Source organism: Arctopsyche grandis, chromosome 5 (genome assembly GCF_051622035.1).
Source record: "Arctopsyche grandis isolate Sample6627 chromosome 5, ASM5162203v2, whole genome shotgun sequence".
NCBI lineage: Eukaryota > Metazoa > Arthropoda > Insecta > Trichoptera > Hydropsychidae > Arctopsyche > Arctopsyche grandis.
Window position 1 is genome coordinate 28,383,489 of NC_135359.1, and position 144,179 is coordinate 28,527,667.

A 144,179-nucleotide genomic window follows, 5' to 3' on the forward strand; every position below is an offset into this window, starting at 1 on the left:
TTTGTATCGCTATCATAGTCATCAGTTCAATATCGAATTTTGTTTTGTAACCTTCTTATATTCATCAAATACATAGATAAAGTCATGGGTTGGTCACACCCGAATTTTTTTCTTAATACTTATAACTTTGAGCCTTCATACTCCGGAGAGTGTGATATAGACCCGCCATCGTCCCCTTTTTATTACATACCTGCTTTTAGCTTCACTTACGATTACAATTCAGGAAAAAAATTGCCTCTTATCCGATCGTTTTCATACTTTGCCATTTTGCTCATTTTGGTCGTCAATATAAGTAAACGTATCCTCCGCCATTACGATGAAGAAAAAAAATTGGTTTTAGACGCGTTTGAAATTTGAATTTCTGAAAAGTGCCTGACGTTTATCCAGTTTTTAGTTTTAAACATAGATGGCGGTACTAAAATAAAATTATTGGTATTTTTATTCAAAATAATAATTTTATTCATACTCCTCCGGCTGCAAATGTGGCTTATAGTAATTCTCCCATTCCTCGTGGCCTCCGTTTCTTAAATTCACTGGATGGTGCCATTGACATTTGTCATATCTCTCGTCATTTTCTGCACCACTTCCTAAGTTACGGAAGTCGCCATCAATTAGAACGGTTCAGTTGATCAGTTAAGAACTTTTAAGAATTTATTTTGGCATATTTATTTATTTTTCTTTTCTTCTATTTATTTCACTTGTATTTCATGTACTTACATACATACTTGTATTTCATATACTTCGACTTATTTTACTTGAACTTCATGTTTTACTTGTATTTCATGTACCCTTTCTTAATCTTTTTAGCACACTCGTTGCTTTGGAGCAATCTGTTAGACGAGTGTGCTTGATTAATCGATGTCTTATAAAATAAAATAAAAAAAATTAATCCGACAAACGGAAATAAAACTTTTGTTTAATGTGAGTTCCTCTACATTAGCGCTAAAACTTGTACGAAAATGTTCTCATAGCTAGTATGTGTGAATATGCATGTATGCATCATTATATACAAATGTAAGCAGAATTTTGATTTTTTACACTTCTATTCCTCAAATATGTAAAGTAAAGGGTTGGTCACATACAATTTTTACTTTATCTATGTACGCAGTAACAATAGATGAAGTTTTGTGATCATGCGAAAATTCGAACTCGAGATTTTGACTGATTGGAACTCAGAATCGATTATTGATCACGTTTTCATGATCTAGAAAAAATGTGTGTGTGTGTCTGTGTATTTTGGGGATTTTTTGAACACCGTTAGTCCTATCGAACCAAAACTTAGTATCAGTTACTGAAATTCTTATAGACACGACGTCAATTTTTTTCAAATTTTTAAGTTGACCGAAAATGGTACCTCCCCTTTAGGTGTCCTCTTTTTTTAAGTTTTTGAATTCAATTATCTCCCAAACCGCTAACTGAATCGGATTAAAATTTTTTTACATGTAATAAAAATAATAATATCTATAATTTTATATTTTTTAAATATTTTTATCTGAACCGGAAGTAGTAGTTTTACTTCAGAGAATCGAGGTTTTTTATGTTTTTGTCAGAAACCTTTTGGTTTATTGAACTGAAATTTCATATCTAGAAATATAAGCGTAATAGCAAGTTATGGATAAAATTTGGTAAGCATACCTCAACCGGAAGTGGCAGTTAACTCTTGTTCGATTTATCTTCCATTATTTTTTTTGACCCCTTAAACATGTGTGATCTTCACGAAAAAATTCAAGTATAATAACCGGAAGTGGGATTTTCTCCTCTTAGAAAAATCAAAAATGTAGTCGCCTGGATCCTGTCCACACCCCTGAACGTATTAAGCTGAAAATTTATATTTGTGTTTTTTATGTACTAACTTAGAGTTGCTAACATTTTGGTCCGAATTCGTAAACCGGAAGTAGTATTTTTTTTTAAAACAATATTTCATTATTTTATTTTGACCTTTTAAATAATTTTAAACGTCTTGATATTTATTGTGTATAATAAAAATAGTGATTTTAAGTTAAAATAAAAAATAAAATCACCAAATTTAATGAACCGGAAGTGGTATTTTTTTTATTTACATCAAAAGGTTTCTGAGAAAAACATAAAAAATCTTGATTCTCTAGAGTAAAAGTACTACTTCCGGCTTAGGTTCAAAAATATTAGGGTATAAAATTTATAATTTCTATTACATGTAAAAAATTTCAATCTGATTCTGATTCAGTTAGCGGTTTGTTAATTGAATTCAAAAACTTAAAAAAAGAGGACACCTATAAGGGGAGGTACCATTTCCGGTCAACTTAAAATTTATTAGTGATCGTGAATAAAAGGTGTTGGGAAGGGGGTAATGTGTGAATTTTTCTCGTTAAAATCCATATTTTGATAATTTACCGTGCGGTCAATACCACACGGTAAATTGGTCATACTGTAAATTGTCCGCAAAAAATACCTTATAGAACCGTGTTGCAAATTTGTTGATATGCTGTCCATTGACGATTGCAAATGTGACAAAAAAATATCACTAAAAATGATCGTTTAACGATGTAATTAAATAATTAACAATTATAATACAAGTTAAATTATTATGCGATTATACATTTTCACCAAAAGTATTACCATTCATTAGTAACAAATGCATTTTTACCACTTGATGTGTTCAAGTGCTCTACCTCAACAAAACTATACCGTCCACAATAAATAATAAATGTTATATATGAGTATCGATTTACAGATCATTTTCTAACTCTGCTATGCATTAAAAGCAAACAAAAAAGCAGAGTTATTCATTCTAAAGAGCAAAATATAAATTTTCTTTGGAGGGATTAATTATTTTTGGTATGGAAAATTTTACCGTTTTTAATATATAATATTAACTTAATTAAATTCAATTACTAATAATAATTTCATTTTTTTTTAATTGAATGTGACAATTATAAAATTAGTAATTTGTACGTAATTATGTTTATTTCATATACAAGCTATTATAATTGTCCACACATAATCAATATAATATTATATTATTATATTGATTATGTGTAAATAAATCAATTGAATTCTGGTTTCTGAGAATATTCATTCTTATTTGAAACTCTATCTGACAAATTTTTGTTCTTCAAGTTTTTTCATATGAAATATATTCCAATGTTAAGTAAAACTATTTAAATGTATTATAATAATTAAAATAATAACAAATACATTTGAATACAACTGTAAGGCTATGTAATATGTAACAAAATTTATAATTAAAGTTATATTATGAGCCATTGCATTTTTAAATGTATGTACATATATGCTCAGCTTGAATTTGTTACACTTGTAAAACAAATACATTTAATATTCATCCTATGTTTTCAGAATATATACATATATTCAGATACACATTTTTTTTATTATTGCTTTAAAATACTTTAATTAATTATCTAATTAATTATCTAGCGAATAATACTAATTATTTATCTAGTGAATTTTAAAAGTCAAAAATATACTTTTTTTTAGCTATCATGCATTTATTGGACCAGTTCTATATTTCACTACATTTAATTGTATACATACAAACATACATATGTACATAAATTAAACACACCTGAAAATAATTTTTCTTCGAAACAAAAAAACATGACGAAAATTTCATTATTATTTTGAAAATAAAGTGACATATTCCTCGACCTTTAATCTGAATACTAAAAATTCTGACATACTAAGAAATGTAAATAGACCAAAATGACCTTATTTAATAACGTAAAACAACATTTTGCGTCAAAATAACTCATTTTGGCCTCTTTATATTTCATAAAATATTTTTTTTTGTATTTAAATTCTCTCAACGACTTTTATTTTTTAAATAATATAGGAAACGTCAAAAAAATATAAATTTTCTGAAAAGAACGCTTTCCCCATACAAACATCCATTAAGAACGGCGCACACTTCTTTCTTGACTTTTGACCGAAAAGGTGACTTTGAATTTTCGTTCTTCCGCCAATACTTATTATGTTCGAACCTAATAAATTTTAACTGGTGAATATTGAGCATTTATTTTTTTTTCAGTGGTAAAATATTGAAATTATTCTTGAAAAGGAGATTTTTTTTTGAAACTTTTGTCTGGACAAATCGAATGACATTGTTTAAAATAAATGATTTTTTTTATTTAACGTTCTCTTGATATGAAAAAAGCTTTCCACAATATCCATTGATAAAAATACAAAATTTGCGTTTTTCGCTCCGGCGTAAATTGACCTTTGTTGCTTCAAAGCCTATTCAAATTTTCATATTAAACAACAAATAACACAACACAAATAAATTTCTAATTTGATTTAAACAAACCTATTGTCATGATTTTGAAATATTTGATGCAAATTTTCGGGACAATAGTAAATTTTGACCTACATATAAGAGCTTAGCTGTATCAGTATGCTCATAGATGGTACAGATTGCGCAATATGGTCAACGTGTACGTACACTGTCGGGTACAAGGACGCTCACCATATTCAGGTCATCATTCGTCGCTTCGCATGATTTACAGCTGTCATGTTCAGATCTCCGAAGACGACTGAAACCCACCCGAGTCCCATAGGTGGAGTTGGGATGGAAATGGGGTGGCTAGATGCATCAATCCCGTTTAGGGGCGGCTTCTGCGTGACGGATGCGACATTAACGCCGGGCTCACATGCATCATCAGTCGCCTAATAAATCGGTGCTAAATTAATTTATTGCCACCCTTTTCACTCCTCCTATGACTCAAACCGTCCTCGACTTGTCGGATAGTTTTGCTAGTGACGTGTGACGATCTGACCCATATGCAGATAACATGGGACGTGACCCGATGGCCGAAATGTTGCCGACGGACAGATAGTGTCTAAATTTATTATATTTTTCCCATTTAGTACAGCAGAAAACCTTACACAAGGTGTTCAAAAATTTATTACATAAAATTATATTAATATAATTTATACTAAAACTGAATTAAATACAGTTTTTTTCGATTGATTCAAGCAATTTCTTTCATTTGTGACATACATACATACATACTTTTATAGTCAATATCAATTAAATCATTCAATCCTTAACACGTCATCTTCTATTAAGGATCTTGGTGTAATACTCAATAATAAACTAAATTTCTCTGAACATATTTCTTTTATTACCAACAAAGCATTTAAATCTCTTGGATTCCTACTCCGCTCAACAAAACCCTTTAATGATCCTTATGTACTAAAATTACTTTATTTTTCCTTTGTAAGGTCTCACCTTGAATTTGCCTCAATTATCTGGTCACCTTTTTATTTATCCCATATTAATTGTATTGAGAAAGTTCAACTTAAATTTATTAAATCCTTACGCTACCTTTTTCCTACCTATACCCATTCTACTGTTTCCGACATTTTAAAAATCCTTTCTTTTAACAATCTTTCTGTCAGGCGACGACATTCTGATGCTATATTCTTCTTTAAGCTCATAAATGGTTTTCTTGATTGTTCTGATTTACTGAATAAGGTTAATTTCAGAATCCCAGTTCGATACTCTAGACGCGTTGCACTCTTTTCACTTGATCCTTTCAATACTAATTCCCAAAAATATTTTTATCTGCAGCGCGTTTATCGTATGTTTAACGGAGAGCTGAATGAGGTTGATCTGTTTGGTATTTCCCTACATCAATTCAGGTCTAACATCAAGAGAATCTTGACCGATTGATTCATTTTTTCTCCTATTCTATTTTTTCAATATTTCCATTAATTTTATACTTTAGTTTAGTTATGTAATGTGCTATTTAATCATATTATAGCTTTCATTCCTTTCCATTTCATTTGTTTATTTTGTATTTACCTTTTTCATTTGTTTTTTATATTTGTAAATTTCAATTTCTTCTTATATTCTATCTTATAACCTTTTCCAAATATTTTAATACTATAGTTTAATTATGCAATGTACTACATATTTTGTCATGCCTTTATTCTTTACTTTTTAATTTGTTTTCCTTATATTTATCTTTTTCATTTTTGTAAAAATCTATTATTGGACTCGGGTGTTACATATATTATTTATTTACTTTTTGTTTTTTTTATACCTATCTCTGTACATCCTGTCTGTTGATTTTTCAATTAATAAAATAAAATAAAATAAAAATAAAATAAAATAAAATAAAATAAAATAGTCAATTTATGGTATTTCGCAACCCTCAAACTTTTTGATGTATAATTCATATATATATTTGATTTTTAAATGCTTTTTCTATTTTACAATTTTAATTTAATTTTGTTAGTGATCATAGTATTATATTATTTTAATTTGATTTTTGATTTTTAAATGCTTTTTATTATTACGAAATTATGTTCACAATACATCTTATATCTATTTTAATAGCTACTGATCTACTGATCATTTTCTATTTTACAATTTTAATTTAATTTGGTTAGTAATCACAGTATTATAATGTTAATCTAAAGCATAATAGGAAAAAGAGCTCAAAAACCTATTTACAATCCTTATTAATGTTCATAATACATCTAATACATAATATTAATTAAAGACTCTCTAAAGTCGATGACCTAAAGCAGATTGTGTTTAGGTAATCTGTGTTTATACCTGAAGGGTATAGACATTTTGTTGTAATCACCGAGACTCTTCACAAGTGTGTTAGTATGGCTATTAGTGATTCTGTCATAGAATCTACTGGTTAGTTTGTTAGTAATGTCTGCAACAAACGGAATATTATATATGGCATGCAGTTTTTTCAGGTTAGTATATATGGGTGTATTATAAATTATTTTTAGGGATTATATTATTTTAATGTTAATGTACAGCATTATAGGAAAAAGAGCTCAAAATACATACATATGTACATATGTAGTGTGGGCCTTAATTCATAGTTTTCGGCCGATGTTTGTAGACTTTCAAATACCCCCAGAGAAAGAATCAAAATCAGAATCCTAATCCTAAATCAAACACTATCATTTTTATTATACCTTGGCATACAATGAAGGTACATGTGTACATATGTCATCATAAGAATTATTATTATTTTGTCCACTATGATAGAACTATTAGAATTAAATTAAAAATCTTTTCATTTTTTTATTTAATCTTTAATTTGTACTAGGAAGACCTGACAGGTAGCCCCAATGCACCTTCCTGGCCAGAAATGTTGTACATTTTGATACAAATATTATTAGTATTATATAAAGTACCCAGAGACATCTATGGTCAAATTTGTAAATTTGCAGCATTTTAAACAATTCAGCGAAATTCAGTAAATACATATCAATTAACATCCACATAGACATTTATGGTCACATTTGAAAATTCGCAGAATTTTATACAATTCAGCGATATTCGACATTGCTGAAAACTCGATATTTTTCGAGAAAATGGGTAACGTTGCCAATTTATTGGAACCGTTTCAATGAAAATCAGATAATTGGCAAACTCTGATAGGAAACGATTGACCTGAAGTGCTTTTCATTCTTAAACTTTCTTCGAACTCACTTAAACTGATTGAATATACAAATGATACAACCAAATAAATGTGGATAACACACACTTGCGTTTCATCGAAGTTTATATTTTCAATCTCCGATTTGAATATGTTTACAGCTTTTTGTTATAAATCTGTAACCAACCCAGAATTATCGGAAGCATAAATTTTGACATCTTGTAATCCACCTGAAATAAATGAAACCAATGAATAATGAGAGAATCGAGAATAAAATGACAATTTTTCAAACGCACGTAATCGTAATCTGGAAAATATAAAGCCGAGTTGAGCTCCTTTTGAATTTCAGATAAGCGGTAATTATGTCAAAAATTGTATCTATAATACTTGATTGTAGATACATATAGATATATACGTATGTAGTATGTATGTACATATATTATTTACTATTTTTCATAAAATTGAAAGCACATATGTATACGTACATAAAAATACACATACATACGTATATTAAATATAATCATCTGGCGTTCGATATACAAATTTTCTTTATAACATAGAAAAGCTCTTTGGGTTCGTTTTGCGTTTGCAAAGTTTTTTTTTACTTCCTTTTGGCGTCTCGTTGTAGCGGAAAAAATATTAAAAGCGTTTACTGCGCGGCAATTCGCCCGTAAATCTCTCTTAGAATCGTATATAAATTTTTGTCAAAGAAAATAACACTACGGCCGTTCAATGTCGACCCCTAAGATTTTATTTATTTTTTAATTTGGCTTATTACAGCATTGAAAACGGTCGTAGGTGTCTTGTATACCGAGGATTTTTTTAAATTGTAATACATTCAAAACACTACATACAAACACTAGTAAAAATACATATTTTAGTCAACTTTCTTCGTAATTGAATTGTTTTGGACCATTTCAACGCGTTATCAACACGTTAAGAATATTTCAAAATTAAAATTAAAGTATAGAAATAATTGAAATTGGTTTTTTATATTTACATATAATACATACACACTTTAAAATATTCTTATTTTCTCATTTTACTCATCCACCAATGCTACCGTTTATTTAGTAATAAAATTAAGAACTACATATTATATGTATGTACATACATCCAAATTAATATCCAAAAAAATATGCGAAAATTTGTATAATTTTTTTCAATTCACGACACATAAACGTAAAATTATCTAAATATTATTATCTTTTCTAAATTATCCTATAAATACCGAGTCGTCGTTTTTAAACCGTAATCCGGCATATATAATATTGATGGTGTAATCTGTAATACATTTAAACGCAAAACATGGAAATTAAATTTTTTTTCGTAAATATTATACATAATAGATTTATATAGTTTCTCAATTCAACAAATGATATTTATTACAAACGTTGCGTTTGGTTACGAAAAACAGCTTGGACTTATTACAAAATTACACTGTTCGACACGAAAAATGGTTAAGAGACAAGTTATGGTTATGATTAATGGTTAAAAGACTTTCCTTATAGATATATGCCCAGTGAACATGAATCTGGTAATAAAAAATGTTGATTGGCTCGATATTCGAAGGTATGTGTATTTTTCTATATATTGGTGTTGTTCGGTCGATGTCTCAAAATATGTCAATTTCCTGTTCAAAATGAATATGGGAATCTATAGTAAGGTACTTTATCTTTCATTTGTAGTACTTTTCAGCTTTCAAATCTCTCTATGTAGTCGTCCAGTTCAAATCAAAAGTCTAAAGTACGTATTTTTATTTGGGATTTTTTTTTTCTATTTTCCAGTGTTAATACTATTTTATATTGAGTATTTTCTATTGAAACATGTTTATTGGGATAATTTTCTGGCCACACTATTTTTTTTTGTGCGATATGTTATAAAATTAAGTGTGCTTAATTTTAAATCGGTAAAATTGCGAGCTAAAAGCTCGTACTAGTATTTACTCCTATGTATTGAATTAATAAGGATAATAAATTAAATTGTATTTATATTAGAATTAAATAAAATTCCACTTAGAAAAATCATATTTCCACTATTCTTGTGGATTAATAACAAAAATTCTATTGATAACTACCTGGCTTAGCTCGATGAAATAAACGATTTTTTGTTATTAATCGTCGTCATTTGTCGAACAGTTTTATTGGACGAATGTTGTAATTTAAAAATGTCTAAATTTATTTTTTATGATAGAATCGACTCGTCAGTGCGCTTTTGAACCTCCTCGATATAAAAAGACGATCGCTCGACTCTGTCTGGTTTGTGTCGAAAGAAGTTCTGATTAAAAAATCAATAATCCAAACGCACTCATGCACGATGGCAAGAATGGCGACTTGGCACGCCAGCCCCCCACATTTGAATGGCAAAAACCCAAAAAAAAACCATGGATAATACAGACATAACGCGTACGGAATATCCCTAGCACAATTCCGCATTACGATATTAAAAGAAAACATTTGATTTATTTATGTACATGTACATATATAAATACATACATATATAAATATAAATATACTATATGTATATTTATATTTATATATGTATACATGTATGTATATTTATATATGTATATACGTATATTTATATCTATGTATATGTATATTTGCGTTTGATTTTGATTTTTAAATGCTTTTTATTATTACGAAATTATGTTCACAATACATCTTATATCTATTTTAATAGCTACTGATTAGTGCTTCCAATCCCGGAAGGTTACTTCAGCACCGGGATTGCTGTGCTGGGAATTTCCAAACCCGGGATCACGGTGCTAGCACCGGGATTTCAAATGTATAAGAAGAAAGTTAAATTGCATGTTTTCATATTTCGAAAACGTTCAATTGCATTTTGCAAACTCTCCCGATGTTTCACGCAAAAAATACTCCCATATTGGCGTACTAATTTTGAGAGTTTGGATACATTCTTTAAATTTTTGGTTCGCATCCATAAATTTCAAAACGGGTGGCAAATAAATGGACTATGACTGTCATTGCTCATCCCACCATTGTTCATTATATCATTTTGATTTATGTTTTTTCCATATTATTTTTAAAGAAATTTCTGCCAGCACCGTAATCCCGGTATTCAAACTAGTTTCGCGGTGCCAGAAAACACCGGGATCCCGGGATTGGAAGCCTTACTACTGATCTACTGATCATTTTCTATTTACAATCAACCGAAGCAACGCTAGGCATCGCTGACAAACCGACTTGAACAATATAAAATTATATTGATGAGCAAAATGAGCAAAATGGCAAAGTATGAAAACAATCGGATAAGAGCCAAAATTTTTCCTTACAATAGTGATCGTAAGTGAAAGTAAGAATAGGTTAGTAATTACATATTATTTGACTTTTCTTTATGGGATAACTAAGCTGATAGTATAACTGGTTCAAAAAACTTTTATTCATAATGCTTTCATTCATTCAATATATGTGTTTATAAAAATCAATCAATAATAAAAAGCTTGCAATAATAAAACAAAATAAAATGTACATTAGAAAACAGTGAATTTTGGATTTTCCACAATGGACCGAGTGGAAAACTTACGTCGATCAAAGAAACGTTAAATAAAAATTTTCATCGATGTTAAACAGTGGGTTTTTTGTGCGTTTTATATACACATGTATGTATATAGTTTTTAATATTTTTTTTAAAAAAGACGCTCAATAGCTTAATAGCTCTTGAAAAATACGCAGCCAACTAATCAATTTTGATTGGGTCGACTATGATATTTCTTATCTGATTAACCAGAATTTAAAGTCAACGTTTTATCAGAAAGTCCCATACAAAGCACAAAAAAATAAGTCATTTATACGGGAGAAGCAGCTTTTTTCGGTAAATCATCATTTTTCTCAGGTTCCCGTCATTATTTTGTAAATAAAAGTTTTTGAGAGCTTCATTCTAACACTCAAAATAATCTCAAAGTATCAGTTCAAATATGAATAATATCAAAAAAATTATGGAATATCAGATTTTTCCAAATACTATGATTGAAAATTTAACCCTATTCAAAAAAATACATTTAACCTTTTAACATTTATATATCTGTATCACAATGTAATCTTATGTGTAAATTCTATACTATAAAAATATCACAATTTCTTTCAATCAACCAGAGTATATTACATAAATAAAAGTATTAATTCAATCTAAATATAGATGGGGGCGACGACAAAAAATCAACTTCCCATAAATATTTCAATGATAATGATTTACAGTGGTTTTTCTTTGAAAATTAGGTTGTTAATTTTTACGACGAATCGTAGGGTTTTTCAGGGTCTTATTTAATTTTCCTGCCACTTTTCCGACGGCCGGCGTAATTTTTGTGTGCGAGTTTGTAAATAACGAAACGCTAATTGGTCGGAACCGAAATAGGTTAACTGCCCGCGCAAAATTGCCACATTTGTAAAGACATCAGATTTTATAGTTGTGTTTCCTCTTTCAAAGTGAAATTATTCATTCCCTTTTCTTTTTGCGTTAACGTTCCAATAAATAAAGCTGCCATCGCCTTCCCCCATCCTTGGGCCTAAACTCTAATTTAATAGCTCGTAGATCATTAAGTGTAATTTGGAATTTACGACCGTCGTTAACATTATGATAATTTACAACGAGGCAAATTTACATTATTGCTCTTTAAATATTTGCAAAAGTTTGTATGTTTACAATGTTTCAATGCCGCTATATGTTTGTTCAAATGTATCAATACCCTGTTAACCTTTACTTGTACAAGTTCAATGTTATGGAAATGTGACATTCAATTGGAAAACGTATCTATTATTCTATAATTAGTATTATGAAAAATAGTCTACATACCGGGTGAAATATGATCCTGAGTATACGTATACGAAAAAAGCTTTGAAATATGGAAATATTCTATAGTTCATTACGTTTTTGAACACAAATTCATCTCAGCAGTGTTCACGATTCACGATTCCACGATTACAGTTTTTCTACGAGGTAAGACATTATATTTGTAATATATTATTGATAGTATATATATATATATATATATATATATATATATATATATATATATATATATATATATATATATATATATATATATATATATATATATATATATATATATATATATATATCGATAAAAATTTCAGTAACTGATACTAAATTTCAGTTCGATAGAACTTACGATGTTCAAAAAATCCCCAAATTTTTTCTAGTTTGAATTTTTGCATGATGACCAAACTTCATCTATTAATACTGCGTACATAGATAAAGTAAAAATCCAACAGTGCTGCTCTATAAGTCAATAAATCGTTCATGCGTAAGTTCGAGTTTTCAATTACCGTTTTCATTGTGTGTCGTTCTTCGCTCGGCGGGAAAATCTTCATGCGGTTTTCCTACCTTTCCACCGCTCCATTTCCACCACCCACCGCCCCGGAAAATCTCGTCTACTTTTCCGGACGAGCTCGGTCACGCGAACCGTCCGGATATTACGTTTCTTATTCTCGCCGTTGTACACTTCCGACTTTTCTGAGCTTTCGCGTCGTTTTCTATTAACATTCGAACGCATAACGACGCGCCGTTAACCTTCAAATTATTAAAGATCGATGATGGGGAATAAGAAGGGGTATTGAAAAAACCCGATAATTGATGACCATTATTCAATTTGACGATCGAGAAAACGCCCAGAGTGAAACATCACCACGTTGTGACCTTGGATAAAGAAAACTATCAACTATAAATATCACAGTAGAAAATAAACAAGTATACCTATGTATATATGTATGTATAATGCCTGTTATGAGTGTCAAGTAATCCCATTAGGTACCTACTCTACTTATCGCAAAAATACCTTGGGTCATAATTAGCGAGTCTAGACGAAATTACAGTTTGAATAAAACAAAAAAAAATAGCATGACTTCTAAAGATCGTATCGGCAATCTCATTCTATCAATAAAAAAATAAAATTTGAGTTAAAATTGTAAGCTGGGTAAATTAAAAAAAAATACAAACTGAGCCTGGAACATCAGTCAGTTATTAAACTGGAAAATTATTGATACCTTGTTCAATTTTATTAACATTAGAATACCCCCAACCCTTCTTAACGATATAACCATAATTGAGGTTTGAGAAAAGCCATGGTTCGTAGCGTCTATGAAAACTACGATAGTAGATGGTATTGTTACAATGGTTCTACTACATACAATTGAATCCAATTATATATGTGATTTAACACACTCTAATTATTTTATTATTAATAAACAGCAGTTAGAAATATACCGACGACTGTTGTAAATATTATTTTTAATATTTTTTTAATATAAACACTTTTGCCAGATTGTTTTTATAATTTTAAGTACATAGTTTATCGGCATCCAACAATAACGAAAACAAATAATAACAAACTGGTTTTATTGTTATTTTTCCAATTCAATTTCAAATTTTAATAGCAATGTTAAATGTGTTGCTTCAATTAAATAGACATTTCTTTTATTCGTAAAATATTTTTAAATATTTTACATAACATCTCCGAAAACTCTCCAGGGGGTGATTTTTAGGACCGTGTACCATGTATATGGGCTAGAGGTGCTGCGTTTTTTCACATGTATATTAAAAATAAATTACTAAGAACATGTCCCACGTACCGGGCGAGCGTGCGGGGATGGAATGCGCGAGAACAGCAATGAATAGCACCCTAAATCAAGAGTAAAGTATAATTACATATATATATATATATATATACATATATATATATATATATATATATATATATATATATATATATATATATATATATATATATATATATATATATATATATATATATATATATATATATATATATATATATATATATATGTATATATATGTACTGTGCCACACCGTCCATATGTGCGAATTGTGCAAATCATTCGGCAGCTAAATTTCTTGAGGCGGCCGTCATCGAACCAAAAAAATCCTCGAGTTGTGATGTGAAACAAAAATCTAAAAGGTGAAAAATTGTGGAAATAACACTTTTTTCTACATGCTTTGCCGGATGTTATGACGGCCGCCTTTTGTATTGTTTTGTATTTTGTACTGAGAAACGATTTTCGAATGCAAACCCATACAACAAGGGTGATCAGCACGTGCGTTTTCGCCAACAAAACGTCATCCAAATAGCGTTCAAATATAAGCTTGTAAGATTGTAAGCTTCGAACTAATTTTAAGAATCGTGTGCGTCGTAAACAAAATGTATTGCACCGAACACGGTCACTTCACTATAATATTTAGGCGCATGAGCCATTGCGCTTAAATATTATAATATAATATCGTACAAAACATTCAATGATCCGGATCGACAAATATGTTCTGCATCCTAAATACTCGCAACAAATTCAAGTGAAAATACGAGATGCGCATGCATGACTACAGCCTTGAATGTGGTTCGTGTATCAATTAATTTCCAAAATCACCCGTTGAAATATGAACGGAAATTTTATTTTATTTTTACATAGACATATACCAGGAGGGCTTGACAAGAAGACCCCAGTGCGCCTTCCTGGACAATTAATTACAAACAATGCAGCATTTTATTATTACATCACTGTATTTCCAGAAGCTGAAGAACACGAAATAACAATTGATTAATTAATTAATTACATAATTAATCCATTGAGACATCTATGGATTTTAGATTTGTACATAATTTTTACAAATTCTACATACAATAAATACAGAAGGTTTGTGACAACAGGAAAGATGATTTTTTTTGCCAATTTTGAGGAACCGTTTCAACAATGATCAGATAAAATTGGTTACCTGACAACTCGTTCACAGATTTTCCGTAAACCGAGGATGCGCTCCAGGCATTACGTATACGGCCATCTCTTTCTCACCCCGTCTGTTCACCAAGATCTCGTTTACTATGCCATTACGTATGCAGCCATCTCTTTCACAGACCGTCTGCTATCGGTGAACAGACGGTCTGTGAAAGAGATGGTCGTGTCGAAAAACTGGCAATAAAATTGGCGAAAAACTGGCAATAAAACTGGTGATAAAATTGGCAAACTCTGATAAGAAACGATCGATTTGTAGTCACAAATACCCTCAAATCTAACCAACAGTATAGCGGATCGAACCCACTGATCACTTGGTGCTAAACATACACGCTACAATAAGTCATACTGCTGGCTTATAATATAATGTAATTGTATAAATATATTAAGTTCTTAATTCCGCGTTGAAAAAAAAAACACAGGTGGTCCCATTTCAAGTGCTAATTAGATCATAATTGAGAATGTGTGCGGCTTCTCAATGATCGCAAACAAAATCACAATCGCTCAAACGTTTCCCCGTACCGTGATATTGTACATATTATATAATAATTTTACAACGTAATTCGAGAGAGATACCTAGTCACCGCTAACACGCATAAATTAACCTTTACGGAGCGTCAGCGCATTCCGCTAATTAAATAATTACAACTCGCCGAGACGAAATTAACCCTTTGACTGTCGGAGCGCGCTCTCGTACGGATTCTTCGGTTAATTAGCGAAGCGGCACACACCTGATATTGTCGGGTGGTAACCCGATACGGACAACACGATTTGTGCATTATGAATTATTATTATATTACGAGGCCCCCGTAAATTTAACCCATATAATGCGGCGATGTGTTATAATTGTCGGAGTGGGGAGAGTGTTGACAAGCTTTACCATTGTTGCTCGACTGGGCCCTACTCGGATTTCAGCTCGTAAATATTATAAAATGTTGCACGCCATAACGGAATAGTTTATAGGTTTATGTTATTAGATGCAAGGAGGCTTTAGTGCTGGTGTTCATGTGGTACAAAGTGTCATTTTGACGTGATCGCTCGTAAATTTTCACAAAATTTATAATGTCAAGCTGCATTTTTCTTTTCGTATCCCTTTTATCGTATTGCGGAAAACTCTGTAACACCCTGTTCCTAAAATATCATAAAATTTTAAGGAAAAAGTTGACCTTTACTATACGACTTACAACGAAAATAAAAGTTTTTCATTGCCATTTTTGACATAATTGTAAAATATACATATGTAGTTTAACAATATACCATCTTATAATGACAGACTTTCTTTTTTCCATATTGGAAGTTTGTCTCAGCGCAGAAGGGTTTCTGATTTGTTAATTTTATACAAGATTGCTAATGGTACTCTTGACACATCTGTCTTAAATGAGATTAACTTTAACGTTAATGCCCGATTCACAAGATGCACAAATCTTTTTTATCCACCAATTTGTCAAAGCAACACTTCTTTCAATAGTGCAATCATTCGTATATGCCCTATTTACGTTAGCTTAGATGATTGTCCCGACCTCTTTATTGACTCTTTTAGTATTTTTAGGACAAAGGTGAAGAAAATAATCCGTGGTTGATTTGCTTCTTCACCTTCTTTGTCTTTCTTTTTCTTTTTTACTTTGTCTGCTTCTTTATTAAAATCTTGATTTTTTTGTAATTTTACTTTTTTATATTATCATGTGGTGCTCAATGTAAATGAAATGTTATATTTTTATTTGTGTTTATTATTATTTTTTGTCTCACTATACAACTTTCTTTTTATATTTTATTCTGTATGTGTGCCTATTTAAATAAATAAATAAATATAAATAATTTATATGATATTTCAATGACTTCACCGATACATATCGTGCTTTATTTATAAACTAAATTAACCTGTCTATAATCTACCGGTAAAAACTCAACCTACATATCTAGATTTTATTGATAATTTACTGAACACTGAACTTAAGTTTCAGTGGCGTGCCGCCATTAGACTAGAGGGATTAGGCTATTCCCTTAAAATTCAACATAGTATAAAATTCTAACATCAAATTCATAACATAAAATTAATACAACATAAAATTCAATAGAAATATCAAAAATTCAATTACAATCAATTCACGTAAATAATTAGATGATACAAATACACGACGAAGTAGGGAGGCCGCTCTCATCCTGAGAATGGCCTCAAAGTGTGGCACGTACCCTTCTACTTATTTTACCCTTTTACTATCTTATCTTGTAAGGCACGTGCTCTTCGTTGTCTCCTGCTTGTATTTCGTCCATAGTTCTCCTACATATGTATGTAGTTCGTAGTCTTCTTGTATTTATGTAATCTTCACTGATTTGTGTCTATCAAACATCATTCACATATTTATACAGAACTTATTTATTTTTATTTTATTTTATTTATTTGGAAAATTTACAGTTTACAGTTTATTAGATTGATAGTAAAAAAAAATATAATTATGTTAAGTAAACCATTAATAATTTTCACATATAGGTAAAAAAAGAAAAGCTCAAACATTTAAAATAAGAAACAAAAATGATAATAGAGTAAGATAGTTAAAGAAAACAAAAAAAGAAAAAAAATAGAAATAACAGTATAATAAAAATATCAGAATAATAAGAATAATAATATGATAAAAATTATGAAATAATATAAAAAATATAATATATAACAAAAAACAAAAAGACAAAATAAATACATCAAAATAAAAATTCATAATCATAATCATAAACTTTCATTAAAATTAATCATCGAAAAACAAATTTGCAATAATTACTCTAGCTTGTATAGCATTAATATTAAATAAGTCAAACATAGAAATTGTTAAGATTAGTGTGTTGACGGTGGAGCTTGCACGCCAGATGAATGAGCTTCTTCCATAATTAGAAAAAGTATTAGGTATGTAAAGGAGCTCATTACATCTAGTCATTCTATTTGGTACACGCAATGATAGTCTGCTCAATAATTGAGGACAGTCAATCGAGCCGTTAAGGATGTTCAAAATTGTTGAGATGTCAGCTATCTCCCTTCTTTTGACAAGAGGAAGTAGATGCTGACACCTACAAGCATCTTCATAGGAAGTATAGGTTAATCCAAAACGGCTACTGACGTACCTCAGGAATCTCTTCTGAATGCGCTCCAATCTGTCTCTTGCACCAGAGTAATCTGGGTTCCAAACTTGGGATGCAAACTCAACAATACTTCTTACGTATGCACAATATAGTATTTTGTATGATTTTATAGAAGTAAAGCATTTGGAGGACCGGATGACGAACCCGAGGGCCTTCGACGCTCGAGCTACAACATTGTCAATATGTTTACTAAAGGATAGATCAGAGTTTAAAAAGACTCCCAAATCCCTAATTTCCGATACCCTTGTGAGTCTATGTCCGTTAATTGAATGAGGAAAGTCAACTGGACATAGTTTTCTGGTGAAGGTTATGCAGGAGCATTTTGCTACATTAATTTCCAACTTATTTATGCTGCAATAAGCCTCTAGTCTGAACAAATCATCTAGTAGGGCCAAAGCATCATTTCGGTTGTCTATTCTCTTGAAAATCTTCATATCATCAGCAAATAATAGTACATTTGAATTCTGAAAACATTTTTCAATATCGAAGATGAAAATATTGAATAATAGAACAATTATATTGAGTACAAATATGGAAAAAAACAATTCCCTCAGGAACTAAACAGCGTGGAGCCTGCGGAAACAAATAACGAAGCCGAAGAATGTTGCATTCTCAATCGATTGTTCAACAAATCATTTTAAAAAATAAGTTTTTAAGACAAACAACATGTTATTAAGAATGGTACACTACATACTAAGGATATTTATGTTAGCACAAAAATGAAAAATTACACTCATCGCTTAAATACTTTGTCCATGCCTATTCCCCTGTTTTTAAAGTCACGGCAAGCCACTGTCAAATTTAGCTAACCAATGTCATCAATGCCCATTAAATAGCACGTAATTAGCTATCAAAAATTCATTCAATACATGTAAGTACTTAATCTTCTGTTTCATTGCAAATTTAACAAACAAGTTGACCGATGACGTAATTTTCCAGTCAAATAGTATACATATGTAATTCTCAGTATACTAAAGTTACAGATTCAAAAAGTTACAGGCTGATGAAGTGAGGGGTCTCAAAAAAATGGTGCGCCCTAGTTGACACGATTCCAACCCTCCTAGTATTCCAAAATCAAAAAAGAAAATTAATTTTTAATCCAAAAAAATGGTGCTATGGCATGAACTACGGAAAAGTCAAACAAAATTTTTTTCGCAAAATAGCGGCTGTTTGAAATAAAAAGTCTATTTTTTTACCAGTTTTTTTTACTTTTCCGATTTTTTTAAAAATAGTAAAAATTAGAATTTTGTCATAGTTCTAGTTCATGCGATAGAAGAATGTATAGAGAAGGCTCACACCAAATTTCAAGTAAATTGGTCCAGTAGAACTTGAGATATCATGTCAACCGTCTCGAAAAAAGTAGTTTAAAGTTTCGGGTTAGCTTACGTGCCGGTCAGATGCCACGTCACTAAAGCAGCTATGTATATCTCCGAAAATAATTTGAATTTTGAATTTTCTAGACTAGAATACCCCCTTAACATACAAGATGTTATTAAGAAATGTAGATTACTTAGGATATACTCATCGCTTCAAGACAGATTATTATAATTGAAAAAAAAATTCTGTCCATGCCTAGTCCCCTGTTTTAAAAGCCACTGTCAAGTTAAGCTAGCCAATGTCGTCAATTTCCATTAAATAGCACGTACTTAGCTATCAAACATTCTTACAATACATGCAATCATCTGTTTCATTACAAAATTATCTAATTAGTTGGCCGATGACGTGATTTTCCAGTATAATAGTACATACATACATATGTATATAATTCTCAGTATACTAAAAATTCTTTATCATTACTTTTTAAACACCGATAAAAAGTTTTTGACTATTTTATCTTTCTTTTAAAACAGTCTATATATTTATATATGTATGTAGTATAATACAATACATCGTAATAAAAAGAGCACATAACACATTCACATTTTAGCGTTGAACTTAAAGCAGTTTTATGCGGTCGAAGGTTAAAGCGGTTCGTAAAAACCATTTATTATGATTACTTATTCATCGGGGTTTCATACGAACTGGTTCATTTTAACGAGAGGGTGAGTTTGTTTACTCGGCGTTTTCACGCACAATGCAATCTGTTGACGCGCACGATCTTTCGAATTTCAACTAAAATTTGTTTAAAATGAAAATATCGATTAAATCGAACAATCGCCGAGATTCAATGTAATTAAAATGTTTACTATTTATAATAATTATCGCATCGGAATGTCTGTATGTGCTTTGTGTGCGCAAGACTCGAATTGGGTCAGCTCTCGGTGCACAAAGGCTTTAATAGCAAAAACATGTTAATTATGTAGGCCAACCGCCCGGTTACAGGCTTGCGGTGGTGTAAGGGCATGATGGTTTTGCACTATGGCCGAAATGATATTGCCGTGTGCGAGATTTTCCGGGAAAAAGTGCGACCGGAAGTGGCGAAAATGGGAAAGCCGCACCGCGCCGAAATCGCACTGCAAAATTGTGTCAACGATTCAAGCCATTAACTGTCGTTGCATTATCTACGGCGGTTCGAGTCGTTAGCTGGCGATAGATTAAACCAAAAGTTGGATGCTTAATGGGGGTAGTTAGACGGAAAAGCTCCACTACAGGCAAACATTGCTCGTGGTTGCTGTGACGTTTCTCAAATATTTATTTGATTTGGCATGATGTGTACTTCATTTATTTTATTTCAAAAATCTAATAACCGGTTGATGATATATTTTGTACCTATTTTCCCTACTAAGCCCGGAATTTCAGAATATCATCATACACTTCTTCAAAGTATAGTAAATAAATCTTGATTTCAGCCTCGCTCATAATTATAGCTCATTCTATTGATCTTCTATAGATACATTCCACACGTTTTATTTATTTAAAATTTGGACCATTGTAGCATTACAGGAATTCCTAATGCGCCACAATGGTCAGAAATATAACAGAAAAGAAAATTAGACATAACAGAAACAAAATATATATGTTACACCGAATCCGTGAAATTGTCTATTACACGCATTCGGCAAGAGAATTGCCGAATGCGTGAAAAATACAAGCATGTTGCCCAGTTCACGGATTTGGCAAATTTTTTGGCGAATTCGTGTATTCGGCAAGAATTTGTCTGCTCAAAGCATGGAGTCGGTAAATAGACAGCAGCGCTCTGGTGTTGTTTTTTAGAACTGGACAGCGTGGACAAGTGTCAAAGTGACAGCTGAATGAGGATGTTTAATTTAGTTTAATTTACATATTATTATGTATAATATGACTACATACATATATTTCGATCATCTCATATGACTTATACATATGTTTCGATCATCTCATATGACTTATACATAAATTAATGCCATTTTTATACATTTTGATCAATATTTTAACAGTGAAACATATGTATGTAGTCATATTATACATAATAATATGTAAATTAAACATCCTTATTCAGCTGTCACTTTGACACTTGGTTATAATATAACACGCTGTCCAGTTCACGCATTCGGCAAAGAATTTACGGAATCCGTGAACTGGGCAACGTGGGTGCATTTTTCACGCATTCGGCAATTCTCTTGCCGAATGCTTGTAATAGACAATTTCATGGATTCGGTGTAACATATACACAAACAACTAATAATGATAATAATAATAATTACAAATTATAAAAAAACAACAAAGAAGGGAATGTCTTATAAAAGAAAAATAAATATAAACATATGTATAAAATATAAACATATGTTTTGATCAGTTCATCCACTGATGATACCCCAAACAGGTCGAACCTCATAAAACAATTTTCCAAAACAAAATTGAGGTGGTTAAATAAAATTTTAGTCGAAATCCATACCATTTTGAATTTCAGTTGCCACATGTGTGTCAAATTCAAACTCATATAAAAAAAACGAAGTATTGACATCTATATTTTTCCACATACTTTTAGTATAAACGTAGTACTACGTATCCCGCCTTCCGCGATGAACCAATATCAAACGTAGTACTACTTATCCCTCTTTTCTTGTTAAGCCCATACAAAACGTAGTACTACGTTATCCGCCGAACAGTACCAGTCGCTGAAAAACATGGTACTACGTGAACCGCTTAAAGTGTGTTTATATAATGGTGAAGGTTCCCAGAGACGTAGACAATGTAGTCAAACCAAAACTCTCGACTTACGTAGAGAATAACTTTTCACACTTCGTTGATCTGGTCGAAGATCAACCAGCTAGTGTCCCAGCTAGTGGGAGAGGTGGTGCAATCCGAATCACAAAGTGCATCCTCATCGATGATGGACTGTTTCGAGCACTCTTCTCTGGAGAAGGATTCTGGCTGTTGACCACAATAGCACCACTACGTAGGAAGATGGTGAACAATCCAGGAGCTTTTCAGACTATCACTGCTATACTCTGGACTATAAATAACCGACTGGTATGGTAACCATAGTAGTAGTAGGCATATCAATTTAACTCTTCAGCATATCTACCAAAAATATTATGTAGGACGTGGCGTTACAACTATTCAATATGTACCTGGTACCATATTGTACGTAATATATTCTTAAGATTACTTCTCAATGTTACTCTTTGAAGATTATCCGTCTATAGAACATGGCCCAACCAGCTCAACTGAAACCTCTTAAGAGGGCTAGTTACCCAAAACCTTAATTTTGTTGCCGTTCCTTTCTTCGATATATATATTGAGTGAATGTATATATTGAGTGAATGCCACAATATATATTAATATATATTGAGTTAATGCGACAGTTGCGTCTCGACCAGATAATACCTATTTTATATCAACAAAATCGAGGTTTCGTATTCTCCAGTTTTCTCCTCTGAAACTGGACCAATTTTAAAAAAAATTTCATCATCAGTATGAGAAAGATATTTTCTATTTGTTTTTTTGTATTTTTTCAAAAATCAACCGTTAAATTAGCACGCTGGACTCTTTTCGTGGATGTAAAAACGTGGTGATTTTATAGATGTTTGGTGGCTTCTAGCCCCTACAAAAAATAACTAATCAAAAAGATAAAAAACATAAACATGCCTGTGGTGGATATCCATAGCATATTAAAAAATAATTTCTCTAGTGCCATAATTGAGGAAGGGAGAACTGTAATACGTTTGTATGGACAAGGCGCTGGTGTCCAGCCCTCTTAATGAAAAATTAAAACAATCCAATACAAATGACTTGAGAAGTCTCATCTTTGTCACTTGTATTCCAAGACTAACATTTTCGTTGAGTATCCAAAAACCATGTCCGCTTATATAAGTATATACATACATACGTACATAGATTGACTTTGGAAATCCTCTATATTCAACGGGATAGTGTTTCTTTTAATATGCAACCTAAATGTTATTATCCATAAGTGTTGTATATATGTACATACATATGTATATGCCAAGCAATGCTCGATTCGATGTTTGAATTCTCGCTCAAATCGTATTCAAAAGCGCATCAGCCGTATCAGAATCGCTAATTCTCGATGCTGCAGACGAGTCAACGTCAAAGCGGATTATGTTCACGCTTTGAGAAGCACTGGCAACTGCTCGATGCAGCTGTTAAATGTGTACGTTGTTGAGAAGAGATACGGAGCCTCACTTCCGGTCGGAGGCGTCCTGCTCACTTCCGTCGGAAGCTTCAGAGCCATAATCGCGATCGAAGATTTCCTCAGCCCCGTAGATTTCCTTAGCTATGTATGTATCAATTAATAAAGACGAAGACGATTATAATTAGCTAAACTTCATCTAAAAGTATCATTCAAAATAAAATATCCTTTTTGTTAATAGATTGTGCTATTTGTTCTTAGAATAGATTATTTGAATTTTCTTCTAAATGTTGAAATATTAAAACTTTGGAATAGAAATGTTTATTTTCGTTAATAATTATTCTATTTCAACGTAAAAGATATAATAGGTACTTTCGAGAATATTTTTGCTAGGAATATATTTAAATAATACAATTGAATCCACCTGTAGATATTTTTTAAAACTATTTCTTAACAATTGAAATTATATTATCTAAGGCACAAACCACTAACTATTTTTAACAATTTTAATTGTCATTTAAATTATTTGTCAATTGTTTATTATAATCGTTAATACAATAACTTTATTTAATTAAAATAAATATTAATTCTAATATAAAAAAATCATATTGATTTGAAAATTTTAGTATTAGCATTTATCCATAGATGTCTCTATAATTTATTTAAAAATATTGCTTGAAAATTTTGTAATTTCTTTAAATCATACTTTATTATACTTTTGCACTATGATATATTCACTTCGGTCAATGTGAGTAATGTTTAGAATGCAACTCTCTGTCGAAACTTCCAAACGATTTACTGAAAATATCGCGTATCGATTATGTTTCGCATTGCAAATTTATTACGCCTGAACTTTTGCGATGAAATATTATTGTATGTGGAAATGTATATATATTTTTTTCAATAATAACATAATTACCCGACCTTTGAGCAAACGCATACGTGTACGCTGCTTAGACACGTTTTTGATATTCCAGATAGAATCGCAAGCATTTCGACATTGAACTCGAGTGTGCGATTTTGCCATATGTCGGCACGCGAGCGCGGTATACCAAGTGGAAGAAAGTGATATTTGTCCGTTGTGACAAATTTCTCCGAAGTCAAGCAATCAGATCACAGACGAGAGAGCATCAAAACGAAGAGAAGGAGGCAAAAAAAAAAACAAAACTCTAGAAAGCAAAAAGTCGACGTACATACTTGACGCATCGAAGTTTTCCCCTAGAAAGTTTAACGTATTGCGAATTTACAAAGTGCACTTCTTCCGAGTTATGCAATCAATTGTTATTTTTTCTAGTGAGTTCGAGGACCGTTACGATAAATATCAATGACAAAGTTTACACGGACGGCCGGTGAACGTGATATGAAATATGATTGTGTATGCACGTTTCGGGTAGTTAACGGTAGAATTCGATTCTAATATGGAAGTAATTAAGTATAAATCATTCGTATGAAATTTTATTGTCTTTTCGATCCATATGCATGTGACTTTGATGTCGTTTTAATTGATTGTTATATTTATAGTGCACACAATGAGCTCAATTACTTTGAAAACGGGGGAAAATGTCACCCAGTGGGCTAATAACATAAGTTTGACAAATCATAGAAAGTGAGTATTTTATTCTATTTTTATTTTTATTACATACATTCATCATATATGCCATGTCAGGACTTATTCCAAGGCTACACAAATTTTGCGATTATTTTTTTACATAAATACTGTTGCGTAGGGGTGGGTGGAGGATCCAAGTAAAAGGCCAAAGTCGTGTCACATCATTTATTGGTGATTAAGGAGATACACGCACTGGCAGTGCTCCGTCCAGAATGTCTTGATATCGCCTTATAAGGGGCAGGTCTCTCAGGGCATCCGGTTACTTCCCTATTGTTTAGGCATGTACCCGGATATGTATTCCCACGACACCCAGTCCCACGGTATCGGTCACTTCTGCGAAGGGCCACTTCGGTGAACATTGTTTAGCCTACATGCACTTAGAGTCTAAAGATAATCCTTGAAACCAATTATAACGGTCGCACAGTGTCAGGGATGCGCCTTGGCCTAATCCGATTGCACTTAACCGGCGGCTCTTTTTAGTATACGTAACAATACTAACAATTTTCAAACATTAAGATAGAGACATCTATGGACAATTTACAAAAAAAAATTATACATAGAAAATTTGTCTGAAATACATTATGTAGGTACCATTTTTATTTTCTTCTTCTTCTTCTTAATGCCTTGTCCACATCTGGACGTTGGCGACCACCTCGTCGATTATTTGAAGATATCCGCATCGGTCTTCAGCGGCTCGGAATAGCTCTTCGGCGCTCATATCGGTCCACATGCGCACGTTTCGAAGCCAAGATAACTTTTTCCTGCCAATCCATTTTTTTTCCTTCTATTTTCCCCATGGTTATCAACCGGAGAAATTCGTTTTTTGGACCCCGTATCATGTGTCCGAGGTACCCCATCTTTCTCCGCTTGATGACAGAAACATGTTCCCTGCCTTTCCCCATCATACCGAGGACAGCTTCGTTTGATATCTTTTTGGTCCACGGAATCTTCAGCATACGCCTATAGACCCACATCTCAAAAGCTTCGATGCGGCTGATCATATTGGTCTTCAGAATACACGTCTCACATCCGTGTAGTAATACTGTCCAGACGTAGCTCTTCGCTACCATTTTTATAATATTCAACAAATTCGAGATGCTAATAACTATTGTGAGAAACTGCGGGAGAGGATGCCGATTTATTGGATCCGTCACAACAATTAAGCTAGATAAATTGGAAAATTTTGGCAGGAGACGGTCGATCTGAGTTTTTTTAATAACCACAAGATCTCGCCAGCCGCATATTTGACCGAACTTCAACCCAGGACATGTCTGATGGTATGTAATAGTACTACCGGTACACTATCAATCAATCTTAACTATTTCTATATTTTATTTTATTTTTAGATACATGTGAAAGACCGCAGAGAAATGGGTAGAAGAAATTAGGAAAATGTGTGGGGTGAGATGTATGAGATTTGCGCAAAACAGAGACGACTGGAAGCGTGTTGGAGAGGCCTTCATCCAGCAGTGTATGGTGAGCGGCTGTAGATGATGACGATATACATATACTAGGAAAGCCTAACAGGTAAGCCCCAATATACAAATATGTATATACAAATTTTTAGAATTATTTTAACAAAGCATCATAGAGACATCTATAGATAAATTTGATACATTAACATTTTCGCAGTATTTTTTTTATAAATCGCCAAATTTCGGGAAACTGAAATACTCGAAATTTTGCGAGGCATTTATGGACAAATTTGAAACATTTTATAAAAATAAGCGAAATTCGAGATGTTGAAAACTCGACAATTACGAGAAATGGGTAATGGTTGACGATTTGTTGAAACCGTTTCAATGAAAATCAGATGAATTGGTAAACTCTGATAGGAAACGATCGACCTGGATTCACAAATCCAGGTCTAACCAGCAGCATACTCTGAAAAAATCATTTTCACTCGAGGACCGGCTTGGGATCGAACCCGGCACCTCACTACGCTAAGCAGAAGACGCTTAACAACGCTTAACAACCGAGCTATGCTGCTGGCTTATATAAAATTTTCATTTTAAATTTGAACCAAATTCATAGTCTAGCCAGCAGCAATCAGTGGGACTCGAACCCGAGACCACTATATATATATATATATATGCTAACCACTAGTCCATGCTAATGGTTTATACGTAAAAACTATTTTTCGCTGAAACTTTTTTCTATAGAATGTATTATTAACACAATATTTTGACAGGTTAGTTCTGGCTACAAATGATTTCAAAGTCACGATAAATTGAATTATTTATGACTTAACTAACTTCCTCGGTCTATAAAATATTGTATATATTCAAAAACATCAATTATGAGTTAAAAAATAACAATACGGATATGAAAGATGAATATTGTAAATAATATACATATGTATGTATGTATATGAAATATAATATGTACATACATCAGAAAATTCAATCGCTTATATTTTTTCAATTTAATTTATTAAAAGTCTTTTAAATTCAATCAACATTTATTTTAATTTATTGTTATACAAATTATGATACATTTGCAAGCCAACTCAACTGTTATTAGAAGTATACATTGTCACATATTAAATAAAATAACACTTCCGGTTGACGGATGCCCACAATATTTTATACATAACTTAGTATTCAGCTTAACTATATGAAATTTTAGTTCAATAAACCAAAAGGTTTCTGAGAAAAACATAAAAAACCTCGATTCTCTAGGGTAAAACTACTACTTCCGGTTGAGAATTTTTTTTTAAAGAATAGTAGGGTATAAAATTTATAATTTCTATTCAGATTGGGTTAGTGGCTTTGAATTGAATTCAAAAACTTCACACACATTTTTTCTAGATCACGAAAACATGATCAGTGATCGATTCAGAGTTCAAATCAGTCAAAATCTCAAGTTCGAATTTTCGCATGATCACAAAACTTCATCTATTGTTACTACGTACATAGATAAGGTAAAAATATTTGCAATACGTTCACATTAAGCTAAGATTTGATATCAAAAGTGCAACAAAGACACATTCAGGAAATATTCAATCAGAGATCGGTTCTTTCCAATGCAATCGATGGTGATTTTTTTTAGATCACACTAACCGGCTAAGGCTGCAATTACGTACATTAGAATCGAACACTAAGGTCGACCGCACCAATGCTACTATCAAATGTGTCACTTTTTTACGACGATCAAGTTTACCCGTAACATTTCACGGCGTGAACTTCAAGATCAGGTTTTTTCGGGTGAAGGTGATTAGGCCGAGACTGCTCTTGTATTTATTTGGTACAAGGAACTCAATTTTCCAACACTCCTATGGACAAAACACTGTCGCATACTATACAATTATATGTACGAGTCATATGTCATTGGGAAAGTGTGGAGTCAACCTAGCAATATATACGTGGATACCTTCTCTAGAAGTTGTTTGTTTAAAAAAGTGCATATTGATGCACATATGCTGGTAAATATGCGCATCAAACTTTCTAAATCGTACAAAAATGCGTGTATAATCGATCGACTACAGTCAATGTCATCGTATTAAGAATGCATGTCTCTATGTGCATAATATTAAGTGAGCGAATTCATGCAAAAACTTCGAAATCGTACCTTTCTAAATCAATGTTAAACAGGAGTCGTTGCGAATTACTGTTACATTGTTGTACATTTTCACTTTGTTCAATGTATTATACAAAACTATTACGCATAAATTTCCTTGCTCGTTGACGATTTAAGGGGAATTTGTACGATTTAGTTTTAGAATTTTTTGTGAAATGCTATTGGAAGGTCTACGATTCTCTTATGAAATAATAAACAAATAGCAAATAATTTGCATCATCATTATCATCGTCACTGCGGTATCAAGGCCTCTCCTATCCTTTCCAATTACCTACTCGCTTTATTATTCAACTTTCTCACGTTGAATTTTATACATTTTCCTTGATTCGTCTGCCCTAAAATTTATTCAATTAAAATATATGAATTTGGCTCAAATTTAAAATGTAAATTTCATATAATTTAAATTAACTGGTCAATTAAATATAAGCTATAATTTAAAGTAACTAGTCAATTAAATATACGTACATATAAACCGGGAAGGCCTAACAGGTAAACCCCAATGGGCCCTCCTAGACAATTAATTACAAACATTGCAGCATTTTTTTTTTACAAAAATCGTTGAATTTCGAGATGCCGAAGAACACGAAATCAGTTATTAATTAATTAGCCCTTTGAGTGCTGATGTCTTTTCTGTCAAAAATTTCGCCAACATTTCCAACTGGAACTATGTATTTAGAAATCCAAAAGATACAGGTATAAAAATTGTAGCTAATTCAAACAAATCCTAGATCACTACCGCCGAGGATTTCGAGTTTTATGAAGGTGTGTTTAGACTCTCCAATATATCTGGCAACAATATTAAATAAACATTCTTCATTGTTGTTAAAATGTAATGCTCAAAATCTAAATGCCAAGCCACAAACTAAAATACTCAGCAGTTAGGGATTTCCATCGTGAAATTCTGGTATGGTTATAAATTCTGAAATTCCGGTATAAACCAGTATTTATAAACATTGACACGGATTACACGAACCATGTTCAATGCATTATTTTTTCAATGCTACCTGCAGAGGCTTAGCGAGTAGTATTCTCGTTTATTTTTGTACATACTCAAAAAAAAAACACCTATCGGCGTATTTCAGGCTCATGAACTTGTTGGCAAAACGCCGATCGGCGTTGATCAGCATTCAAAGGGTCGTGTAATTGTTAATGACACGAATTACACGACCCATGTTCAATGCATTTTTTTTCAATGCTACCTGGAAAGGCTTAGCGGGTTGTATTCTTGTTGTCTTGTGTACTTGCTCAAAATACAACGCCTATCGGCGTTTTTCAGTTCCATGGGCTAATGAATTAATCCATAGAGACATCTATGGATTTAGACTTGTACATAAATTTTTACATATTGTACATAGCCAGCAGTATGGCTTAATGGTAGCGTGTATGTTTAGCACCAAGTGATCAGTGGGTTCAATCCCCCATACTGCTGGTTAGATTTGGGGGTATATGTGACTCCAAATCGATCGTTTCTTATCATAGTTTGCCAATTTTATCTAATCATTGTTGAAACGGTTCCTCAAAATTGGCAAAAAATCATCTTTCCTGTTGTCACAAATATTCTGTATTTATTGTGTATATAATTCGTAAAAATTATGTACAAAAATCTAAATCTTAAAAATGTCTCAATAGATTAATTCTGTAATTAATTAATTAATTGAAATAATTGTTATTTCGTGTTCTTCAGCTTCTGGAAATACAGTGATTTATGTAATAATAAAATGCTGCATTGTTTGTAATTAATTGTCCAGGAAGGCGTATTGGGGTCTTCCTGTCAAGCTATCCTGGTATACATATATCTATGTAAAATAAAATAAAATAAATCAAATTCAGATATTGGTGACATAATGGGTGGGATAGTTTTTGCCAATCGGATGGAGGAACCGTTTCAACAATGAAATCAGATAAATTGGCAAACTCTGATAGGAAACGATCGACTTGGAGTCACAAATATCCAAGTCTGACCAGCAGCACTAATTATTAGTATGGGATCGAACTCGGTAACCTCTCGGTGCTTAACATAAACGCAACCACCTGAACCAAACCGCTGGCTTGAATTTAAATTGAAAAATATTCTGAATTTAATGGAGAATACAGGCTAAATAACGATGAGCTGTTGTTCACTTATAATATTTAAGTTATCGTAATGTTTATACGTATTTATATTTAAAGGTAGCGTTGCATAATTGACGCTCTCGTCTCGTCGGCGATCGCAATATCGTTATACAATTTAATAAATAATTCAGCGCGAAATGTTCGCGCATAATATGTGCATTAACAGTTTCCATTTTTTGGTGACGGGGCACGAAAAAATGAACAACGAAAGATTGCGAAAGGGTTAAACGAAACATTACCGCAAGTCGAGCTGCGCCTCCGCATACAAAGTCACAGGAAACGATGTACGATGCCTACACGTGCTGTTCGAAAATTTAACATTACTGTTATTAATTGTGTCTGTCTGGTGTGCCACCATACGACGACATGAAAATTCGGGTCAATTTTAGCACGTAGAGTGCGCGTGGTCGTATCAAAATGTGGCGCGCGTCGAGGGATACCGATGACTTTACGAGAAATTAACCGTATTATTGTTACGTAAGAAATAACTGAAAATTTTGGTTCTATTCAATTTTGATGTAATCAGCTTAAATTCTGTGAAAAATAAAAATCGTTTAAAATAATTACTGGGTTTGTGTCTTAAGAATTTTCCCGTGCGTCGATGTCTTTTACGTGTGTGAATTTTGTATATTCAAGAAAATGGCGATTTATTGACGAGATTAATAAATAAATCACACTCTTAATATTCTTCTTAATGAAATTTGATTAAAGTTGAATTTTTATAGAGATTTTTGGGACGCACGAACAATAAATATGTTTCTGTCGTAACAAAAAAAAACATGAGTGAACATGAATATAATTAAACATGAGTGAACGAATAATTTCGCGATATACACGAAAAAAATACGCAATCGCACAGGTTTTTTATACGTTGATAATTCACGAAGATGAGAATGTCAATGCTTGCTCTGGAAATGTGTGTCGTATATTTTAAATAAAAAAACTAAAATCCTTAAAATCATAAATTTTAGTCTGCTATCAATTAAGTTAGCTAATTTTCAACAAATTTGGTATACTATATTATGATACTAAACATTATCTGGAAAATTTACGTTTTATTTAGTTACTTTTATTTTCAAACTTCCGAGGGTAGTGGATGTCTGTATGTAGTGGGTAGAGTAAATGGATTGAAATGGCAATGGATGAGTTACGTAGATAGAAGAATGGGCGAAAGGTGGACGAAAGAAGTGCTAGAATGGTACCTGAGAGAATACAAAAGGGTAAAAGGGAGAGCGCAGGGAAGATGGGTAGATGAAATTATAAATTAGAAAATGTGTGGGGCGAGATGGATTAGAGTTACGCAAAACAGAGACGAGAGGAAGTGTTTTGGTGATGCTTTCATCCAAAAGTGGACGGTGAATGGCTCTATATGATGATGATGATGATGATGATATGCTCAAGCAATGCTAGACAATTTGTCAAATAAATTATTAATATAATTAGTGAACTTGCAACCGGAAAACTCATTTGATTTAACACTTTACATATTTTAGTTTTATTGACAAATAAAATTAAAATAAAATTATTTCCCATTGCTTCTAAAGTTGCATATAAATGAATCTGATATAATTGATATCAGCAAGTTTTAAAAATGATTTTCAGAGCTAATAATTATCAAAATTGGTTTTGAATCACATATTTTTGAATCATAAGTTTTACACACATGTATTGACGATGCTATTTCATATTGAGTTTCACTGATGGGCTAACAACCCACCTTATTTATTTATTTACTAGCTGAACCCGGCATGCGTTGTAATTCCACAATAACGCATGCAATTCCCGTTCCCATTGCGTTCCTGTTCCCGTTCCCGTTCCCGTTTCAAGTGATGGTTGGAGCTCAACTAACGTCTCTTCAAAGCCGTGTTGTCATAAACCAACTGTTAACGTGGTTACCAACGAACACATTTCCTTGACTACACAGTGGCGCTTCAAACTTTCGCGTCGGTAAAATCGTAATTACGAATGTCATTATTAAGAATTTTTTTTCATATTTAGCTTCCCGAACATGCATACAACAAATCCTGAAAGTTGCATCGTAATAAGTTGGGTGGTTTAGGAGCCTATACGAAACAGACAGACAGACAAACAGACATTCAATTTTATATATGTATATACTATTTATTTAACCCGGCTTCGCTCGGTATTTGTAATATAAACCGCTTAAACATGACTAATCTAATAGTTAACATTTTATAAAATTTATTTGAATAGATTAATAAATTAATTTTATATAATTTTATATAAAATTTATTATTATTATTATTATTACTATTATTTATTATTATTATTATTATTATTATTGTTTATTATTATTAGACTTATTTATTATTATTTATTATTATTATTATTTATTATCAGTAATATTTATATATTTACTTATGTATTTATTTATTTATTTTTTGTTTACTATTTTTCAATACTTTTTTTTTTATTATCTATATATTATTTATATGGGCGTTGGGGATTGCACTATTCTCCTCATCGTCTGGAATAAAAGCTATTATTATTATTTGAATAGATTTAATAAATCAATTTTATATAATTTTTTTTGAATATTCATTTGTTTTTAATTAAATTGATTGTCACGAACCAACAAACATATATACTAAGTCTCTTTCGAAATTATATGTATACCAGAATCCGGCGCCCTCCCCCCCCCCCCCCGGCGCGAAAGCGCCTTCGTTCCCGAGCGGCGCAATGGTCGAAAAAAAAATACAGAGATGAGAAAAATAAAAATACATACAGACAAAAATCTAATTCTTCGTACTATATGAGCAATACATTTCCCCATAGAATGATATACATACATACATTTGTATATAACTTAAAACTATTCTTGTTAAGGAGCCGTTGCTTATATTTCTTAGATTATATAAAATTTGAATATATGTATGTAGATTTTCTTTAAATTAAACCGCCAAATTCTAACTTGGGCAACATGTCAAATAAATCAAAGCGACGATTCATACGCAAAGGAAGTGGCTCGCTCGAAACCGTCAAAAACGGAGGGCACGTGCCATCCTGGAGCCGCGGTTAAAGGGTTATCGCCTTTTGCCGTTGTCGAATGGTGGGGTATCACTGGCTTAGGCGGGGCGAGTATAAGACCAGAGCGAGAGGGCGATGCGACCTCATTAGCCAGTGCCGACCGGCTGAGATAGATTTTTTTTATTATTTATATTTTATTATTAAGTTTTTTTACATTTTATTTAAGTTTTGTCGTCTGCAAGAGTGCGCCTTTTTCCCCGAAAGAATCCACTTTCAAAATGAAGCTTTTGACATTGACGGTAAGCTTTTCCATTTGCATATGTGTATGTACGCGATGTTACCACATACAGTCGAATATTAAATAAAATTTATTATGTATTACGCCTATTTATAAAAAATAAGAACTGTAAATAGGTCTTTGAGCTCTTTTTTTTATTATGCTGTACATTAACATTAGAATAATATAATACTATGATTACTAACAAAATTAAATTAAAATTTTAAAATAGAAAATTATGATTAGATCAGTAGCTATTAAAATAGATATAAGATGTATTGTGAACATAATTTAGTAATAATAAAAAGCATTTAAAAATCAAAATCAAAATCATTGGTGATACGTTCATTAGATTCAATTTATTATTTTGGTCTTTATTTTCCACGAGTACATATATTGATCTTTGACATTTCAAAATGTGATTTTTGAAAGGAATTGATATGTGATTATAAATTATAGTTAAAAGTTATAACTTTTGTACATTGTATTTGCAAAAAAAATATGATGTTATTTTGAAAAGTTTTCATTGTTTTCTTGATTTTGATTTTTATATGCTTTTTATTATTACTAAATTATGTTCACAATACATATTATATATCTATTTTAATCGCTACTGATCTGCTTATCATTTTCTATTTTAAAATTTTAATTTAATTTTGTTAGTAATCATATTATTATATTATTCTAATGTTAATTTACAGCATAATAGGAAAAAGAGCTCAAAAACCTATTTACAATTCTTATAAATGCTTATAATACATGTAATATATAATATTAATTAAAGACTCCAAAGTCGATGATCTAAAGCAGATTGTGTTTAGGTAATCTGTGTTTCATTGTTTTCTAATAGTATATGAATATAGGAACAAAAATTAAATTATGTAATAACTCAATTTAACCAAATTGTGCCATTAAGCACTTACATATAATGTCTGTAAATATTTAACCATTAATTTATTATATTAAATTGAAAAATCAATAGAATATTAATATAGGAATAAAACTGAATTAGGCCAAATCGTTACCTATATAATATTGTATTATAATACAATATAATAGTTTTCATTACAATAAAAATCAATAAAAAGCCAACAAATTGAAAGGTCAATACTTTTTTCAATAAATGGGCAGTAACTTTTACGAAAATTTTGTGATAATTGTGTGCTATAGGTATATGTAGAAAGAACGATCCTCAAACTGTTTATTGTTTTAAGTATTTTTTGATGAACACAAAATAATTAAGTAGTCAGTGGCCGATAATATACCGATAATCTATTTACTGACCAAATAAAAACAGGTATAATAAAAATAGCACTAGTTAAATTTTTAAAATAATCCATGGAATATTCATTGAAGTATTCCTGAATATTTTAAGGCACATCAAAATAAAATATAATATATACGTACATATATAAATAAAAAATCTATATAAAGAAATAATTTAATAGATTTTCTTAAATACGTGCTATTGAAATTCTATTGTTAAAAAATTTTTGACATTTAAAACAGTATATGTACATATATACATACATTCTAATTGTTTTGCCAAAATTTCATCGCGTGCGTATGTTACGAACATTTCAAATATTACGCCAACCTAATCAAAATCAAAGCGTAATATAGTTTCAAGAGTACAGTGCGTTGCTCAAAAAAATTTTTTTCGTTGATATGCAATCGACTTTATGAAATTTTCGCGTGTTTAATGGAATCGAACGATTAACCCGGTATCGTGTAGAATTTCAATAAAAAAGCAATTCGATATTTACGAAATCGACATTGTTTCAGGGATGGACGATTCGAAATCGTAAATTAGTATGCGACTTCTGATTCTGTTTCTAATTAAGTGTGAGAACTGTTACAATTATTTCACAGATGTGCAATATTTTTGATCGGTTCTAATTGACAGTAAAAGTCAAGAGCGCGAAATTTAAAGATCTCACAGTGATTGCCAACTGCTTTATTTAATTTCGAGATTATATTCAACTCGATTTTATACAATGAGTCATTTGACGTGACCATTCGTACTATGTAGTAGGTAATTAACAACGAAAGTTGTTATCGTAAGGCGAATGTTACGCATAGATGCAATTTATGCAAATGCATCGTTTTGTCTGTTTGTTACACACGACCACGTAATAGCAAGACACAAAAAAACCTATATTACACTATGAATGTCTGTTATGAAAATTTGTTTTTTTTTTCCCAACCGAAACCGAAGAAAATATTCGTTAATGTCACACTCTATTAGACACACTTATCGGCGTAGGAAAAACAAAGAGAATTTTTCTCGAGGAAAAAGAAGCACTCATTTGTAAGAAATTCCGGAAGTGTGTATTCGCAGTCGAAAAGGAAAGTTCGAATTTAGATGTATAAAAAGTTTGATCGATGGAAAACTTTCACGGCCAAATCCAATTAAGAAAAAAAGCGATGCACTTTTTCCAGCTCTTAGTATAAAAGTAAACACACATACATTCGAAAGCGGAAAATTTCAGACGAATATTACGATATGGATATAATATTGTAAGGTGCGACTGAATACAATGAAAATACATATATCAAAAATGCTAATAAAATTAATATCATTTCAGTACAAACGCAGTTTCCTTTGGGAAATCGACTAACGAAAGCAGAACACAACCAAATGAATGCGTTTTATTTTAATTTAACGTAATATTATTACTCAAAAACCATACATATGTGTGTTATGCCGGAAAAATTTTCGCATTTAACATTTATTTAATTGTTAATTGCAAACAAAACACGCGTAATCGCAATGCGATGCTGTAACCGTGTAATGACATTTAACAACGTGAAATTGAACCAGTTTAAAGGTATAATATCGATTGTACAACAGCTTTGGTTATTTAACCGAACCGTTACGTGATGATAATTTAAATTATTATTAATTTAAATTGTCAGCATGTCGATTCCTAGAACAATATTTATTCAAATACAGAAAATGGACTCCGTGACCGGTATATGTAAGATCTAAGTGTTGCATTCCTTTCGATGCAAATACTCGGCGGTTTTTTGCGGAATTTCTTCACGATTTTTTTATGACATGTTGCATGGAAACTGTGCGAATATTTTCGGGCGACCTTGAAACGACCTCAACTGGCAAGTTGAGGTTCAAATTGGAATTGGATCAGCCTCTCGCGTATCCGCATATTTGGTTTAACAGTGAAAGGCGTCTGTCATGTTATAATAATAACGATACCATTATACATTCCTCACTAGTCGCGTCAATATCGAAAATTGTAACACTAGTATGCTTGTTTGAATGTCAAACTTTTTAAACGAAATCTGCGAGAAAAGAAAATGATGTTTCACTCCTACATACATACATATATCATCCTATTCTATTCTTCGTCTCAGGGAGAGTTTGGCTTGCACCGTTTCTGGAACGTTTGTGAAATCTTTATCTGCTAATTTTCACCAATTGACCCTTCCAGATCATTCTAAAAGCATAGTATTATACAATTGATAAAATTTCCACTCATCTGTAAAACGTACCTCAACGAACAAAATTTACCCTTTAAGGCCTGACCGCACTATGCGGCTGCGACCTGCTGCAGCACGACACGACACGGCTAAGTTGATACAAAAGGCAACTCTGTCACGTGACGCGTAGTGCGTTCTATCTCATACAATTTCATACAAACAATATTTGGCTGCACGCTGCCGTTTCGTGTCGCAGGCGCATAGTGTGGTCAGGCCTTTATAAAGTACCATTTATCGGTCCGGCAAATAAGAATGCCCCTCTCTAAAATATTATAGCTCGCATGACAGATTCGGTTTTCGCCGTTCGGTTGCCAGTAACAAAAATAAAATTTGACAAAAATAAATACCAACCCTAACAAACCTCATCTTAAATGAATAGGGCCAACCCTAACTTAACCTAACCTAACCTAACCCTTAAATAAATAAGTGTTGGCTGCTAAGATATTGCGATTACCCAGTGAAAATGTAACCGGTTATGGTTTCACTGAAACGTTTGACGTTTGATTTGCCGGGCAAACTCCGATTCTGTCATGCTAGCTATTTTAGAGATGTTAATTTGAAATTAAATGTCCATCTGGTGGGAGACATTTGGCCAAAGCACATCGCGCCGCGCATGTCAACATTTTAACTTTATTTGTTGTAACAAATTTGTAAAATGAAAATGTATGTATATGTAAATATGTTTCATGGTAGCTTGCAATATTATATTATATGAGATAGTGTAAATAATGTTATTATAACTAATTGTTCAATTATGTGATTTGTGAAATTGAAAGTGGGTGGCGTGAATGTCATCGCGTGCTGCCAACTGTCATCACGTCGATTTGACAGACGATTCCAATGAAATTTTAATGATTCAATTCCCCCAGCTTCATTTTAAAGAGATTCGCTTACTTTATTGACAACTTTTTCGGTAAAATATCAAAGCGATCGAAAGAGTGGAAGTGGTTCAAAATCAGCTCACAAAATGTGGTAAATTCACAAAAATCTAGAGAAACTTATAAAAAGCATGTGATTAAAATAAATGTAAGCTTTATTCATAAATGGCAAAATTTTAGCATTTATGATTAATGTTAAATTTGAACCAAGCTTTCAGGAAGGATTTCTATTAGAAAGAGAAAAATGTCAAGAATAGAATCATGACGTTAGTCGAATGTTGGAAGTGTTTTTTTTTAGAAAGGAAAGGAAAGGATGCTCTGATCGCGATGCTCCCCATAATGCAAAGTGATGAGATCTAATTACGGCGTTTTCTAATCTCAATATCAATAAATCATTAGGTGATGATGTGTGCGAATTTTCACGACCGGTCGTTGAGCCGTAAAATGACGAATTTTATTATTTTTTGAAAGTCGATCGTTAACTTTCTATGTGAATTTTTCGGTTTTACTACAAACGTCATGGTAAATTATTAGTAAAAACCCACAGCGATCGAATCGCACTAGACCTTCGATTATCTTCGAGATCATTCTCGAGATCATTCGACACGTTGGCGAGCCTTTTGCGATGGGTGCAGTCGTCATTTCTAACCGATGACATTTTCCGCACGTCTTTCATCATCATCTCTCCGCGTTGCACAATCTTGGCGAGATCGTGGGCTATATACCCGTAGCATTGTTCTCGACACAATTAATCACAATCCGTTTATCATTCATCATCGCATCGGAAGATGATAGCAGTCGGAGGATGTCGACATTGTATCGATTTACAGATTTGCGGTTCAAAATTCACCATTTGAACCGGTCTAAACCGCGGTGCTGTGCTGTTGCGCAAAAGCCTTATGAAATTATATCGGCTGTTGTTGATCATTTCATAACCGTTTTATATAGATTGATATTTGTCTTTTTTTATTGTATACTAACAAGAAGTACTCAGTTTTACCCAAGCTATAATTTTTCAATTAAATTTCTGAGAAATCTATGATGTCCATTTAAACAGCCTACATTCTAAATACAATTTTACTGTGGGTGTACTTTGATATATCAATATCTAATATAATGATCCTTGACTTACTAAAAAGTTAACTCAAACTTGACATAGACTAAATCATTTGGTAGAATAATAAATAAATTAGTGAAAACCCATACTACATATTTTTCATATAAACAGTTCAAAGTTATAATCGTTTCCTGATAGACAAAACCCTGTAGTATGAGATTTCCTGAATCATGAGAAGCAGCTCAACATATTTACTATGATCCCAACTTTTTAATATCATATATATTTATAATATCGCTATTCTGTGTGTCTGTGTATCTGTGTAAGATAACAATCGCCGTACTATAATATCCGTTTCGATTCGAAGTTTACGTCACAGCTAAAACACTGCCAACAAAACGTTTGAATATAATAACAAAATCTATATATACTGTTTGCTACCAATGTTTTCTCTAGGCTAATAGTCTCTGAACATTTATCGCCATCTATTGACATTTTATTTAATTAATTAATTTTTATATTGGTGTTTTATATTGTTATATATGTAGGTAGGTAGGTTGTTTTTACCATTTTTTTTATATATTATATTATTTATATTATTTTTATATATATTATATATTATATTATTTTTCTATATATTATATATTATATTATTTTTATATATTATAGCAATTAAATATAAATAATAAATTAAATATATTTAAAAGGTATTTGAAAAAAATTTAATTAATTAATTAATTTAATTAATTTGTCGGTCCTGTGTTCGAACCGCGTGCGGTTCGAACACAGGACCGACACATTTCTTTTATTAATTTTTTTAATAACTTACTATGCCAACACCCATGCGGTGATATTTCATCGGGTACAACACTAGTTTAATATAAATATAATATACTTAAAATTTCTTAACAATATATGTATGTAGGTAGAAACATGAATACATTATTAGCTACAAGCTTTACTTTAACATAGCATTATTTATTATTTTAAAATATAATATTGAAAAGTAGAAATATAATAGATACACTCAATCACTCTATAAAGCTTTAGGAATTTTCCTAAGAAAAATAATATATAATTTAATGGTTAAAAAATATAAATTTAAACGGAACTATGTATATGTATTTCAATAATTGTTCTTATGCTAGGGTAGTCTGATTCATACCATGATATTAATGCAAATTTACTATGTATAACATTTTCAAAGCGAGTAAATTCTCAGTTTTCTATTAAGGATTAAACCAGTATCGTTATATTTAAACATAATCTGATTTCAATGCAAATTTAGAAACACGAAAGTCGTAAAGCTTAAAAGTGAAAATTCACTGTATGCATTTCTCCGAGCACTTTCAGTCTGATTTATTTTAAATTTAATTATGCAATTCATCAATACGAAAAGCGCCGTATATGCAAGTGGATCATGGCTGAATAAATTATAATTTAAGCCTCACTTTAAGAGCAAGCAAACGACAGAAAGTCGCGTCTGAAAATCAAGGGTATTGTTCAGTACCACGCCTCATTATGAATTTGCATCTCAGTATGAAAAGATATATGTTATTTATTTATTTTATTTTTTTCTCTGATAACATACACCTGATTTGACTTCTAAAGTTCGACCTTCGTCGCAAATTTGACCTTTATGTAAGAAATTGAAGCCGTAAATAGAAGTGTGCGCTCAGACGGTTAACTCGTTCTGAGACAAGGTTGGTCTAATATTTATATGTATTTAAATAACGGGATACAAAGTTTTTTTTATTGTTTTAAATGGTTTCTATGCAGATCGATTGCAAAATTGAAAAAACTCAATTTCCGCAAATATACGTAGACGGAGTTTTGTCTTAATCGTCCATTCAAACTTTAACAATTGAATATCAAGTGGTTGAAAGTGAAGTTATCTCGCAACAGAACGTATTTGAGTCAAGGTTGAGGCTGCTCTTATATTTTCTTTAGTATATATACATAATTCACGACTCTGACTGTTTCTAAAAATATTCATGCACATTTTCTATAATCTTATAATATGATCCGAATGAAACAAACTTACAGTCATAACTAGGGATCGTATGGTGATTAGGGCAATAACAATTCACAATACACGTTACAACAGTGCTGAATTCAAAAGAGTAATAAAAATGTTTTCTACGAAGTCAATAGCCATCATGGCCCAAAAGCATATCACAATCAGCTTTCTACTCATATTTTAAAAAAAAACTTGTAATTAGTAAAACCCATTCTTCATATCATAAAGCCAGAAGTATAAGGCTCAAGCCTTGGGTTTACCTCGATTGAAGTGAATTTATTCGGGGTATTTCTGCAGTGGTGCTGGTCAGACTTAGATATTTATGACTCCAAGTCGATCGTTTCCCATCAGAGTTTGCCAATTTATCTGATTTCATCGTTGAAACGGTCCCTCGTCAATTTAGCACCTACTTACTATTTGAATATGATTTCAAATTTATAATCTATAAAATAATATATGTACCTCCAAGTTTTTTATATTATAGGTGTCGCTCAGAGGTAATACAAATTTTTAAAAATACATGTACATAGTTTTGGATGTGGAAGAAAACTGAACAGTCACTCATTCTGTCAGGGCGTAAACAGAGGGTTTTTTTAACGCTAGCACGCACAATCTATGCTATGGAACCCAGGCTCAAATGCTTGTATTGACATACCAATGACATTGATCGATAACGGTGATTCCCATATTTGAAGAAATGTAAGAGAAACTTGTCAAAAATACGAAGCAATACAGATTTTTCACAGCGGGATGCCAAGAGTGTGCTGGTGCCGTTTGACTCAATGTGTTTTCGCCCTTATTGTTCTCAATTAAGAGTAACGAGAAAACTCTTGGGTCAATAAATTATAATTAGAAAATTGTTTGTTTTTTATTTCATTTTTGCCATCTTGGTGCATACAATAGGTTTTCTTCATACATATATCCTATGCTTTATAAAATATAACTACTAAGAAAAATTTACCAAAAAGCTCTGGAGCTCTCAACACTTTTATATACATACGAATGTAAGGTAAGGGATATGAGCAGACTTATAACCACAAAAAATGGTTTTCCTCTCTTGATTTGTAGGGCAATAGAGAACCATTTTTGTGAGAATAAGCATCCTGGCCTCCTAAGTCTAGATATGAGAGTGTAAATTGAATCAAATTCACTTTTCTGTGATGTTATGTGTGACGGACCAAGTTTGCGCCATTGTTTGTTTATTGTTCGCCGTGCATTGTTCATTTTTATGATGAACCTTTTTTTTGCACTCTAGCTTTGTAGTTTGCTCTATTTCCTGGAAAATAAACCCAAAACGCCCTGTTTCCTGGAAAAAGCCCGCTTCCGGTCCTACCTCTAGTGATGATCTTTCATTATCAAAATTAAACCTTATAAAAAGCCAATCTTTATGTGATATCATTTCAAATTATATGATGTAATTAAGCTGTTGGCAAATCTGTCAACCGAGTGTAAAGCACGTGAGCCACTCTCAAATCTACACAGGGTCCGATTTGTTCAAACCACCTCAACGCTGACCTTAAGTGGACTGGTTGCGAGACAACTTTCAGTTTTTGCAGATTGATCCAAACGAACAATATCGATCGTTCAGATCTATCGAGAAAATTTTTAGCAACACTACCTAGAAATTATGATATCCACAGTATTTTCATAATCGAATTTCAACCACGTCCATTGCACCGTACACATTGCATTGTGTGGTCAATGAACACTGAAATCGAACAAAAACACGGTAACGTACCACTTGCGTACATTTTTCCCTCGTTACGGTTTAACAGTGAAAGTAAACTCGCGCATGGCGTGTTAATATGTGTTTTGCTCGTTCTGGGTTACTGAGGATTACTCGTACAACCCAACGAGACCAAGTCCAGGGTCACTTTTGAAAGCACACGACCGGAATGCTGTAAACTTTGAGCTATTGTGTATATTGTTACTTCATGTTTCATCAGTTCGCTCTTCTTTATTAGCTCTTGGGTCTGGGTTATGCGATCCCTTATCCTACCAATGTATGACAACAACCATGAAAATTCAGAATTTTTCAATTGTACTGGGTTGGGTACTTCCACAAGAGAACAAAAAACCTTTCACTTCACACGTCGCACTGTCTCGATTTACATAATTACCTGCTCTGCTATGCAGGTATTTTTGTCCAATGTGTCGCAGACTGTCGAATCTCAATCTTGATTTCTTGAAATACTGCAGTGTGGGATGTTGGAAATTATCGAATCGGTTTTATTGCTTAGTATTTCTAACTTTCCATGTAAATTTCACTCTTAAATGCTTCCGTTTCCTATCACTATTTTCAATTTGTATTTGGAGTGTATGTATGTAAAACGCAAAATAACCTGATTCCTACTATGTGGCAATCTTGAGAGATTTATGGTTTCAGCAAGCCGAATTATTTTATGACCCACGGAATTAATATTACATGGAAATGACTTGTATTTAGTGCCTCTAAAGCACGGAACTTTTACCTATAAATAAAACTACTCAATCCAATAGAATGAGTCACGCTCCTACTGTTCATTTTCTGTTTGGTCAATGTAAATTAAATTTATTTTTTCATGTTTGTTACATGTATAGCTTGTAATAATGAAGCTGAGGGGAGTAGTGCTAACATAAAATGAAGTCATAATGACGATTTTGTGGTTTCTTTTTTATACAAACGGGAAGTTAGGTAAAAATACAAGTACAATGAGACAGAACTAATATGTCCATTTTGGTATTCTACTCCGCGGTAAAAATATGCATAAGTGAAATTATTCTAAACACGCGGCGTATGGAAATCACGTAGCTAATCGATTAACGTGTCCAAAAGGAAGTAAACGGTATTTTAGAATCACGTATCGAAGTCAACAAACTGTAACGCATTGCACACTCCATCGTGTGACCAAAAGTTTTGATCCAAATAACTCAAACGTATTTTCGTTCGTTTCAGATGCTAGCTGTGTGCTTTTACGGCACGTGGGCACAATACAACGACGGTCCAGCTCCTCCTAGAATACAAATCCCAGGAGCGATCGCTTTAGGACCCAGACCAGGAAACTTCAGACAAGGAAGGGTCATCCAAGCCCCTCTTAATGGACCAGTCAGAGTTAGACGACCGGGACAAGTGAGGTCTGGCGCTTTCAAATCAGTGCCGACACCTCTACCTTACATTCCACAAGAAGAACCTCAAAAACCAGTCACCGAAGAACCGGAAGATATTCCAGAAAGCACTCCACTGCCTTTCCTCTCAAGCGTCTCCCCCTTCACCCCAACTCAATTACCTCACGATGAGATTTCTCAATTCTTATCAAATCCATCACCAACCCCAAGACCCATTGCCATCCCTAACGCTATTCCAGTGATCCAACAAAAACAACCAGAACCAATCAGGATTCAAACCAATCGTCCTTTGATCCAAAACTCGGCTCCATCCGCTCCGGCTAGATTCGACCCACCAACCAGACCGCAACCTGTAAGATTAGCTCCAATTTCTTACAGACCAGCTCGTCCTCAATTCCGCCCTGAAGCCAGACCCCAACTGGAAGAAGATGACGAACCCGAACCCATCAGACAATCGTACAGACCTCAACCAACCAGGCCTCAACAACAAGCTCAACCTCCCGCAAAGTACCAACAATCTACCAACACCAGGGAAAAGAAGCCGGTAGCCCAAGTCATCAGAAAGTACAGAGAAGACAATCCTGATGGCAGCATCACTTGGGGATTTGAAAACGATGATGGTTCTTTCAAAGAAGAAATTATTGGAATCGATTGTGTGACAAGAGGTCGTTACGGATACGTAGACCCCGACGGTATGAAGAGAGAGTACAGTTACGAAACGGGAATACTTTGCGATAAAACCAAAGACGAGCCCGAAGAAAAAGGATTCATCGATTATCAAGGAAATAAAGCCGTACTTCCCAACGGAGTAGTTGTAGATTTAGCTGCCATGGGCAAAAAATCAAAGAGACCACAACAATATGGTAGAAATTAATTATTTACAATAAGTGCTATTTTTTAAAATATTAAATATAAATTACTACGCAAAAGTCTGATTATTTCAACTTCTAAAGAAAAGTCAATTCTGAAAACACTTATTTAAATATTATAATGTACATTTGCAGCCATAGTTATGTTAATTTAATCATTTATTCTTGTCAACGTTTATTCCAGTTAGATCAATAAATTAATTTATGTATTATCTCATATTTGACGTCGAAAAAGTGAAGCTTTCTTGTGAGAGTTTAACAAATCTGACGAGATTTGTAGTACGTTTTGATGAATGTGAGTTTAAATTATAAGTCATCCTATCGGTGTTAAAACAGATTTTATGAATTAAGAATAAATAAATCTTTTTAAAATAATATGTCGCATTATTTCAATTATATTTTAAGAAACAATGAAAAAAAATATTATTGTGGTATGTAGAAAATTACTTTTATTTCAAATTAACTGAACATAACTTTTAATTAACAAATTACATTTAAAAAGAAATCACACAAATCACTCGACATGATAAAACCTTATTAAATTTTTACAAGTCTTAATAGAATTTCAATGAAAATGCATAATTTGTATAAAAACTTCAAATAGGAAAACTTTAATCATACACAGTATTGAGTTTCATACAAACAATTACATTTAATAAATCTATTGATATGATTAAACATATCCACAAGAAGTTTAACCTTAAATTTAAAAATAAAGTACAATGAACTTAATTAGTACGATCTATTGTTATTGAAATGTTGCTGTCGTCTCATCAGCGGAGGAGGAGGCATTCTGTTAGGTGGTGTGATCGAAATATCGATATAGTCTCCGATACAGAACTTGGCTTGAGACAGTGTTTTGTCATCGTCTGTACCTTTTTGACCAGAACACGTTATTCCGATTTCCCTCATTCTGTAAGCTGGAGTTCTATTATCCGGATAAACAAGGGCAAAATCAAAGTAGGTTCCTTTACGTCGAGTTTCGGGATTGACTTCCTTTACGAGTGAGGTTAGCTCTCTGAGAGTGGCATCCTGCCATGTGTATATCTGTAGTTCATTTTGTGGTACGTTTCCTCTGGCATATTCAGCCGTAGAGTTATGTCGCCCCGTAGAGCAAAAAACTCTCAACAGTAACGGACATGTCTGAAAGTATCGTAATTATGTGTGATTAGTGGTGAAAAATGTAAATGAAAAATTAAGTCTAAAACAATGACATCTATGGATTTGACACAGGACTCATGTTCATACAAATTACATAGGAAACATAAAAAAAGAGAGGTTATGTTTTATCTCTGCAATATTCGATGGTTTTAGGTATCTTACCTTTTCTCTGTCCACGGGTTTCTCTGGAGGTTTCGTATCTTCGACTACCATTGACTCTACAGCTGCCATTTCCGAGGCAAAGTTCGAAGAAAATCAGCGAAACGTCAAACGTACGGACGCCGGCAACGCGATCGACAGTTAACTTGACAATCTAAAACACGACCATATATTTTGAAGAAATTTATTTATTATAAAAATATCGAATCGCTATAAATATACGTATCACACTATTTTTTAAATATTGATCAAATAGATGAATAAATTCATGATCATATTTCTATTATATAACTGAAATAAAAACTAAATTTATATTTATAATTTATATTTATTAACATTTTCAATATCCCATTAAAGGTCTGTTCATACTTAACAGCACTGCACGGTTTCAGCACTGCACGACTCCGTTTCAAATATGTCATTTTATTACATTTCTATTCATATCTACCTACACGTCACGGTCACGTCATGTTTACAGCACTTTGGCCGAGTGCAAGGCAAAATCGGCTTACTTATACATTACAGGCCATGACGATACGGTGCAATATTGCTTACGTCGCATTTTCGAGTACTTACAATATGAATGCATACACGTGCATTCGTAGCTACGCGTCAGAATACAAGTCAGCAAAAATGTTTCGGCGTTTATCGAACGAAAAATTATGTATAATCGCGTTGTTGTTGGAAGAAGAAGCTCAAGAAGGCAATAAAAAAGCACGGAGGCGTTTTGATGTGCATCCCATGTTAAAAAATAGAAAAACCGGAGGAGAGTTTTGAACACTGTATAAGGAGCTTGTGGATGATGATGATATGAACCGATACCAATTTGAAACAATACTGGATAAAATAAAAACACAAACCACCAAAAATCTACAAAATTTAAGGAAGCATTGTCAAAGTCATTGTCAGCGCCAAAACCATGTCGAAAGATTGAACAGCTGTCAACTGTCACTATCGATAATTGGTCCAAAACAGCAAAGCGGCAGACTCATGGCACGTAATTCGCGTGTATATCTCCATGATGGCCAAAAAGACGGATACGATACGTTGACGGATGTTGCTGTAAAGTATGAACAGGAAATATCGGGTACTGCTGTAAGCCTGCCGTGCATAGATCTAGAATAGACTGGAATACATCTATGCTGCCGTGGCGGAAACGTGACGGTTGAAATGAACATACCCATACAAAATGTACCAAAGAATACTTTTCGTACGGCCGGATACCTGCTGAAGTCGGTACGTGCCGACTAGGTATGAACAGACCTTAAAGCACTAAATACCTACTGTCTGTCTTTTACATAACTACATACCTACATAGTTAAATTTTTAGCCTTCATCATTTTACCTACCCATAATTTATTTTTCTCTTTTCAAATATTATCCATATTCGCTGCATTCTATCAATTAGATACGTTTTCTTATCTAAAATCAACACTCAAATATATTGATCTTTAGTAATATTTACAAAGCTAACGATTTCATGAGACCGTTGCTAAGAAACATTTTCATTGTTTGTATCATTAGACTCACTTGAAAAATTCAATTGACGTCAGCTGATTTCTTCAACCTTTAGGAAAAAAGAAATTTAGTAAAAATGGTAGGTAGAAAATACTTATCCATGTATTTACAATAAAATCAAAATATTTATATTTACAAATTTATTGTATTTGAAATAATTTTTTCAGCCACCCAAGAAAGTAAAACAAGGAAGTGGTATAGCTTTTATCATTCTATATATGTATTATGTAAATAATATTATTGGTTATAATTATAATAAAACATATTTTGAAAAATTTTAAGCCGTAATTATCGATGGAGTGGATACATCGGAGATGACCAGGGAAAAGTTAGAGCAATTTACAATGCGTGTAAAGGAAGAACTAGAAAGAGAAAGAGAAGAAAGAAATCTTTTTCAATTAGAAAGAGATAAAATAAGAACATTTTGGGAAATTGCCAGAACAGAACTTGACGAACTTAGAGCGGAGATCCGGTATACATACATATTATTATATAAAGTTTTGTTGTAATAAGAATATAACAATTTTTGAAAATTGCATTAGAATATTGATTTCAGTAACAAAGAGAGAGAAATAGAAGAATGTGCTGAAGCAAGTGAAGCTGCTGCTAAACATCATAATCAAAGTATAAAACATTTGGCCTATGAACAAATGGGGGAAAGATGTGCACTTAGAGCTGATGCCCAAGCAGCATTGCGAAACGCTCATGCAGAATATGCTTCACGTGAAGCAGAATTATTGCGTGATAAAAGAGAACTTCGCGCCCAATTGCGAGAAAATGAATTAGCTACCCAAGAAGAAATCCGACGTATAAAACTTGTGGGTACCCTGAGAAACATCAACTCTCATTAAATGAACTCTCTGTTTCTATACTTGTCTCATTGTCTTAGTACTAGGAACATCATGGTAATCATTTCAGAAACATTTTTTAATATATCTACTATGTTACGACTTATCTTAACTTTTAATTCAACATTTAATAAATGCAAAATAATTATTTTAAATAATAAAATAAAATGAATTACAAATGTTTTGATTTCATTACATGCATATATATACATGTAGCTGTAATAAACATAAAATTAATTATCTTATTCAAAGTTGATAACAAATTATATTCAAGTATAGAAACGAAGAGTTCATTTTAATTGCTAAGCTTTTTTTATACTTTTAAAATTGAAATTTTAAACTTATATTACAATGTTTCATCTATAAATAGCTACATCAAGAAGAACTAAGCAAAGTTCGAGAAGAATTTGTTCAAAAAACTAAAGAAATTGAAATTTCAAATGAAACAAGATTAGAGAAGGCAGTTGAAGATCTTAAAATTGCTAGAAAAACAGATTTAGCCGAAGTAGAAGAAAGAAAAAATAAGCAATTGGATGATTTAGTCAAAGGACATGATAAAGCATTTACAGACTTGAAAAACTACTATAACGATATAACTTTGAACAATCTTGGCCTCATAAATAGTCTCAAAGTATGTTTTCATATTTCATATAATATGTACTTATCTACCATTAAAATGGTTAAAGCTTTGTGTTTATGTGCGAAAATTGACTTATATTTATCCAATAGACTCAAATGGAAGAAACACTGAGAGCAAAAGAGCGAGCAGAAAAAGTGGCTGCTGATGCAATTGCCGAAGGAAAAAAATTAGCTGAGCCACTCAAACAATCACAAACTGAAGCAGCCGATTTGAGGAAACGTTTTCATTATCATGAACGTGATCGTGCTGCTCTTGCTGTATACATTTATATACAAAAATATATACCAAATGATGAACATACTTATCCACTATTACATACTATTGTTTTTCAGAGCAAAACAAAGATTTTATCTACTTTAGAAAAACAGCACATGTCCCTAAAATGGAAATATGAAATCCTTAATCAAAGATTTGATCAAGTATGTTGAAATTAGATACATATAAATGATTTATTGTTCGTATTTTTAATTGTTGAAAATATAATTATATATTAAAGGTTGTTTTGGAACGTGATGATTTGAAGAATAAATTTACACAGGCAATATTGGAACTGCAACAGAGAGCTGCATTACGCGGAGCGTTGTTAGAACAGAGACTTTTATCGACAGTGTAATGAATCAAGTTTAACCTTTAAAATGTGGCTCATAAAATTTATCATATTAAATTTTTTGTAAGCATATAAAAATTATTTTACTTTTTTAATTCAATATATTTACAAGTTCATATTAAATAAATCTAAATCAAAAAAAGAAAAACCGGATGGTAATATGTACTTATTTAATAGGTAGGAAAGAATTGATTGCATTTTATTAAGGTAATTATTGTAACATTACTTTTTGAAATAAAATATAGCAAAATCTTTTAGAGCTAGATATTATTTACTTTCCATTTAAAATATTCTTCATTATTTCTAACATGCAAAACGTTGACTTTTCAGTTATACAAACTAATCAGAATTAATTTAAAAATCTATGTAATAACAAAATTTTATATTTCAACAGCAATTCGTTAGTTTTGATGAAAAAAGTGTCTTCAAAAAGAATCTATTCAGAAGAATATCAATACACAAAATTGCTGGCATTTACCATCTGATTAATGTTTTCATATTGTATGTTTGTTTAAATATTGTACTTTATTAAGGATGCAATTTACATAAAAAATCAATAAACATTTTTATAAATTTAAGTTATAATTTCAAAAGTAATAAGAAAACATTAGTTATTAAGCATTCAATAGTTTTTATCTCTTGAATTTTGAAGTTACTCAATAAGAAATTTTAATTTTACTGAAAACCTTTGGTGTCTTCGATAATGCTTCTGATTACATATAGTTGATATAAAGGCTGCATTCCTGAAATTAATATATGTAAATATTATATAAAATATAAAAATATAGAAAAAAATACGAAATAAGAGAAAATACCAAAAGAAGAAAAACAATAATAAAATATCTGGAACGGTAAAATAATAACTAAAAGAAAACAAAAATATTGAAAAGATATTGGAAAAGAAGAAAAACAAACATCCAGTAAATTTAAGAAAGACATCTAGTTTGTTTTTAAAAATATTAAGGGTTTCAGAACTATCAACATTATTGGGAAGACTATTCCAAACTGTAACCACTCTGTTTTGAAAAGAAGGAATCTCTGATCAATTTATTCCATTTTTCTTTTTGGAGTCTGAGAGTGTGACCTCTAAGATTAGTGTTTTCATTGAACGTAATGAGTTTGGACATAGAACAATTAAATTGATTTTATTATTAAAAAACTTCGATTAAGACGCCTTTTATTCTTTTCGTCGACAGTGTAGTGAGATTCATTATTTTCAACCTTTCGTTATAAGAAACTGATTTAACTTCAGAAGGTATTTTTGTAATTCTCGATTTAGACACCATTAAGTATCTAAATCTTTTTGCAAACAGTTGTTACCGTCTGTATTAGCGAGACAATAAAGTTTAATGTCATTATGGGGGTAGGACGAATGAGACGACTGTGTTGGTAATGCACAACTACTTATTTCGACAGCCGGGGAGGAAGTAAATGCTTACCGGCGAAGCACTGGCCAACCAATGGTTTTACAGCCAGTACCTCGGGGCTGCCACATCATCATCAATAATTGAAAAAATATAAAAAAAGTATTTGCAACCAATGTTACGAGCAACTGCTCGCAACGACCGTTCTTCGTTTTTGCGACCAATTTTCGTGCGACGGGAGATCCGTGCGAGCGATGTATGTCCAGTTGATTTTCCTTATTCAATCAACGGATATATACTCAGAAGGGTATCGAAAATTAGGGATTTGGGAGTCATATTAAACTCTGAGCGTCGAGGGCTCTGGGGTTCGTCATCCGGTCCTCCAAATGCTTTATTTCTGTTAAATCATGCAAAATACCATATTTTCCATACGTAAGAAGTATTGTTGAGCTTGCATCCCAAGTCTGGAACCCAGAGTACTCTGGTGCAAGGGACAGATTGGAGCGCATTCAGAAGAGATTCTTGAGGTACATCGGCAGCCGTTTTGGATTATCCTATGCATCCTATGAAGATGCTTGTAGGTGTCAGGATCTGCTTCTATTTGTCAAAAGAAGGGAGATAGCTGACATCTCAACAACTTTGAACATCCTCAACAGCTCGATCGACTGTCCTCAATTATTGAGCAGACTATCATTGCGTGTGCCTAATAGAACGTCCTTTACGTGCCTAATATATTTACAAATTATGGAAGAAGCTCATTCATCTGATGTGCAAGCTTCACCGACAACACACTCATTTCTACAATTTCTATGTTTGACTTATTTAATATTAATGCTATACAAGCTAGAGTGATTGTTAAAAATTTTTTTTTCGATGATTAATTTTATTGAAAATTTACAATTTTGATTATGAATTTTTATTATATTATTGTTTTTATTATATATTATTTTTTTTATCATACTGTTATCGTTTTATTATTCTTATTATTTTGTTATTTTTATTATATTGTTATTTCTATTTTTTTTTGTTTTCTCTAATTATCTTACTCTATTGTTATTTTTGTTTTTTATTTTAAATGTTTAAATTTTTCTTTTTTTTACCTACATATATGCGAAAATTCTTAATGGTTTTTCTTAAAATAATTATGTTTGTAGGCGGGGGTAGGTAGTGTTGACCGTATCCCAGCCTAACGAAACACTGTTGTGTTTGTTTGAATAATTTATTTTTATTATTTAGTTTGGGTATACAAGTGTATAAATATGTTATTGAAGCGGGTATGTTCTGGAAGTTCTCTAAGTGACTGGAATCGGTAGAGTTCTAGAAGTTCTCGATGCAGCTGGATTCGGTTGAGTTCTGGAGCGGTTCTTCCATGTTGGTTGTTGCAGGTTGAGTGAGTCTGGTTCTGTTGCTGGTCGGCTGCTTCTAGCTGACTGGTTGTTGGTGTAGCATGGTCTGTTACTGGATGTTGACTGATGTTAAGCCCGCTGTGCGAGTTTATATAGTAATCCGCTGTATGCGGCTCGTGTGCAAGAGATGCGGTTCGTTTCGTTTGATTTGTTAGGGTGGAATATTCTCGAATATGTGGCGTCGTTCCACTCGATTTAGTTTTTATCACCCTTTGTTCCAGTGATGTTTGTTCAATGGGTTACAATGTAGTTGTTGTTTGTACAGCTGCACTTTAATGGATGCAGGTGTTCTTCGATTTCGCGTCGTTCCGCTTGATTTGTTAGGGTGGAAGTTTCTCGACTCGAGATGACGTCAATGGTTGAGCGTGACAAATGTATCCTCCGTCGGAATAGATGTTTCGATTGCGGTGACGAGATTCCTACAATATGTTAGATATGCAAAGTATGCATTATTATATATATTTAGTGGATATGGAGGATGAACGAATGAGACGACTGGCATGTTAATGCACGTGTTTATTATATGACAGCTGAAGACAGAGTGAGTAGTAGCTCTCCGAACCCAGCCGAGTTGGTTCCCACTCGCAGGAAGGCAACCAAACTCGACCATGTCGTATAAGCGAGCCGCCACAGTGGATAAAACAGACTTATGCATCTAGTGAATCGGGTATGGATATTAAAATTAATTAATCAATAAAATAAATAATTTAAAAAAATGTCAATTGGCGATGGCGCAACACATTAATTCGACGATCCACGTCTGTGGAGCTAAATAATGAGATTTGAAAATGCCGTCTTGAAGAAGAAAGGGACAGCGAGGCGTGGCGCAAAGCGTGTGGTAATGTTGTGTAGTGGAGGACATGGGCGTGTAGCGGGGCGCGTTGGGGCAGCTGTCAGCGGGTCCGTGGGTGTCACAGTCAGTCGCGGTCGCTGTAACTGTCGCTGTCGTCGTCGTCGCTGTCACTGTCGCTGTCGGCATGGCGGCGCCGGGGGCGGACGGGCAGCCGACGGGGGCGGACGGCGATCCGCCCCACTCTCCCCTGCCTGAACCGCTGGAGGAGGTGGAGGTGGGGGGCGCGGACGGAGCTGATGGAGCTGATGGAGTGGACGGGGCCGAGCCGGAGACGGAGCCGCCCTTCATCAACCAGGCGGACGGACTGCCGAACGTGCCGCCGCACCTGCTGAGGCTGGCCGCGCTGCGCTCCTCGCCCGACCCCGAAGCCGACGCAGAGGCTGATGCGGACGTGGACGAGCTGCCGCGCTCGCTCATCGTCACCAACGTGGACGCGGAGGTGTTCGCCGACGAGCAGCTGAAGGCCGAGCTGGAGGAGATGTTTCGCGAGATCGACGGCGAGGTCACCTTCCACTGGCTGCGCAGCTTCCGGCGGCTGCGCGTCAACTACGGGGGCGCCGCAGCCGCCGCCACGGCCCGCGTCCGCCTCCACCAGACGCCGTTCCGCTGCGCGCGCCTCAACTGCTACTTCGCGCAGCCCGTGTCGCCCTGCGCCGCCCCCACCCTGCAGCCGCCGCGCCCCGTCAAGCAGTTCCTCATCTCGCCGCCCTGCAGCCCCCCGCTCGGCTGGCAGCCGCGCCCCGAGCACGAGCCGCTCGTCAACCACGAGCTGCTCGAGGCCCTGCAGGCGCTCGCCCCGGGCGACTCGCACCAGCTCGTGCCGCCCCACCCCGAGCACCCCGCCATCGTCGTGCACGCCGTCGCCCTGCCGCCGCCCCACCCCGCCCCCACGCCCACCCCCACACCCACTCCCACTCCCACCCCCACCGACTGCCAGTGATTCCGACGCCGACGCTGCCGCTGACCCCACGCCCGCCCCACCACTCTCTTGACTTTCGACTGTCTTTGAAATCTCACTCGGCACCGATTGATACACCCATACCCGACTGAAATTTTTGTCTTCATTTCTTTTGTTTTATTTTATTTTATTTAAATTGGCACACATACAAAATAAACTATAGAAGAAAGCTGTACAGTGAGGCGAAAAATATACAAATATAAATGAAAATATTAGGTTAAAGTGAGAACGCTCGACAGGAAAAGCGGGGCTAGATGTTGGTTGTGCCATTATGCCAGCGACAGACATGTGATCAAATAAGTGTTCACATGTGTGGCACGGGCATTTGCGGTCTCCGTGACTTGACAGAATGTTAAATGACAGAAAACACAAATATCGGAAGGCAAAGATCAAAAAAAAATGGTGCATGGTAAACGGTACATACTCACTTAATTTACGTGAGCAGGATACAAGAGGAACAGGCTTTTCCTCCCGTATTAATGTGCGCGCGCAGAATACGGGAGGAAAAGCATGTTCCTGTTGTATCCTGCTCGCGCAAATTAAGTGAGTATGTACCGTTCACTATGCACCATTTTTACTTTATCTATGTACGTAGTAACAATAGATGAAGTTTTGTGATCATGCGAAAATTCGAACTCGAGATTTTGACTGATTCGAACTCAGAATCGATCACTGATCACGTTTTCATGATCTAGAAAAATTGTGTGTCTGTGTGGGTGTGTATTTTGGGGATATTTTTAACACCGTTAGTCCTATCGAACTGAAACTTAGTATCGGTTACTGAAATTCTTATCGACACGACGTAAATTTTTTTCAAATTTTTAAGTTGACCGGAAATGGTACCTCGCCTTATAGGTGTCCTCTTTTTTTAAGTTTTTGAATTCAATTATCTCCCAAACCACTAATTGAATCGGACTGAATTTTTTTTAAATATAATACCAATAATAATTTTTATAACCTCATATTTTTTAAATATTTCTATCTGAACCGGAAGCAGTACTTTTACTCTAGAGAATCGAAGTTTTTTATGTTTTTTTCAGAAACCTTTTGGTTTATTGAACTGAAATTTCATATCTAGAAGTTTAAGTTTAATACCAAGTTAATTATAAAATTTAGTTAGCATCCGTCAACCGGAAGTAGCAGTTTATTTTTTTTGATCTTTCGATTTTCGATATTTGCATTTTCTGTCATTTAACATTCTGTCAAGTCACGTAGACCCGGGCATTTGATACTATTGTCACATATTTGATCACTTTAGTGCGCTTTGCCGTTCCGTGTCGGTTTTTTAGCGCACGTCGACGGGATAAAAGTCCAAATGTTTGTGTGCCTGCCACACTGCGCGAGCCTAGTTGATCAAATCTTTGAACATATATCTGGCATGTACATCAATATGTGAGCAAAGTCTTCAAAGATGTGATCACTTCTTTGAACTCATGTCTGGCACCGACATAATGGCAACCAACATCTAGCCCCGCTTTTCCTGTCGAGCGTTCTCACTTTTACCACATATTATATTCCACGTACAGTGAGCACCACACGGTAATATAAAAAAAAACAGAAAAGAAAAATTACACAAACATATTAAAATTAATTAATAATGAATGACAATGAAGGTGGAGAAGCCAACCAAGCACAGATGTGCTTCTTCACATTAGCCCTAAAAGTACTGAAAAAGTCTGCATAAAGGTCGGGACAATCATCCATACCATTGTAAAGGGTGTCACGACAAATCACTCACAGACTTTACAATCAATATAAAGCATTGTCTAAAATATTCAATATAAAGCATTGTCAAAAAAATGAATATGGGTAATACACTCTGTTGTCGTCACTAGGGATTACAATACCGAAAGTACCGATACCAGTGGTATCTTACTACCGGTACTACAAACTGAATAGAAACTTTTGAAAATCCGCGTATTTATCAAAATAATTGATCTGACTTTTACAAACGATTGCATAATTTACACGTTAATTTGAACTCTATATGATTTGATACATGTGTCATTGCATCGATCAAAAACTATAAACCGTTGGGTGTAAAGTCTGTGAGTGATTTGTCGCGGAACCATTGTAAGGCATATACGTGCGATTGCACTATTAAATGATGTGTTGTTATGACAAATTGATGGGTATAAAAGGTTTTTACATCTGGTTAATCGGACATTAACGTTAAAATTGATTTTCTTACAATTAGAATATCTGATTTATCTTTTGACTATATGTAAATCATAATCGAGGCCGAACTTCTACCGTTCGAAATGTTTCAATCTATAACATGTTAGCAAACTCTTTTAGCGACCTTTCACTGTTCTCGTTCCTCGATGCGGCTTAACATAGAAGAAATATTATATCCCCTTTATCTAGTGATCCAAAACATTTTTATTTTTTACAAACCTCCTTTACGTTTCACATAAAGACGTCTTTTTTTATATCTCTTATTGCAAAATTTACCTCCTCGTGGACTCTTGTAATAGAAAAAGTCATCTCCATCGGATCGTTAACATGCGTACTTAAGCCAGGTTTTATTCGAGCAAATGTTTACAGTACTTACGTCGGTTATTATTTATAACTTATTGCTAAGATATTTAAATACGACTTCCTGAATAAAGACGACCGAGATAAAATCTGCTACTTTAAAAGATCCTATTTATACAATTGCACAGGAAGAGCTTACGGGAATTAGAAATGGTGTTTACATAACGATCTTAGGTAGATATGTAATTTGAAAAGGCCTTGACAATTATGAGGTTGAAAAGTAAAATTTTGTCCATTGCTTTTTTTATCGTTAAGTATATATGTACGTAGTTGTTACTAAGAAAAACAATTAATTGATAAAATAAGCGACTCATTGCCGATTCAGTACCATTTATATTCCATTTGCCAGCTATTATTATTTATATCATTTTCATATTACTATAAATTAAGGCAAAGTTTTCAAAATAGATTATTTATTAATCATTATCTCTATATATAATTTAATATTTTTTATGCCATTTTTTAAAAGTATGCATTCAAATATTTTATTTTATTTTGATTTTAGGAATTTTTTTCATATTTCCCAATATGAATATTTAATTGATAATTTTAAATCGCATTTTTCAATGTTTTCCATTACGTTAACTCGGAACTATGTAAACACGAATATTGTAAATATACAACAAATCAATCGATGCTACACATTAAATGTTAAAGAATCAGTAAAAATCCTCAAAACAGACAGTTGAAAGTCAATTGTACGTTTAATTGTAATGTTGCATGTCAAAAATCTCACTTTAATACAATACATAATATGAATTACTATTATAATCATCGCAGACAGTGCGATCTCAAATTCCAATTGAAATTGATCGATATTCAAGTAACAAAGTCAAAGTCTCAAAATAATAACACGCTCAATCTGTCGTCTCGTTTATCGTACATCGTCACTGTTTACTTGAATTCCGAACAATCATAATCGGACGTTGAATTTTCATTACTACATTAATATACATATATTATATTTAAAACACTATCTCAATGTTTCAGTGTACTATTTACTCGTGTCACATTCAAAGTGTCCCGTCTCTATGTGTGTTGTATGTGTGTGTGTATCCCCGCATGCAACTCGTTAATAGTCTTAATGTATACTACAATTCATTGTACGGTAAATATGCGAATAATGAATCGATTCCGAAACACTCTTGAATATGACAACACGTAACACCATTGTAAAAGTCGGCTTCCGAGGACGCCGACGAGCCTAATATGTACGTCCTGAAAGGGACTGGTGTTTGGGTGATACCCGAGGTTTCGTCTGAACATTGTCGATGCCGAGGGTATATATGTAGTTAATTTTGAACGATGTCTCGTTTTTATTCTCGAATGATCTTCTACGTTGTCTGAATGCATTTCATTGATGTCAATGTTGTATTATAATTTGCCGAATTTCCACATTTGTACATATCACCAACACCCCGCCTACGACTTGTATTCTGTGTATCAAATATTCAATAAATGTATGTAATATTTAATACAATTTGACTTAACCCTTTGAGTGCTGACGTCTTTTCTGTTGAAAGCCCGCCACGCTGAACATTTCCAACTTGAATTATTTAGAAATCCAATAGAAAGCAGGTATGAAAAATTGTAGCTAATCCAAACAAACCCTAGATAACTACCGCCGAGGATTTCGAGTTTTGTAAAGGTGTGTTTAGACTCTCTAATATTTCTTGCAACAATATAAAATAAACAATAGAAGTCTATTAATGAATGTATTTTTCCAAAACTAGTTGCATCTTCTTCATTGTTGTTAAAATGTAATGCTCACAATCTAAAATACTCAGCAGTTAGGGATTTCCAACGAGAAATTCTGCTATGGTTATAAATTCAGAAATTCCGGTGTAAACCAGTCTTTATAATCATTGATACGGATTACACGACTCATATTCAATGCTACCTGGAAAGGTTTAGCGGGTAGTATTCTTGTTTATTTTTTATATACTCAAAAAACAACGCCTATCGGCGTATTTCAAGCTCATGGACTTGTCTGCAAAACGCCGATTGGCGTCGGTCAGCATTCAAAGGGTTAAAGACTAGACATAACTATTTCATTATTGTATTTTGTATGGTTGTCTTTCAATACAATTTTTTTATTGATGATTTATTCGAAACATTTATATTTTTTATTAAAAAAAAAAAAAAAACTGTTGAACAAAATCACTGCCTGTTAAAATTAAAATTTAATTGTAAAATATTTAAAATAACTTAAATATCACAACTCAGTTTGAAATTATGAAGTCATTTTTTTGATGGATGTAAGTTTTCAAAAAAAAAACCACTTATATAATTTATTAATAAAAAAATATTTAAAGTATGAAATTTTTCCCAAAATAAATTAAAAATTTCGTTTTGTTCATTGTTATACTAACTAATGATCTGAATACTAGTTTCAGATGTTTATATTCGTTTTGTTAGGTATATATTTGCTTACCGTAGATAAAAAAAAATAATTCTAGTAGCTCTAGCTATATAATGAGTGTGTTAAGGGGGGTATGGATTAAATTTCATTTCACTTGGTACTGAATAAATAAATATTTCTTTTTTAGCATTTTACAATCTAGTTTGTGTACGAGAGTTGTGATATTTACACCTTGCTCATATGTTTTTTTTTAACCGTACGGTTAAACTGAACCTTTGTTTTCGCACGATATTGCCAAAAATTTATTTTATCCAATTTCTGGGTGCCAAAGAAATGTATTTCAACGAAAATTCCAAATTCGATCTAGACAAGCACAAAATTTCGCGACTATCTCGTATTATACATACATATATGCAAACAATTTGATTAAATTGAAATAAAACACCACTTTTTGAAGTCAATTAAATATGATAAATGATTCACCATAGATTTTTCTTGTTGATTAAATTTGCTTTGTTTTTTAAATCACCATTGGCAACTATTGTTTTGACTTTCAATTTAATTAATAATGTTGAAATTAACTTTGGTGCTAATTTATTTGATTTGCTTGTTATAGATAAAGAGTTTTGCGTTGTTATTTGGGTTACCAAAAAAGTATTTTTTTATTTTATTTTATTGTGGATCTGTTTGTATATATCCCAAGTTGATTTTTGTTTAGTATTATATAATATGTTGCCGTTTTTTATGTATAGTGTTAAAAAATTTATACACATTATGACTACAGCAAAACCGTTAGAGATTACAAGCATTTTAAAATTCATTGGTTTAAGAAAGTCTCACAAGTATGAGACGTTTTTAAGTAGTATGTTTCTAAATATGCTTGTAGACTTTAATTGGCTTATATTTATATTGATAATAAAAGTAATAAAAAAATGCTGTCGAATTATGCTTTGGCAAAATTTTGCAAGCACCCGTCGAATTAAACGGTTATGGGCTTATTGAAAAAAAAAATGAAATATAACCCATTTGTGATTACCTGTTAACTGTGAATGGTTAATTATATGTATAGAATATAATAGATTTGTTACCGTTAGAGAAAAATATATTTTTTGCAAACTGCTGAAAAACCATTAACGTGTTATGTCTGCAAAGTGTTTGATAAGCAAATATTTTGTAAAAAAAAAAAATTACATTGAAATCAAGCTTATATAGATAATTGTTGATAGTTGAATACTGATTTCTTTCCAATACAACCTTACCTTAGCGTTTAGTCTTAGTTTGTAAATAAAACATACTAGCTTATAAAACATGTTATATTCAAAATATAATTAAAAACATCGAGATATAACTTAAAGCTATATTTTGTTGTGAGACTAAATTAAATTATGTATGTTTGATGTAAATACAATACAGATATATTAGATATGTTATGATATAATGGAATTTTCTTTCACTAAAACACACACTAATCACTACTACCGTGTCACGTTATCTAGTGGGATCATGACTTCCGGCGTCGGCTCCGACATAGAATGCGTCTTGTTATTTTTCTTACCTAAACACGTGGTAAAGCAAGTGTCCCCAATCCCGAAACGCTCCCCGTCGGCTATCGATTGCGGCATCGGTTGACCGTTCGTCTCCGGCAAGAACAAAGTCAGGAATCCCGACACTATAGATACAACGCCGAATATTATAGCGGGAATTGTCGGACTCAAAGAGTCCAAAAGCGTTATCAGCGGTGTCAATGCACCGGACAATCTCGCGCTCATTGAACCCAAACCGAGAGCGGAATTCCTCACGACCGTCGGGAAAAGCTCCGCCGAGTAATTGTAAATGATGGCGAAGGATCCCGCGATGAAGAGTTTACCCAACATGACTATCGTAATAGCACCAGCACTTCCTTGAGTCAAATTACAAGCGACGATACAACACACTCCTCCGGCCAACATCAATGAGCTCGTCAACGATCTTCTCCCAAGCCGATCCAATAAGTATATAATTGCAATGTAACTGGGAAACTCGACCAGACCCGTAATGAACAACATGAGGAATGGGTTGCCGTACAATTTTCCAGCGTTTAGCGACAAACCGTAGTACACCAACGAGTTGGCAAACCAGCAGAAGCACACATTCAAAGTCTTCTTCCTCAAATTGGGGGTTTTGAACAAGTCCATTGCACCAGCTGCGGGTTCATTTTTACTAACAGCTGCTTTTCCCCTCGACAAGAATTGCGTAGACTCGAAAGTACCTCGATCGTTGATCCTCAAAGCCTTTTGTACTATCGCTATCGCTTCTTTAGTCCGACCCTGGGACCACAGCCATCTCGGCGATTCGTCCATCACCCACAAATGCGGGATTAGTATCAGCGAGTGCAATCCGTAGACGACTTGTAATAGCGTTCTGTCTTTAATCAGAGCTCCCCATCCGGCCACGAGCATAATGCCTCCAGCGAAAGCAGCTTGGAAGGCAACTCCGCAGGCTGTCCTCTTGCTAGCTCCGACTATTTCCATTGTAAGCACGAAGCCGGTGATGTACGAACCGGCCGAGCCAAAGATTCCGTATAAGAACCTCACAAATAGGAACGACCAGAACTCGGGTATGAATGCGACGACGACTCCTAATATCAATTGAGCCACGGCTGATATGCAGAAGATTTTCTTCCGTCCCACTTTGTCAGCCATGCCTCCGAGTACGACAGCTCCTGTGAACACGCCGAGCATGTACAGACACTGTGCCAAAGCTCCCATCCATCTTTTGTCACAGACGAGGTTCCAATCGACGACTAGTGATGAGGGATGATACGTCTGGTCGTAGACCCACGAGTCGCACATCTTCGGTTCTCCGTTTTCATCCAGAATGAGGCAAGATTCTAATTTCCCGCTTGGTGCTTTTGGAATTGCGTTTATTATTTCTGTCGAGTTCCAAAGAGCAGAGGTATTCCCGTCGACTCCGGGGACTGCACATCTGAAAACCAAATACGGTAATCAAATAACATGTATCTTCTTATCGTGGATATTCTATCCATGTTTTATATCGTACCTGTGATCAGGTACAGCCGCTACCGTTGTTAATGAAAGCATGTGCATGCCTGCAGTGACGGCAGCTAGGATGTGTAGTATGAATTGCCAGCATTGATACTTTCCAAACTCCCCTTGAAAATACAATTAAAACGCTATATTAATGTAAAGTATACAAAATTGAAGATATGCATCATTTTTTTTTTACATTTTATACCAGGAAGGCCTTACAGGTAAACCCCAATGCGCCTTCCTGGCCAATTACAAACAATGCAGCCTTTATATTAAACAAGTCGCTGAATTACGAGTCACTGAAAACTCGCAAATTAACGAGACATCTATGAATTGTACATTAATCATACTCAAATAGTGGTGACATAGTAGGTAGGAAGGTTTTTAGCCCAATTTGTTTGGGAACCGTTTCAACAATGAAAATCAGAAAAATTGGCAAACTCTGATAGGAACCGATCGACCTGGAGTCACAAATATCCAATTCTGACCAGCAGCACTACAGACACTCAGAAAAATTATTTTCAATCGAGGTCAGCTCATGAGCTATGCTGCTGGCTATTTGTACCAGGAAGGCCTAACAGGTAACCCCAATGCGCCTCCCTGGCCAGAAAAATTGTACATTTGATACAAGTATTATTATATACAAAGTAAATACATATCAATTATCATCCATTTATGACATTTATGGTTAAACTTTTAAATTAGCAGCATTTTATACAATTCAGCGGTATCTAAGATTACTGAAAACTCGAGATTTGCGAGCAAATGGGAAAGGTTGCCAATTTGTTGGAACCGTTTCAATGAAAATCAGATAAATTAGCAAACTCTGATAGGAAACGATCGACCTGGAGTCACAAGTCCCAAGTCTGGCCAACAGAAACCAGTGGGATATGAACCCGTGACCACTTTGTTCAAAGAATTATCTGCTAACCACTATTATGCCGCGCATACCTTTTTTCGGATTTAGATGAAAAGCTTTCCTACTTCCGAAATTACATCTTCATCGTCATCCCCCATCCTTATAAATATTCCATCGATGACTTCAAATATCGCACTTCGTAGCCCTTCTCGCAAAATTATTGATGCGAATAACAGTTGTGAAATACTAATAAAAAATATTTAATAAACCTTTTACTATCACTTATTTTTAATACGATACTATTAAATTATATTTAAAAATGAAAATGTTTTTTCATATATTAAGTTTGTACTCAATACGTCAAAGCTAGTTTTAAACATACAAGTAGTAATCCTAAACAAACACGTAACACATGTGTAAGTCATCGTGTAGAATTCTTCACGTCATTAATGCCGATGATGACAGAAAAAATTAATAATTATTAATGTCGCTCTGTCAATAAAAAAGTGGCGTTGCCCAATAATCTTTAAACAATTTAGATTGAGAACTGATTCCAAAGCTAATATATATCAATCACATTGTTTATTGAAGTGCCTCATTTGCACAATAGTTACTACCGATGATGTCCTCATTTTAAGCATAAACCTACATATATTCGTTAATTATTTCAACGTTTACATTCAATGGAACAGTTTGATTCAGTAAAGAGTTTACATTTTTTACAACTCCCGTCAATTATCTAGGGTTATCGCTTCAGAAACATCAAATGACCGCATCGGTGGGGTCAAATCAATGGTAATTCATATATTTTATATGATAAAACTAGACTTCTTTCATTTTATATAAGTAATTTCTTAGTATATTCTTATTAAGAGAATCTTCCAGTCAAAAACATCTAATAGTATAATAGTTCTATGACAATTCTTCTCTGTTATATTAATCTACCTAGGCCTCCGTCGTGTCCAATTACTGACAATTACCGCAAACATATTTAGTTGCATTGTGCGAAATGTGTTAAATAGATACACAGATCTTTGTGCACTTCGTTGAATATGTGTCACCGTTTTATAGCATTGCATAAACGAAGCCGCCTCGCATAGATCATATACATGAATGTTATAAATATTTATAATACAGAATGGCAATAAAGTTACGGTGATTATTGAACGTTGAACATTATGACGAGACACCATTGAAATGGAAATTTATAAAACTATCATTTGACCCGGTTTAGAGTCGGAAATTTTGCTCACTTTCAGTTTCGTCGAGTGGGCGAAAGCATTACAATATTGAATAGCAAACCAGATATAAAGTTTTAGAACAATTGGAAGGGAATTTTATCAAATTTGTCACTGAAATGCTAGAGATGTTTTATTTCGCTAACTTTAGATATGAAAATGTTTGCCGTAAACATACAACGTAATCTTTACATATGTAGTTGATTTGTTTAATAGAGATTTATGAATGTCAAGGGTTGATGTATTTACTTGCGTACTTAAAATTTCAATGTAAATATATGTATGTATTTACAGTATTTTTATCTCAAGAATGCATACTATACAAATACTAATGGACAGGTTTTAAATGTATTGTTTTAAACAAATATACACTATAACTATTAGTGATAGATAATGGTAATAATCTTATACATATTTACATACATTCAGTAAATTGATCATATTTACATATAGATTGTGAATCTAGACTGTATATTTTATTTTATTTTTACATAGATATGTATATAGCAAGAAGGCCTAACAGATAAACCCCAATGCGCCTTCCTAGACAATTAATTACAAACACTGCAGCATTTTTTATTACATAAATCGCTGTATTTCAAGAGGATGAAGATCACGAAATTAGCTATTAATTAATTAAAGATTTAATCTATAGATTTAGACTTGTACATAAATTTTTGCATATTGTACATAAATCAAATTCAGATATTTGTGACATAGCAGGTAGGATAGTTTTTGCCAATTTGATGGAGGAACCGTTTCAACAATGAAATCAGATAAATTGGCAAACTCTGATAGGAAACGATCGTCTTGGAGTCACAAATATCCAAGTATGACCAGCAGTATTATAGATTTAGCACGGGATCGAACCCGGCAACCTCTCAGTACTAAACATAATAGCAAACACCGAGCCATACTGCTGACTGTATGTATATGTATGTATGTAGTTAAAAGCCATTGCTACAACGGAAAGGGAAAGTTTGGTACACAATGAAAAAGTGTATTACATCCATATTCTGATATTGATCACGCCTCATTTGAATATTGTCAGATTAAATACACATGTAGTACTATAGTCCGGACAAAACAATAGCATATAGTGCGAAAAATACTCTAAACTTTCAGAGCATGACGATTGAATTACACAACGGTGTGAGATTCCGACAACAATGATTGATTTAAATTTTGAGTCATCGTTAATTGTGCTCCGGATTGGAGTTGGTGTATCGCAAAATCAATGTTTTAACTAATGGCATTCGTTCTTATGAAAATAGCCGATGTTGGAGAGGAGAGTCGGTCGGCCGTGTCGAAGAAAAGTTATTCTGCCTCGGCTGCCGGCTTTGAATATATGCCAAAAATTTCTCGTAAGATGCTGAAATTGGTTTTGTACATTTGGACTGTTTAATAGTTCGGAAATCGAGCGAGCATTTATTAAAACGTTTTATCTGAGCAGTTTCGTTCGCTAACTCAATAGAAATAATACACGGCAAATCGTATACATATGGTGAAAGTAGAGCATTTACTTCGACATTTTTTCTTTTATATTTTTTTTTCAAATTGATTTGAAATGTATTACTAACTATTTATATACACAAACATACATATATGTATATACAAAAATATCTACAGGTGTATGTACACACATACATACATATGTGTTTGTGAGAGAGTTCGACTGATGTGTACTCGGTATCAATTCCAGATCCGGTTTTATGATTTTCAGAAACATTATATGATAATCATATGACGGACTGAAAACCAGACTGGTACAAGTGACATTTAAAAAAAAAACTGGTTTAAGTGCTAAAATAATAGCATTTCATATATCCTATTATTTTAGCACTTACACCAGATTTTTTTAAAAATGTCACTTGTCTGGTTTTCAGTCCATCATATACCACTTAAATTTCGTAGGTTAAATAGTCATCATAGAAAATTTTTGGCCAGTTAGAAATGGTACTACTCCTTGTAATCAGGTGACTATATGATATATTTTCCAAAATCAAAACTAGGACATTTTTTCCAAAAACATATTTCTAAATACTTAAATTATTTAAAACGAAGATTAAAGAATCATGGACGCGCAAAATGAATTCATTTTCTTGAATGCTCTTATAAAACTCTATACAAGACTGGTTAAAATTATACTGAGTGATTAGTAAACACTTCAAGGTTTCAACATTCAATTTCGTTTTATTACTGGACTATGGATTGTTCATCAAAGTAAAAAATTCTTCGGCTGGTGCAGTTGTTCCTGATATATGGAAACAATCAGTGGCGTGCGATGAAATGCTCTCTGTTTTCGTCACACAGCCTTACTTACGTGTGCGCGAGCAAGATACGAGGGGACTCGGTATGACGTCACCTGTTCTCCTTGTATCCTGCTCGCGCACACGTAAGTAAGGCTGTGCGACAAAAACAGGCAGAATTTCACGGCACGCCACTAGAAACAATATTTGAGAATATTTTTTTGTAGGAGACATCATTTTCTATTACATAAAAAGTGTACTGGTTTTATCTCACGACTTACCAGGACAAATACCCAAAACACCAGTAATGCCCCAGTAAAATCGGTACGAATGGTCACCTTACTTTATAAGTAACCTCAATAGGAAACTAAACTTTTAACTCTAGTTTCGAGGTTTTTAAAAATTTGATTCTTATAAACATCTGTATATATGTATAATTAATGTTCTAATCAAAACCCGAATTTAACATTATGCGATTTTACATGTATGTTTTTTCCTTAACCGCTTAGACGCCCAGCCGACGCGCTGAGCGTATAATAGATACGGCTGTTTGCGCCTTAAGGCGCTTTGGGCATCTAAGCGGTTAAAGGTCTGACCGCACTATACGGCCGTCGACTGCTGCAGCACGACACAACACGGCAAAGTTGATACAAAAGGCAACTCTGTCGCGTGACGCGTAGTGCGTTATATCTCATACAATTTCATACAAACAATATTTGGCCGCACGCTGCCGTTCGTGTCACAGACGCATAGTGCGGTCAGACCTTAAGTGTACAAATTTAACCACTTCATTGCCATAAGCGCACCGGTGCGCGCTCCTTCGTATTAAAGGCTATGACTCGAAATTAATTTTGGTTTCTTCACAGTGACATCTAAAAATATCCTGTGATACCAATGAAATTGAAAAAAGTAAATATTTTTCGTTAGTTTATGATATATTCAAGAGGATATGTCAAGGGTTGGCACTAAACACATACATATAATAAAATAATCGAATGGGTTTCTACAAACGCGTCACGATTAAGTGGTTTATTAGATATATTAGACGAATAAGGAAAATTAAATCAAATATGTATTGACAAATTCAATTAAAAAAAAGTTTTTCCTGTTATTGTTTAACTGCTTATGTATTAAAATTTTATTCTGTTATTAAAAATTGGTAAGTATACGATTCATATTGCATACGAAATCTAAACGTACTACTAAGTTTATTTTCATCTGTGTATGAAATTTCATATACGTAAGCAAACATTCACGTAACATGTTTTGCAAAACTATACAAAACTATTCGCGATGCGAAAATAAAAAGTCTAAATCATATCGAAGACCTTTGTTAAATAGCTTGATATGTAGATACCTTCAAAAATTTGATTTTCAAGTCGGTTAATTCGCCGTAACAGGCTAAATATTCGACCATGACTGACACCAGTTGTTTAACGAAAATGAGGGCGTTGCCATATAAGATATATATTATATCGGAATGTCGTTTTGATTGAACAAAATGTAAATTGTGATCGACTGTCATTAATTTTTAAAATGAAATCGTTTAGCGCACTTTCGCGCAAATCAAAACAATGACACGCGCAATTACAGGCATATATGCTATGATTTTCAGGGGAAAATTTAAAATATGCGTTCGTCTGTCGATACGTCAATTTAAAAGTATCTGTCGATGATAAGTGCGACAAATGAATGATAAATATGATATTTTAATTGGTCAATTCTGGTCGCCTCGCTTGTTGACCAAATAAACAATGGACTTGAAATAAAAACTGGACCACGCCGAGTAATTGCCCATCGAATAAAAAATTCCGTCTGCATTATCGAAATAAACGCATGTTTCTTTTACAATCGTAATATAAAATTTCTCTTTTCCATTGAATTTTTTTCACAATCTCGATAGTAAAAAAAAATCGAATCAATTTTATCGAGAGTTTCAAGGTTTTGACATTGTTTGTTGGCATACTATGTTTACAAGTATAAATTTAGCACATAAAAAAAACACATTACGTCAATCTTATCGAAAAATATTAAACTTTCGCTCAACAATTTTTAATAGTACCTATGTACTAACTTTATATTTTTTTTTACAAAGAACAAAGGAAATTTATCGCATGTACTTGTACAATTTTGCAATTCAAATATGTATGAAACGAACAAAATTCTCAAAAAATATTTCGGTAACGTTCAGAATAAATTGAATGCATCCTACATCTTCAATATAAAAATAATCATCTAATAAACTGTGCAATTTAAAATTCAAAATCCAAAAATATAGCATTAATAATACAGATGAGGCCAAATTTATTAGTGAAAAAATTCAAGGGTATTCTTGTAAATGCCGTTGAAATGCTTTTACATTCATGCGATCTGTAATTAATCCAAGCGGTACGCAATTTACACGCAAATGACTATGATAGAGTCATTCTATCCTCAAACGAAATGCGACTTCCTAGACAATTAATTACAAACATTACAGCATTTTTTTTATTACATAAATCGCTGTATTTCGAGAGCCTGAAGAACACGAAATTAACAATTAATTAATCCATAGACACATCTATGGATATAGACTTGTACATACATTTTTACATATTGTCCATAAATCAAATTCATATATTGTTGACATAGCGGGTAGGATGGTTTTTGCCAATTTGATTTAGGAACCGTTTCAACAAAGAAATCGGATAAATTGGTAAACTCTGATAGGAAACGCTTCACTTGGAGTCACTAATATCCAAGTCTGACCAGCAGCATTAAATATTAGCACGGGATCGAACCCGGTAACCTCTCGGTGCTAAACATAAACGCAACCAACGAGCCATATTGCTGGCTATGCTGGATATCGACGCATATATGTATGTATACTTTATTTAATTTAATGTTGCAGTAAGAAGAAAAAAATATGCTGATGATATTGGTCAGCTATGTAAGTATGACTAACTTTTTTTATAACTTATGATTAGACTCCGGATCCAAAGCGCGCCTTATATTGTAAAATTGTTGTAAATGTTTTGTTAAAGGTTCGCCGAACTTTTGTTTTTTGCACTCTAGCTTTGTAAATAGAGCCAAACCGCCCTGATTCCTGGAAAAAGCACGCTTTCTATCCGTAGCCTAATTATGACTAGACTACGGATATAGAGAGTGCTTTTTCCAGGAATCGGGGTGGTTTGGCTTTATTTACAAAGCTAGAGTGCAAAAAAAAAAGTTCGGCGAACCTTTAACAAAGCATTTACAACAATTGAACAATAAACGGCGCGCTTTGGGTCCGGAGTCTACTTATGATATTGAAATCCATGACTCGTATTATATCTGATACTAAATAAATTCATAATTATTTGTAGTACATACCAAAAACAATAAAAATAGATTTTTTATAAAATATGAAAAGTAATTGGTATGAATATTATGAAATAGTTGTGGTTTGATACAATGGAAAATGGAAATTATTTAGGAATCCCCACAGGTATACCGCTACTTGGAATTTTTAAATTGTATTTTCCTTATTGGTAAATAGATTTTCATTTAATTTACTTCCTAAGCTCGGTATGATATTATTATAAATCATAATAATAGTTAATTTCCAAAACGTTCGAGACAAAATTTCGCAATCTTAAAAACGTTCTAATAATTTGGATATAAAATAAATGCATTTTAAAAATGATCTACTAAAAATAAAAAAAACACACCCGAGAGATGATATATATGTATAGTGTATTATACATGTATTTAATTATTATTATACTTATACCTATAGATCATTTGATACTACACTTGGATACTGAAAAAATTAAACTAAATGACGCAATCTTATCTTGTCTTATTTTATTAAAAAAAAATTACGAGTGAAATATCAAAATGCTTCTATTTATTAAATTACCGTTGCCATGTTAACTAACTCAAAGTTCAAAAGAACAAAAATGTGCATACATAATAAATAAGGCATTCCGATTTGCAGCTATAATTCTACGGACCACTTTGGACTGCAAAACAATCTATGTTGCACAATTCGAATATTCAACAGCAACGAAAGGAAACGTTTTCCACACTCGAAAGATTTTCCGGAAAATCGACCTAATTTTCATTGGATAACCTTCTGGTGCCAAAATAGAAATGTAATATTACAGCTGGTTACGACATTATGTGCATAGTAGTGTTGTACCCGATGAAATATCATCGCATGGGTGTTGGCATATTAAGTTATTAAATAAAAAAATAAATAAAAAGAAATGTGTCGGTCCTGTGTTCGATCAGCACGCGGTCAAATTTTTTTCAAATACCTTTTAAATATATTTAATTGTTTAATATGGAAAAAATATGGTAAAAATAACCTACCTACCTACATATAAACAATATAAAACACCAATGGATAAATTAATCAATTAATAAAATAAATTTTCAATAGATGGCGGTAAATGCTCAGCGACTTGGCGCCGTCTATTAGCCTATAGGGAACATTGGTAGCAAACAGTATATATATAGAACGTTTTTTTGACATTGTTTTAGCTGTGACGTACATGTGTATGTCGAATCGAAACGACTATTATAGTACGACGAGCGTTATCTCAGATACACACACCCGCAGAATAGCAATATTAGATATGTGTATATGATATCTAGTTAAGAAATCCATCGAAAACATTTATGTATGTATGTTGAATAATTAACTTAAATTGACAATATACGTATCGCTCGATGGAAATAAAACTGATAATGATAAATATATATGTACATCATTGTCATAACATCGATGCATTAAATTTGAACAAACCAGCGGTAGTCCAGTATACCTATATATATCTTAGAAAATATAGAAATAGATCCAATGATTATGAACTTTTAGGCTTCAATTTTGAAAGTCATGCTTTTGGAAGAAATTCGGACAACAGTTGATATTTATAATCGAAAGTGCGCCAGAAATGACAACAGCCAACTAAAGACTTTGAAACAAAGCGCTCGTTTGTCGTTCAAACTAAATTAAAAGATTTTCATTTCAGAGAACCAATCTTGATATAGACTTTTGACAAGAGTTTGGCCTAACAAATACATAATATAGTTTCTAGACATAATGCTTTGAAGTGGTAAAAAATATATGTTCAGAGAATAAATCACTTTCAGGTGACACCTTTAGGTTTTTTTTCATTTTGTTAATAAATTCTAGGTATTCGTTTCAATTTGACCAAAATAAAATATGACAATTTGAAATACAGACCATAATTTAACCGAATCGATCCAGTTTCAACCGGAAAATTACAGAAGCAATAAGTTTTTACGTAAAAGGTTATAGGAAATGTTTCAACAATTCGATTATAATTTGAAGTTTAAAGTGCGTGCTTGTTAAGTTATCTATGTATGTATATAATATTACCCGGCTTCGCTCGGTATTTGTAATATAAACCGCTTTAACATGGCTAATCAAATAGAAAACATTTTATTAAATTTATTTGAATAGTTTTATTTTATTTGAATATTCATTTGTCTTTTTATTAAATAGAACGTCACGGATTTTACGAACAAAAAAAAATAAACAAACATACATACATACAAAGTCTTTTTCGAAATTATATATTAGACTAGTGGTTTTACCCGGCTTCGCTCGGTATTTGTAATATAAACCGCTTAAACATGGATTATTTAATAGTAAATATTTAATTAAAGTTATTTGAATATTTTTATTTTATTCAATTTTATTTGAGTATTCATTTGTTCGATGACGTCATGGATTTTACGAATCAAACAAACATACAAATTCTATTTCGAAATTATATATTAGATGTACGTACATACATTTGATAGTTTTACGCGATATTATATGCATATGGAAACCACAAATTGAGATTAGTTACATTTTTATACAGTCGAGTATTGCAAATGAAACGTTTACATATGTTTTAGACATTAAGTTTTCGTTAAGAATCTGTGAATTTGTATCGGTTAAATACTCCACTATGCAATATGGGTAAACATCAAATAAATAAATATTTGTAAGTTTTATCGATAAAACACGACCACAATCGCGATTCGATTCAGCAACAGCTGTTTTGTATAGTAGTAACTATGCGCTCGCTAATTCCACGTTGTCGACGATTCGTGTCAGCATTTTCATTTAGAAAAACCTAAAAGTCGAACGCGGCGGGAAAAAAAGTCAACACGTGCGCGCGCGCATTTCACTCCTAACATCCCATTTCACGTCCATGGAAAATCAAACAAACTATTCCGAGAATTTTGGCCAGTTCCCGGACGCGATTGAAATTGGGGGAATCTCCCGAAATAGTGTTCCGTGCGAAGGTCAAGCTTTTTATTTACCCATCTTTCCCATCATCTCTTCCAGAGCGTAGTCCGTGTCCATCTTGTTCCGATTTTCCCTTTTTTTTTTTTGAAAATAAATCTGATCGTGGAACTGCTTGAGTTTCGCTCCGGAGTCTTGACCACGTGTCTGGTTAACTGGTAGTGGATGAGCGAAGAAACGCAGGAAATACGCGTGTCGACCGGCCGCTCGACGCGGCACGAGTGACGACAGCGAAAACAAATTCGACCCAAAAACGACGCATCTCGGCAACGGTGAATGTAAAGATACGATCTGATGCACAAAAGTTTCAGGGGAGGGAGAGAAGGTGTTTGAAGGTGCTGCTGCAGCGTGTCTACATACTATGCCAAGTGTCGGCCATGTCAACTTACTATTTGTAAAGGGAGAAGAGAGAAGAATACTCCCATATTCAGTGGTTTCAAGTAGATTTAGAAATATCAGTAAACGTAGTAAAGATTTTGAAAGTTTACGTTTTTGAAACGAAACTCCTTTGTTTCAAAGTAATAAGTAATAAGAGGCTAAAAAAACGCTCGATAAACGTCAGGGAGAAATAGGAGGAAGTATTATTTTTTTCAAACGTGTCTAATAAGTAGAGACCCGTATTTTGGGCATCTATTTTTGTCAATTTTAGCATTTTCATTTTGCATTTTAGGGCATTAAAATGTTCAATTTAGCATTTATTTTTATGAAGAGTTTAATTTTAAATAATAAAAAATTTCGATGAATTTTAATAAAATTTATATACATATGTATATACAATCTAAAGACAACACAACCATTAAAAAATAATAGAAAAATTCAAAAATGTTTTGAAATTAAAATTACAATGAAAAAAACAGGAATATAAAAATATGAATATAAAAATATAATACCAATTAAAATTGATTAAAACTTAACATGGAGCATATTTCTACAGATTATTTTTTGAGATTCGTACGACGATCGGTAAGAATTATATTGTATTCACTAAAATACCTTTCAGCATCCACACTATTGACGGGACACCAAATAGATTTTAGAGCTGCACAACCAAACTCTTCATATTAAATTTTTGTTGCCATCAATAATAGCAATATATCCGGCGTGGATTCACTTTTTATATTCTCTATTAATTGTCTAAAAAGTGCTGATATCCTTCTAAACATTGAGCCTCTGTTAATACATTAAACAATGGCAGGTTTCTAAAAAACAAAACTGTTTCTTTAACATTAATATTAGATTATGAACCTGCCACAGATGGATTGAATAGTTTACTCAATGCTCGGAGGAATAGATTTGTCTCATTTAGTCTTGAGTGTGAGTCTAGTTTAGACGCTTTTTTGAGCAGCCTTTTGGATACACAGCTCCAACTGTCTTCTTTTGTTTACAGTAGTAGACAATAGCAGTTGCTTGGTTTCGACAGGAAAAACACCGTCTATGGTAAACTGCAAGCTCTGTTTTATCCCCTCAATATCTTCACAGAAAAAATGGGCAAAGGGATAGGAAGGCCCTTCTAAATTGTCTATTCATTTTATAAACTTTATGCAAATTTCACTTTTGTTTGTTATTTTAGCATCTATTCGCATATTTTACGAATTTAGCATCTATTCCAAATTTTAGCATTAATAGCAAAGTGCCCAAAATACGTGTCTCTACTAATAAGTAAAGAGCGGACCCAGAGCACGCCGTTCATTGTTCAATTGTTGTAAATGCATTGTTAAAGATTCGCCGAACCTTTTTATTTGCACTTTGTTTTGTAAATAGAGCCAAACCGCCCCGATTCCTGGTCTCTATCCGCGCTCTACTAATAAGATATTTTTTCACCATCGTAATGGCGGATGACACTTTCACTTATGTCGATGAACAAAATGAGCAAAATGGCAAAATATGAAAACGATCGGATAAGAGCCAAAACAAGATTGCAAAAAAAGGTTGACATTAGTGAACCATTTTTTGTGCATAAAAGCATCCTCGACGCCAATTTTTGGTCATAATATACATATACGTATTATATCATCTACATATGTACTGACAAAAGTTACTAATTTACACAAACTCATAACTGATATATAAAAATGTACCTGCCAAATTTTGTCAGAATTTACCTAGTAAATATGTATATTAGTGGTTTTTAAAAAGGTAATTTAAGCCAAACGGTTAGTATGTCGTAGACCAGAGCCACCAAGAGAAAAATCGGGCCCTGGTGTAGTATCTGTTTTTTTTTTCATTACACATAAGTAGACAATTTCATTTATGTTTCCAATTTGTTTTTTATTCCAGGTTTTTCAATAAAAATTTGTTATTGTAAATGATTATATATTGTCATACAACAATAATTATTTTCTATAGCCCATTTTTCGGTCCGTTACGTTCTATCAACTAATATCTCGAGACTCGTTTTCTCAACTTTTCATCGGCTTAAACATGAGTTTGTTTATTGTACATGTGTGTAATACATCTGTGATCATTCATAGATTTTTAATATATAAACACACATTTAAAACATGTAAAAAGCGTTTATTCTTACTATATTTTTTTTACATACGTCTTATTATAGTTCAAGTTGAAATAAGTTAAATAAGTATTAATAACATAATATAATAGTTAAAATAAGTAATTCACTATACAAAACATTTTTATATATGTACATATATACAAACTCCACGGCGAAATATACCGAAAAAGTTGGGAAAACGAGATATTGCAAGTTGGTGAAACGAGGTAGACCCCCCATTTTTACTAACCTCTTATTATAAAAAACTGTAGTTAGTGAAACCAGAACTTTAAAAAATAAAGTATTCAAACATTCAATGCTAAAAATTATACCCAACAATTAAAAAGTTTAAATTACATTTTATTAGGTTATATACAAATCTATATTTGTTATAATTAATTTCTTTTCTGATTGAAATTAATATTTTCTCAGACCAAGCATTATATTTTATACGATTGTGTTGAGGTATGAAATTCAAACCTTAATTTGACTCATATAAAAATATACGACTCATATGACTTATATAAAAATATATAATCTTTTGCATCTATGTACATATGTATGTACTTGTTTGTTTGAAAAAATGTTTGTACAAATTAACTGATTTAAATTTTGCCGATATAGTCAAATATTAATTCGTATTCTATTGGATATCAGTTTAACTGACCGAATTTTAGATTTTTAGTAATGACAACCGATAAAATGTCAATCTATCATTTATTTTCGTTATCTTTCACATCATTGAGAGATCTATCGATTGTATTTATCTAGTGATATGTTTTTGATTGAAAATGCACTCTTGTGAAACAACTTTTTTTCAAATATTGACACTACACTGTAATCAAAACTAGTATAACCTATATACATATATGTTATTAAATGTGTCTAATGTAGAATATCAAATTTATCAATAAAACCAATAAATTAAATACGCTGGAGTGGATTTACGGCGAATGAAAATTGTAACAACGAAAAAGCCAAAATTAATATAATGGATCAAATACCGCCCATGAGATAAGATAAGTAAATTTGTTTTCAACTCGATGGTTTCCGATTCGATCGTTGGAGACATTTGAATATCGTTGGAGAACATGTTGGCGTTCATAAAATATTTGGACAGATTCGGATGCTAATAAAAAGGGAAACGTTGAACTCGATTCGAGTTCAATGCACTTTGAAAAACGATCAGGACGTGAAGGTTCGTTTTCGAATTTAATTTACAAGGAATCTTCGTGAGTCTCCACAAGATATATGTACCTACTTGTATCCTATAACCAGTTTGAAAATTGACGATGCAGTTCGCAAACGTATTATTTCGCTCATTACTTTCTACTCTGGAACGAGTCCTATGTACATGTTTTGGAATTAACTTTTTTATGATTCAACGTGCTCTGAATTCGTTTACACACAAAGGGACATTATTCAAAATATACTGTCAAAAAATTCAAAATTTTATTACACCGCTCGCTATGTATTTGAACGATAGGAAAGTGTCGTGTTTCGATAATTTGCTGAGCGTTATTTTTAGCACAACAAATATGTACATCTACATTGGATAAAAACTGACAGTTCAATTCCGTAATTGTATATATCGATGTAACTGACCAATGTTGACCTTAATTGTCAGAAATAGCTTAGACGTAGGTATCAGTTAATTGAGTCAGTAATTATTCCATTAAGATTATCACTCGACAAAGTTGACAATTTATCGCAAACAATACAATTGCGTTAACTATTGAAGCATTTCATAATATTTCATTTAAGCATTTCATGATAGTTTCAATCAAATAAAAATTATTTATTCAATATATTTTCTCTTAAATTTATTCTTTTGTTTTGCGACAAAATATGTAAACATAGAATTTTTGGTTGAAAAACGCGCTATTTGGCAAGTGTTGCCAGCGCGAATAAATAAGTACATCTTACACGCAATGGCATCGATTTTTATTTCAATAAAAAAAAAACATGCAGTTAAATTAAGAAACTTGATAATTGTTGATATGATTAATATATACATAAAATATTTATTGTATGAAATAAGTAATTAATTGAATCAAGTCATTGTAGCATCAGTTAGTATTGACGGCCTGTAAACAAAACAATAGATACGATTATATAACAAGATTGTGTACATGCAAGTTTGCGAACGTACAGCAGATTGCGTGCAATCTTGAATCTCAATCGGTTATCAAAATTCAAATAAAGTTGAATTGGCGAAATATTCGCCGACGAAAGGCGATGTTTCAACGTTCGATCGGTAAAATTCGCATCGAGGTCACCGTCACATATTTTCCGCACGCAAATGCTATTTTCGTCCTTGTAAACATTGAGGCGTGTTCGCAAATCCTCGATAGGCGTCGCCCCCGCGCGTCCCTCTTCCCCCCGCGCTCTTAGCCGTCACAAACAAACCCCGCGCCTCTCCTCGCCCCCCTCCTCTCTTCTCCGCCCAGCGCTCGCTTGTTTTGACACATTATTGTTGAGAGTCATTTCGGCCATATTTTCGTTCAGTTCCTTGTTGCTTCTCAAACTTTTTTAGCCGTACGTAAATGCGATCTCGCATAACTAGTATTTTAACGATAGAAACCGAATCGATGTACTGTAATTGCGTTTCAGCTTAAACAAAATAATATTTCAATGCAGTTTTTGGTCAGGATCCAAATATGTACTCGATAGAATTGGTTTTAAATCTAGACTCGATGCTATTGAGATTGTTGTCGTTATTTAACATGCATAGATACTTATTGTATTTCGTGGTTTATGGCCATTTCCTGGCAAAGTTTCTTTGAAGTTTTCCTCAATCGTATTCCAATTTTATATTTTAAACTAATCATTCTTACAAAAAAAAGGAGCCATATGATATTGATACAAAAATTGATATCGACTTTTCAATGGGTAGTTTTGGAAAAGAATTTTTAATATATATAGAGAAAGTGTAAAAATGGTACAATTTCATTATTTTCTCAATACATTGCATAATTTTATTTTTCATTTTCACGATCAAATAAAAAAAATCTCAAACTTATTTATTGCACAAATTTGCCGGTTACACATATATGGGTCCACAATACGGCACAAACTCTGAGTTAATGAAGACAAAAAATGAATTTATACCAAAGCATTAAGATTAGGAGTGGGGTAGACGTTTACGGGACAAGTACGTGTTTGTGTGAGATTCATGGGAGGAGCCGACGAAACCATCTACTCCCATTCTTCATTCATTCATTTTTCGAGTTTTCATCTTTTTATCAGTGGTTTTGAGATGTAACGTACTGAAATATTTTATATGATTTAGGTAAATTATGTTAATTTTTTTAAGCAGCTGCTTTAAATTTTATTTTTCTTTGATAAAGAGCTGACAAGAAGTGACTTTTTTTTTGAAAAAAAAAAACACTGATAAAAAATGGCAATAATATTCAGAATTTTTCGCGGACTACCAAAATTTTTCATATCGTAGGTTTCCACCCACTGTGTTATGGTCCGTACGCACCAAACCAACGACGATTTTGGGCCAACTTTTAAAACCAGTAGCGTACAAAATATCGAAATAAAAATGAAATAAAAAAATTGAAATTAAATATCAAAATTAAGCTAACGAGCGAGATTGAGCTAAAATTAGATCATCGTTGATGTTTTGAATTACAATAATGTTTTGAATTACGACGATGCGCATTACCACCAGAGAAATATTATAATTACGAGCGAAAAAAACCTTGTTGTTGTTTCTTATAAGTCATCACGATAACTACTGTGTTGCCGTCGATGAAATATTTAACAAAAAAAATGTCGGTGATTTGTCAAAGGGTTTTTTTTTCTTTCGTCGAAATAAAATTAATAATCACACATTATCCGATAAATTTTACCTCTGAGATAAATTTATCCGATAAATGTATTTAATAATATTATTTCCCGACAAGACGATGGATTTTACTAACCTCTTTTTTTATCGAATGGGAGCGAATTCATGAATATACAAATACAATCTCAAATCAACTCATACCGTATAATTGTTTTTCGCTCGTAAGCAGAGAAATGATATACTTTACTGTGATTGTGTATATACTTTACTGTGTTATTGTATATACTTTACTGTTCTACTCTCTATTTTTACTTTATCTATGTACGTAGTAACAATAGATGAAGTTTCGTGATCATGTGAAAATTCGAACTCGAGATTTTGACTAATTCACACTCAGAATCCATTCCTGATCACGTTTTCATGATCTAGAAAAAATGTGTGTGTGTCTGTCTATTTTGAGGATTTTTTGAACACTGCTAATCCTATCGAACTGAAACTTAGTATCGGTTACAGAAATTCTTATCGACACGACGTAAAATTTTTTCAAATTTTTAAATTGACCGGAAATGGTACCTCCATTTATACATATGTAAGTGGCTTCTTTTTTTTAAGTTTTTGAATTCAATTATCTCCCAATCGAATCGGACTGAAATCTTTTTAAATGTGATAGAAATAATAATTTTTATAACCTTATATTTTTTTAATATTTTTATTTGAACCGGAAGTAATACTTTTAGTCTAGAGAATCGAGGTTTTTTTATGTTTTTCTCAGAAACCTTTTAGTTTACTGAACTGAAATTTAATATCTAGAAGTTTAAATTAAATGATATTTTATTACATACCAATGTGTCTGTTGTATCTAGTGTTGCACGCGGAGTAAATTTGTCGAGTAAAAACTTCATTTTTTCAAAACCAAACCACTTTGATTTATAAATGTCGTCACTTCCAGCGCCTGATTTTGTTGTAGCCTCACATCGTTGTCGCTCCCGTCTAAATGAGGTCATCAGAGACTCCACTTTTTTCTTTATGTCGTTGGCATGGCAATTGAAAATATTTGCTATTTCCTTCAATTCATCATTTCTCTTGGTTTTTAATTTGTATTCTTTATGTGTCGGATTCCAAAGCGACGGCTTTTCACGGTATAAGTCTATAAGTAATATAATATCTTCGTTTGTCCACTCTCTATTTTTTTTAATTAGAACTTTCTCCATGTCGTACTAAAAATTTACGTAGCACAACACGTGTATCTTCAACACTCACAATATTGAAACTAATAATCTTGACTTCATCCTTCCGAACGCTTTGTAAGCCAAAAAAAAAAACAACCGGATGTGAAAGATAAAAAAAAATATCATTTCGACGAGAGAAACAATTGAAGACATTATCCGATAAAATTTACCTCTGAAATGATTTAATTAATTGATTTATTACGACGAGAGAAACAATTGAAGACAAAAAAATTTCCTTTGATAAAACCGACAACGTCTCGGATTGAAGAGATCGAAGACGTCACCCATACTTACACATAATATATGCTCAGTAGCTGCGCATTACGGGGAAGTAAAAATAATAATTCTTTGATTTTTTTTTCGATCTTAGTGCGCATCTACGTAAGTCAAAGCATCTTCGACAAACAAAAGTCGAGGATTATCTGTATGTGATTGTTGATGATCTAATTTTAGGTCAATCTCGAAAATTTATTTAAATTGGGCATGTTCTGTTTTAACTTTCAATATTTTATTTTAATTTTAATATATTGATTATGATTTTATTTTGATATTTGAATTTAATTTTAATATAATAATAATATTTTTAATTTTGATATTTAATTTCAATTTTTAAATTTAATTTTTATTTCGATATTTTGTACGCTACTGGTTTAATCCTGCTGGTTAAATCGTTGGACCAAATTCGTCGTTGGTTTGGTCCGTACGCAGCATTAGATAAACTGGAATGGATGAGTACTATGTAGAAATAGTTTCATAATATGTTGTGTTTTTTATATAAACTATATGATAGGCTGTTAGGCTTTAGGCGTTATATTGTTGTCAAGTGATGATTGTCCACAGACATTACTAAATAATTTTAGCATCAGTCGTATTTGATGCTTGGTGCTCGACGTATGTCGGATAAAAACTTCTCTGTTTGTTTATATTACTCGCAAGATGGGCAAGTGCATCGTTAAAAATTGCACAATGCATTCAAAAACGGGTCTACCTCACGGCAACGAAAGTGAAAAGGTCGAAAAAGCAAATATCGGAAGGCAAAGATCGAAAATCGAAAGATCTTAAGTCGAAAGATAAAAAAAAAGGGTGCATGGTAAACGGTACTATGTATATATATGTATAATATATATATATCAGTGGCATGCGGTGAAATTATCTTTATTTTTGTCATGCAGCCTTGTTTAATGTGCGCGCGCAGAATACGGGAGGAAAAACCCTGTTCCTCTTGTTCCTGTTGTATCCTGCTCGCGCAAATTAAGTGAGGATGTACGACGGGGGGGAGAGAGAGTTTTACCTCACGCCACTGATATATACATATATACTAACCGTTTTTCATATGTATGCATGGTAAACGAACATTTTCGACTTTTTTACGGTCACCCATTCAAAAACACACAATAAATAAACAACATGGGACACATTTTTATAAGTAAATTGATCCGATTGTATTCCGTGCGTTGTAGGTTATTTATAGACGTAGACGTACAGCGTAATATTGACAACAATTTATTTATTCGTAAGGGCCCTTCTATTATCATTACATTTCTCTGGCGTCAGGCCCTATCTATGTTATTCTATATCTATGCCGGTAATTGGACTATTCGTCACATTGGGGTGGTCACAAAGACATTTTTTGCCATGAAAATCGCGAATACACAATATTTGGCACTCAAGTTCTCGTTACTATGATAGTTATCGTTAGTATGATGGACTTTTCGGCTGCCAGATGTTCCTTTATAGAGATTTTAGTGACTTTGTGACGAGTAATTTGTGACCAGTAATCACCGAACCATCTATGCCATCGACGCATTTTTACAAACTTCTTCTTACTTTCACTTATTGCGGGTTGTAAAGGAATATTTCTATGGAAAGTGAATCATGTCAAAGGGGCGTGCTTTGTGATGTAAATCAGCTCTCAGCTGAAAAATAGATAAATAGTGCAAGAACCACCTAGAGCAAAGTGGGCGCCGCGTCCCACCGTTGAAGAGGATGCGCGCGCAGCTGTTTTGTTCGCGTTGACGAGCGATTGCGCCAGTGTGCGTGCCTGTGTTGTGTTGTGCCGTGTCGTGTTGTGTTGTTACTCGGCCAGAGTGTTGTTGTTGTGTCACACGTGCCCGCTGAACTCGAACGCCACACCGTCCACGTCCCCCGCACAGCCCCGGAGCCCCCAGAGCCTGCGCCCCGCCGCGCCCCCGCCTCGGCCCCCGCCGCGGCCCATGCTGCAGCGCGACCCACACCACTGAACAAAGACGTGGACATGGAGTGGGGCGAGACGAGACGAGATGGAGTGCCGATCCCTCGGGCCAGAGACCACAACCTGAGCCTGTGCTTCGAGCTGGAGTCGGCCGAGTTCCAGCAGCAGCCGCAGCTCACGATGATGGGGCTGAGCCCCGACCCCGACCCTGACGTCGACGTCGACGACGGCGACGGCGATGGCGATGGCGAGCCCACCCTCGCCAAGTGCGAGCCATTCCGCATGGACGACGACGACATCTTCCAGGTGCCATTTCGTCTCGTATTGCATCATTTTTTATTCCAACAGGCAGTTTCGCCATTTCACCACTTCACCACTTCTGAAAAGCTATCGAACTTCACTTTTGTGATGTCAGCTCGTTGGTCTGTCGTTATATAAACAAAAGCGATGCTGCATGCCAATTTTTTTATTTTGATTTTCTGCAATTAAATGTTTACGATTGTGAAAATAGGGTTGCCATTTTTAAAAATTGACAATTTTTTTTTAAGTTTTGCAACATTCTAAAATGCATTTGGACTATTTTGTTTTATAATAATAATAATCTTGTATATAATCTTTTTGATTGGCTGTCGTCAAATTCGTTTCTGATTGGCTGGATTGGTCAGTTGTTAAATATCATAATTTTTGTTCGATTTAAATAATAAATATAATAAAAAAAAAAAAAAGAATATTTTTTTAATGGTTTTCATTTTCATTAACCGAGCGAAGCCGGGTAGCACCACTAGTCTTATATATAAAACCGAAACGGCGCCTGTAATTTGTTTCTGATTGGCTGGATTGGTCAAAGACGTTTGTGATTGGTCGGTTGTTGAATAGTATATATTTTTTTTTTGATTCAAATAATAAATATAATATAAAAAAATAAATGAATATTTTTTTCATGGTTTTCATTTTCATTTACCGAGCGAAGCCGGGTAGCACCACTAGTCTTATATATAAAACCGAAACGGCGTCTGTAATTCGTTTCTGATTGGCTGGATTGGTCAAAGACGTTTGTGATTGGTCGTTTGTTGAATAGTATAAATTTTTTTTTGATTCAAATAATAAATATAATATAAAAAAATAAATGAATATTTTTTTCATGGTTTTCATTTTCATTTACCGAGCGAAGCCGGGTAGCACCACTAGTAATATTATAAAATATGAAAAAACTTTTTTTTTAATTTTTACACATGTAAAAATAAAAAAAGTTCTGAAATGACATACTTATATGATATTTGATTGTAATTGTAATGTAATTGGCGGATTGTAATTTGTTATAATATGTTAGTCCAATGTACATATCATGAAAGCTGAATCACTTTCTGAAGAAAAAAAGCGAATGCATCACTTTTCTGAGAAGCTCCATATTTGAAATGGGGGCATTTATGCGCGCACGTACGCATTTCCGAATGTACATTAAGCGCGGTTTCCGTCTTCGTTCGGTAACCGAAAAAAAAGTTTTAGTCCACGAATGATGGTTAGAAATCGTCAGGCTAAATTGGACATTCTAGCTTCCACCTTCTCGTGGTATTCACTGAACAGATTTGTTAATACAATTTGCTTATTCTAAATCTATTATTAATGTTTCTGACAAAGAAAAACTTTATCATATTTTATGCACGATTTCGAATCCGGTCTGTATACTTTTATAGGGGCCCCAGAAATTTGTAATACCCCAGGGTACTTAATGTATGTATAAAATATTATTAAATATTTACAAATTGTGTAAAAGTTTAATGTTTAAATCGAAAAACTGTTTATATATTGAAAAATAACACTTTTTTTCATTCACATAGGGAATGTTCAATACTGTCCGAATTTAAAAAAAAAAGGAAATATATCTGTTAATCGTATAAAAAGTTTGTTTACAATAACAAAACTAGACAAATTTATGATATAAACAAAAAAAATGTTCTGCAGGCGAAAATTTTTATAACCTTTCCAGCAATATTTTTTCAAAAATTGTGCAAAATATCTATATACAGAAACAAAATCAAATCAACATATGGCAAAACAGAATCAATCAAAATCTTCTTTACAATTCACGCTTCTTTCAGTTTCACATAAAATAATCACAATTTTACAACTTTTTTTTATCTAGCAAACGTGGAAGAATTTATAAAATTTAAAGCCATCTTATCAGATGATCAGACTTGTATATGCATGTATGTACATAATATACACATGGAACTGCAATGAAACAGACTTTGGAATCATATCCTTCCTTGAGATATGATTCAAATGTATAATATCTCCATGGAAAAAAGTATGACCTTTCACTATATCATATCTTCTTAGTCAAAATTGAATCAGTTTCAATTCTCATTATATAAAATCTATTTTTCTGAACCTCTTTTGGATCATCCCACCATTCTTATACCTACATACCTAGTATTACTACAATTCAACACAACTACATATATGTTATCTAATTCCAGGTGGACAAAGCCGACCTGATCCAAGGCCCGACACTGGCCGAGCTGAACGCTAGCGATGATACTTTACTCGATAATCTCAACTTTGATGACTTGCTCCTCCCCGATGAGAACAATTTCTACCTGCACATTGGAGATTCAATGTCGCAGACGTTCAAGTCCAGCGCACCTTCTTTGCAGGTGCATCCTCCCGCTACGCAGACACCTTCTCCTCACTTTAACCTCTATTACTCTGAAGGTATAGACAGGGATGTGTACACCAGAGATCGTTCCGGTGCGTTTTCGCCCGGCTCCGGACACAGCAGTCAGCCGAGCAGCGTGCATAGCAGCGTCCACGGCTCTCCATGCCTCGGATTGCAAGAGTTGCTCACGTCGAATATCAAACCGAAGCAGACACTGCCTCCGATACCAACCGGCCAACTCAAGCACAAGCATGTAGCCGCAGCCAGACTCTCCTCGTCAGCTCCGACACATCTCAGCTTGGAACAGGTATTATTTTTTTGATAAATCTATGAAGTTAATGACAGTGGTGTATCCGAATACCAAGATTTTATTCCAACAGCTTATAAATTGAAAAAAATTCGAAACATTTTAAAGAGGAAATTTAACCCTTAATGCTGACCAACGCCGATCGGCGTTTTGCCAACAAGTCCATGGGCCTGAAAAACTCCGATAGGCGTTGTATTGTGAGCATGTACAAAGTAAACAAGAATACTATTGGAAATGTTGGCGAAATTTTCAGCGTGGAAGGCTTTCAACAGAAAAGACGTCAGCACTCCAAAGGGTTAAGCCAATTCGCCGATAGAAAAAGATCTTTGTTCAATGTGTTTTGCCAGTGATGACGTATGGATGTGAAGCTTGGACAAAATTTTACACAAAGTCAAATGCACGCAAAGAGGTATGGAATGCTGTGTGTTTGGCATAACCAGCGACGTAGATCAGTGGTTAGCGTGTAATGCTTTCAACTGAGTGGTCACTGGTTCAATCCTTGGCCGGGTGCTGCTGAACAGATCTTGAATATGTGACTCCAGGTCGATCGTTTCTTATCAAAGTTTGACAATTTATCTGATTTGATTGAAACAGTTCCAACATATTGATAACCTAGTTCCGTTTCTCGCAAAATTCGAGTTTCCAGCATCTCAAATTTTCTGATTTATAAAATGTTTGTCAAATTTATTCATAGATGTTTCTATGATGCTTTTTAAATTGTTTATCAATGTTTGTCATTGGCCAGGAAGGTGCTTTGGGGTTTATTTGCTAGGCCTTCCTGGTAAACATATGTATATAAAATAAAATAATAAGGTTAGGTAAGAAACGAAATACACAGCTGAGAAGTATGATAAGGGTAGTTGACATAGTGGAGAGTGAATAAATTGAAATGGCAATGGGTGGGTAACGTGGTTAAAAGAATGGACAAGAGAAGTGCTGGAATAGTACCCGAGAGAATTTAAAAGGATGAAAGGAAGGCCACAAGGAAGATGGGTTGATGAAATTAGAAAAAAATGTGGGTTGTGATTTTTTTTATACAAATATATATATACCAGGAAGGCCTTGCAGGTAAACCTAAATGCGCTTTCCAGGCCATTTACAAACAATTATGTTTATACAGTATCATAGAGACATCTATGGACAAATTAGATATGCTATTAACTGATAGGAAAGTTTTTTGTCAATTTGGTGGAACCGTTTCATTGAAATTATAGGAAACTGGACCTGGAGTCACATATATCCAAGATCTGGCCAGCAACACCGGGCCAGGGAACGAACCCATGACCGCTCAGTTGAAAGCCTTACCCGCCAACCACTGAGCCATGTTGCTGGTTTGGATTTAAAGGGAAAGGGATGTTTTTGCAAGTTTCGTTCATATTCAAATCCATTCAATGCATCTCTGGCAAGTTTTGCATGCATATTTGAACACTCCAAGATGAATATGAATTGAAATTAACTTTCCCTTTATGCAGTAAATACCGTAACCGAAGTAAATTTATAAATGTTAGTCCAGACGGAACTGGGTACTTTCGCAAGTGAGATGATATATGGTATTTGCAACTCATGATGATTTTATTATATAACATATGTACGTACATGCATATGCACAACTAATCCATACATTGACTTCAAATTGCTTTACAAACATCGTGCAAATTTCCCATACACGTGTAGGCTTTTCGCAATAGTAACGGTGTTCGTATCAGAAATTAAACGGTATTGCCATTTGTACAAACGTGTGTAGTGTGAGTGTCGGTCGAATTTGTTTGTTGTTTACCTAACAAATTTTCATTATTTATGTTTATGTATGCGCACACGAGACTACACAACGTAAACAAACAGGTGTCATGTGTTATCGATCACCACATACATATATTGTTGTTGTTGTGTGCCGATGATTCAATGAATTATATTATTTAAGTAATAAACGTTAATAATTGCGTACAAACGGAAAATTTTGATTGAAAACTGGCGTTTTATCTTAATTGCACAATATGACTAATACATACGGTGCACTCGACCTATTAATGTGCATGCATACAATCAAGCTGATACTTTCTTCGAAACAGTTGATAAGATATTTGCTTGCTATATCTTTTTTGACCTTGTGTGTGATTTACTTTCTAATCTGATTTGTGTTTTTGCCTACAATTTACAATTAGAATCTAAAAAGCTGTATATCTTGTATTTTCGTTCAAGGGTACGAAAAGTAAAAATGATTTTTTTTCTATTTGATAAGATTGTTGCAATTGCCATTATCAGACGGTTTAATTGTTTGACCATTTTTTCTGATCGAAACATCATAAGTGAGGTAAATGAATAATATTTAGAATGTCTCGTAATTTATTAGACGATTTAAATTGTATGTAATGCAAATAATGGTATGTTATTATGTTTGTTGGGATAAAAATGTGTTTAAAATGTCATTTGCACTAATTTTATGTGTGTGCTAAAGCAGCGTTTCCCAATTTGATTTATCGCATCATTTATTTGCTTTTTTAACACATTTATTATCTTGTCATGTTTTCATACTTCAATAATTAGGAAATCCTTCTTTTCAAATAGAGTGGCTAAAATTTGGAATAGTCTATCCAGTGAATTAGTAATTTCTAGTTACATAAACCTTTTTAAAACTAAACTTGATGATTACCTTATAGTGGGCTTTTGTATTTCTTCCCTCTTGCAGTTTATCTTTTATATTTATTTTCCTCAATTTTGACTTCTTTATTTTACTTTTCTTTTTTTATCTTATTTGATTTTTGTATTATAACTTTATGTATGTATTTTAAAACCCCTTGGATCCATCGTCTATGCCGCCATTCCCAAGTATTATTAAATAAAAATTAAAAAAATTGTAGAAACTTCACTTCAAAAAGTACAATGTGAGCGGGTGACGAATTCTTCTACGAAATTCGCCAAAAACATTTAAGTTTATGAGTGTTCTTAGTTATTTGTTTGTCAAACATGCAGTCTTTCTAGGTTTTGTATTTCGTGGCTCCAGATTTGAGCCCGACTATGAAAGTGGAAGTTGCATTTTTAAGACAATGCTTTCTATACCTACATATATACATTTTTTGAGTATGAACGCTTGAAAATACTACAAATCAATAAAATACAAAAATTCTTATTATTTACTATTTTTTAAGATATACATACCTAACTAGTTAAGTTTTACAAATCAACATCATTTCTTCATTTAATAACATACATATATGATACGTATTCTATTTTTGTTTCTTGGCATATTTTATGTCGAAAAATATGACAAAAAGAAGGGAAGGTGGGGGTGCAAAAAATCTTGCCCCGGGCGTCATTTACTATCGATTAGTATTGATCAGAGCATCATTGTGGGCAGAGCAAGATTTTTTATAGGAATTCATTTGGGAAACGCTGAATTATGGAATAGGAGCGATGATTCAATAGATTTAAACAAGTTATATTTTATAATGTACGTATGAACGTATATCGAACAATTTGTCATGCGTTGAATACAATAAATAATATCCATACACGCAAATTGCACAATCATGCAATGTATTCATTTTTCCCATATAAATTGCACTCTCATAATTATTACAATTGACATATGACAGGATATCCAAAAAGAAATCTTTGCCCTATTTTTATAGTATAATATTAATATTGATATATTATTTTAAATCGTGCACGTGCTCACGTGTTTGTGTCAATAGAAGCACCGCAGCATTCTTATGCTAATTATTTTTGCATTAGTTGAACATGAATCATGGAGAATACTCTCGTAACTCGATATGTATCAAAGTCTCGGAATAATTTGCACATAGATTTCAGCCTGGATGTGTGTTATTATTATTTGGCAAAAAAATGTGCATTATTCTTGGAAATGCCTACTTTCACGTTATTCACAGTGGAATTTTTTCATAAGAACCCCTCGAGATTCTAATTTTAAATGAATTCCTCAAGTTTGGTTTATGCAGAAGTATGACAAATCGCAAGATTGCACCACTTTTTCCCGTGCCGGCTTACATTCATTATTCGTTAAGTAGGAAACAGACACGATTCGGTGTTTCTGGCATTGATTCAAATTATACTTCTTTTGTGTTCGCATAAGCTTCTATGCACTCATTTCGGATCGCGCCGTTGCTTATTAATCGGTATTTAATTATACACGTTGCTTCCCAAACTTCTCGATGTAACGAAATGGTTCGGTTCTGTTTCAGATATGGCAGAGGCGGGAGCCGCGGAAGCATTTACTGTCTACGGGCTCCCTCGCCGAGGCCGGATCCACTTCTTCCCTTTCCACGGGAGGCGTGTTGAGTCCCGGCGCTCAGGAAGACCTCTCCCATGATGAAGACACTGATGAAGATAGCGATAGATATGAAGACTTTTCATCTGACAATGGTGTGTTATTCAAAATAAGTGTTTTTATTATTAGCATGTGCAACACTCGGTGTGTGTTGCATCATCAAGTCTGCTATCAGTTGGAAATTCTGTTATACACGTGTACATCTCATAATTATTATTTCATAGTGCTGCATGGATTAATGTTCACGTCGAATCGATGGACGTTTGATGTGAATTGATGTTTTTTTTTTCATGGTGAAAATTTGATTTTAGATTCCGATGGCGACGATACGGATAGGAAACAACGTAAGAAGATGTCGTCCAAAGCTGAACGCTATTTTTGGCAGTATAATATTCAAGCTAAAGGTCCTAAAGGTCAGCGCTTAGTGCTGAAGACTAAGTTGGAAGATCCTCACGTGTTGAATGAAGTTACAGATCCCGTTTTCAGTCCCAGTTGTAGTTTACGTGGAATCAAACATAGGTAATTTAGTCGCGAATCATTATGTATTTGTCTGGATTTGTTTCTGTGTACTTTTCATATTCACTTATTTAATTATTTGCACGAAATTTATGAAAATTTGGAAACTTCTTTAGCGACTTCAACTTTTCTTAGAAATTTGAAGTATTTTGAGGTACAATGTTCATATACAAATGAACTAGTGTTGTACCCGATGACATATCACCGCATGGGTGTTGGCATATTAAGTTATTAAATAAATAAAAAATTAAAAGAAATGTGTCGTCGGTCATGTGTTCGATGTCCCTGCGAGGTCGAATTTTTTTCCAAATACTTTTTAAATATATTTAATTGTTTAATATGAAAAAAAATTGATAAAAATACCTACCTGTCTATGTACATATAAACAATTTAAAACACCGATAGAAAAATTAATTAATCAAGTAAATTTTCAATAGATGGCGGTCAATTCTCAGTATATATAGAAGTTTTTTTCTTTTGTTATTGTATTCGTATATACGTTTTGGCAGTAGTTTAGCTGTGACATATACATATGTATATGTATGTATTAGGGTTTCTGTATTCCCAGACTTTTTCAATTCCTGGGACACGGGACGGACCCTGTGATTGTTCCCGGGATTCCCGGGATCCCGGGACACATGTTAAATGTTTTTTCAGTTTAATATATTTTTTATTATTAAAAAAAATATTTATTTATTTACAAAATATAAAAAAAGTAAACTTATTTAAAGTAGCTTCTTAAGAATATTAAAATATTTAAATGAGAATCCGAAAGCTGATTTCTAGATTTGGTACAAAAATTTCCAGCAATGGAAAAAACAAATGGAAAAAAAAAAAAGTTGAGAATATTTTACGATTCTTTGTGTATTTGATTTATTATTTCCCTTCGTGCAGTCTTGAAAATGTTGTATATTTTCAATATTTTTTTAAATCCAATTCTCGGGATTCGAGATAAGAATTCCCGGGACATGGGACAACAAAAATTCCGTGAATTCCCGGGAATGTTTGTTCCGGGTCGATCCGGGTCAGAAACCCTAATATGTATGTATGTCGAATCGACTATTAGACTATTACGCGAGCGTTATCTCAGACAGACAGATAGACACACAGACGGAATAGCGATATTATATATATGATGGATCAAAGATTGGCGTTAGTTGGATGCTTTTCGCACAAAAAATGGTTCACTTTTGTCTATTTATAAGAAAAACCATGCTTTTTTGCTCTCTTGCTTTGAACAATAATGGAGCAGTCTATTGTTATTTGAAAAGCATCCTTCTTTACTAGCCGATCTTTACTAATGATAATACAGTTTCTTATTAACACTTTGTAAGCGGGTAGGTCGCGCGGCCGCCTGAAAGGCGAAAGCGGGCGTGTTTTCGCGATATTGCGGTTTACTCTCAATACTCGCTAAAATTCGTATAACTCTCGAAGTCCTCATTGAATTTCAATAAAAATTTTGATTTGTACTCGCGAGTATCTGCAGATTCTATTTATGAACACCACAACACAAAAAAGTTTTACTTTCACTTATAAATACATATTGTTTTATAGTTTTAAAGTTTTAATTAAAAAATGGCTTATAACATAAATAATAGTTTTATACAATATTTACAAATGGTAATTAATAGTTTACGCGTGTATGACATCTATCAAAGCAGGTACCTTTATGAAGTGGAACGTTACAGAACTCGCAAAAGTATCGGGTTTCACTGCTGTTCTTTTGTGCAGTACACATGGATATTTTTTTGTGCCGCTTGTCATTATGGGTCGTAATTTATGACTTCGTAAATCCATAGATAATCCTAGGGGATGGTCCTTTGTCGTTGCACGCTTCGTTAGTGCTGGTGTTGTTGCATTATTATCGGCAAATATTTGATCCTGATCATCAGCACGAGAAGCCATTTTTACGGATTAATTCAAATTCAAATTCACGAAAGCGACCAAAAGAACCGAAAAGGTCAGCGTCTTACGGAAACCTACATCTAGGGTGAAATAGGAAGAAACAAGCGAAAGATTGAAAAAAATGGGTGTGACAAATTTCAAACACATGTTACGAGTTTAAATGGTTCCACGAGACAAAATATATAACACAGGTTCCGATTTTATCATTTGTATATGAAGTATGTATCCAGTTATAGAGATGTCGTTGATTAAAAATATTTTAAGAACACGAGTTTTCTCGTAATCCGCAGTCCAAGAGCAGACTACGTGAACACGAGAATTCTCGTGAACCGCCATCAAGCGTTGGGTACTCAAACACGAGAATTCTCGTGACCCGATCACAAAGTGTTAATTATATATCTTACTGAATGTATACTCTAGATTTTTTTTTATTATTTTTATAGTGGGAAAGCAAGAAAAGGCGATGGTAATGATTTGACACCAAATCCAAGGAAACTTTATATGATCGGAAAAGAGTTAGATAATCTCGGTAGAATTATCAACGATATGACCCCAGTTAGTGAATTGCCTTTCAATGTTAGACCGAAGAGCAGAAAAGAAAAGAATAAGTTAGCTTCAAGGGCTTGTCGTCTCAAAAAGAAAGCCCAACACGAGGCTAATAAATTAAAATTATACGGACTTCAACATGAACACAGTGAGTACATAGATTCAACGTTTTATATACGAAAAGCAGTTGGATGAAAGTATATTTTATATTTTGTTAAATTTTGCAGGACAATTGATGAACGGTATATCGTATATTAAAAAATTAATAACAAAGAAAATAACAGATCCAAACATCACGGCGCCTCAATACGTTTCCGATATTGAAAAAGTGGTCAATAGTGCAACAAGTAAGTGTTTTACAAGGTTTTTCCTTGTTTTTTATTTTCATTTGAGCGATTTTTATCATGTTGTTTTTGCGTAATGTTTTTCAGAAGTCCAAATAGCCGGCAATTCGTCAGAATTCGTCAACAGAGTTCTCGATAAGGTAAAATCGGGAGTGCCAGACGGAGGGCTACACGAATTTTAAACGTTGGCGATATTGATGCAGTCATTTTATGATCTTGCTCTAGAAACACATCATCATCATCATATGCATACTTTACAGCATTTCATACGTACCAAATTAGTTATATGAACTTTTTTTTTTAATTATCATTTGTGATAGGTTTTAACCATACTTTTAATTGATACGGGTTAAACAAATTGATACAATCCATTGTATTTCTGTTACGAGAGTGATGATCGTGTTTTCCAAGCGCAAACGACAAAGTCGACATATACTTGACTACATATATTATTTCGCTTTCACATTGTGATATATTTCTTTGAATTACAAATTCTGTGTCTTCATAATATTTATGTATTTAATTGTTATTTATATATTTTCATGTTGAATAATCGTTTTGTCATATTATTTTAGTTCAGGGTCATAATAATTCCGCTGGATCGGTTTATATGTAATGCATATGTAATAAGTAATATATTTTCGACATTGTATGTATTATATAATGTTAATTCATTAAATATTATTATTATTATATAAACTTTTAAGATTTTTCTACAATATAGTTTTCATATTTTATTGTGTTTTGGAATATTACAATGGCTACAAATATTCTAAATAATGTTATCAAATTTTTTGTTTATGTTTCAATCTGTTTATTTGCATTTGCACAAAATTTTACACTTAACTTTTTTATATTTTAACAATATGTTGACAGTGGTGTAATTAGTTACGTCCCTGTTATGTTTTTATTAAATGTTTATATATTGTTTTTAAAAATTTTACTATTTTCATATTTTTAAATTCAAGCAATATCCTCATTTGGCTATATTATTATTATATCTAAGGTGGCTCTTGTACTTATACAAAGATTTTGAATAGACGTTTAAGTCTTTAAATATTACCGACTACTTAGTATGACAGTGAAAACAGTATCACTTTAATTATCATTTATTTCTATCATTGACAAAATTTTTTTTTGAAGACTCCTAAATTCCTAGACGTTGTAAACGATCATGTGTTAAAAATCATGTTTATACAAAGAATATGATTAAATAATTAGTAATCAATTAGTAATGCACACATTCCTATGAATACATCAGTGTTTTTATTATCAAATTAAATCAGTTAAAGTATTTTTTTTTTTGTATTTAACAGCACAATGTATGCTTCTTATTCGAGTATAAATATAAAGTTTTCAAGTATTATATTTTTGAAAAGTAAAAGTATAACCAAACGTTGGATTTCAAAAATTCTATTGTATATGCACAAATAAAATATATTTAATAATTGAAAAAAAATGTATCAAATGAAAAACGTAAAAAAAACGCATAAAAATCGACGAAAAATAAAAACAAAACATTATTTATGAATCATTCGTCTAAGTCAATGAATTTACTGTATTACATTGTAAGCTTTTATATATTTCGATACGATAATAAGTATATTCATGTATGTATGTATGTATATTTATGTTTAAAGTGAAAGTCCTCGCCTACCTTTAACCACTGTTTTCTGCCTTCCCGAATCCCATTCGATAATAAACTGTGATGATTGATTTACATATATTCAATTTAGTGTTGTGCTAAACCATGCATATATATATATATATATATATATATATATATATATATATATATATATATATATATATATATATATATATATATATATATATATATATATAACTTATATAAATATTTAATACGTATATTTTTTCAAATACATTATAATATAATATAATAAAAATACATATATACAAGCAAAACAAAAAAAAAACAAATTAAAAAAAAAATAACGAAAAATCTAGCGAGGACTTGCCGTCGTGCCAGTGCACGTAATATGTATGTTTAATACATAATTTAAGCTTTAAATTAAAGGACTAAATGTGATGTTGACGTACCTTTATTTTGTTTATATAAACTATATGTTTATTATATTGTAAAACCGAGTGTTTTTTTTTATCTATATATATGATGTGTGTAAAAATATTGTATTTATACATGATGTTTTGTACTCAAATAAAATTACGTTGTGTATATAGTTTATATTAGCCGATAAGGAAAGTACTATATATAACTACATATAATAATATAATTAAAAATCATTTGATTTTTATATTACATGATATGATATGACCATATTTTACATATATAATAATAAATTACTATAAAAACCTATTCATACAGACCACTTTAAAATGTCACGTTTTTATATATTACATATATATATGTATATTATAAATCAGATCGTAGTCGTAAGTGTTTTTGTATTATGTGAATATTTACAAATTAATTATTCAATTCTTGATCTATCGACGTGCAATCTCAATTTTATTTTTTTTCACATCTGTAATTTTTCGTTCCACGCTTTTCTTGACTTTTGTAAAATTGAGTTATGTTTGACAAGTGTGTATGTAATAGTATTTTTAAAGCATAACAGTAAGTTTTTTGATTATTATATTTTGCTCAGATGATAGCTTTTTTCTTTTAGTAATAATCATCGGCCGATAGATGCATACTTTCTACGGTGAATTGATTAATGTCTCTGTTAAGTGATTATTGTGTCATTTAGTTTGTACCTACATATATATATATATATATATATATATATATATATATATATATATATATATATATATATATATATATATATATATATATATATATATATATATGTATATCATGTGATCTGTTAAGGCTTTTACATTATCTAATAATATAATAATAATTTATCTGATTTGTTTTTAAATTTAAGGCATATATATGTTTTTTTTTTAGTAAGGTCGATGTCGGATTTAATTGACAGGTAATCAGTGGCATAGCCGACGGGGTCGATGATGAGTTTAATTTAAAAATACTGATTGAATAGTACAAAGCAAAGTTGATTCCAGCTTTTATCGGTATTGTGGCTAATACTTTTCACATTGCTCGTGTGGTTGAGAGTTTTCTTTACGTCGGTTCTGTCGCTGTGTCCTTCAGGCGTTGTTTATGGTTAAATTATGATATATAAAAGTGTATTGAGCTTGTACTGTAATCTCTAATTAACACGTAAGTACAAAGTATAAAACATTGCAATTAACAAAAAAGCATAAAATTTATCAAATCTATATATAAAAAAAAGTCTATTTTATTAGATCAGTTGTTCTTTCAAATTTTTATTAGTATATATACATATAATATATACATAGATATTATATCAGATTGGATTAAATGATGGTCAATTAAATAAAAAATATTAGTGTGTAAACTTGGGATTGTATGTGAAGCGAATGTAATTAAAAAAAATAATAATTTGTTAATAAATTTAATTATTAGTATCGTATCATATTTTATACTAGTGTACAATATTGTAAACAATTTTCAAGAAGTAATAAGTATTCATGATCAATAATGCCTTGCTTAGAGTCGCAACTAATTTGTTTGCCGATTTAAGGAAAATTCATATTTAACGACACTTGTTTATCAATCTTAATCTTTTTGTCATCGTAAAATTTATCTAAATGAAAACAATTTGATAATTAATTGTAAGATTTGAGACGTGTTTGCACACGTGAATTATTTTATTATTATTACAGGTGCATATTTGACTAACAACTTGGTGATTTAAATGATTTTTGTTTGAGTAGTTGTTGCAGAAGCTTATTGTTTTTATGTATATGTAGATTTAACCTTTTACTTGTCGATTCCGTTGCTGATGAAGCTTGCAATTTTTTCGTTATTTCTATCGAATATGCACCGTTACCATAAATTAAGTTATGTATTTTTTTTTTAAGCATATTTATTATATAGCAATCGACATAGTCGATTGAACCGACCAAATATTTTTTCTATAATCATATATATGTATACATGTATAATTATAATTTATTTTATTATTATTACGGAGATTCAATTAAAATGTATGTCGATAGACGATTAAATTAAAACATTAATTGTGCACATGTCGATTGATTGTGCCGTGAGGGAATCGTTTATTGCTGGTTGATAGATTTGTTTCTCTGTTTGTTTGTTTTTTTATTATTTTTTTTATATATAATATATACGGTATACTTACATATATAGATTGATTTATGTTGTATTATTAAGTTTCATATGTTAAGGTCTAATAATATAACGGTTATAATACGAACAGGCGTCCGATTGTGTGTGCGTATTAGATTCAAATTTCACTATTTAATATTGCAATGCATATTTTTTTATTATTATTCGGCTTTGGTAAAATCTCTGGTTTGAGATTTTTTCTAAAAGTCTTTCAGCGTTTGGATCAATTGAGCCGAGTCATCTGCGGCCATTGGAATTTTCACTAGCGAGTGTGAAGATTTTCTTTATAGCCATGTTTTCTATCTTACCTGGGACTCGTATTTTCAACAATGACGATACTATTTTTCCGATTTGATTATTATACATTTGTTGTGTACTGATTGTTGGCCTAAGTCATGTTATTATGTATATATGTATACATATTTTCCAAAGTTATTCAAAATTGTTTTTCTTTATATTGAATTATATACATATTTGATATGATTGTTATGTTTTAAGCTCAGATAATGTGGCCTTAAGGTCTACGATGCATAAATGACGCTTTCTTTTTAATGTGTTACGGTAAAATTATGTGTATTCGAACTTGCAAATCTACCAGTGAATCTGTTGCATAAAAATTTGAACTTGAACACTAACGTTAAGTACGCGGTGTACTTTTTTGCCTTGACTTAGTTTTATGATTTAAAAAAAAACCATTCTGCGATGATAACAGGCTGTGTAAAAATGTATAGTTTTATAATGTTGAATACGAATATAATGTGGGTGGTGTGGAGGAAACGATATAATTATAACTGTATTGTATTATCAGAAATATACATATATTTTTACTGTATATATATATATTTTTTTTGTATTGATCAACCTTCGCCCAATAATAAACTGGTTTATATTAGGCATTTATTATGTTTAACCCTCCCTCACCGAAGTGGGGTATGCAAGTGCACCAATTTTTACGTTTTTCGTAATAACTATGTGGTTTTCAAAGCTATATACACCCTATATTTCTTGAATTCCTAGAATGAACTACAAGAAATTTATTTTAATAGATTTTGTATGATTTAGAAAAGGGGTACATCGTAAAAAAATAAATTTATACGTTCCAAAGTATGATTTAAAGGCGGTAGCGATAAGTCATGTTTTTGACTGTTCGCTTGCATATTCTTGTTGATCGATGAATCAATGCGAGAGAAAGAGACGGCTATATTTTCGTAAGCTTTTATTTTCGTCGCTTTTGGCGCGTGGCTATCGAGTCATGCATTCGCCTGTTGGCCTTACCTATTTTTTAATACAAAAATAGTCAAAAACATGCTATACAACTAAAACTTTTTTATGTTGATGTTTAAAATGATTAATAAGAGAACCCATTTGTATTGAGAAAAGCTGTATTTTGATTAAACAATACTGGGGTCTTACTCGACCCCGGTTCGGGACACTCGTTCGATCTTGACGCTCCATCCTTCAAAGGTTAAACCTTTAAAAAAATACTAAGAGTTGATATCACAGTAGCTTGTGGAAATTTTCAGCACTGTAAGGGAGAGATTAATGAAAGTCTATTAAAAAATGCAAAAATGATTTATTTCAGCAACAATTTTTTTTACGTCTACTGACTAGAAATAAGCGAATTAAATATATGTCACGTACGGAAAAAAAATATATTGATAATACATTCAAAGAAATTCATATTTGACATGTACGATACATATACAAATATGTATGTATATTAAAAATTAAATTTTTCGCAAAATTCATTACAAGTTTTTATATAATAATAAATATACTTTTTAATTAATGATATAATATTAAATTGTCTTTCTATAATATATATAATATTTGTAATCATTAAATAGTATTTTTGTTTTTTTTTTTTTTGGAAAAGAAATTCAACAACATTGATATAATTTTTTTAATGAATAATTTAAGCTAAATGTCCAAGCGCTACTAATTATTATTATTTTTTTGTTTATTTAAAATTATAGGGAAAAAATTTCATTAGTCTGTTAACGTCCACCAGGCACATATTTCTTATTTACATCAATAATGTATTAAATTAAATTATGGTTTAACCAAAACAATATATTGTATAACTATGATAAAAACTGTCGATCAATAGCTACATACGAGGAACTTAAAGTCGGTACAATCTACAAAAATAAATACAATCACACAAAATTAAACTAAAAAAAACATAGTTTATCAAAATGTATGGCACCATATATATATATATATATATATATATATATATATATATATATATATATATATATATATATATATATATATATATATATATGTGCAATGATGGATATGTATAGACGTTTTTTCCGGTGTTTTATGAATCTAATTTGTAGGCCACATACTTTGACGTTGAGGTTTCTTAGGATACGATGATGATGATGATACAAAAATATTGAATTGTTGAAAAAATACATTTTCTTCCTCGGTTTAATTTTGTAACTTTTCCGCTGATTTGACAAAATTAACAATTTTTTCCATACGTCTATGTATATTGCTATAATTGTAAGCGAAGAATCGAAACGATAATAATTAAATAAATAATTTACGGGACGAAAACAAATGCATTTTACGATTGAAAATCGTATACTTTTGACACGTATAAGATTTTCAACCGTAGCCGATGCCGAACAATAATAGATTTTGCTAATTTTATTGAGATATAAGTGCGGTGAGATTTAATTGCTTGCCATTTTTTAAAGTGCCTCTGGCAAAATGCAGTAACTTACATTTCAATGAAATCAGCGAGCTCCATCGATGACGTAAAAAACAATCATGTCTTATCACAGAGTATAAATAATTGGTATCATTTCCTTTTTTTAAAAAATTAAAATTTCACCTAACTATATATACATGATACAGGTGGGGTGGAAACAATCAGGCGATTTTTAACTCGAAAATGAGGACTATTATTGTAAAGTAAATATTTAATAGCTACATAAAACCAAAATATATAGTATAGGATTATGCAAAAGTCATATTTGTGTAATTCGAAATTTGTTGAATTTCTACTCAGATGTTATCCTTCAACTTTTGTACGGTTTCAATTCGACGAACATAGGCTTTTTACTTTAAATAACCATACAGGAAGAAATCAAGCAATGTCTCCAAAACGAGACATGCCGTTTCAACACTTGCCTTACTGTGCTGGACGCCAAGCGTACAGTTTTAAAATATGTGTTGTAACTTAGAAATAATTCAAAATCTGCGAGGCTAATTATTGTAATGAGCTATAAAAATCATTTCATCATGTACTAGCTGAACCCGGCATGCGTTGCAATGCTACAATAACGCATGAAATTCCCGTTCCCATTTGTCAGAAAACCGCAGGTGTATAGCGCACGTTGTCGCGACGCGAAAACATATGAAATTATAGCGTTGCAATGACACTTATTCCCGTTTCCGTTCTTTACCGTTTTTTTTTCACAGAAATCTTCCCGGACATGCATACAACATATCCTGAAAGTTCCATCGTAATCGGTTCAGTGGTTTAGGAGCCTATTTGAGACACACACAGAGACATTCATTTTTATATACATATATATATATATATATATATATATATATATATATATATATATATATATATATATAGATTAAACGTCGAATAATATAAAATAAGAGCAGGAAATGAAAAAAATGACGCAACGCGGCGTACTAAATACCCCCCTCTCTCGATCTATTTAGTAAATGATTATTTCTGTTGATATTAATCAATGCTTTTGATTCGTAATGACATTATTCGAATCATAGAGGTTTTGATGAGGAATACATAAAATATGAAGACCCTGCATTCAGTTTATTAAATAAAATATAAGCCTTGGTCACTCGTTATCCATCACAGTGTGGCAAGTATTAACCCTTTGAATGCTGATCAACACCGATCGGCGTTTTGTCAATAAGTCCATGGGCCTGAAATAAGCCAATAGGCGTTGTTTTATGTAAAAAATAAACAAGAATACTACCCGCTTAGCCTTTCCAGGTAGCATTGAACATGGGTCGTGTAATCCGTGTCAATGTTTATAAAGACTGGTTTAAACTGGAATTTCTGAATTTATAACCATAGCAGAATTTGTCGATGGAAATCCCTAACTGCTGAGTATTTTAGATTGTGAGCATTACATTTTAACAACAATAAAGAAGATGGAACTAGTTTTGGAAAAATACATTCATCAATAGACTTATTTTGTTTATTTTATATTGTTGCAAGATATATTAGAGAGTCTTAACACATCTTTACAAAACTCGAAATCCTCGGCGGTAGTTATCAAGGGTTTGTTTGGATTAGCTACAATTTTTATACCTGCTTTCTATTGGATATCTAAACAATTCTACTTGGAAATGTTGGCGAAATTTTCAGCGTGGTGTGAAATTGTCAGCACTCAAAGGGTTAAGCAAGACATTTCCGTTCAGAAATTCAGATCTCATCCGAGTGATGTTATCTTAAATAAATGACTTTGTATATATATATATTTTGGTTTAATTTGAATAGTGCACATGTTAAAGTATTCATTTTCAAGACACTGGGTAGTTTTCTAATCGTTCCTGCCGCACCCTATATATAACAACAATGAACAAACAATAAATCATTCAAAAAAAGATGATCGAAAATGTACAAAATAAACATGTATATTTATCACATAGGTAAAATAAAGGAGACGGTTTAAATTCTACATTCAAGTCGAGACGAGAAGCGAAAAAATGAGAATGCTCGAGTATGTACGTACTACGGCGATTAAGATTATTTCGTTTTTCCAAGACATTTAAAATATAAATCGTTTTATTCTCATTCCCAACGACAAATCCACTTCTTTCACTACGGCACACAAACAAAACAAATATCGTAGCAATATCGGTAATTCATAGTTCTTTGGACACCACTCGCACTCGTGTTCACTGCATCGACATTCCCTGAATCCACGTACTGAGATCACTGGTTTCGTTGCATTCCAAGACCACTTCCTGACCCTCTTCCGGCAGGAGTAACTGCTGGGCTGCTGTTCTGCCCGAGAGGTACGCGCCGTGAACCGTTGAATAGAAATTGCTGTGCGTATGCTCGCCGGCAAACAACATAGTCGGCTGAAAGACGATCGCTCATTGATAAAATACACAATAGAAATAAATCATTTGAGTGATGCATCGATATTATTTACCTTTTTTTGCCGATTGGTGTATAGCGGTTGGGCAATTTGTTCAATATCTATTTGAGAAGCACCGACGGCTATGGCCGTGTAGGATCCTCGGCTATACGGTTGCTTATGCCAACTAGTGCTGTAAATAAATATAAAAGTGTCAGCAATTATTTCGGAAGCAAATGTATGGATGACCTTAAATAATGGTGTCAGAAGTGGGATAAATGTATAGGAAGGATTTCATAGTAAATGGTTGTTGTAATGAAACTTTAAAAATAGCATTGTTTAAATACGCGTAGTTCTCCAAAAAGGTTGCAACTTTGAGAATCCCTTTTGTGCAATTTAAGAGCAAACTTGTGTGTATGTATATATTTGAAGTTTGAAGTCTGATAATTTGGATTCATATAATCCATAAAAGAAGATATACACGGTGTTTCATAAGTATGTACGGATAAAATACTGCTTAGGGTGAAATCACACAGGGAAGAACGGCACGTCGTGTGCTTGGCTCCCCACTGTGGGGGTTCTCCTACATATCTTCAAATATGGGATACACCGTTATTTATCACTGTCAAGCAAGGATAAAACTATACCGAAAACACTCCAGAGGCTGATTTTGGGACGGTGTGTGCTAGTCGTGCCTTGAATATGTGCAAGACATGCCACATTTTTAAAAGTATCTAAAAAAAAACCCATATGCCACGTTCCTTCTTGTGTGATTTCGCCCTTAAGGTGCAGACACACATTGGAATGTAGCACTTGTAAAAATAATGCTAGCACTGACGCGATCTAGGCCAAAATGCACCCCCTGGAGTGTTTTCGGTGATATTTTTATCATTGTATTGAGTCATCGATAACGGTGATCCTCATATTTGAAGAAATTTATGAGAAAGTTGTCTTTTTATATGAATTAGCAATGACTCCAAGACACACCCATTACAGTTGGAAACTATGACCCATGCATTTTATTAAGTAATGATATTTAATTGAAAAAGTTACTCATGTAGTTTGGATTTGTTTGATGAAACCCCATTTGAATGATATGACATAATCAAAAGACAGATTTGAATTGACATGAGGGAAAGATGTTCTTATTACATTATAGTACCTTATCAGATTAGCAGGATCATACCCTCCAAGATTGGTCTCGATTAAGTCAAAAGATGTAGGAATATACAAGGAACAAACAAACAAACATAAAATCTTACACATATCTGTGAAATCTTACCATACGCACTTTTGCGGTTCGGGAACGAACGGATCGTTCAGAAACTTCCGTAGAATCTCAGTACACTTCGAAGATACAGTTTCGCTCGGGAGCGTCTCCATATACTCGGCCTCCTTACCCGAAATCCAACCCAGCAGTATAGTATCGGAGACCTTCGAAAACGAATAAATCTTCCTGTACCAATTTGCAGGAATATCCGTCGGATCGTCCGAGTGCGGCTCCCACAACATGAGCACCTCGGAAATGGTCGGATTTAAAAACGGCCTATCATAGTACAGGAATATCTTATCGACGGTACCATACAACAACCGTTCGATGGACTCTGTCTTATACTTGGGCAGCGGCGGCTGAAATATGGCCGAAGCCTGTTCTTTAAGTACTCCCAACGGCAATGTGCAAATCACATGATCGGCGTGGATTATATCTCCATTCTCGCACACGATTTCAACATTGGCCGGACGAAGCTTGTGCTTCAGATGCTCCAGCGGCTTGGCCCCTCCCTCTAACGGAGTAGCATTCGGGCTATCGTCTATTACGGTCTTATCCGAGTCGTCCGATTCGTTCCCGGGGTCGTCTATTCCAGAATCGGTCGGACTTTGGATCGAGCCGGTGACGGTGCCCCAACGTATCGTCTTAACGGGACAGCTTTTGATTATGTTCTCGGGAGGAATTCTCCGTACGATCGGTTCCAAGATGGCGCTATAGCCAGACGGCAGAACGATATTGCCGCCTTGCAATTCGGTGTAGCTGCCGAGCTCGAGCAGGTCTATCTCGTTCATGGAGTGGCAGCCGGATATGCAGGTCTCCCGTTTGAGAAGGCATTCGAAGATTAGACGGCGCATTCTTTTTTCTTCCGATTCTGGTATTTTGTCTAAGTACAGTGCTGTTTCTAGGTTGATGTGTTCGCCGACGCTGTTTATGTCGGGCGGGGGGAGGTATTGGCATATGAAGTATTCCTCGCATCTCTTCAGGAAGCATACGTAGGCTTCGTATATCTCTTGGAGGAGGTCGAAGGGTACTTGGCGGCCCAGCTCGGTGGCGGCTATCACTCTGTGGGGTTTGGGGGAGTTGAGGACGTCTACGAGGCCGTTGGCTATGGCGAGTTCGAACATGGGGTTGCCGAGGACGCCGTGGATCCAGTTGGCGCCGAGTTCTACTCGCTGGGAGCCCAAGGGAATGGCGACGACGCGGCCGCCTATGCGAGAGCGCGCTTCCAGGAGCAGGAAGTCTCGCTGTCCGTGGGCTGCCAGGTGGTCCGCAGCCGCCAGGCCCGAGACTCCGCCCCCCACCACGACCACACGACAACGGCGCACACTCATACCGGTCCTGCCGCTGCCACAGCCGCAGCCGCCGCCCCCAGCATCGCCCTCAACCGCGGCCCCCCGTAGCGCTGCCGAGCATTTTGACACTTCGCGGATTTTTTTCAGGTGTGCGAGCGCGGCCGTAGCGCGCTTCGCCACGGCCATTGAATTATTGGTGCGCTTTGATATTCTTCAGCCCGGCCTGGCCTTTGTTATCGTCGGTCTCTCTTATCGGTTGTGTTATTCTGTATTATCAGCAGGGCTGTGCAGTCGTTAAAAAAGGAACACGACTTTGAATCTGTTGGATTCTCGATCATAGCCGATGAAACAGCAGTCACTTCGCGCCTTGAGCGTGGTTGGTTGTCGCCTAGTTTTTGGACCAGTCAATTTTTAACTGGTCATGGCCACTTTAACGGCAAGCTCGCATCTATGGGCTTGGTATCTGAATCCTTTTGTCCGTGCTCTTTTCCGGAGCAGGATGCAGATCATATTCTGTGGTCCTGTCCTGGGATGGAGGCTGAGAGGAGGGTTCTGCTGGACAGCGTCAGGGGTTCTCTCATTGGCCCCCTACATCATGGGGATCTAATAATGAGTAAAGCATCGTTTAGAGCTTTCGAAAAGTTCGCGGAATGCTTTGGGAAACTGTCTTCCCCTGGATGCTACTACTCCACTTAATTGCAAAAGCATTTATGTGTTGATTTATTATTTTTTTATATTATATTCTGTGAATGTGTGTGTGTGTGAGTGTGCGTTTGCTTTTTAGGTGAGTGTATGTATTTGTGGTTTATGTGTGTGTGTGTGTGTATATATGTGTGTGTGTGTGTGTGTGTGTGTGTGCTTGCGTGCTTATGCACGCATAATCATGCGTACATGTATGTTTACTTGAGGTGTGCGTGCATTCGCACGGCTCATCTCAGGTTTTGTTTCCTACCGCATGCGCGCTTTATGTGTTCATGCGTTATTGTTAATTTTGTACTTGGTTATGTACAGTGTGGTTTTTTTTATTAGAACAGTGATGTGCGGTTGTTCTTGTGCGATATTCATGAACAGCCGTCTCGTTCTCCGACGAAAGGGTCTCTTGGACTGTATTCGTCGGGGGGGTGGTGGCCTCATGTTGAGGGCTTTAAGGGTCAAATTCCGTGACCTTTAAAGCGGGCTTAGAACAGAACAGTTATCACTGGGAGTCCGTTTTGTAGATATGTCTAGTGAGAAGGCGATGATTCGTGAGGAATTCCTTGGATTTTTCAGCACATTACGTCGTGTAAAAACATGGCTTAGATCTACAATGTCAGATGAACGTCTGTCTGGATTGTGCATGTTAAGCGTACACATAGACAAAGTGAACTGCAACAAAAAAGACTTTGTAGGCGGGGTAGGAAGTGTTGACCGTATCCCAGCCTAACGAAACACTGTTGTGCTTGTTTTAAGTTGTTTTATTGTTTGCCTAAATATTGTACAAGTGTATTAGAATATTTGAGGAAGTTTTCTCGAAGCGGCTATTGGCTGTTGACTTGGTGTCGTGATGGCCGCTGGATCTGCAATGTGTCGTTGCTCTGGATCCGGCTGAGTTGCAAGCGTTCTTCCATTGTAGGGTAGTGTAGTGGTAGCTGGTCAGATGCAGGATGTCGACTGCTGTCGTGGTGGCTGCTGCCTGTTGACTGAAGTTGTCTGGGTTGGATCTCCTTTTATATTGTTTTTGGGGATCCACGTGACTTGTTTGCTGGTGATTAATTCTGAGAACCGCAGGTGGTGTTTACGTGTGCAAGTTATGCGAGGAATGTGGTTTAGGGTAGAATATTTTTATTTATTTTATTTTATTTTATTTTATTTATTTGGAAAATTTACAGTTTACAGTTTATTAGATTGATAGTAAAAAAAAAATATAATTATGTTAAGTAAACCATTAATAATTTTCACATATAGGTAAAAAAAGAAAAGCTCAAACATTTAAAATAAGAAACAAAAATGATAATAGAGTAAGATAGTTAAAGAAAACAAAAAAAGAAAAAAAATAGAAATAACAGTATAATAAAAATATCAGAATAATAAGAATAATAATATGATAAAAATTATGAAATAATATAAAAAATATAATATATAACAAAAAACAAAAAGACAAAATAAATACATCAAAATAAAAATTCATAATCATAATCATAAACTTTCATTAAAATTAATCATCGAAAAACAAATTTGCAATAATTACTCTAGCTTGTATAGCATTAATATTAAATAAGTCAAACATAGAAATTGTTAAGATTAGTGTGTTGACGGTGGAGCTTGCACGCCAGATGAATGAGCTTCTTCCATAATTAGAAAAAGTATTAGGTATGTAAAGGAGCTCATTACATCTAGTCATTCTATTTGGTACACGCAATGATAGTCTGCTCAATAATTGAGGACAGTCAATCGAGCCGTTAAGGATGTTCAAAATTGTTGAGATGTCAGCTATCTCCCTTCTTTTGACAAGAGGAAGTAGATGCTGACACCTACAAGCATCTTCATAGGAAGTATAGGTTAATCCAAAACGGCTACTGACGTACCTCAGGAATCTCTTCTGAATGCGCTCCAATCTGTCTCTTGCACCAGAGTAATCTGGGTTCCAAACTTGGGATGCAAACTCAACAATACTTCTTACGTATGCACAATATAGTATTTTGTATGATTTTATAGTAGTAAAGCATTTCGATATAATATAATAAATATATCGATATAATATAATATATAGAAGTAAAGCATTTCGATATAATAAATATTTATTCTCGAATATGTGGCGTCGTTCCACTCGATTTAGTTTTTATCGCCCTTTGTTCCAGTGAGTCTGGATGTTTGTTCAATGGGTTACAATGTAGTTGTTATTTGTGCACTTTAATGGTTGCAGGTGTTCTTCGACTTCACGTCGTTCTGCTTGATTTGTTTGGGTGGAATATTCTCGAATATGTGGCGTCGTTCCACTCGATTTAGTTTTTATCGTCCTTTGTTCCAGTGAGTCTGGATGTTTGTTCAATGGGTTACAATGTAGTTGTTATTTGTGCACTTTAATGGTTGCAGGTGTTCTTCGACTTCGCGTCGTTCTGCTTGATTTGTTGGGGTGGAATTTTCTCGACTCGAGATGACGTCAATGGTTGAGCGTGAGAAATGTATTCTCCGTCGCAATAGATTTTTCGATTGCGGTGACGAGATTCCTACAACTTTATGGACAAAATTGTAGATATGTTTGGTAGTGATAACAGACGACTTCAGTTCTTGTTTAAAGAATAAATTTTATTTTAAATTTATGTTGTAATATTTTTTGTTATATACATACAATATCGTGTTAATAAAAAAAATTGTTGCTACAGTATGCCCTTCATTACTACAGTGTCCTGTCCGTTTGTTCACCATACAAATACGCTACAGTAAATTAAAACTACATTAAAACATTACTAAAAATATTTTGCCCCCCCTTAGAAAATTTTCTGCGGGCACCCATGCCATGACAGGCCTATAGCTCCGTATTGGCCAAGTTGCGGCAACTTTGCAACCGCATCCGAGCCTATTAAGTTAGAGCAACAGGGTACAGAGGGTGTACATCCCTCCCAGTAAAGTACAAATGCATTCTATTGTAGCGTATGCTAAAAGGAGCCGCCGTTATAATTGGTTTCGAGGATTATCTCCAGGCTTAAGTGCAAGTCGGCTAAACAATGAGAAACCCCTAAATGCACTTAGCGGCGATAGCGGCGCACTCGGTCGAATTTCCATGGAGTTCTTAGAACTGACAACGCCAAAGCGTGGGACTGCACATCCGAGTACGTGACTAAACAATGGGGAAGTAACCGGACGTCGAAGATGCCCTGAGCGACCTGTTCGTTATAAGGAGGTACTTAGGCGATATCAAGACATTCTGGACGGAGCACAGTAAATGCTGTGACACGACTTTGGCCTTTTACTTGGATCCTTCACCCACCCCTACGCAACACTATTTTCGCCGTCCATATGGACTGCAGACCATTATAGTACATATTCATGCTATTTTTGTCTGCATTTGATCACCGGTATGGCCAACGAGCTACTTCAGCCCGATTAATCTCTGCAGCCCCCCCTCTATGAATTCTCACGAGCCGCCACTGGTACTCAGTAAGTTACTGCAAATGTTCGCTCGGTGTGTTAATTGTCGTCATGATTTATTTTATTTTATTTTACATAGATATATTTACGTAGATATTTAGCCAGCAGTTTGGCTTAATGGTAGCGTATATGTATGTTTAGCGCCAAGTGATCAGTGGGTTCGATCCGCCATACTGCTGGTTAGATTTGGGGGTTTTTGGACTCCAGATTGATCGTTTCTCTATCAGAGTTTGCCAATTTTATCTGATCATTGTTGAAACGGTTCCTCAAATTGGCAAATAAATCTTTTCCTGTATTCTATATTCCTATATAGCTATATTCCTTATGTATTTTTAAATAAATAAATGTAATTCAAAATTGCCAAAAACGATCTCTTTCATTCTATCACTTTTCAGTGCACTTTTCAGGAAATATTATATACATACATAGGTGTGTTTGGGCATATTACACTACCAATGTTATCACACGATCCACGCGTATCACGATCTATGTATGTACATACATATGCCGGAGTGAAATCAAAGTATCTTGATAATATGGCCGTGTATCCGAAACTTTTTGAAATCTGCTGTACCAGGAGGCGCGGCTCAACAGCCATGTAGGATATTGAAGATATATCAGAGACCGTGTCAGGAACAAATTTAAACAAACTAATTCTGTCTTACGAGTCTTGCTCGACATTATGGAAAACGAACGATAGAAATTACCTTATTAAATGTAAAAAAATAAAACCTCAGTAAAAGTAAAAAAAAAAACGAATTTTTCAAATACCAGACATCTCTTCAATTTGATATAAACATTATAAAAATAAACTTTGTGTGATTTAATATTCACATTTTATTTTTATTTTTTATTTATTATATTTTATTTTTACAAAATCAATTAATCAAACATACTCGTCTAAGAGATTGCTCCAAAGCGACGAGTGTGCTATAAAGATTAAGAAGTACATAAGGAAACAATACAAGTTAAATAAACAAATTATATATACAAATATATAAATTAAATAAGGAAAAGATAACTAAATAAAACATGAAATCATAATTAAAAACACTAACTCAACCTTTCTAAATGGTCGCGACCTCCATAACTTAGGAAGTGGTGCAGAGAATGAAGAGACGTGCATTAATTAGTTAAAAAGTCAATAAATGCGAAATCAGAGTCATGACCTTGACCTTGACTCGGACTTCACAGCCCTGTAAAGCCCAGTACAGGTTATTGTGATATGTGCGGATTGGTGATTTTATAGTGTAAATAACGCAAACCTTTTGAAACGCTAGTTACGAAAGGACCGGTCGCTAGCAGTTTTATAAGCGCCATCTTATTAACGCGGCACTTTATTCGCGTCGGTATTTAAGAGATTTTAAGGCCAAATTTTAAAAAACTTGATTTCGATATCGAATTTCTTATTTTATTTTATTAATTTATACCAGGAAAACCCAATGCGCCTTCCTGGCCAGAAACATTGTACATTTGGTACAAGTACTATTAGTATTATAGAAAGTAAATACATATCAATTAACATCTATGGTCGCATTTGTAAATTTGCAGCATTTTATACAATTCAGCGAAATTCTAGATTGCTGAAAAGTCGAGATTTTGCGATAAAATGGGTAAGGTTGCTAATTTTTTGGAACCGTTTCAATGAAGATCAGATAAATTGGTAAACTCTGATAGCTAACGAATGGAACCTGGAGTCACAAATCCAAGGTCTGGCTAACAGAAAACAGTGGGACTTGAATCCGTGACCACTTTGTCCAAAGCAAGACACTCATTTTATAAGATCATAATAGAACTTCCAACCATCACATCATTTGGGCGACCTCGCAATTTATTGATATCATTTATTCAATTAATTTCTTAGAGTTATCTCAAAACTGTCATGTCCGGTGCCATTCTACAATTGCAATGGAATTTTCTAACTGCTGGGACTTGGATGATGACTTTTTTTTACAAACCTCTTTTATATTTCACTTATCATTAGAGGTAGGACGGGAAGCGCGCCGTCTATTGTTCCATTATTGTTAATGCATTGTAAAAAAGGTTCGGCAAACCATTAACAATGCATTTACAACATGTGAACAATGAACAGCGCGCTCTGGGTCCGCTCTTTACAGTTATCATAATCATTAACTACATTTTTTTAGAACATTAAAATGTTTACGATAAAATGTACGATAGATTCTCAAAATAAGTCATGCATTGGGTCAAATATTGTATATTGCTATCTCTTTTAATTGTTCAAATGCGATTTTGAACAGTTAGTGTTTTCAATATTCAATTTTCAATATGTTGAAAGGGGGAATGTTATCCTTGCCGATTTGGCAAGGATAACATATGTATATTTTAAGTACCTCGTTCGATTGTGTGGACATATCTGATTTGAAATCGCATTATTTAATATCTATTATTTATTTTATTACATTTATCTTTAAGAATATAAAATTTACTTATATAAATGAACATTATTTGTATTTGAAAGTGAAAGAGAAATATGGAGATTTTTTACAAACATCCAATATGATAATTTAAAAAATTATATTTAAACACATTTTCTATGATAATGCTTTTCTGACAAACACGAAAATTTCCAAAGAAATGCAAATCGACTTACAAAAATTAGCGAAATGTTTCGATTTTTCAACGTATGCCAAATGAGGTTGGCAAAAATGTCATATTTTGAAATGAATAGTACGCACATTTCAATAAAAGAATGTGGCAAAAAAAAAAAAGAAACTGTGTTATAATACCAAAAAAAAACCCAAACAATTATATAGGATTGCTTTTCATATGTTAAAATAGATGAGGCAAAAATTATGTTGCTGAACTTTCACTTTGCAATTCTACACGGTTAAGCACATGGACAGAGGCGTCGCATATATTTTTTTAATTTACGCAAATGTATTATATATAAAAAAATATATATATATATATATAAATGCATACACAAAATATTTTTACAAATTAAAAATAAAATAATAATAATAATAAAATTTATTATTATTGCTTTTTATCGAATCATATGACTCGGGGACACTAGCGGATCCAGAAAATGGTCAAGGGGGGGGGGGGGCATTTTGGAATTGATATTGGCTTAATTGAAAAAATGTGATTTTATATTAACATTCTTATGATAATAATTAAGTATAGGCGCTAGGGTGCTATTTTCCAGGAAAGATGGGTTGTCTATTATCAATTTCTATTGTGAACCCTTTTATTTGCTCTCTAGCTTTGTAAGTTGACAATAGGCAACCCCATTTCCTGGAAAATAGCACTCTAGCGCCTATCCTTAATAATAATAAATAGTCACCGGACCCAGAAGGTGCCGCGTATTGTTCAAAGGTAGTAAATGCATTGTTTAAGTTTGCCGAACCTTTTTTACAAAGGATTTACAACAATGGAACAATGGATAGCACTGTGACTATCCGGTGTCTAATAATAAATAATAGTAAACACGGTACAATCCTATACACTTTTTATTATTTTTTAAGAGATTATTAAGGGTATTTTTAAGACAAAATTATTCTGGTATGAAACTCTTTTAAAAATGAAGTATTAATCATAATATAAATTCTAATTTTCGTTTTTGGCGTTGCGAATCGATTCAAGATCTGTTCAGGATCTAGGTCTATGTCCCAATTAATGTGTAACAATGCCATGCAATTGTTTTTGTTGCTCTCCAAGTAAAATCCACCAAAAACACTATGCCATAAATTATCATTTCGCATTAAACTTAGCCCGCCTACCTGAAAGGGTCGTGTAAAAACAATATTTGTAAATACACACATTTTCCTAATTTCGTCTACCCATCTTTCCTGCGGTATTCCTTTTACCCTTTTGCATTCTCTCGGGTAACATTCAAGTACTTCTTTTGTCCACCTTTAGTCCATTCTAATAGCCGCGTAGCCCGTCCATTGCCATTTCAATCTCTTTATTCTATCTAATATGTCCACTACCCTTATCATACTTCTCACCCACATGTTCCGCTTCTTGTCTTTCCTCGTTATGCTGAGCATACAGCGTTTCATACTTCTTTCAGTGCATTGAACTCTGTGTAGCATCTTGGCGTTCAGTATCCAAGTTTCACATCCATACGTCATCACTGGCAAAACGCATTGATCGAAGATGAAGAGATAAAGAGACGTATGAAATTATGATGGAGTGCATTTGGACGAATGAGTGTGGTTTTTGAATAATATATTTAAATATGAAACATTAAAATTACACTGTTCGATACGAAAAATGGTTCAGAGACGAGATATGACTATTCTTATAGATCTATGCCCAGTTAACACGAATCTGGTAATAAAAAAATGTTGATTGGCTCGAGATTCGGAGATATGTGTTTTTTAAATCGCGCGGTTTTTCTATATCTTGGTGTTGTTTGGTCGATGTCTCAAAATCTGTCAATTTTCTGTTCAAAATGAATATTGGAATCTATAGTCGGGTATTTTATCTTTCACTTGTTGTACTTTTCAGCTTTCAAATATCTCTAAGTAGTCGTCCAGTTCAAATCAAAAGTCAAAAGTACGTATTTTCTCTTTGGATTTTTTCCCACTGTTAATACTATTTTATATTGAGTATTTTCTATTGAAACATGTTAATTGGGATAGTGTTCTAGCCACATTATTTTTTGTTTTCGTTTAAAAGGGTTAATTGAAAGTGTGCTGAATTTTAAATCGGTAAAATTGCGAGCTAAAAGTTCGCACTATTATTTACTCGTATTTACACGAATCTTAATTGAATTAATAGGGATAATATATTAAATTGTCTTTATATGAGAATTAAATAAAATTCCACTTAAAAAAATCATATTTCGACTATTCTTGTGGATTAATAACAAAAGTTCGTTTATTTTATCGAGGTAAGCCAGTTGTCAATTGAATTTGTGTTCACTGGGTATAGATCTATAAGAAAAGTCATATCTCGTCTCTGAACCAAAAAAAAGTCGTCATTTGTTCCAAAGTGGGTGCCATGGCACCTCTCGTGTATCCGCTAGTGCTCTCAATGTGGAATATTGGTTATTTAAAAATATATATCGGTTCATTTGACAGTCAAAGGGTTAAACAGTTAAATGCCACTACGCCTATGAACTTGTACGCGTGTGTAGATGTAACTACCACGTTGACTTTGAACAAGTATGCAGTAGTGGTGGAGGCGGTTTATTAAGTAATGTTTGCAGACGTTTTAGAGCCGTGGTTCAGTTGGTGAGAGGACTCGAACGATAGAGGACAAACAACCTGAGGGAGTGATGACATCAAAATACCACACCACTTTCTTTGTCCTCGCGGCCCTCATAGTCGCCGTGAGTTGTAAAGAGTCCTGCGACAAGTTGGACGGAAAGAAACTCCTGGAGGGATGCTCGTTGCTCAAAGGACTGTCCATCATCAGCAAAGGTGGCACCCTAGTCAACGAATCCAACTGTGATGTCCTTTTACCCAAGTTGATATTCGCCAAGGAGCCCAAAGTCACCTTCGACAGTGCTAAGGCTGTAAGCGTACCAACAATCAACTCCTTATCTACTCTTTGTATGTATGTAGTTTTAACACGTACTAATATTGATAAGACATTGTTTTTAAATATTTTCAGGATAAATTCTATACAGTTTTGGCCATCGATCCAGATGCACCCAACCACTCTCCTGGAAATTATTTCTTGCATATGATCAAGTCAAACGTTCCAGTAAGCATTACATTACATATTACGCAACTTTACGACTGCATGTTTAATTTTTTTGCATCAGCAATACTCTACTTGCATTTATTTAATAGCATTACTGTATAGCCTGTTGACGCGCAACACTTAATTTCGGAAAAATTGTAGTATGATTTATAAATTAAAACTGGTTGAGTTGTGTAAGCTTTGATTATTTTTGAAAATATTAGGAAATAATACTAAATTAATTGAAATAGTTTGTTTAAATGCTAGTAGTTGACTTAAATTTATTTAATTTTGATACTATTAGCCGGCGTTGCTCGGGTGGATGATTGTTATATAAAACGGCATTGAATCTTTTCCAAAAACCGTCTACGGTCTTAATTCAGATGGTATTCCAAATTCGGTGTATCAAAATCGAAAACTAGATTTGCAAAGTGACTAATTTTTAGATTGAAATACAGAATTATGTGTTGTGCAACTTATTTCATACTCTTTTTCCATTTTACGTGGGTCAAGTTTTATTCGTGTACAATTTTTGCTGCGTGTATACCGGAATAAATCTATCATTTATTATTGTCAATTTGCGGGTAGTGTATATATATGAAAGTGTATGCATATTTTTTCCGTTTCATGCATATTAAATAGAGTAGTAAATACTTCAGATTGTTTTTTTATACTGAAATTTTATTCGAGCGGCAACTTTTTGCACGGCAATCTGTCACCGTATAGGTCAACAACTCTTCAGTTTCCATCTTAAAAAGTGATCGTTTTCATTATCGATGCAAATTAATCGTTTAAATGTCCGTCCACTTCACAATGGCTACTATTAAAATGTACGTTCATATCTACGACTTTCAAGGACGAACACACACACACACACTTTAATTCGCAATCCTTTCGAATTGGCGACAAAGAGATGTTCTTCTGGTTTTGTCAGTTTGTTTGAGCGAGTATGTGTGTGCACATAACTAGTCTAAAGGTTTTAGAGCGATTCTCAAATATCATTCGAAACCTGTACACGTCCAAAACAACTTTCACCAGAATTTTCGACTGCAGTTCTATGAATCAATTTCGTCACAACGTGCACTGAATATTTTAACCGAAGAAAAAAATTGCTGTTTTTTTTTCTTTACTTATTTGATGCATCTTGTAACATTATTTATTTATTATAGTTAAGCTATAGTGACATTACAGATAAAAATGTAAAGTAAAGAGCAAAAATAATAGAAAAAAAAAAATTAAATGAAATATGAACAATTAAATGCGAGAACACATTTACGATCTCAAATTAAACAACTCCTCAACCGGATCAGCATATTTTAAATTCAAAAAATCCAAGCTAACAGAAATCTGGTTGAGGAGTTTGATGCCCCGAGCAACAGGCGACGAAAAAATCAAATCAGTACGTGTATTAGGAGAAGAGAACAAACTGTGGCATCTAATGTACCTGAGATAAGCATATTGGGAAGAATATTTTGAATCCAAAGCCTCACTTATAAGTTGACCGTTTTATCAATCGTACTATTAGTATGGCTAATAATGCTATTAGCAGTTAATTGGATAAAATTACGTTGGCCATGATTTGGAAACATTTTAACAACTTCCGGCCTGATGGCTACAATCGTTGATTGGTGTAATTTCGTCAACATTATCTAATTAATTTAATTTCATAATAGCATGTTTATTTTTCAGGGGTCGTCTCTTTTGGAAGGTGATATAACAACTGGAGTTGATGTAACCAGTGAGTGTCGCAAATGACAAATTATTATTTGTTTCGTTAAGGTTTACTTATTAGATTTGATTATTTTAGAATATAGAGGACCTGGTCCGCCGAAAGGTACCGGAGATCATCGCTATTTGTTCGTTGTATACGAACAAAAATCTGGTGATTTGAAGTTGGAAGCTTCGGAAGTCAGGGCCAGGTTCAATCCATCGGATTGGATGAAAGATTTGCCGCTGTGCGGACCGGTTGCTGGAGTTCAATTCAGGGCCAGATTCGAACTGTGAAGTTTGGAAAATTGAAAAAAAAGAAGTTACGAAAGTATTTTCGTTTTGTGATAATAAATATTATGTAATAATTCGTTGGGATACTTTGAAATTTGTACGAAAATGCCGGCGTATACTTTTTGTATTGGCGAAATAAATCGAGTATTCAATTGATGTAGTATTTTGTTTTTATTTTAAACAATAATAAATTTGTATTTTTATTTAAATATATTATGGTGTATTCAAATTTGTATGAGATGGTGCGAATATTCTTTATTTTTATTGATTTTAAGAACACACTCAAAAGTGCGGCACAGGACTCGTAGATTGGACTCTCACTGTGAAAGGCTCGTCTTCATGTCATTGTTAATTTGAACGATTTTATTATTTTGACACTTTTCTCCTACATTTCTTCATATACATATGTATGTACGTATGTGGGGTGACCATACGTCCCATTTTTTACGTGCCTTGCGTTTGTCCGTCGTACAGAAGAATTTTATTATACATATTTCCATATTTATCCTTGTTTTTCCAAATCAAATTATTTCTTAAAAACAAATATTATTATTGAAATATACATTTGCATATGTAAAATATGTACATTCTTTTTAAAGTAACATTTAAAGATTTTGTTACATCATTAATTTTTCTGAAAAAATTCGGTTTGTTCTATTACTTTCATCATAATTATTTTTAAATAACTGTAAAATACAATATTATATCGTCTATGCATAATTTGTGTTGTTTCATTTTCTTCTTATAAATAAATGTACGTTCTGGTAAGAATTAAATTACTAAAAAAAAGAAGAAATGAAAATTAAAGGTAACAAAGTTTTCAGTTGCACATAATTTTTTGCAAGGAAAAGAAACCGTTATATTTTTGGAAATTTTTAGTTATTTTGTTGGTAGATTTTGCACGTTTTAGAAAAAATATCAGCCTGCGGCGCATGAACATGGAAGGGTATATTATTTTTTTTAATCTTGTTTATATTTTCATTGTACACAAGAATTGTCGATGCGGTGCAAACGATCGAAAAGCGCCAGACAGACAGAACCACAGATTAACGACACGTGTTCCTTATGCGTGCGCACTGCTCGCACTTACACTAAGCGAAATCTCCCGACATACCTACCCTGTATACGTTCTGTGCTTCTGATACTTTAGTTCCGAATTTTTCCTTATTAAATTATTAAAAACTCGCCAGAAAGAACCAACTCAATTTTAATAATTACCATTTTAATAATTACATCTGTGCACATCGAAAGGTTACTCGTCATCTGATGTGCAATTTTCCATTCGTCAAGTTGAGAATTGCGTTTAAAGCAGCCATTCAGTTAATCTGTGGTTCAATCTGTCTGGCGCTTTTCGATCGTTTGCACCAAACCCAAGAATTGTACATTCTGAAAAAAATATAATAGAAAAAAAAAATCCTTATACTATTGTTTTAGCTGATCCCAAACATGTATCATCCTAGGCTGGACCGCCCCTAGAAAACTAGGTTCCCGGAAAAATGCACTAAATTGCACTGAATAGTGGCACAGTTTCGGGAAGTCATAATTTTCTAAAAAAGTACTTACGCAATAGAATTCCACAAAAAGGTGAGCACCCTCGGATAACATACAAACACTTCTTGACGTTTTTTTGTGACATTATATTGCGTTAGTTCTCCTTGAGCATCTTTGAAAGTTTGGATGTCTCGAAAGTGCAACTTTCTCGGGTGCATTTGTCCGGTTAACAGAAAAATAGCCTGTGTACGGGCCAATCGTCATTATAAGTACATTTCACTATAAGTCATTCTCCATATATCCGCCATTTTTAATCGATTCTCATTTCTCACCCACAATTCATCTTTTGATCATTTAATGTTTTTCCATTTATATATATTTTTACAAGAATATAACAACTATGTACATATGTAAGTTTTGCATCCAAATTATGCTATGAACAAAGTTCACAGATTAAATTATCATTTAATCTTCTTCATACAGGACCGGAAGAGTTTGACAGGAATTAACATAGTATTTATTTTAATTTGAACCTCCAGCCAATTAATTGATAATTAAGTCAATTCTAAGTTTTATACCTACATCTATCAAATTTTCCTTATACATATTTGTTTCAAATTGAAAATATAACTAGTAGCAAAGACGCAATCCTTTTTAAAGCAGAGCTCTGTAGTATAATTTTAGCACGCATCGATAGATGTCTTTGCCTATCCGATTGTAGGAAATTTAAATTCGAAATATTTTCAACCTGTTGATATAGCAACGTCTCCATGGACACGGATAAGAACAGCCAACGAATTATTTAGACCTTCCTTTAATATTATTATTAATTTGCATAGAAAAGCATCACACAAAATGAACTTGGCTTATCAAACTCATACTAAGGAAGTATTTACCCAAGTTTTAAGGTAATTTATTGAGGGAGAGGGATGGATAAGAGTCGCCCTGGAGCCGGGCCATCACCTGGATACCAACTGGAGGCACGCCACTGTGCGCCGTGACATTTAACAACTGAGCCACGGCCGCGCAACCCCTTGTAATTCGAGGCTGGCAACCTTCAAAATGGTACCTATGGCAACAGCTTCCTACCAGGGTTGATCACCCTTGCACCAAACCTCCCGACAGAGTTGTCAACAAACCTGTAAAACTTTTCGCAATCGATATGCATACCTACTACATTAATCCAAGACTTATATCACACAAGATGTTATGGGTACTGATGAATGCAGATTGACTGAGAATGTACTATATTCCATTTGTAAGGTAGTCTACGCTCATCATTATGAATAGACTAGTGTTGTACCCGATGACTTATCATTGCATGGGTGTTGGCATATTAAGATTTAAATAAAAAAAAATTAAAAGAAATGTGTCGTCGGTCATGAATTCGATCCCCATTTTGAATTTTTACAAATACCATTTAAATATAATATTTAATTGTTTAATATAAAAAAAATGGTAAAAACTACCTACCTACTTACATACATATAAACAATATAAAACACCTATAGAAAAAATTATTAATTAATTAATTAACTAATTAAATACATTTTCAATAGATGGCGGTAAATTCTCTTCCAAGCGGAAACATTAGTTGCGATCAGTATATATAGAAGTTTTTTCTTTTGTTATTGTATTCGTATATACATAGCATTTTAGCTGTGACGTACATATACGCTACCATTAAGCCAGCAGTTTGGCTTAATGGTAGCGTATATATTTAGCACCTCTGAGGTCAAAGGTTCGAGTCCTCGCCAAATCTGCTGGTTAGATTTGGGGGTTTTGTGACTCCAAATCGATCGTTTCTCTATCAGAGTTTGCCAATTTTATCTGATCATTGCTGAAACAGTTCCTGAAAATTGGTATTAGATATATTCCTGTTGTCACAAAAAATCTACCTGTGTATAATTTGTAATAATTATGCACAGTAATCTGAAATCTATAGATATCTCTATAATTTCTTATTTATTATATGTATAAAAATTGTAGACAAAAAAAATCTAAAAATAATCCATAGATGTCTCTATGACTATTTATTTCTGATTAATTGTTATATGCTATATATTCTGATTGTACATATATGTATTACTGTATTTCTGATTTCTGATTGTGTATGTATTCTGTATTTCGTTAACGTACACCCGTCGCATTGGAGCGATCTGTAATGACGAGTGTATATTGATTTGTAACAATAAAAATAAAAATAAATAAAAAATATGTATGTATGTCGAATAAAAACGACTATTATAGCACGGCGAGCGTTATCTCAGACAGACAGACACATATAATAGCGATATTATATTATTAATAGATAAGTGCACGTGCCAAATTTTAGTCTGATCTGTACCACTTGCTGCTCTGTACTATTTTCTAAAACGCTAATTCACTGCTGCTGGGCGTAGGTGCAAAATACCCCCCCCCCCCCTCCCGTTTATTTTCAAATTGATACATGAAACTAGTATGGGATCTCATTAGCATCTGGGGTGGTACCTTGTGGATTTGCACTTTAGCCAATTCGAAAACCTTGTACTTGAAGTATTTCGAAACGCAATTTTGAGGAGGCTTTTGTGTAAAACACCAAATAAGATGGCGCCATCGAATTGGGCAACAGTTGGCGCCAAACAAGTGCTCACTAAAAACGCGCGACAGAATCGAAATGTAAAATTTATATGACAGATGCGATCGAATTTCGAATTTTCATTAAGAGAGCGCTGTGGTCGATTATGGAAATGCGTGGGAGGGAGTGTCGACGCATTAAAAAGAAAAAAAAAATAATACGCAAAACCCTTTACCGAAAATGTTTAAAAGGTTGTGGATTTATTTATACGCTGCGTTTGAAACTTTTGTGTCGTGTCGGAGAAATTCGATCCTTACGGCTCAATCTCGCCGTGCGCTCGATCTTCACGGAGGTGTATCTCGGCCGGAATAAGAGCAACACGATCGTTTTGAGTTTCGACGGGTTCCAATGATTCAGGGTAACATCGTTCGGGTCCTCGCGACCGTGAATCATCGCCGGGGTTCGCGTTTTTAATCGTCAATTCCAGTAGTTGCGAAGCGTGGGTCGCGGCGGTTTGTGGCGCGTGCTCGAACCGCCTGCCCACACCTTTATATGGACACCTCTATGTCTTATTAAATCATGATGTTTTTTCCTTTTGACAGGCAACTCGCCGCAAACCGGACAGAACTTACTATCGCCACTTCGATCAGTTTTACCTCAGCACTGTCTCGGCTACTCTTGATTTTTGTAACACCCGGTGGCTGTTAAGTTGCCGGAGAAAACCACTTTTATGACATTTTCACAGGAAGCCAAACGGCTAATCAACCAATAGAAAATTTAACGATTGCCTAGCTTAGTCTGTGGAGCTAAGAAGACAAACTGAAGATTCTCATATTTATTACTAATTTTATTCGACTAATGAAATACTTGTTTAAATGAAATATATTTATCTGATTAAGAAATCACCCATATGTATGTGTCTGCAAACATTAAATCAAGTGAAATATTTTTCAGGACATTGTCTATGGAAGCATTCACACAGAAAGTGTATTAAAGAATACTTAAAAACACTGAATCGTACGGCAGGGGCACGTTCTTGGCCTTCTGTGGTGAAAAAGTGAGTCTGACACCCAGGGCTTTTTTTTTCGACAAGTTTCAAAAAGCTTCTTTTACATTTCTTCAAATATGGGAATCGCCATTATCGATCACTATCAAACCTACATATGTCAATACAAGGAATTTCAGCCTGGCTGGCATAGCATAGATCAAGCGTGCTAGTGATTTTTACTAGCCTCTTCTTACTTTGCTTTCAATTTTTTCGTCTGATTTCGTCTGGCGAAATTTGGGTTCTTATCCGATCGTTTTCAAACTTTGCCATTTTGCTTGATTTTTTACATGTGCGAAACTATATCTGTGTATAACCGCGTACCTTTCTGTGTGTTTTTATAGATAATTTTGCAAATGCAAAAAAAAACGCTAGCACGCCTTATCTATACCGTCACGATTATTGGAAAACGTTTACCCCCTGGAGTGTTTTCGGTGATGTTTTATCCTTTTTTGACAGCCATCGATAGCGGTGATTCCCACATTTGAAGTAATGTAGGAGAAACTTCGAAATCAACATTGACATAAAGATACACCCATCACAGCTGAAAACCACGAGCACGTCCCGTGCCCTACTTTTGAGTGTGTTTTTACCATTAACGTGTGTGTGCCATGCCAAGTTAAAATATGGTTTTAAATAGTGTATTTTCCGATATTCTGTGACTGGGCAGCTTTCACTTTCAATTTTGTAGCCAAATATTCCAAAAATAATTCCATTAAGTAATCTGTAAATATGAAATTTGAAAAACATCCCCGTGAGGCCCAAATCTAATTATTTAGTTTGGATCATTGTGACATTACAAGAGAGCACAATGCACCACAATGGTCGAAAAAAAAATACAGAGAGATGACAATAATAAAAATATATATAGAAAAACAAAAATACACTTAAACACAATCATAAAAAACATTACAACAATGCAAAATGAATTTACACAGTTGTCTTTCTTGACATTTCGGTAAACAAGACATGAGATATTAGCTATTTACAATTCAACCAAATTGTTTTCAGCAATCAATAAGAAAGCACTAGAGAGAGTTTCTTTGGAAAACTCATATGCGAAAAGATATGAAAAGTGAAAACAAAATACGCCGCTTTGAGAATGAATACAATTCTGGATATCACCCCATGAAACCGACTACAATACATTTTAAAATACATAATACAAGACAAAGGATCGACAATATGTAGATATATGTATTATATCAATATGTAGATGTGTCTATTATATTATTAAAAAATAGACATGTAGCGTTCGAATCCATTCATGCAAGTTGCCATGAATGGAGTTGGAAAAAATTATGCAATACTACGACAAGTCGATCAGTATGCTAATTGCCATTCATTAAAATGGGCATATATAATTTTGAAAACGGCCAAGTAATATTATGTATATATGAATAACCCGTTCCTAGCCGGCTTTATTGTTATACGACGAGTGAAAAAATAATATATATATACATATATATAAATATACGTAGACGTGTGCGAGAGGCTTTATGTGTTAGCGCTTATTAGGGAATTCCGATTATACGGAGACGATTTATTACCGGTTTAACGAGTTTTTTTTTAAAGGTATTATATGTAAAAGATTAAATGTTAGCTCACTTTTTTCCGCCAATGTATATATTTATTGTGTATTTACGTAGATTTTCCTCGTGTGCGAAATTTAAAATGAAAAGCGTGCATAATGAAATTGACACATATGTATATATTATATATGTATATATAAATATGTGTATAGTTTTAATTTAAAAATTATTATTTTTTATTTTTCTTAATCGTGTTCGACCGCAAAATCGAATGAAGTGTCCTTCGTTTCTATTAGGGCTTATTTATAATTCTCAGAAATTATCATTGCGAAAGTTTGCTTTTTGAATATTTTATAATAAGATGTTCAATTAACACTTAATTTATGATCCGTGTCAGATGTAGCACAACTTTTTACGTTTTATATTAGTGATTTATTTGCCGATGATTTTTAATCATATGCAATTAAATGTTTGACATTTGAATACACAATAATATATTGGGAAACTTAAAAAATTAAAACACATCATTGAAAATCGTATCCTTCAGAATTGAACTGGTTCAAATTTTTTAGCTTTTACTTTATATTTGATGAAAAATTCTTGAGATATTTCATCTAAGGAATTTGAAAACTTTCTTTTCGAGTTTTATTGTTTTGATTCTAAATGTATTTTTTGCAAAATAGACTAGTGGTTAGCATATATGCTTTGAACAACGTGGTCAAGGGTTAAAATCCGACTGGTTTCTGCTGGCCAGATCTTGGATTTGTGACTCCACGTCGATCGTTTCCTATCAGAGTTTGCTAATTTATCTGATTTTAATTGAAACGGTTCCATTAATTTGGCAACCTTGCCCATTTTGTCACAAATCTCGAGGTTTTAGCAATTTCGAATTTCGCAGAATTCGCATAAATGTCTATGTGGATGTTAATTGATGTCTATCTACTGAATTTCGCTGAATTGTTAAACAATGTTGTAATTTACAAATTTGATCATAGATGTCTCTGTGGATGTTAATTGATATGTGTTTACTTTGTATATTTCTTATAACTAGTCACCGGAGCCTGAGGGGGCCGTGTATTGTTCAAAGGTTGTAAATGCATTGTTCAAGGTTTGCCGAACAATGGATAGCACTGTGACTATCCTACCTCTACTTATAACACTTGTACCAAATGTACGATGTTTCTGGCCAGGAAGGTGCATTGGGGTTACCTGATAGGCCTTCCTGGTATACATAAATAAAAAAAATGTAGTAGAACATGGATTTTATTTGACATATTAGTACAAAAACATGCTTTCTAGAGTCAGAGAACGAAGTTTGACAGTTCAACAATACGAGATTCACAACAATCTGATTTGAGGTCCGATTCGGTAAATTTGCTACAAACAAATTGTAAAATTTTCTTCTTCTACCTCTTCTTTAACTCTGTCTTAAATTGAATCAATATATTAACACTCATTTATTTTAACATTTTATTTACATTGGCATTGATGCAAATTTAAAAATTTGTCCTGGTGGGGGTTTAAGTACCCCAGAATGTGATTTAGACTTTGTTTTGGATTTCGGTAGTCAGGATGATAATCATCGGGATTGTGGCTGTTGGAATTACAACTATTGGTATTTAAAATATCGTAAATTTAATTCATATTAAGACCTTGTTATACCCGTCGCGTGACAATCTCGCGTCTCGATTAGTCCCATGCACTTTCGTACGTATGTACCTCTCATTAAAAATGCATTTAAAATTGATCACCGACGTACTGTTCGCCGGTGATTGATTTGCCGTATGCGAAAATTTAAACCGGCCATTATTTATGCAAATTTTTATTTTTTTACAAAGAAATAAACGAGCGAATACTTACATACACACACACACACCTGGCGGCCGCGCCCCGACGCGACGGATCGAGATAGTATATTTATACATTTTATTATAATTATTTATTGAATTTGATATTGCACATATGTATGTAATACCTCGGTTTACTTGTCGTCGAACGATAAATTCGTAATTGAATATTGTAAACGTGTGACGGAACTTAAGGGGGACTTGCGATAATTTTGTGACATTTCTTTGGCCTCGATTCGCCACAATGACGGTTTTATCTGTTCTGAATGTACAAAAAAAAATATTCGAAATGTGTTTCAGAATGCAAACAATCAAGATTTATATTTTTGTTAAATGTAAGTTGTTGCAGCGACACGATATAAAGCAGTCTGGATTATGTACTTTCGTACGAAAAAATTATCATGTTTTAGATTGAATTATTATCAATCGATCTACGTAATGTTCGTGCTCGCTAATTGACATCATTTTTTTGTTGATTTAATTAGCGGTACGAAATTCAAGCATACGGAGAGCACTCACTGTTTTGTGGATTGAAATTGTTTTTATTGTTTCGTGCTAACAAATAAATTCATGTATCCAAAGTCTATGACGCAAACGATCACGTTATTTAACCTTAAAAAAAATTGATAATACATTAAAAAATTAAGGAAACTTATTGTATTTGGAAAAAAAACACTTATTTGGAGATTGGTAAATATCGGATAGATTGCTTAATAGCCTGAAATAAATGATTTTATTGATTTTCATAATCAAAAATTACTTTAACAATTATGTAAGCGTACAATTAAGAACGATTTTGTTGCAAATGATAACTATGTATGTATATAAATGCGAAATTGCAAACTCGATTTAAATATAATGAAAGTTTGTAAATCTCTGGCAATTTGCTATCATTAGGAACAATTGACCAAAATCAGTATAATTTAATCATCATACGTAGTGTTTGATATTCGTGCCAGAGAAAAAAAAAAGAAAATACGGAATGATCTCATGACTGTCAATGTCGTATAAATTTATAAGAAAAGTTTTCTAACTCTCTTATATACATATGTACATAGAACTAAAATGTGCCACGTGCATTTATTTTAAATGTAAGTAATGGATTATGTATTATGTAATATATTTTATATGAATTGTTGTGATATTTTTGAACTTTGGTTCTTTCATTTAACATTTATGCATATTTTACTAAAGTTAAACATACTTAAAATTAAACATACATTCCCTATATTGTTTAATTTTCAAAGTAATTACTTAATTTACTTGATAGTAAATTATCTTTCCGTTTGTTTCCAGGTTTTTCACTCCAAATTCAATATTTTACAAATCAAATTCAATATTTTTCATTTCGCATTAATTAAATATTTTTCATTTCAAATTAAATATTGGAAAAATTGAATCAAACAATTGGATCGCTTTTTAATAAATTTATTTTAATGCTTAGTTGTAATCTTTATTATGAAATTTGTTGATGAAAATACATAAAACAGGAAAAAGTGAACATTAAATATACATACATACATATCTTACATAGCACTTTATAATACATGATTTATTTATTTTATACATAATTTTATTTGAAATGAACAATATTGAATTTGATTTGTAAAATATTGAATTTGGAGGGAAAAACCTGTATATTGATTTAATAATAATAAGCAAGGCATATAGGAGTTTGGGTTACATTTTTTGACTATCCAAGCCCTTTAAATCCCATAGTGCTGTTAAATTTCTTTTCAAATCATTTGTAAGAAGTCATCTGGAATTTGCAAATACTGTTTGGAATCCTTTCTATTGTGTTTATGTTAATAATTTAGAATTTTTTTATGTACATGGCGTTAAATAAATGTATGTAAAATAGGTTTATAGCATGAAATTTATCCGTGGATTACAGGCTTTAGTTCCCTGCTTTGGTGGAAAGTTTTGATATTTGCTCTTTTAAAGTGTGGAAGCACTATTTGTCCTCTAAATATGCAATTGTTCTGTTTGATCATGACAACATCCACTGTTCAAATTTGATTAGCACTAACATCGTACATGTGACTTAGGGATATCTTGGATTGTTTCCATTCAAAAATGGCATTCGATTTTCAACCATTGCAACAGGTGGATCGATTCATCTTAAACTACGCATACTTACATACATAACATCATCTCGACTACGTGTCGATCATGAGCAACAAGGTATTCCTTCAAATTCGACTATAAGATATCGAAAACTTATTCTTTCTTAGTATTATTATTATCTTTTTTAATTTCAGCGAGGTGTTCAAAATCAATATCGCGCAGCTTCCATAACTCCTCATGAATACGATGAATTTAATAAGGTCAATAAAGTCAATAAGACTTTTGCTGTGTTTGTTTATATTTAAGCGATTTCAAAAGGACAGAAATAAAATTAAAATGTAATTAACCAATTTTAAATTTACTTTGTATAGAAACGAAGACCATCCAAAAAGTCTCGCAAAGAAGAAAATCTTGAAGATCTCAAGCAAGAATTAGATATCGACTTTCATCAGATTTCACTATCGGACTTGTGTGAACGATTAAAAACAAATACTGAACGTGTTAGTATAATATTATGGTTATTGATACAATTCTGAAACTTTTATTTGAATCGTGTGTGCTTATGTAGGGTTTGACTCATACAAAAGCGAAAGAATATCTCCAAAGAGATGGTCCGAATGCACTTACTCCACCCAAGCAAACTCCAGAATGGGTTAAGTTTTGCAAAACTTTGTTCGGAGGATTTGCTCTTTTGTTGTGGATTGGAGCCTTATTGTGTTTTTTCGCTTATGGAATTCAGGTAAATTATTGTGAAAGCTTTATTATAATATCTTAAATTTGAACGTACATAATATGTGTGTATATGTATAACTAATTTATTATAGTTAAGTACTTCAGAAGAACCGACCGAAGATAATTTATATCTCGGAATAGTGCTAGTCTTTGTCAATATAGTAACCGGCATCTTCTCATATTATCAAGAAAGTAAAAGTTCAAAAATTATGGAATCGTTCAAAAACCTGGTACCTCAATTTGCCTTTGTAATTCGTGAAGGAGAGAGATGGAAGATTCGTGCAGAAAACTTGGTGATAGGAGATCTCGTTGAGGTTAGTGAATAATAATCATCATGAAATTTGACTTTATTTGAGATTTGAATTAAATTAAGAGTTGAATTTTAGGTTAAATTTGGCGATAGAATACCTGCTGATATAAGAATTGTTGAATCGAGGGCATTCAAAGTAGATAATTCAAGCTTAACTGGGGAATCTGAACCTCAATCCAGGGGGCCAGATTGCACCAATGAAAATCCTTTGGAAACTAAGAATCTTGCATTTTTCTCTACAAATGCTGTCGAAGGTATTGCTAAAGGCGTTGTGGTATCTTGCGGAGATCATACTGTAAGTGTTTTAAAGTAATAAGTAAAATCTTACGTGTTTTATGATGAGTTGCTTATATTTTATTGTAATCAAAGGTGATGGGAAGAATTGCTGGATTAGCATCTGGTATAGACAGTGGAGATACTCCAATTGCTAAGGAAATTCACCATTTCATACACATTATAACTGGAGTTGCTGTATTTTTTGGCGTCACTTTCTCTGTAATTGCTTTCATTTTGGGCTACCACTGGCTAGATGCTATAATTTTCTTGATCGGTTCGTATACTAATAAAAGTTTACATTTGGTCATTTGTATCATGTATTATAATATTGTTTATTGTCATAGGCATTATCGTCGCCAATGTTCCGGAAGGTCTGCTCGCTACTGTGACAGTTTGTCTGACGTTGACAGCTAAAAGAATGGCTGCCAAAAATTGCCTGGTTAAAAATTTGGAAGCTGTCGAGACTCTGGGTTCAACCAGCACGATCTGTTCGGACAAAACTGGAACTTTGACTCAGAACAGAATGACCGTTGCTCACATGTGGTTTGATAGTCAAATTATCGAAGTGGATACAAACGAAAATCAATCTGGGGTCAAATATGGTAAATACTCAAATAAAATGCATCAGCTAAAAAAAGAGACATGCCAAAATTTCAAATGCGAATTTTATGCTTAGATTATTTGCTGATTAGTTCGAGATTTTATGTAAATGTTTATTATGTGGGTTTTTCCTCGTTTAAAATGCTGTGAGGGTAATTTTTAAATCAAAAAGTAAGATATTTTATCTTTCATATAATATTAGTAGTAGTTGTATCTTGGTATTAATAGTATGATTCACCCAAGACCTAAATAACATAAAAGTTAATGTTCTTATTCTAATATTATTTATTCTTATTCAGATACTACTAGTCTTGGATTTAAGGCATTAGCTCGTGCTGCAACATTGTGTAATCGTGCAGTATTTGAAGAAGGACAAAACGTTGTTCCTATTCTAAAGAGAAAAGTCAACGGAGATGCTTCTGAGGCGGCTCTTTTGAAGAGTATGGAATTAGCACTCGGTGACGTAGAGCTAATTAGAAATAAAAACAAGAAAGTGTGCGAAATTCCTTTCAATTCCACTGACAAGTATCAAATCTCCATTCACGAGCCTGAGGATTATAACGATACCAAACACGTTTTAGTAATGAAAGGAGCACCTGAAAAAATACTTGAAAAATGCTCTACTATATACATAGATGGAAAGGAACAGGTAACCAATATAATATTATATTACTAGTGTTTCGGAAAGGAATTGATACACGAATTAAAATAAAATTATATGTTATATATAAATATAATGTAGGGTAAATTATGGGCACGCGCACGTATTAATAATGGTAAAATGTTGAGTGCGCGCATTACGCGCTCACCGATGAATGAATGTGTGTGTGTCTTCGTGGATGTGTGTACGTTCCCGCGCAGCGCATCTGGCGCAGACGTCACCCGTTCAAAGTCAGGTGCTCAATATCAAGACATGTCAGACGATCCACACCCCCCCACTTTCCCTCTACCCCTCTTCCCCCCGTCTCCTCGACGCGATCGGTCGTCGCACCACATCCCTATAGCGGATGCTTAAAATGCACTCATTGGTCAGAATGTATCATCGTTGCTCTAATTGGTCAAAAGTTTTAGTTCACATGGACCACTCCACGCTGATTCGATTTGCGCCTCGTTCATGTGCATTTATATTATTAAATTTCTGTAGACACAATATATATTCCTGGCATTCTAAAATTTGTTATTTTGAAATCTCAACGGGTTGGATTGCTAAGTGTATAATGTGCCACTTTTATTACGATTATTATTACATGCGCGTGCGCCTATAAATTACCTAACATTATACATTATACTACACATAACTTTTTTGATTAACCTCTTATACGTTTCACATGGTTTTCGTGTAAGCGGTTATTTTTTATATCCCTTATCTCTTATCTGATCGTTTTCATACTTTGCCATATTGCTCATTTTGGTCATCAATATAAGTTAAGGTATCATCCGCAATTACGATGGTGAAAAAATATCGTATTAGACACGTTTGAAAATACTGCATCGTATTACACGGTGACGTTTATCTGTCACATTCATCATTCACATCGGTAGTTTCATTACTTTTCGCCCTGCCATCTCGCTGTCAAATTTTAATTATTTAAACGCCTATAACTTTTTCTTTTTTCACTCTATATTTTATAAAATTTGCTTTATAGGTTCTCGTTATCTCTAACATATAAATATTTATAGTTTTGTGGAGGCTTGCTTTATGCAGGGTGGCAACACTGTTCGGTGGATCTGACAGAATGACGTTTATAACCTCAAATAAAAAAAAAAAAATTCTAACCAATACAGGCTTAATATATGTACATAGATCAAACAGTAATAGTGTTATTTTTAGTTATTAGTTATCAGCTGATTTAAAAGTTCTACTCCGGTTATATAACTAGTAAACTAAAATTTTTTTAAATAAAAACCCTGGTAAAAAAACTTTTTTAAATACTAACCTTTTAGTTTTTCGTGTTTCAATTCCTTTTCAAAACCACCCGTTGAAATCAACGGGCACAACACTAGTTATACATAGTTATTGTTCGTATTTTGATGATCATTCTAAAATTTTAGATCTTAAACCAAGAGATGAAGGATGCCTTTAATGAAGCGTATCTCGAATTGGGTGGCCTCGGTGAACGTGTGCTCGGATTTTGCGATTTCGTCCTTCCGGATGATAAATATCCTATCGGTTGCAGATTCGACTCGGACAATCCCAACTTTCCGATTGAAAATTTTCGATTTGTTGGCTTGATGTCGATGATCGATCCTCCGAGGGCTGCTGTGCCCGATGCTGTATCTAAGTGTCGATCGGCCGGCATAAAAGTCGTCATGGTAACTGGGGATCATCCGATCACGGCAAAGGCCATCGCAAAATCTGTAGGCATCATTTCTGATGGAAGTGAAACCATCGAGGATATCGCTTTTAGAAAAAATATTCCCATTTATGAAGTTGATCCACGCGAAGCTAGAGCTGTAGTCATACACGGATCGGAACTTCGAGAATTGAACTCGGACCAATTGGATGAAGTTTTAAGGTGACTGAAAAAACAATTTTAATTCATGAATTTTAAAAATATAATATTATAGTGTGCTAGATATATAAAGGTAGTTCCAGTCTATATTAAACTAGTATTATGCCCGAAATTCCAACGGGTGCTTTCGGATTGATACATGATTTAAAATAAAGTTACAATATGAATAGTTATAATTAATCGGAATCGGAACTGAAACAGATATCGGGAATCGGTTATGCCAAATAAATTATGCAATAAAAAATAATAATAAATAAAAGTCGAAATCCGAATCGGAATCGGATAATATGAAAAGTACGTATTTTTATTTTTTATTTTACATATATACCAGGAAGGCCTTACAGGTAAATCCCAATGCGCCTTCCTGGCCAATTACAAATTGCAATTACAATTACAAATGCAGCATTTTTATTACAAGTCGTTGAAATTACGAGACACTGAAAAACTCACAAATTAACGAGACATCTATGAATTGTACATAAATTTTATTGTACATCAATCATACATCAAATAGTGGTGACATAGTAGGTAGGAAGAATTTTCAGCCAATTTTTTTTTCCGGGAACCATTTCAACAATGAAATCAGAGAAAATTGGCAAACTCTGATAGGAAACGATCAACCTGGAGTCACAAATCCAGGTCTGACCAACAGCATACTCTGAAAAATACATTTTCATTCGAGGCCCGGGCAGGTATCGAACCCCGGCGCCTCTAGACGCTAAGCAGAAGCTTAACGATCGAGCTATGCTGCTGGTTATCGCGTGACGTAAGCAAAAATGTATGTTTAATTTAGAAAACCCAAAAACCACAGCTTTGTGTAAATAAACCGTTCAATCCCGTGATCTGAAATTAATTTTATTTTTCAAATATCGTTAAAATATAAATTAATTTCAATTAAAAATATATATTTAATTGTTTAATATGAAAACAAAAAAAAAATTCAAAACCTCGCTAAATAAAATTATTATAATTACGTATTTTTATATGGCGAGAACGAAAAATTTCAATCAATGTTTAAAAAAAAGGCCATTCGAATATTCTACGATGGTTTCGTTGCTAACTCTCTGAACTCAGGTATACCTATAAGAGGATATTTGTATTCGCTTGAGGGTTCGCGGATTCGACTCCGAATGAGAATTTATACAAAATTTAGGATCTCAAAGTTTATCGATTAATTAATTATGTTCGGCTAGCGTTAGGACACACACACACACACACACACACACACATATTTACGTCTTTATATGTATATAATAATAATAGAAACCAAATCAAACGAACGGCTAACTGTCGATGAAAAACTATGAAGTGAGACTACACATATTTTCATTGAAATAGTAGATATGTATGTATATAGAAATATTATATTAAAAATTTATAGTGTATTTATTATAATTTTAGACATCATGCTGAGATTGTATTCGCTCGAACTTCACCTCAACAAAAATTGATCATTGTCGAAGGCTTTCAACGTATGGGTGCAATTGTAGCAGTGACAGGAGATGGTGTCAACGATTCTCCTGCTCTTAAAAAAGCTGATATTGGTGTGGCTATGGGTATTACTGGCTCTGATGTATCAAAACAGGTAAATCAATCTTTCAAAAATTGAGGTATTTAACAGCATAGATATGTATACAAAGGCCTGGCCCGAGGGTATATGGCGCCCCTAGGCAGATTGGTTTCAGCGCCCCTCCCCCTTAAATTTTTCCACAGTAAATTTCATGAATTTTATGTTGAAGAAAAATATATTAAGACAAAAACAAAATATTTAATTTAAATATTTTATTCTAAATAAGTAGGTTTTATGTATAAAAATGAATAAAATAAAATAAAATACGAATAACTATAAATAAATTCGGTAGTGAAGACATTAATTTATATTCAACAATAAATTGAAGAATTTTATATAGGGACATTTCTTCTTTCGAATATGATTGGTTATTTAATTTCGTGAAGCAAATCCATCCCTGATATTTCTTCATATGTATATATACATACATAAGTTTCAGCGGTATTTTATATAAAATACAATTCAAAATTACCATTCGTACCGACGCCAGTTTGCTGTTTTACAAGTTTTATTCGTGAGTCGTTGAAACTTTCTACGTTCCTCGTAAATTATAATATTTTACAATCAGTATTGTCAATTCAATTTTTCAATTAAATAATTAAAAAAAGAAAAATTAATTGTCTATGGCGCCCTAGGCATTGCCTAGTCTGCTGCACCTTTGAGCCGGCCCTGCATATACATACACATGTACAATAGATGCTATCACTGATGTAAACTTTCAGGCTGCTGACATGATATTACTTGATGACAATTTTGCTTCGATTGTCACTGGTGTTGAAGAAGGTCGATTGATTTTTGACAATTTGAAGAAATCTATTGCATATACGCTGACATCCAAAATTCCTGAAATGTCACCTTTCTTGGCTTTCATCACCTTAGGAATTCCCCTTCCCCTGGGAACAATTACCATTCTCTGCATTGATCTTGGAACTGACATGGTAAAATTTATATAATATTATTTTATAATTAGTCTAGGCAACTTTGTCGGTGTCCATATTTAATGTAAAAAAACTATTAACCAATTGAAAAAATATGTAAAAAAATACAGGTACCAGCTATATCTTTAGCTTATGAAAAAGCTGAATCCGACATCATGAAACGGCCCCCAAGAGATCCTATCAATGATAAATTGGTCAATGAAAGGTAATTTTATTTTATTTATAAATTACTAACATTATACACGCCCATACTTACCTAATGTACACTTTACTGTAACGACTGGAAATATTTAATGTTTATTATAAGTATTATTTGTTGATTTTATAGACTCATTTCAATAGCCTACGGTCAAATTGGAATGATCCAAGCAGTTGCAGGGTTTTTCGTATACTATGTTATTATGGCTGAAAATGGTTTCTGGCCAATGAGATTATTCGGTATTAGAACACAGTGGGATTCGAAATCTGTAAATGATTTACAGGATTCGTACGGACAAGAATGGGTAAGTGATTTTTTTTTATTTATTGTATGTTTTTGATATATAAATATTAACTACATTTTTGTATAATATGTTGGATTTCAGACTTATCGTGAGCGAAAATTCCTCGAGTACACTTGTCATACTGCTTTCTTCATATCCATTGTGATTGTGCAATGGACCGATTTGATAATTTGTAAAACTAGACGAAATTCCCTCTACGAACAAGGAATGCGAAATTGGGTCTTGAATTTCGGATTAGTGTTTGAGACTATGGTAGCCTGTATCCTTGCGTATACACCGGGTATGGACAAAGGGCTAAGAATGTACCCTATCAAGTAAGCCTCGTTTTTACCCCTGAAATAGTCATATGCATATGTAATTATGAATTGCTTTAATAATTTGTAAAACATTTTTAGATTTGTCTGGTGGCTGCCTCCTATGCCTTTTATGGTCATCATCTTGATTTATGATGAAATTCGACGGTTGATTTTACGTCGATATCCTGGAGGATGGGTGGAACGTGAAACTTATTATTAACTGAAATTCGAATACTGTGTGTGTAAAGTATTAAATTTACATTATATGTAAAATATTTATTATTTTTCATAAAATAAAGGTTTTTGACCATAAAAAATCTTAAAAATTAAATGTTTAATTAAGAATTTTGACTTCTACCTTATTCAAAAATGGACCTAAAAATCTTAAATAAATATTTTCCTTCAGAAGTTATTATGATATTGTAGAAACCTACTTCCTTTGGAGTCATTGGTTTTTACAGATTTAGTTTCATCAGCCTAATCTAGCCCCTTTATTTACTAGTCAACTTTTCCTCAATCATTCAGAATACGTACCCGAGCCATTGAAATTCTCGAATGATTGTGGACCAATTTCCAGGGATCTTTCTGTACCTAATAGGTACTACCTATGTATGTATGTACACATATTCAGTGGCGTAGCTAGGAAGGTGCATTGGGGTTTACCTGTTCGGCCTTCCTGGTATATATCTATGTAAAATAAATATAAATTTAGACCCCCTGTCTAGTGGGCTCTCTTGCTTTGCATGACTTTGCTATGAGGTAGCTTTGCCACTGCATATATTGCGTATTTTATCCCATCTTGTAACTCTTCTGAGGTTCATTTTTGATATCTGAACATTAGATCTGACACTTCAAGTTATGATGAAACTTCAAGTTTTGACTGGGAGACCGAAAATTGGTAATTTATTACCAAAATGCACGAGGTCTCAGGACAAAGCTGGCTGCGTTAATTCAGCCGTTTCTACTACATATTTGTGATGATATGGTAGCACTAACGGAAACATGGTTGACTTCATCATTTTTTGATGCTGAACTTTTTGATTCTTCCTGGAGGCTGCATCGTCGCGATAGAGTAGATCGACGTGGTGGTGGTGTATTATTTGCAGTGGCGGCTCGTAATAATTTTTAGTGGCGGGGCTGCACTGAAAAGTTGTCTAAAAAATGTCACCATAATTGTTCTATCATGTCATAACAGGACAAAATAAGCACAATTTTTGGCGTACGACCACTTACATGTGGATTTAAGTATTATTGAAAAAAAAACTAGCAGTTTTAAAAATAACTAAAAAACTAGATGAGGGCTCGTACACAACCAATTAAGAGTAACGAAAACGAATAAAGCTGTGATCGTGCGATTCAACTAATCAAATGTAAGATCAAGCGCGCGAAATCTTACACAAACTGACAGATGAATGTTGTTTAACAGGCGAAGGCTGCCGACTATCCAGCCCAAAACGGCAGAGTGAGTGAAAGAGAAAGAGCTATCTGCAGTTGCAAATAGCTCTTTCTCTTTCTCGTTCCGAAACTCCGGGCTGCGTGGCGTTCAGAGCGGCGCTGTAAAACTTTACAGCCAGTACAGCAACATTTTAATTCATCTGTCACCATACAAGTTAGTGGGGTCTTCGAAACGGTCAACATTACTTAAAATATCACCCTTTTGGATATGGGTGATATTGTAAGTAATATTAACTCTGTCGAAGGCCCCAATAGTTCGTCCATCCAACTAATAAAAAAATATCATTAATAAATAAAATATTAAATGTATTATTAAATATATATTTTAGAATTTTATAGGAGGGGCTGCAGCCCGGCAGCCCATTAGGACGAGCCGCCACTGATTATTTGCTTGTCGTGATTGGTTTCGGTCAGTCCGGATGACAAATTTTGAAACTCTATCTGGTGAGGACTTATGGAATTCATAACTTGAAAATCATAATCGAGAAAGAATATTACGAAATACAAAAACCTTGTAAACATAGAATGAATTCAAGACGATAAACGATATATAATAATAATAATTATTATTTTTAGTTGTTTGTGTATATACATATATGTTTTGTTTTTGTTATGTCTAATTTATTATTTTGTTTCTTGTCTTTTCTGTTATATTTTTGACCATTGTGGCGCATTAGGAATTCCTGTAATGCTACAACGGTCCAAACTTTAAATAAATAAATAAATAAATTATGATCAATTGTTAGGATTATCTCTGCTTGACGTCATTGCTTTTTCACTATAAAATGTCTGTAAAATAATCTTAGCACTAGCCGTATTGCCATCTTCTTCTCATCAGGACATTGATCAATCTTGAGTATCTAACCAATGTTTCACGATAATCTGATTCAATTGCCCGAATTTAATATGTGAAATTTGAATTATTGCTTCGATACAAACTTACAGTGGTCCTTTGTTAATTGGAAGGTTTAATTCGACTTCGTACCAATGCAACTTTGTAACCATGTCGTACCAGTTTCCAGCTCAGTTCAGCGATCAAATCAGTGAACAGAAAACACTTCGATGTTTTTATTTTTATTTCACCACATATAATTTTTCTTACGCTCCAAAGGGTCATTTAATTAATTTTCAGTTTGAAAAATCGACAAAATTAAAGCAGAAGCATGCGTTATAGAGTAATTACAGTTCAATCAACGACTTGGAAGCAACGGTCGAAGGTGCCTCTGGTCTGTACGACTCCACTCAGATGACACTCGCCGATAAAGGCCTTCGTAGTATAGGCAGTCTCATTATCCGCGCGTGTCAGGGTCCGTTTTTAATTGCGGCCAACAGGCGACGGCTCCAGGGCGCCTTATCTCGAGGCGGTAAAGGGACCGGCGCGCGCCCAAGGCGCTCGTTAATCCGGCACTGGTGACACAACACGCTGATACCGGATTTGAGCGATGATCGGATGCTGCGATTTGATATGATAGCTTATAGGACGACCATTGGTTACAATTTTGTGGAACTGAACATTGTCAAAAACTCTAGGATAGGATGGAAGGTATGACCACTGCTTTACTATGGGTACGATTTAACTGTACGTTGAGAAATGTACTTGGTATCAAAAAAAAATGTTTGTGCATTAAAAATTTGCATTATTTTTGATCCATTAAACCAGTGCTTCCCAATTACTTTCATGTCACGAACTCCTAAATCTGAAATAATTAATTCCCGGCCCCTTAACAAATTTTTTTCTAGTTTAAAGGTTTATTTGGCAGTAATTATTACAATTATAATACACATATTTATATTCAGCACAAAATTAGAGGAATTTGCTTAAAAACATTTTTTTTTAAATAAAAACTATATACACATGAAACAATTGAATGCGATAGATGAGGTCGCATGTTTTTACATAACAAATCGATATCGAGTTCAATGTCAGAAACTTCCAGTCTCCGTGGAAAGGCATGAACTTTGCTTATTTTTTAATATAAGTAATGACGAAAATGCTGTTTCGCATAGGTACGTAGTCGCGAAAGGAATAAGAGTTATCAGGGATTCTTTTCCAATAGCAGGATATTCTTGCTGTCGCCATAACCAAAATTTTGAAATATTTTTTTTTATTTAATTCCACTTCAAGCAAATTATTTGATCTGATATCGATCAACTCTTCTTGGGCTGTCTACGTAATATGATCATATTTTAAGGACTTGGCAAATGGTGTTATTATCCAATTGTTCCTTTCATCCTCATTCAAGTTTTGGAAATATTTCCTTAAATATATACATTCCCTAAATATGTAATGTGGAAAAATATTCATAAATGAATATTTTTACTTTCTATTGAATATTTTCGCGACCCCAATTTGGGAAGCACTGCATTAAACAATCTATGTAGTATTGCACATCGAATAAAATATTTTGGAATTAAAAAGTGCCCATTAAAAAATATGAAACGTAGACTTAAGACACATATTTATTTATTTATTTTTTACAATTTTGCCATAGTGACATTACAGATTAGCTCCAGGTCATCACTATGGCTAATTTATTACAAGACATTGAAACGAGACATAATTATTACATACATACATATGTAAATCGAAAAAATATCTGACATCTACATATGGTCAGATATTACAAACATCGTATAAATACGATTAATAACATTTTTCATGTAACAATACGAATTTTTACATTCGATAAACAACCACACAGACATCTAGGGTAAGAAATCTGGCTAAACCTGAGATATAACAATAACTCAAGGCTTGCAACAGAAAGTTGGGAAGGAAAAGCCAATTTTACAGGAACCGTTTCAATGAAAATCAGAAAAATTGGCAAATTCTGATAAGAAACGATCGATCTCGAGAAACCAAGGTCTGGACAACAACGAGACTCTTAGACCACACTAGAACACGCTGCTGTTTATCATATTTATTTTTTATTTATTTATTTTTTTACATATATGTATACCAGTAAGGCCTTACAGGTAACCCCAATGCGCCTTCCTGGCCAATTACAAACATTGCAGCAGTTTTTTTTATTATACAAGTCGCTGAATTACGAGACACTGAAAACTCGCAAATTAACGAGACATCTATGAATTGTACATAAATTTTATTGTACATTCTCAAATAGTGGTGACATAGTAGGTAGGAAGGATATTTAGCCAATTTTACCGGGAACTGTTTCAACAATGAAATCAGAGAAAATTGGCAAACTCTGATAGGAAACGATCGACCTGGAGTCACAAATATCCAAGTCTGACCAGCAGCACTACAGATATACTCATGGGATCGAACCCGGCGCCTCTCGACGCTAAGGGCCGGGCCGCACCGCTCAACTCGCGAACAACTTGGTTGAGGGCGACCAGACCAATGCATGCAGGTAGATGGGACATGCCGCACTCGTCAACTTGTTTGTCGCACACATTTCCATACATTTTTTCGTGTCGCGCAACAAGTCGGCCAATAAAGTTGCACGGTGCGGCCCGGCCATAAGCAGAAGCTTAACGACCGAGCTATGCTGCTGGCATATAGACACAGTGATCGGATAATTCGTCATAGCTATCGGGCTATTGGTTGTTAGGCAGTATATTGTACTGAAAAACTAGTGAGTAGTAAGTAGTAAGTTTTTCGAAGACTGCCGGAGTGTTTTTAAAATATAGATTGTGACATTTTGGTCACCCGAATGTCTCACATCATTATTGAAGTGCGCGCGCCCATTCAGATCAATTATTCGGGTCGAATTTCTATGATCAATCACCGAAACGGTTTTTTTTCTCGAGCGAGCAAATAAATTACGATGATTTTGGTCGATACCGAAACATTCGACACGACATGTAACAACCGAATGTGTTGAACGTTTTCGATCGATAACGGCGAAGATAACGTTTCAATATCGAGGAAGGACCGACCTGTTTGGACGTTACGAATCGACCGTTTCCGATCGGTCAAATTAACCCTTAGAATTTAGATTACCAACGTACATACATACATATATAGATATGTGGATAGGTGTAGAGACGTGTCGGTGTCAATTATTTTGATCTAGATTTTGATATTCATTTTTGTGACACGTCCATCGAGTGTTAATATTGTGAGCGTGTGTATGAATTTATCTCGGGGTGTGTTGATTATTGATAAGCCCACCGAATAGATTCAAATTTCAATTCTATCTATCATTCGAATCCTGATTATGTTGTTTGAACTGAATAATAATTATAATATTGACGACGTCATTTAATTTTTAAAACAATGAGTCATATATAGAGCGGTTTTATTATATTTGAGAGATCTTGTGTTTGAACCATTGTAAAAATTGAAATCATTGTCTTCTATCATCCAAGTGGACACAGATACTTCGGTTAAAACTTTCAGAAAGATTCACTAGCCAAAAAAATCTTTTTTTATAGACACTTTGGTTATACATACTTGAATTGAGATAAAATTGATATGATTTGATTTTGAACAGATCGTGTCATGATTAGATGGACCTGTTAAATGATCGGTTGTCAGAAAAAAAGACCATCATTTGACGACTGAAAAATATTTATTTTGCTCTCCGGATCATTGTTCCTTTCATCTAAATTTTATTTAGAAAGTTTATGTAATATTTAATTCAGTATATTCATTACCATTCATTTTATTATTATGTTCTTCGTAAATATGTTTGAAAGTATAAGTATTACTTATTATATTAGAAAAGATTCCGAGAGAAATATAATACGAATTCATTATACATATGTATATATGTAGATATGGATGTAGGCTATTTATTGTATTTTTCCCGGAACAGGGATTTCTTTTCAAACGTCAAATAAATAAAATAATTATTAGAAAAGCACTATGTAATTAAGTCTGTTAGTACAAAAATTTCGATATTGAGAGTTGTAAGTTTGTTAAATTTAATCAACTTTATAGTTCATGAGACATTTTACACGTGTAATTTATGTACGTGGAAGTGTTGGCGTTATGTTTCAACCGGTAAAGAGTTATTAATAAATGCCATAAAAAATATAGATAGGCATAGTGTCCCAGCACGAGTCCCCATAGAATTTTCCCCATTAATGCATTCAATTAAACTATTTGATAATTATTTACGAAGTTTCGTTAAGCGGGGCACACACGCGGGAGGTGTAGAAACGCTCGTAAAAAAGTGTTAAATTGCTCGTAAAAATTCCTATACCTTTATGAATATTTAACGAAATAAATACAAACCGCACCGGGATCGATATTATTGAATTCAATAACTATAAATAAAAATGAAAATAAACAGGAATAAAATAAATATGTAAAGCGCGTGCGTCTGTAATCCGAAATAAAATTATTTTACCGACAGACGTGTCACGAACGCTATTTAAATAAAAAAAATAAATTGAAAGGTGTATATAAATTGTTTATCGAATATTTTCGATGAGCGTTTCTATGTGTAGTTCGACATTTGATATAAATTCAATACGTTTGAAAGAAATCGATACTTTTCCGCATTGGACAAAATTAGTATTTTTTTTTTGGTTTTGAATAATGAAAATTTTATACATTATCTCTTTTACGTATGTATTTAAGAATCTTCAGCACGTGGATAAACATTATTAAATATTCGAAGATGATTTTGCTTTGCGTTTGAAATAATATTTATTACTTGTAAATAGATACTCGCAGAGGATTTTTATAAATATAATTTTAGATAAAATGAACATGTCAATATTTTTTTTTACCCCGAAAAAATGTGTTTTTTATTCTAAAATATTGCAAGAATTGCTTAATATTAAATATATTTTATAGAATGAAAAGTTTATAGATACGTATCTTATTTAATATTTATTTTTACTCTTTTATTTTTTTATTGCAAAATAAATTATTTTATAGATTTCAGAAAAGGATATACATATTCAAACTATTATATTATAAAAAATCATAATATTGCTTATTTTATGAAAGAAAGACATTGAATATTTGATTTGGATTTTTAAATGCTTTTTATTATTACGAAATTATGTTCACAATTCATCTTATATCTATTTTAATAGCTACTGATCTACTAATCATTTTCTATTTTACAATTTTAATTTAATTTTGTTAGTAATCATGGTATTATATTATTCTAATGTTAATGTACAGCATAATATAAAAAAGAGCTCAAAAACCTATTTATAATTCTTATAAATGCCCATAATACATCTAATATATAATATTAATTAAAGACTCTCTAAAGTCGATGACCTAAAGCAGATTGTGTTTAGGTAATCTGTGTTTATACCTGAAGGGTATAGACATTTTGTTGTAATCACCGAGACTCTTCACAAGTGTGTTAGTATGGTTATTACTTATTAGTGATTCTGTCATATAATCAACTGTCTAGTTTGTTAGTAATGTCTGTAACAAACGGAATATTATTTATGGCATACAGATTTTTCAAGTTAGTATATATGGGTGTGTTATAAATTATTTTTAGGGATTGACATTGAATATGATGAAAGTCGTATACTTTTATTTTAAAAGATACCTTTATTGGATTTCAATTAAATTGATAATAAATTAAAGACATCGATGAAAATATGGAAAATATGCGATATTTATGCAGTAAATTATTTCTGTATTATATTTCTACAAATTATTATATTTACATACATATGTATGTATGTA

General features: G+C 33.3%; 9 protein-coding genes across 13 annotated transcripts; 6 read left to right on the plus strand and 3 right to left on the minus strand.

Annotated features, from left to right (window-relative positions):
• Window positions 1-12,207: 12,207 nt before the first annotated feature.
• Window positions 12,208-46,191, plus strand: LOC143911537 (uncharacterized). Of its 4 annotated transcripts, none has more exons than XM_077430435.1 (2): window positions 12,208-12,362; window positions 44,785-46,191. In XM_077430435.1, the coding sequence occupies exon 2, from the start codon at window positions 44,785-44,787 to the stop codon at window positions 45,826-45,828; it is 1,044 nt and encodes a 347-aa protein (XP_077286561.1). In that variant the 5' UTR covers window positions 12,208-12,362; the 3' UTR covers window positions 45,829-46,191. The 4 variants fall into 4 exon arrangements, with proteins under 4 accessions (XP_077286561.1, XP_077286562.1, XP_077286563.1 ...); XM_077430436.1 differs by lacking the exon at window positions 12,208-12,362 and adding an exon at window positions 25,350-25,434; XM_077430437.1 differs by lacking the exon at window positions 12,208-12,362 and adding an exon at window positions 26,811-26,964.
• A 57-nt stretch (window positions 46,192-46,248) lies between these two features.
• Window positions 46,249-47,297, minus strand: Bin1 (histone deacetylase complex subunit SAP18). Its single transcript, XM_077431386.1, has 2 exons — window positions 47,147-47,297; window positions 46,249-46,966 (listed from the first exon to the last, which is right to left on the minus strand). Exons 1-2 carry the CDS (start codon window positions 47,213-47,215, stop codon window positions 46,556-46,558), a joined length of 480 nt encoding a protein of 159 aa, XP_077287512.1. The 5' UTR covers window positions 47,216-47,297; the 3' UTR covers window positions 46,249-46,555.
• Window positions 47,298-48,075: 778 nt separating this feature from the next.
• Window positions 48,076-51,018, plus strand: Gas8 (Growth arrest specific protein 8). Its single transcript, XM_077431385.1, has 9 exons — window positions 48,076-48,394; window positions 48,668-48,740; window positions 48,829-48,856; window positions 48,944-49,133; window positions 49,218-49,479; window positions 49,880-50,140; window positions 50,239-50,406; window positions 50,482-50,568; window positions 50,646-51,018. Exons 2-9 carry the CDS (start codon window positions 48,738-48,740, stop codon window positions 50,760-50,762), a joined length of 1,116 nt encoding a protein of 371 aa, XP_077287511.1. The 5' UTR covers window positions 48,076-48,394; window positions 48,668-48,737; the 3' UTR covers window positions 50,763-51,018.
• A 2,320-nt stretch (window positions 51,019-53,338) lies between these two features.
• sra (RRM_RCAN_like domain containing protein Sra) lies at window positions 53,339-56,877 on the plus strand. The gene has a single exon (XM_077431390.1). The coding sequence runs from the start codon at window positions 54,504-54,506 to the stop codon at window positions 55,317-55,319; it is 816 nt and encodes a 271-aa protein (XP_077287516.1). The 5' UTR covers window positions 53,339-54,503; the 3' UTR covers window positions 55,320-56,877.
• A 4,037-nt stretch (window positions 56,878-60,914) lies between these two features.
• LOC143912158 (organic cation transporter protein) lies at window positions 60,915-74,188 on the minus strand. Of its 2 annotated transcripts, none has more exons than XM_077431387.1 (3): window positions 73,919-74,188; window positions 63,277-63,388; window positions 60,915-63,201 (listed from the first exon to the last, which is right to left on the minus strand). In XM_077431387.1, exons 1-3 carry the CDS (start codon window positions 73,959-73,961, stop codon window positions 61,713-61,715), a joined length of 1,644 nt encoding a protein of 547 aa, XP_077287513.1. In that variant the 5' UTR covers window positions 73,962-74,188; the 3' UTR covers window positions 60,915-61,712. The 2 variants fall into 2 exon arrangements, with proteins under 2 accessions (XP_077287513.1, XP_077287514.1); XM_077431388.1 differs by lacking the exon at window positions 73,919-74,188 and adding an exon at window positions 63,463-63,866 and having other exon boundaries at window positions 60,954-63,201; window positions 63,277-63,409.
• Window positions 74,189-83,385: 9,197 nt separating this feature from the next.
• On the plus strand, window positions 83,386-94,484 carry REPTOR (repressed by TOR). Its single transcript, XM_077431391.1, has 7 exons — window positions 83,386-83,914; window positions 86,089-86,574; window positions 90,774-90,954; window positions 91,171-91,378; window positions 93,724-93,974; window positions 94,054-94,173; window positions 94,258-94,484. The coding sequence occupies exons 1-7, from the start codon at window positions 83,672-83,674 to the stop codon at window positions 94,350-94,352; spliced, it is 1,584 nt and encodes a 527-aa protein (XP_077287517.1). The 5' UTR covers window positions 83,386-83,671; the 3' UTR covers window positions 94,353-94,484.
• An 8,104-nt stretch (window positions 94,485-102,588) lies between these two features.
• LOC143911665 (spermine oxidase) lies at window positions 102,589-107,698 on the minus strand. The gene is made up of 3 exons (XM_077430654.1): window positions 104,744-107,698; window positions 103,537-103,654; window positions 102,589-103,462 (listed from the first exon to the last, which is right to left on the minus strand). The coding sequence occupies exons 1-3, from the start codon at window positions 106,207-106,209 to the stop codon at window positions 103,277-103,279; spliced, it is 1,770 nt and encodes a 589-aa protein (XP_077286780.1). The 5' UTR covers window positions 106,210-107,698; the 3' UTR covers window positions 102,589-103,276.
• A 7,403-nt stretch (window positions 107,699-115,101) lies between these two features.
• On the plus strand, window positions 115,102-117,972 carry LOC143911749 (protein D2-like). Its single transcript, XM_077430767.1, has 4 exons — window positions 115,102-115,642; window positions 115,741-115,833; window positions 117,502-117,550; window positions 117,620-117,972. The coding sequence occupies exons 1-4, from the start codon at window positions 115,403-115,405 to the stop codon at window positions 117,814-117,816; spliced, it is 579 nt and encodes a 192-aa protein (XP_077286893.1). The 5' UTR covers window positions 115,102-115,402; the 3' UTR covers window positions 117,817-117,972.
• A 10,378-nt stretch (window positions 117,973-128,350) lies between these two features.
• LOC143912174 (sodium/potassium-transporting ATPase subunit alpha-like) lies at window positions 128,351-136,411 on the plus strand. Its single transcript, XM_077431406.1, has 16 exons — window positions 128,351-128,469; window positions 128,547-128,612; window positions 128,724-128,852; window positions 128,921-129,091; window positions 129,177-129,398; window positions 129,471-129,689; window positions 129,764-129,944; window positions 130,015-130,272; window positions 130,570-130,919; window positions 132,323-132,786; window positions 134,185-134,368; window positions 135,076-135,291; window positions 135,402-135,496; window positions 135,620-135,794; window positions 135,876-136,108; window positions 136,190-136,411. The coding sequence occupies exons 1-16, from the start codon at window positions 128,458-128,460 to the stop codon at window positions 136,308-136,310; spliced, it is 3,096 nt and encodes a 1,031-aa protein (XP_077287532.1). The 5' UTR covers window positions 128,351-128,457; the 3' UTR covers window positions 136,311-136,411.
• Window positions 136,412-144,179: the final 7,768 nt, after the last annotated feature.

Coding starts and splice junctions, on each gene's coding strand:
- Bin1 (XM_077431386.1), bottom strand. CDS start 47,215: ATGGCAGCTGTAGAGTCAATGGTAGTCGAAGATACGAAACCTCCAGAG. Junction 46,967..47,146: donor AACCCGTGGACAGAGAAAAG/GTAAGATACCTA, acceptor CGATACTTTCAG/ACATGTCCGTTACTGTTGAG.
- LOC143911749 (XM_077430767.1), top strand. CDS start 115,403: ATGACATCAAAATACCACACCACTTTCTTTGTCCTCGCGGCCCTCATA. Junction 115,834..117,501: donor TGATCAAGTCAAACGTTCCA/GTAAGCATTACA, acceptor TTTATTTTTCAG/GGGTCGTCTCTTTTGGAAGG. Junction 117,551..117,619: donor AACTGGAGTTGATGTAACCA/GTGAGTGTCGCA, acceptor TGATTATTTTAG/AATATAGAGGACCTGGTCCG.
- Gas8 (XM_077431385.1), top strand. Junction 49,480..49,879: donor AAATCCGACGTATAAAACTT/GTGGGTACCCTG, acceptor ATCTATAAATAG/CTACATCAAGAAGAACTAAG. Junction 50,141..50,238: donor GCCTCATAAATAGTCTCAAA/GTATGTTTTCAT, acceptor TTTATCCAATAG/ACTCAAATGGAAGAAACACT.
- LOC143911537 (XM_077430434.1), top strand. CDS start 34,395: ATGAAGCTTTTGACATTGACG. Junction 34,416..44,784: donor TGAAGCTTTTGACATTGACG/GTAAGCTTTTCC, acceptor CGTTCGTTTCAG/ATGCTAGCTGTGTGCTTTTA.
- LOC143911665 (XM_077430654.1), bottom strand. CDS start 106,209: ATGGCCGTGGCGAAGCGCGCTACGGCCGCGCTCGCACACCTGAAAAAA. Junction 103,655..104,743: donor GAACCGCAAAAGTGCGTATG/GTAAGATTTCAC, acceptor ATTTATTTACAG/CACTAGTTGGCATAAGCAAC. Junction 103,463..103,536: donor ACACCAATCGGCAAAAAAAG/GTAAATAATATC, acceptor ATCGTCTTTCAG/CCGACTATGTTGTTTGCCGG.
- REPTOR (XM_077431391.1), top strand. CDS start 83,672: ATGGAGTGGGGCGAGACGAGACGAGATGGAGTGCCGATCCCTCGGGCC. Junction 83,915..86,088: donor ACGACGACGACATCTTCCAG/GTGCCATTTCGT, acceptor ATCTAATTCCAG/GTGGACAAAGCCGACCTGAT. Junction 90,955..91,170: donor AGACTTTTCATCTGACAATG/GTGTGTTATTCA, acceptor ATTTGATTTTAG/ATTCCGATGGCGACGATACG.
- sra (XM_077431390.1), top strand. CDS start 54,504: ATGGCGGCGCCGGGGGCGGACGGGCAGCCGACGGGGGCGGACGGCGAT.
- LOC143912174 (XM_077431406.1), top strand. Junction 135,292..135,401: donor TTGATCTTGGAACTGACATG/GTAAAATTTATA, acceptor AAAAAAATACAG/GTACCAGCTATATCTTTAGC. Junction 136,109..136,189: donor CTAAGAATGTACCCTATCAA/GTAAGCCTCGTT, acceptor AAACATTTTTAG/ATTTGTCTGGTGGCTGCCTC.
- LOC143912158 (XM_077431387.1), bottom strand. CDS start 73,961: ATGGACACGGACTACGCTCTGGAAGAGATGATGGGAAAGATGG. Junction 63,389..73,918: donor AGAGATGATGGGAAAGATGG/GTAAATAAAAAG, acceptor TGTATTTTCAAG/GGGAGTTTGGAAAGTATCAA. Junction 63,202..63,276: donor GCGGCTGTACCTGATCACAG/GTACGATATAAA, acceptor TTTGGTTTTCAG/ATGTGCAGTCCCCGGAGTCG.